The sequence below is a fragment of the Cryptomeria japonica genome, chromosome 8, assembly GCF_030272615.1.
Source record: "Cryptomeria japonica chromosome 8, Sugi_1.0, whole genome shotgun sequence".
Classification (NCBI taxonomy): Eukaryota; Viridiplantae; Streptophyta; class Pinopsida; order Cupressales; family Cupressaceae; genus Cryptomeria; species Cryptomeria japonica.
In genome coordinates, this window is record NC_081412.1 from 392,438,717 (window position 1) to 392,582,895 (window position 144,179).

Below are 144,179 nucleotides of genomic sequence, written 5' to 3' on the forward strand. Positions count from 1 at the left end.
CGCATTAACATTTCTCCTATGTTGCGCACTTGGTCTTTATCATTTGTGAGCATCGAGTCCTTGTTCTGCATTCTTCATTTGTCTCGCTTTTGAATTTGGTCTTGTCGATAACAATCTTCAGTCATGATTTTGGTCGATCTTATCCTGTCGCATCAATGTGTGTGCTCATTTGGCATATTTTGACATCGTCAATTCAATTTCATTTTGGACATCGTCAATCCTAATCGATGATAGAATTAGGATTTTGTCCTCTTATCAATTTTGCGATCGATTTGTCATCGATCATTGTCCTTTTTCAATCTTATCATTTTGCGATCGATTTGTCATCAATCCTTGTCCTCTTGTCAATCTTGTCATTTTGCGATCGATTTCTCATCGATCGTTGTCATTTTCAATCTTGCAATCGATTTGTCATCTATCGTTGTCCTTCTCAATCATGTCAATTTGGATTAATTAGTCATTGTTCCTCGTCAATTGGTGCATTTATCAATCAAATTGTTTGTCAGCATTGGCCCTTTGTTAATCAGAATCATGATCGAATCGACATCAATTATCCTTTGTCAAGACCTAATTGTCGCCCTTGCATTTCTAATTCATCTTCTAAGGTTTGATGATTTATTCATAAAATCTTGTTTGTCATTTTCCCTCTAGGTTAAATAATTTATTTATTTATCCTAAGTCTTCTTGTCACAATTAAATATTTATTTAATTGGCTAACTAATTCCTCCCTCTTTTTGTGAATTAATTAATGAATGAAAAATTATTAATTAATTTACCTAATTTTCCAATTTACTAATTTCTCCTAATTCCTAATTTCCTAATTTTTAATTTCCTAATTTCCAATTCATCTAATGTTCTATTTTCTCCTATTTTTCTAATATTTCTCCTAATTTCATGGGAATGACATAGCAAATTTGTCATAATTTGTCAATCAATCAATTTTGCATAGCAACCTTGTCAATTTTGTCATAATTTGTCAATCAATCAATTTTGCATAGCAACCTTGTCAATTTTGTCATAATTTGTCAATCAATCAATTTTGCATAGCAACCTTGTCAATTTTGTCATAATTTGTCATATTTGTCATTCTTGATTTGAAATTTCCTTTCAAATATCTTCATGCTAATCTTGTCATCTCTCCAATTTGTCTATAAATTGGATGAATTTCTTCAATCAAAGGATCCCTGAATCAATCGCGCTTCTAGTAATCTTGCACTACCGTCTTGTCAATATTGCTTTCACATTATGCTTATGCACTTGAAGGCGAGATCCACAAAACAAAGCAATTTGAAGGAGAAAGAAGGAAAATGGAGAATCATGGAGGAGACATCCGCATTTGTGATGGTTTGTGTTTGAATTGAATGTTTTATTTCCATATCTCTATTGAATGTTTGTAGGTTTTGTTATCATTGCAATCTAGTTTTGTGATTGAGCTAGGATAATGTTTATATTGCTTTGATGATTTCCAGATTCCTATCTACATTAATTGGTGAACCCGACGTGAACTTAACCCCTGAACTATGTTTTGAGTGCTTTTGAGCTGATTCACAGGTGAAAAACTCAAGAAATAGGGCGACCCAGAGCTTTCTGGACACTTTTGCACTTGTGTAGGAGGGATTTGCACCTGTGTTAAGGAGACCTGCGCCTATGTCAAGGCATTTTGTGTCTATGTCAAGGCATTCTATGCCTGTGTCAAGACATTCGGTGCCTGTGTAAGGCCAGAAACAGAGGTAAAAATCAGTGTTTTTACTTGCAAATTACTTTGTTTTGCATTCTGTTCTGGTATTCTGGTTTTCTTTAGTACTAATTCTCTATGTAGCACCTTGGTGTTACGTGTGACGAAGACAAAAAAAAGAATGAAACTACTAACAAATTTTATGTAGGTTCGCTAGTCAAAGACCAAGCAAATCAAACTCCTAACTTAGTGATTTTGTAGGTTGCCTTATATTCCAACCAAACTTTGTGTTTGCAATTTTTAATTAGGCACCTAGTATGTTTGCTAAGTAGGATGGAATGAACATGTGTTCACTTTGCTTGTCGAGTTTGACATTGGAGTAGGAGAGTATGCTCTCATCCTTCTTAGGGTGATCAAAAATCTAGATCTTCGATACCATTCTCATGTTTTGGATTGTTTGTTACCTTTAGAGGGCCTGCCTTCCTGACCATTTGCTTTCTTTTGCAAGAAAGTGACAATCGTGAGAAGGGAACGACCCAAAGTGAGCACAGCTAGAGTACCTTGGCATTCTAGCTCACTATAAATAAATACCTGATGGGCGAAAGCTTTGAAGGAAGGGTTACGTGGGAATTGTAGTTACTTGGGAAGTGATGACCCTTGGACTCTTTCTCATATCAGCATCTAAGTAGGGCCTTACAGTCTAAATCATGCTTGCATGACTACATTTGTTTGGTATCTTGGTGGACTTATGTCTCAATCACGCTTGTGTGACACCAAGGAGTAACACTTAACAGAAATCCTTATTAAACACCTTGTATTTAGAGGCCAAAAATCCTTCTAGTTGCTTGAGAAGGAGGAGTTTGGATACTTGGAAGAGATACTAAGTTTTCCATGGGGAGATTTCCATGGGGACTAATGCTTGGCTGCCCTGAGAAGTGAGTGTCGTGGAGGGGAGCCCGTGGGATCAAGCATCTATGTATTCTCCTTGAATCTCATAACAAGTCTACCTCTCAAGTACCTACTGTCCTTACCTACCATAAGAAATGTGTGAGTGAGCATGATTGTCTTGAGTCTAAGTTAAAATATCTTGTCTTCTTTGCTTGTCAAAAGTTGAGTTGTGTCTCATTTCCAAAAACAAGACAAATTGATTTAAAACAAGGTTAAACACAGGAGTATTTCATTCAACAAAGTTCAAAAACACCTTCAAACATGGTTGTCAAACATTTTTAAAAATATTGTCTCAACATTCATGTCACTTAGATTTAGGTTCATCCTAGGTTTGCATTTTGAAAATTCATTGTCAACTACCAAGGTTAAGTTTCACTTAGGTCATACTCCTTTGCATATCAATAAGGGTCATCCATTTGCATGTGTCCTCTTGCATTAGAGAAATACCATTTCATAATTCAACCTTAGGTTTTGCCTTAGGTTGGCATTGTCATACATTTGCATTTGCATCCTTGTCCTCATAACATTAGGTCACATTTGCATACCCTAGGTCTCTTCATTAAGCTTAGGTCATTATCATATCATAGTAGGGTTGTTGGCATAGTAATTGTTCCTTTGCATATAGTGTCAAAACTAGGTTTTGTCATACTTGAGTAATCCAAATCTTTGAATAAACCCTAAGTCATTGTTAAGAAGTCTAGACCTTATCAAACTTTTGTCTTTTTGTCATCCATGTCATTTGGTCAAACCTAGCTTAGTATCCAAGCCTATAGGGGAGATATTGTCATTTTGTCCTTTTGTCACTTGGTCCTTTTGTCCTTTGAGGTCTAGACATCATTTCAATTTCCTAAGGGTCTCATTTTTACAATTGCATTCATGAGTTTGTTAAAATCTTGAAAAACAACAAAAACATTAAGTTGCATTGTCATCCTTTAGGTTGCATTTGTCAATCCCATTAGTTGCATTGCATAGTGACATGTTTGTTGAAATGAGGTCTCAAGCTTCTTACAAAGCCATGTCATCACAATTGAGCAATCAATCATGTCAATCCAATCTCTACATGTCTCAGAACTTGGATCAAACTTATCATGATGATGTAAATGTCCAAATACAAAAACTAGAAGAGAAACTAGCTCAAGAAAAGGAGATTTTGGAACAAAAAGTGAAAAACATTGAGAAGAATAGATCAGAAATGTCCAAAATGTTTCAAAAATTTCCAGGTTGAAATCCAAAGATTGAGCCAATTGATGTAAGATCTCTTATTGAATGATCAGACATACCCGCTCTCCTCTCACAAATAGAGATGATGAAACAATTTCAAAAAAAGAGACAACAACATTAGGTGTCTCCACAATAAGAGCAAGAAGGTGTTTACTATCAATCAGATTTTCAACCATCACAACCAATTGTTCAACAGTTCGAACATTTCCAATAGACACAACCAATGGTCCAACATATACAACCAATGGTCCAATTTCAACAATATGTCCAACCAACTATACAATGTCAACAAATGGTTCAACCAATGGTGGAATATCAACAAGTTCAATCAACATATCAATGTCAACAACTACAATCACAAATTCAAAAACAAAGGTTGCAACATGCACCAAGCCAAATTTTGAACATGTCAAACCAATTTGATCAACATCTAGTTCGAAATCAAAACATGACATCAAACCAAGACCAAATTGTTGCCAAACAAGTTCAAATTCCAGATACAACTATGTCAAAACCTTGAAAGAAAGGTGGCTTTATTGCAAGGCTCTTAAGGAACCTACCAAGTGAGTTCTTTGAAGAAGATCAAGATAATACACTTATGTCTAGCAATGCCTCATCCCCCTACAAACAAATTGACTCTCCAATGGCATCTATCCCTACACCTTTAGAAGTTTCACAAGAACCTTGCATAATGTCCTCATCAAATAATACACCCAAGGATGAAATTATCCAAGGGCTATCCATAATTGATTGCCAAGATAATCCAATTCATGATGCACATCCTTGTCATGTTTCAGAAATACAAGACCCAATGCCACCATGCACTTTATTGACATTACCTATTTTAGAGTACCCCATTCGAAGTCCCTCTTCCTCATGTTCAAGCATTGATTCCTTGCCAGAATCCATCACAAATGTTCAAAGTGCATTTCCTTCATGCCAAAGCATTAATCCCTTGCCAGAATTCCCCATGCATATCCAAAGTCCAACCTCATGTCAAGAGGATACATGTCTTAAAATAGATCAAGATCAAGATCCTGAAACCTTATTATCCCATCCAATTGTTGACCAGGACCCCATGTTCCCAGACACTCACAATGATTCCCCTATTCTTGTCCATCCTATCCAAAGTCCCATTGACACTCCATTCCCCGAGCAAGATCAAGATACCCCAGTCCATCCAATCCCAAACGATCCCATTCCATTTCATGAAAAAAATGTCCTTTCAAATCCCATTGGCATTCCACATCCTAAGAAAGATCAAGATATCCCTTCCATCCTTTCCGATGATCCCATTAAAAGTCAAGAGCAAAGAACCTTTAAAGAGGATTCCAATGATCTTCCTCCTTGTCAAGATCAAATTATTCCTTTAAATCCTCCACAAGATCCTTTTGTTCCTCCATCTCCTTGTCTTAATGTGCCATATACACTCCAAGATCCCATTTCTTTTGATGATCCCATTATTTCTCCCATTCCATCTCTTGAAGAGCTTGTCATTGAACCATGTCAACTACACAATCCTAGTCCCCCTCATGATCCTAATCCCCCTCATGATTCTAACATGGTACAAGATGTTCATGAACCCTCGACATGCATAATGGGTTCTTACACTTTGGTGCAATCCGATCCACTTCAAGATCTTATTATTTCTCTCATATCATATCCACCTCATAATGGACTTGCATCTTCTTCCCAAAGAAAAGAGTATCCTACAAGTCAAGATATTCATAAAGGCAAAGGAGTAGACCTTCATGACAAAGAACCCCTCCATATCAAAGAAGATCTTAAGGGTCATGTCTACACAACTCACTCTCAAGACGTTGGTATCCCTCCATCAAAATCAAAACATACACCTTCCCCATCATACCTTCCATCCATCTTAGGTTTTTATATCCCTTCGTCCTCTATGAAAGGTCAGCAAAGGCACACCTCCTTGAGTGAATTTCATCAATCCAAAAGAAGTCCATTTCATTCATATCCATCCATGCATTCCTTTCCCCCTCAAAGCAATTTGGATGCCAAGTATAAAAGTCATAAGTCTAGAAATCCACATGTATTCAAGGATCAACATGTCCAATATAATCAGCATGTCAAAGCAAAGAAAAATATGATCCAAAAAGAAAAGGAAAAATCCAAAAGGTCACAAAGGCCCATTGCTCAAAAACAAAATTCAAAATATATATGGGTTCCTAAATCCCTTGTGGAAGCAATGCACTCCAAGGAACCGCAAAAGCATGAAAAATCTAAAACCATGTGGATCCCTAAGAAGCTCCTTGAAGCACAAAAGCCTAAAGAAACATCAAAATTGGCATCTACAATTGCTATTCCTCCATCACCTTCTTTATCCATTTTGGGCCCTTATGTCCCAAAATCCATAGCCTTTCCTTCGTCAAAATCTCAATATCCAAAATACGTCTTTCCTCCATCAGTCCATCACCCCTCAAGGTGTGTGCCAATGTCGATCTTGCCTTCATTTCCATCCAGTGAAGCCCAGTTCTTCCAATACCCTATCCATTATCCAATGCATATTTTGCATCCTTCCATCCCTCTGATCCCATCCTTTGCATAAATCCTTGCCTTAGTTTCATCTCTTTTTCCATGTCCTTATCTTACCAACGTCTTTGAGCATACTTTTAAAGGTCATGGTCCATTTTTTTCAAGGCTACTATCCAGAAAAAAAGAAAAAGATGCTTGAGTCCTTCTTCCATCCCCTATCATGTGTCCATCTTCTATTGAAAAAATCAAATACAAAAAAAAAAATCAAAAAAAGTGAAAAAAAAAAAAGACAAGAAAAAGAAAAAAAAAAGTAAAGCAAAAATAATTCGTCCATTGGTGAAAACCTAGCAAACAGGCACCTTGGGCAAGTACCATGATGAAAACTTGGCAAACAGGTGTCATGCATAATCTATGAACTTCTTGCATACCGCACTCGGGGGCAGGTTTCCTCCTTCATATCCTATTGCCCTTCGTTATCCTATCATACCATGTCATACTCCTCCATTATCCTATTGTCCCTCATGTCCATTTCCTCTTTCCACCTTTGATCTTGACAAGGCTGAGGATCATCATGAGCATCATGCATCTTGTTTGTAGCTTTCAGTCTATCATAGCCTATTCCCTTTCATCCATATTCCCTAGCTTATTGCAACTTTCTACCACTATCCCTTAGCCAATCCCGACCTTCAATCCATGTCCCTTATCCATTCTTGGTCTTGCTTATCCTATCCATACACTCTTTTTCAATCCTTAATCTTGATCTAACATAAGGATGTGAAATGCAAAACATGTAGTTTCAAAAACCTCTTGACATGTCCCTCATGCCATATTCCTGCTTTACATTGCCATATCCAGTCTCTTGTCCCATCATGCAATAGCCCTTGAAAATTGTATCTGTATTGTCTCCATGATAAAAGGCCTTTGTCTTCCCTCTATCCACTAACATTTTAGAAAGCCTATTTATTCACCTATCATATTCCTTGCCTTGCTAGACACTAGGGGCAAAATCATAAAAATTGAAAAATGTCCTGAAATAATCAAAAAAAAAAATCATAAAAATCAAATAATGTCCTGAAAAAATCCAAAAAAATCAAATAATGTCCTGAAAAAATCCCTAAAAATCATATAAAGTCCTAAAAAAAACTCCCTAAAAAGTCAAATAAAGTCCTGAAAAAAGAAAAACAAAAAATATCCCCTTTGTGCATAGACAGATCGCTGAGCATACATCCAACGACAATCAATCACACACTGCGCTTTACTAAAATCACGCATTCACAGATGAACTTTTTCAAACCAGACATTCAAACTGATTAAAATTGTCATGTCAATCAATCAACATCAATATCATTTGTCCTTGTCATTACTATCATGGGTCTTATATAGGGTGTGGTATACTCGAAACCAAACTATGTCCTATCTTAGATGGGGTACCGCATTCCCTGAAACTAGACAGCATGATCGTCCTATCAACACTTTCAACTTTTGACAATGAAGATCAAGATGTTTGTTTGACTTGTTGGAATTAGCAAGTCTTATCATTTATTGATTTATCCTCGATCATGTTCCTATGTTGCTCGATGATGTCACTGAGTGATTTAGAGTGACCGGGATGGTTCACGGTCCTTTTTTTTGTGGTGTTTGTTGTTTGTGGAATGTTTGTTACAAACTGGGGCAACTATATCATTGGGTGTCTGTGATAAGTACGTTCACTTTGTGAACGCCGCACATACCTTGACCCTTGATGTATGCACCCTAGGATGCTTCACTCATTCCTTGTGTGCGATGTGTCTGTCTTTTGCAAAAAGGGTTGCGTTTCAGCTCTGGCCTTCAATGCCATGATGCTCTGCATCCGTTTTGCTACATTAAATAAAGGTTCTCACCTACAAAGTGCATTGGTGAAAGCAAGTTTTTCTTCATCTCTACCTATTCTCTATCTAATTTCTTCCTACTAACATTTATTCCATCAGTTTGGGTAGTCAGTTCAATTTAGTTCTCCGATCTCCAAACCCATATGCTGCATCCTGCATTCATTGATTAGTACATTTGCATTATATCAAGCATCACATCAAGAATTTTATCCATTTCACATCAAAATATATTCATCCATGTTCCATCATTAGTACATAAACAGTGCATAAGACATCCATACATGGAAAATAACCATAAGCCATAACACATTGCATCCCAATAGCTGCATATCATATCATATATCAAAATAATATCGAAGTACAAAATTGGACTGTCTGTCCTAAGTATGGCCCGCAGGCTGAATGCATAATGTCAAAATACATATGTCTCTATCATAAGGAGCATGTGCCTCTGTCACTGGGTGCTCCCTCTGTCCTCCTCATCCCTGCCATGTCTCAAAGATGATGTCCCTCCTGCCCCAAGTCCTGGCTGTGGTGGTCTCATAAGTTCACTCACCCCCATGCTGCTCATTGACCTCCGAGAACGTGGCCTGCTCTCTGTCCTTGATCGTACCCAATATGACACTGCTCTCTACTCTGGTGGAACTGCACTCTCATATAGTGTCCTCCAATGGTGTATCTCCTCTCTGGTCTCTACCAACATTTGTGCCATCTCACATGCACTGGCATCCCTAATCGACCCAATATACTTAGTCACTCTCTACTCTTCTTGCTATGCTTGGGCTATTGTTGTATCTCGAGCTGCTATATGTCTGGCTATCTCTGCTCTAAACTGATCCTGCTCTATCCTCAAGATAGCATTCTATCTCTCTAATGTCGCAATATGATCATGCTGAATCGCTATGGTAGCCCTACATATCTCCATCTCTATGCTAGCTATCTCCGGCTCTATGGGTATATCCTGCAATGACTTCTGATCAGCTGAATCTGGCTCATAATCTTCATCCTTGACCTCTCTATCCTCATCATCCCCCTCCTCCTCCTTATCATCCTCATCTCTATCCTCATCATCTCCCTCCTCCTCTCCAGCGAGTGGGAAGTCCTCCTGTCTCCTAGGTACCGGAATATCAGGATCTATCAATGGCACAGGCCATCATCGTGCAAACCATCACTCATACTCCTCTGTCGTCCCAATGTCCACCACATCTGATCTCCACTCCCACTATCTCCACTATAGCTGTGTGAAGTCAGCATATGCTATGTGTGGCTAAATCATCCTCCCCCATTGACTCGTCTCTCTGTGAGATCAGGCAAAGTGTGCAGTCCCTCTAGGTACATCCTGCCTCTCTCCAAACTGTCATCTGACTCTCTCTGGTAGGTACATCTCAATCACTCTTTGGTGATTCACTGGTTGCCCAATCAGGTATCTCTCCTATCTACAATATGATAGCTCATCACTATCATCTGACCATCTAGGGCAATCAAGATATGGCCTCCATGTGAACTCTCTCAATTTGTCTAGCTCATGTCGCCAATACAATATGTATCTAAAAGGACCCTATCTCAGTGCTCCCCCATATTAGTACACATATGGTCGGTGTGGTAATACATATCTCTCTACAATTAGTTGACATATGGCTATGTGCTCAAATTCCCATACCTGTAGTAGTGTGACCCCACAGCTCAAAGTCTGCACTCCCTGGTATGCTATCTGATGCAACTGAAAATATAGCATAGCAAGCACACATGGTCCCCATGCATACACCATCCCCTCTATCACCATTTTCTCTAGCACTCTTCCCCATCCAATAGGGAATCCATGTCCTCATCTGTCCCCTGCTAATAGGCATGCTATAACCATGGCTATCACCACATATCATTGATCGTACTCTGCTGCCATGGTCTCCCAGCCAATCTCCCTCTTTACAATATCTAGATCATCTATGTCACACTCAAATAATCTGCACAACATGTCTCTCCCTATCATTAGATCATATTCTATCATCTTCCCATGAATCAGAAAGCGGAGGATGCGCCATACATCCTCTAGTGTCACAGTCACCTCTCCAGTTGCCAGATGGAAAGAGGAAGTCTCTGAATGCCATCGCTTTGCCAATGCGGTCAGCAGTCCTATGTTTGCCCTAATCTTGGGCATGAATATAATATAGTATAATCCAAGCCCTGCTAATGTATCTTTGTCCGTGCTCCCGAGTCTATGTCGTAACATGAAGCAGTCAGGGCGGTTCTCCCGCGTAATCAATGGATACTGTCGACTCTACATCACAATTGGGGCACACTTTGTCAATTTTAGGGTTTTCTCCTATGGGTTGCATTTCCTTGTTTCATCCAAAAATTAGGGTGTTCTTTATCTATTTTGACCTATCCTACCCTTATCCCCCTTTTCAGGATCATTCGCATGCAGTTTTTAATCAAATTGGGGTTCTCAGCGCACAACTGCACCTGTGTACCATATCCTGCACCTATGTACCATGTCCTGCACCTGTGTAGCATCAACTTGCACCTACATACCCTACACAAGTGTAGGACATCCTACACAAGCACAAGAGGCACCCACACAGGCGCATAAGTCATTTTTTTCATTCCCTATGGGCCCCACAATGTCCCGCAAGTGAGTAAAATTCATGAAATTGACAATATGGGTTTTTGAGATACATACCGCTGCTCCCACGTCATCTAGTCATCTGTAGGTGCGTACATGTTCCCCAAGGTGATCTACCATTGGAATGTTCGCCATCTCTATGCAAGCGTCCTTTTCCAGAGCAAAAGAATCCTCTACTTTGGCTAGTGCAAATGAGCTCTTTTCACTCTCCTTGTCTCATTTATAGATCTTTTTCACTGCATAGATGGATGTCCACCCTCTCCATCTTATGCTGGTCACGGCCTTTTGCACCTTCAACTACTTGTCATTTGTGTATCTGATCCCTGATTTTCAAACCATTTGATCCTATCATTTTTTGTCATTCTTATCAATCAATTGGCCTCTTTTCTAGATGTTTCCGGCCAATTCCTTGAGGGGGCATGCATATGTCATCATTATTGTTTGGGGCATTTTCATTATTGTTCTTTGAAGCAATGCTTAGAATCGCATTGTCTTAAAGAGGGGCAAAATGTAGACATCTAAAAATGGTCAACGCTTGCGAAGTCATACTTTAACATTTGTGCATTGCCTTATTTTAGGGTTTTTGCATCGCATTAACATTTCTCCTATGTTGTGCACTTGCTCTTTATCATTTGCGAGCATCGAGTCCTTCTTCTGCATTCTTCATTTGTCTCACTTTCGAATTTGGTCTTGTCGATAACAATCTTCAGTCATGATTTTGGTCGATCTTATCCTGTCGCATCAATGTGTGTGCTCATTTGGCATATTTTGACATCATCAATTCGATTTCATTTTGGACATCATCAATCCTAATCGATGATAGAATTAGGGTTTTGTCCTCTTATTGATTTTGTGATTGATTTGTCATTGATCGTTGTCCTTTTTCAATCGTATCATTTTGCAATCGATTTGTCATCAATCCTTGTCCTCTTGTCAATCTTGTCATTTTGCGATCGATTTCTCATTGATCGTTGTCATTTTCAATCTTGCGATTGATTTGTCATCAATCATCGTCCTTCTCAATCATGTCAATTTGGATCAATTAGTCATTGTTCCTCATCAATTGGCACATTTATCAATCAAATCGTTTGTCAGCATTGGTCCTTTATTAATCAGAATCATGATCGAATCGACATCAATTATCATTTGTCAAGACCTAATTGTCGCCCTTGCATTTCTAATTCATCTTCTAAGGTTTGATGATTTATTCATAAAATCTTGTTTGTCATTTTCCCTCTAGGTTAAATAATTTATTTATTTATCCTAAGTCTTCTTGTCACAATTAAATATTTATTTAATTGGCTAACTAATTCCTCCCTCTTTTTGTGAATTAATTAATGAATGAAAAATTATTAATTAATTTACCTAATTTTCCAATTTACTAATTTCTCCTAATTCCTAATTTCCTAATTTTTAATATCCTAATTTCCAATTCATCTAATTTTCTATTTTCTCCTATTTTTCTAATATCTCTCCTAATTTCATGGGAATGACATAGCAAATTTGTCATAATTTGTCATAATTTGTCAATCAATCAATTTTGTCATAATTTGTCAATCAATCAATTTTGCATAGCAACCTTGTCAATTTTGTCATAATTTGTCATTCTTGATTTGAAATTTCCTTTCAAATATCTTCATGCTAATCTTGTCATCTCTCCAATTTGTCTATAAATTGGATGAATTTCTTCAATCAAAGGATCCCCGAATCAATCGCGCTTCTAGTATTCTTGCGCTACCGTCTTGTCAATCTTACTTTCACATTATGCTTATGCACTTGAAGGTGAGATCCACAAAACAAAGCAATTTGAAGGAGAAAGAAGGACAATGGAGAATCATGGAGGAGACATCCGCATTTGTGATGGTTTGCGTTTGAATTGAATTTTTTATTTCCATATCTCTATTGAATGTTTGTAGGTTTTGTTATCATTGCAATCTAGTTTTGTGATTGAGCTAGGCTAATGTTTATATTGCTTTGATGATTTCCAGATTCCTATCTACACTATCATTGAGTAACAATATATGGGACTTTAGAAATAGTTGTTCTCAATCTTTGATAATTGAGTAGTGTCACCTTGTGACTGATGACTAGTATGCTGAGCTCAACCCTTGTGGGGCCCCATTTTTCCCCAAATACTTGATATTCATGAAATCTGTATCTGCACATGAAACTAACAAGTTAGATAAAACATGATACTTGCTGGTATCTCATGGCACTTTCTCTGCATTGATCTTTCTTTTTTGCTCCAAGTCTAATGTAGCACTGTAAGCACATTGGGAATAGCATTATGTATGTAGGAGTGAGATAAGTAACCTGAAGCTCTAACAAATCTTTTCTCTCTCCTTTTAGGTCATCTCTTGGAGTGAACAATGAAGCGTTTGGACCAACCAGATTGTTCAAAAGACTTTTGAAAGAACTCATCAACCTATCCAAGCAATCATGGGTTCCTTCTCTCTCTCTCTTCCATATATTAATCTGATTTCTTATGTGTTTACCTTTTGTATGATCATAAAGATATCTCTTGGCTATTCCCACAACTTGTGTGGGATTTCATAAATAGTTTGATCTTTATAAATAAAAAAATGTTTCATGCAAATATTTTATTCATGTATATCTCATTTAGTTTAAACAATTGCACATTTGAAAATGAAACTTGTATGGAATACTTGTTTATTTATAAAGATAGAAAACTTTTAAAAAATTTGTGTACCTTTTAATTTGCAATGTATAAGGCCTGTAATAGGTCACCAATTTTTGCAGTAGAAATTTTTTGGTAATAGTAATTAATTGTAATCAACTTTAAGGCAGTGAGCCTTTCTCTAGGTTGTAGCCCTCTTGTAATTAAGCAGTGAGCTCTAGGTAGTATGCCCAAATGTAAGTGCATTCTCCTTCATGTAATATTATCATACTCCTGCTCAAAGTATAATAATATTGTGGGTTCAAATCCCACTATGGTTTTTCCCTTTTTGGGTTTCCATGTAAAAATTCCAGTGTTATGGTATTGTGGTTGATTGGTTTATGTTTATACACTTACTTTCATTCTTATGCATCTGGTGGTTTAAGAATCAGGTTAATAACTTTGTAAATTACAGAACACTGATTCACCCCCCCTCTCAGTGTTTATTGATTCCAACAATTGTATTAGAGCCTAGTTCCTTGGAACAAGCCTAACAACTTGAGAAAGATCCAAAGATTGAATAAATGGACTTCAGTTTACAAAAGCAGCTTATTGTGGAACTTGAAGATCTTGATGCAGTGATGAAGGAAAAGAGTAGCTTGAGGAGAAGTCTAGATGTTGTTAAGGATTTCATTGATAATTAAGCCCTACAAGACAAGACAGATAAATGTGAAAATATTTCTAGAGATAATACAGCCTTGAAGAATGAGATGCAATCTATTGTGATGAAGTTGACTATGAAGATTGAAGACTAGAAGAAGAATGAAGAAAATATGACTCAGTTATTGAAGGATAGATCCGATGAATGTTGCAGATTGAACTATGAGAATGATCAGTTGAAACTTGAATTGGTGCAATGCAAGAATGATGGACAAGAACTTGAAAGGTAGATCATAATTCTAAGAGATGAACTTTCTACTACTGATGAGTACAAAGAAAAATTCAAAGCTAGCTCAGCCAGGCAAGATGAGATGTTGGAAAGTTAGAGACATGGGAGAGACATGTGATGACTTGTATATAAGAAAGGAGAATCCTCTAGTTCTAGATAAAGCAATCATAATAAGAACAAGAAACCTCTGGTAAGACAACCTAATGCTTATAAATTCAATGGTAAATATTTTATTTGCGGTCAATTCAGTCATATGGAAAATCAGTGTAGAAATAGGATGATAAATAATTTGATAAATAATGGTCCTACCTTTTCCAGTCAATGTTTCATATGAAACAACTTTGGTCATAAGTCAAATATGTGCAGAACAATGATGAATAGTTTCCAAAATAAAATATGCTATGCTTGTGGAATTTTTGGACACATTTCTAACCAATGCAAGATGAGACCAAATCAGATGAACTTCAGGCCTATGCAGGGAAATGTTGTTTGTCATGCATGCAACAAATCTGGTCACATTACAAAATATTGTAGAAGCAAGAATGTGAGCAATAATGCTCTAGTAGATAAGAATGGATCTGATGAGAAGGGAAAAGTGAAGGTTGAAGAGGTTAGAGAGAAGCATAAGAAGATGTGGGTTAACAAGGAAGATTGAAGTGTTCAAAATGGCTCCACACTCGATTCCAGTGTTGGAACCTCAACTAGTAACTAAGGCCCAAAGCCTTAGGGGGAATATTTTCATGTAGATCCTCAAAATCCCCTTTTTGAGATCTGTAATCAGCTGAGGATGATTGCAGTTGATTGAGATTAGCTGTGTAGTTGATATCTGGAATATTCTATGGCGATCTAAGAATCCAATGATGAATTCTTGAAGAAGTAGGGTATCAAGAAAGCCTTTAGGGTTGTGAATTGATTACAACTTAAAGTTAGGTTTTTGGTGGATAAAAAAGGCATTCAATCATTCATTCTTTACATTGTGAACAAAGAGAAAGAGCAGAAGAGCAAGGCAAATGAGATTGAGTAGCATGAGTAGAGCTTGAAGCATTCTGACAATGATTCCTAGCATCTAGTTGAATTTGAAAAGGTATTTATCTGTGTTTGAGCTATTTGTTTATAAACCTACTTTCAAAATGCATCACAATTTCATATTGCGATTCCATTGGTAGTAGAAATCACTGAAAGGGCAAGGCCAGTGTTTAAGAAACATCCATTCAAATCCATCGAAGATGATCCAAAAGGAGCAATTTCCTCTATGTCATATGGAATGTTGCATAATGAATATATTAGGGCATACATTCACTGTAATATCAAAGAGCTTGGGAATGCAGACATGCTATCATTATACACCAAGCATATGATGGATGGAATGGGGAACCTGAAGCTCAAATTCAAATCACTACAAGACAAGGGTTTTATTCAATTTGTTCACTTTCTGATGTTTGATGAATTTGAATGGGGTAGGTATGTCTTGAGACGAATCCATGATGAGTTTATGTGGGTAGCTAAACCTCACAAGATCACCAAGCAATCCATTCAAGTGATAACTTGTTTGAGTGCAACTGGTGAGATCTTCGGTCTGAGAAATGTCAAGAACACTATCATGACAGAGGTTATCAAATCCCAGCATGACAGCCGGTCAATGACAATAATTGATATCATTGAACATGATGTGAGATATTCTTCAATGGCGATAAGATACAAGGTGTACCAGTCCAATAGACAAAATTTAGTATCTGATATTGCAATCTATGCATCTTATCAGATGCTCAAGGAGGATAAGAGATATGATCTATGTGGAGTACTTCTCACTGAGCTAATAAGAAATTTAAAGAAGATCAAACAAGATAAGAAACACATTTTCAAGTTCGGTTCTCTAATTGTTTGTTTGGCACTTTACTTTTTGAATGAAATTCCTGGTATATGGAAAGTATAGTGGACTTATGATAAACCAGTGGTAGTCCAAATTAAGGAGGGATTGCAAGGATTGGGTGATACAGTAGCACATAAATCTGCTTTGTGGGGTTACTTCAAATCATTTTAGGCAATGATGTAAAGTAGGGAGAGGATCCCAAAAGATATTGTTGAAAAATATGAAGATACCTATGTGTGTGAAAAAGGGTCTGTAGCTACAAGCACAACACTTCAATTAAGTCATTACATGTATGGTTAGTAAATAATAATCAATAAATAATAAACCATAACAAAGTGACTAATTGCCTTCTAAAAGATGCAAGTATAAGATTGCTCTCAGATTTTTTATAAGCAATACCAGTGACTAGACTACACCAAGATGAAGGATTTAATCTATATGATATTAACTATATGGATGCTAAATGGATGAATAATTCAAGAAATATGGATTCAAGCAACATGGGTGAGTAAAACTCAATATGGATGCAAATAATCTAAAAAGCACAATGATCTTCAATGACTCCAGAGCAAAATTGGCATGATAATAATCTCCAAGCGTGTTCTCAAAAATCTCTGGGGTGAATTGAAATGAGAGCTGTAGACTGAATTTATAGAGAATTCTCAAGAGAGGATGAAAAAAAAGCTCAATCTAGGATTAATTGAAAAATAATTGAGAAATCAGGTTTAGTTAACCTTGAGATAAATTCCAATTATAGTTTAATTGAAATTCATTCAAATTAGAAGTCCAAGTTGCATTGGAAATAATAATAAATTAATTCCATGCATTTGTGATAAAAATAGATAATTCTTTTATTTATTCAAGAAAAGAGTCTTTTCAATGCAACTGAACTTCTTTTTCTGAAAGGCTTTGTGTTCCAATTTTAGAGAATAATTCAATAATTCAATTAATTGCTTTTTTGATTTCAAGTTCTAAATTTAGAAAAAAAAATAATATCTCAAGTTTGATTTCTCTCTCAATTCAATTCTTTTTGTTTAATTTCAATTCAACTCTTGCTTTGTGATTAATTCTTCTTTTGTAATAAATTAATTCCTTTTGCATGATTAAATGGCAAATTAATTAATTAATTAAATATACAAGGATATTTAATAAATTAAAATAGGATAATTGATCAAAATGATATTCTTGGAAATGATTCAATTAATTAAATAAATATTTAATTAATATTGAGTAATTGATTTTCCATGTGATATTTGATGATTAAAGAATTAATAATGTGCTCAAGGTTGATTTAATTGCCTTTGGTTAGGACCTTGGTGATGTTGTCGAGATTAGGGGCCCATGGTTTAGATGACCATTTTTAGGGTATTACATTTGCCCCTCTTTGAATTAATGTGCGAGCAGCGCGTTGGTTCAAAGAATATGTGATGTCTAGGAGATACCAATTCTAAACTTGATTGATCATGAACCAGATGAAGAGCAAGGTGTTTAGCTTCATTCGAAGCGACAAAGCTGAATGAAGTCTGATTAAAGCAATGCCAATCCTGAACTTGATTGAACTTAGGAACTATAGAAAACAAAAGATACCGAACTTGAACTTGATTGATCAAGAAGCGAATCTTACTGATCTAGAACTTGATTGAACTAGACATAGTGAGTGATGATAAAAATCAATCTTTAACTTGATTGATCAAGATACGATGAGCGAAGATAAACTGTCCATCTTGATCCAAAGCGACAAATACTAAACACCTGCTTAGATTGAGTGTGATCAAAGATACTCTTTAAAATTTTGATTGAGTTTAAATGAATAATCAACTTGATGAAAAGTGATGAAACTGATTAACGTTAAGAGATTGATTCAGATGAAAGATAAATATCAGCTTGATTTGAAGCGATGAAGCTGAGATGCCCCTTACCGATTGATTCGATTCAGATGATCGAGAGATCTCAACTTGATGTGAAGCGATGAAGCTAAGATGCCCCTTAGCAAAAATGATTGATTTTCTTTAGTTGAAAAGATTTTTGCTCGACTTTTGATGAAGATATATAAAAAAATTTCTCGACTTGTGAGATATGATGTCATAAGGTCGTGAGTATGCCCCCTTGGGAGCGAAATCAAAAGATAGCGAGGGTACATGATAGGCAATTATTGGTGATAATAAGTTATTTGAGCACAAATTGATCGTGAGGAATTTTTTTTTGAAGATTTGGCATTGATTGATAAAAAAATTGAGCGCAAAGTTGTTGTGTAGAATTGAAATTGATATTCAGATTTAGCATTTGAAATTGAGCGTAATTTGAAGAAAGAATGAGTATTTGATGAAAAGAGCACTAAGTGGTCCAAATTGTGAAATTGACTAGCAAAATGATCTCAAACTTCAATTTTGATCTTGAAAATGGAATCAGAACCAGCGAATTAGCTACGAGTACAATTTTCATGTCCATCGGAGAAAGTTGAAAAAATAGGGTTTTGGCTATATATGGGACAAAAGTGTCATTTTCAAATCATTTTAACCCTCCAAGTTTGAAAATTCAAAAAGCCTTTTGTGAAGAAAAATGGTGGTCCCTACTCGTACGCATCAATTCAAGCACCAGAGATGTCATAATCGACCCTGAAACTATGAGCCAGCGGTAAGTGGTCGATCTTAAGCCTCTTTATGTTTTCAATTTTGAATTTTTTTGCTCATTTTTAAAGTTTTTCGCATGTTTGGGGTCAGGTTTTACGTTTTATCGTGCGAGATAGGATTTTTTCTCGTACAAGTAACTGTTAAAATTTCTTTTGTCGTTTAAGGTAATTAGAATTGTTGTTCGGGCCCTACCCTTGTTTCGTACGACATGTCTGTAAAAAAACCATTTTGTCATGCGGGGTCTAATAAATTGTCGTTTGGGGATGTTTTATCGTACTCGGTTCAATCCTAACTCATACAAGATGCTGCCCTTCTTTGTTTTGTCATTCGGGAAACAGTGAGCATTTTTGAGGGTCTAAACGTGAAATTTTGATTTTGCATTTGACTTAGTTGAATTTTCGTGATGTTTTACTTCTCTTGTAGGCTTATTTGGAATGTTTCCTGATGCTTCATTGTTGTGTTTTTGTAGGTTCAATTACCTCATGTGCTTTTTAGATGCGTTTATCCTCCTACCATGGCATTAGTTTGACATTTATCAGAGGTTGATCGATCTCATATTGACTTGTGTGGTTTGACTCATCTTCTTAGTTTACCAGATATCAATGTGAATCACGGTATGCTCACAACGTTGGTAGAGAGATTCCATTCAGAGCATAACACGTTTCATTTGCCAGTAGGGGAGTTGACTATCACTCCTGAGGATGTATATAGGATCCTCCATATCCCTTTTGTTGGGGATAAGGTGGATTATGATTCAAGACACCTTCTAGGATTACAGGTAGTGAGGCATGTCTTCAGGGATCCTGACATTTTGACCCATTCCATTAGTTGGGACATTATGATAAGCAGATATAGCGAGGAGTTTCCTCTAGTGTGTGTTCTAGTAGGATTTATCGGTTGTTTTTTGATGCCAAATAGAGGGCAGCAGGGTTTCCAGTGTGGTTGGGGCAGGATGCTGATGAGATTGATGGAGACTCCTCAGAGACTAGGTTGGGGTTCTTGCTTATTGGCTCACATGTATTGCGAGATGCATTAGATTGTATATAGAGATGGCAAGAGCATGGCCGCATGTGTATTCATTTTACAGATTTGGGCTTGGGAGCATCTTCCCATTTGTCAGCTGATAGTAGATGATAGTAGAGAGCTTGGGCAGTCGATTATATATAGGTATGTCAGTTATGTCACACAACCACATCTGGGCAAGATAAATTTTTGGTGGTGACAGTTAGACGATTTGATAGCCATAGTGTGGAGACCGTATAGAGGTTTGGAGCCATGGGATGACTGGTGGTTGGTTCACAGTGACCTTTTTGTTATGCACCCACTTATTGGGAGATTGCAGACCATTGTTGAGTGGTTCGTTGTATCATGAGTGATGAGGTAGTATGGCCGGCCTCAGGGGATCTCGTAGGAGTATACAACTTATGCGCATCATGCAGATGAGGAGAGATAGGGATGGTCTCCACGGTTGTCCTATGCCTTAGCTATGCAAGATTTGACTGGTCTACAACACCTCAGATGGGACTACATGGATGATGTTGCGAATGCAGGGGTATTGCCCCAGTACAGAGAGTGGTTCTAGCAACATCCTTTTCCTAGGTTTATAGATCTAGGTGAGAAGGCACCTCGTATAAAGGATATTGAGGATGATTCTCCCACGCCAAGATAGGGACAGAGTCAGAGGTAGGGCCAGAGACAAGGACAGGGATAGAGAGCCGAGGCTCCGAGGCACACAGGTGGTGATCCTGGTGCTAGTAGCAGCAGGGTTCTAGCTGAGGTTGGACAACAAAGGGGTGGGGGCAGATCCCTTGGGAGAGTAGGAGTGAGATTGGGCAGAGCTAAGGAGGATCGAGCAGCTCTGAGATAGGTCGAACAGTGGAGGGATGAGCAGGGTGGTACTAGAGGTGGAGATGGGGGTGGAGAGCCGACGAGAGAGCAGGGGACTAACGCAGGGTGATCGGTGAGAGCACATCTTGTAGAGCTACAGTCATAGTTGATAGTGGCTCAGAATTAGCTGGTGGAGTGAATCTGGCAAGTTGTAGAGGTGAGGGCTGAGTGAGATTGCCAGCTTACAGAGCTGAGAGAAAAGCACGATCGTCAGGTCGCGGCGATGAGAGCGGAGCAAGACACCCTCTAGCAGGAGGTTTTGCATCAGAACAACAGGGCAGCCTACTATGTTGCAACATATAGCGTGGCAGTTCTAATAGCACAGAAGGTGATCCCCTATTCATAGTATATGGCACGTTTAGAGGGAACTCGGGCATCTCGACAGGATCCCGGTCATCGGGCTCCTCCTCCTCCACTAGGCGATGAGGGAGAGGCCTAGAGCTAGATATTCTTTTTGTTGACTCATATATTTTTTTGTAGACATGCCCTTTTTTTGTAGCCTATACGATTCTTGCTCCGATGGGAGTTTGTATATGTCATTCGATATCATTTTGTACTCTTAGACTTGACATGATATATATATATATATACGAGATCCGATTTGACTTCATCGTACTTGTGTTGATTCATTTATGAGATGTCTTTTATATGCTCTGTTCTATATGTATGCATTTCTTTTCAATATTAATGTATGTAATGCAAATGATTATGGATGTCTATTTTTGTTTCTTTTCATATGCAAATAGATGAATGTGTAATGAGTAATATGAGTAATGCAATGATTTCATTTTTCTATGCAATAAGATGAATGCAGATGAGTGAATAATGAAATGTATGAATCTATATTAAATGTTTATGTATGCAGCTAAACATCTCAAAACACAAATACTCGATCGAAGAAATGATGATAAATAGAACACTTAGCGTAAGAAATGATGATGCTTTCAGCTCTCATTCAGAAGATAAAGAGATTATTACCATACCGAAATCACTCTAAATTCACAAAAATGCAGAATGATATGTGAAATGCAACCTAAACCTAGTCATTGGATTTAAAATGCTTAAGATTCATCACCAAGAATAACGAACACAATAGGCAAGTTAGAGTTCCTTTCTTTTTCAATGTGCAGTATTAATTATCTTGTCTGCAATGACCCTTTTTTCGTTCATATCCTTGGACAGATTTCGTAGGGACCCGAATTGCATCATAAAGAAATTCCCTCGAAACAAACAAAGAAATGATATGGACCTCCCTGTAGCATACAAATAAGCAGAGTCGAGGTATGTTTCACCTTGTTGTGAAGGCTCTTATCACAGACACCCAGCTAATTTAGATGTTTCCAGATCATTGGGATCATTCCTACAAGCAGAAAATAAAGAAAATATTATGCCCCCAATCCTTGCTCCTCTTAGTCCAATAGACTTCCTCGAGTTACTTAGAGGGATAATAATCAAAAACCAATATAAAAGACAACACACAAAGAAAAAATTCATTCATAGCTCAAATTGTTTAGTGATTGTTTTTCATTATGTTGTTTTGCTTGTTTACTCAGTGATAAAAACTCTTTGGTAGTTAGGAGATAGGTGACTGACTTAGAGTGGACGACCATGATTCACTGATGGGAAGATGATTTGGTTGACACTGCTTAGGATATGTAATGTGTTATATCAATTAACCTAAGACTAGGACGATGATCAATTTCAAGTCATGAGGGTTCCAACAAACCAAGATGTCACAAAAGTGACTAAAAATATATATACAAGCGAAAGCAAAGATGCATGAAAGCGGGAAATGCCAACGTTGTGTTGATAGATGGAGCGCTTGAGTACAAGAGGTGCCTGTTTGCCAAGTTTTCACCTGCATGGCAGAGATTCATTTCTTTTTTTTTACCAAGGTGCATGTTTACCAGGTTTTCACCAGGGCATTTTCTCTCCTTATATTTTCTTTTCTCTTTTTTCTTTTTTTTAATGATTTTTAATGATTTTTTTAATTTTTTTCTTTTCAGGACTTTTTCCGATTTTTTGGATTTCTTCAGGACTTTTTCCAGTTGTACATGTTCATAGCACAGAGAATTCTAAGTGAAGAATTTCTTCAAGTGGATAGTGTTAATCGGTTCATGAAGTTTTTCTCCTTCTGAGTTTGAGAGTTGATAGGCACCAGAGCCAAATACTACAGTAATGATGTAGGGACCCAACCAGTTGGGTTCAAACTTCCCTTTATTGTCTCAAAACTGTTGATTTTTTGGATTTTCTCTCAGAACTAGGTCACCAACCTGAAATTCTCTCTGTCTAACTTTCTTGTTATATCTTATGTAAATTCTCTTCTGATATACCCTGAGATGATCAAACGCCACTTGTCGACGCTCATCCAACAATTCGAGTTCTTGCAATCTAGATATTCTATGATCTTCATTAGTAACAAGACCTTGCAAAGAAAGTCTTAGAAATGGTATTTATACTTCAATAGGTAATACTGCTTTGGACCCATATACCAAAGAGAAAGGTTTATCCCCAATAGGTGTTCTGATACTTGTTCTGTAAGCCCATAGTGTAGGATTGAGCTGCAGATGCCAATCCTTCCCAGATTTGTTCACTATTATGTGGAAGATAGTCAATAGGTTTTTATTAAATGCCTCAGCTTGTCCATTACCTTGAGGGTAATATACTGATGACCAGTGTTGTTTTATTTTGAATTTCTCAAAAATCTCATCCAGATCTTTATTCTTAAACTGTCCTCCATTATCAATCACAATGGATGAAGGTATCCCATACCTGCAAATAATATAGTTTAGGATGAACAAGGTGACTTGTTTACCGGTTGCTTTGATGAGCGGAACCGCCTCTACCCACTTGGTGAAATACTTTGTGGCCGTTATGATGAATTTATGTCCGTTGGATGATGCAGGATATATCTGACCAATGAGATCAAAGGCCCATTGCTGAAAAGGCCAATGTGTAATGAATGGTATGAGATCCCTTGTCAGGGTATGTATGAGATTTCCATGAAGCTGACATCTCTCACAAGTCTTAGAAAATTTGATGGCATAATTATTCATGTCTAGCCAGTAGTAGCCAGCCCGTAGTAGTTTTCGAGCTAAAGTAACACCATTCAAATGAGATCCACAAATACCTTCATGGACTTCCGATAATGCACGTTTAGATTCTTCAATTTCTAGACATCTAAGAAATGTATCGTCCAAACCTCATCTAAATAAATCGTTAGCTATAATAACATACCATGAAGCATTTCGAGTTAGGTTTCTTTTCTCATTACGAGTAAGGATTTTGAGGATAATTTGGTCATGTAGATAGGAGTAAATGTGGTTGTATTGGGATAAGTCATGTCCAATAATAGAATAGACTATTTGGGTCTCAGGGGAATCATAGGCTGGGTAATGTAACTCTTCCACCAGGAATTCAAAGTGAAAATTGGACTCTTATAACTTAGGTGTAGATGCCAAGGTGGCCATAGCATCAGCTGCTCTATTTACAGATCTAGGAATCTATTGAAATGATACAAAAGCAAAATACTTCTTAAGATCATAAACCATTCTTTTATAAGGCATTAGTTTCTCATCTTGAGTCGGATATATATCATTGATTTGGTTAACTACTAGCTGAGAATCTCCATAGATATTCAATTCAACAACCTTCCATTCAATGGCTAGCTTCATTCCATTTACCAAAGCTTCATATTATGCAATGTTGTTTGTGTAGGGGAATGGAATCTTATAAGACTTTGGGATTGAATAAATTTGAGGAGTAATAAACAATATTCTAGCACCAGAACCATTTTGGGTAAAGGACCCATCAAAGAACATCTTCCAAGGTTGTTGAGTAAGGTGCATTATAGATTCATCTGGAAACTCTATATGTAGCGGTTGAGTGTCCTCAAGCGGAGCTTCAACAAGTTGATTAGCAATTACCTATCCTTTTATGGCTTTGCGCTCCACATATTCAATGTCAAACTATGTAAGGATCATGACCCATTTTGCCAATCCTCCTGTAAGTGTTGCTTTATTTAGAAGATATTTGAGTGGATCAATTTTGGCCACCAGCTTGACTAAATGTGCTAGCATGTAGTGTCTCATTTTTTGTGATGCAAAAACTATTGCCAAGCATGCTTTTTCTATTATAGTGTAGTTCATTTCATAAGACACCAATGTCCTACTAATGTAATAAATAGCTCATTCTTTTTTGTTGTCATCCTGTTGTGCTAGAAGTGCCCCCAGTGATGAATTAGTTGCTGATATATATAAGATTAGTGGTTTACCCTGGATTGGTGGCATCAATATTGGTGGATTTGATAGGTACTCTTTGATTTTCTGAAGATGTTGTTCATGTTGCTGATCCTAGTTGTATATTACTCCTTTTCTCAATACCTTTGTGAAAGGTTGAGCTTTGTCTACTAGCTGAGAAATGAATCTTCTAATGGATTGGAGATGTCCCTGTAGACTTCTCATTTGATTGATTTTCTTCGGAGGCGGAATTTCCATTATGGCTTGGACCTTCTCGGGATCAACCTGGATTCCCTTCTTTGAAATGATGTAGCCAAGTAGTTTACCAGATGTCACTCCGAATACACACTTCTTTGGATTTAATCAAAGTTTGAACTTTTCCATTCTGTCTAGTATAGGACCTAACTCTTGAATATGCGTTGATCTCTTCATAGTCTTCACTAAGGTGTCATCAACATAATCTTCCATATTCTTATGCATCATATCATGAAAAATGGTAGTGACTGCTCTTTGATAGGTTACTCTTGCATTCTTTAGCCCAAATGGCATGACGTTCTAGCAAAAGGTTCCCCATGCATAGGTGAATGATGTATTTTCTTGATCTCCAGGAGATATTTTGATTTGGTTGTAGCCAGAGAATCCATCAATTAGTGAGTACATCTCATATCCGGTAGTCATGTCGACTATCATATCATTGTTTGCTAATGGAAAGTCGTCTTTCGGACATGCTTTGTTAAGATCTCTGAAGTCTGTGCAAAATTTGATAGATTTGTTTGCCTTTGAAATAGCTACTATGTTTGAAATCCATTTGGCATAATCTATAGCTCTGATGAATCCAACTTTGAGCAGTTTTTCTAGTTCAGCCTTGACTAATAGTGCTACATGCGGGTGCATCTTACAGAGTTTTTGCTTAACTGGTTTTACTCCTGGTGTGATTGAAAGATGATGCATGATAAGATCAGGATCCAAGCCTAGCATATCAGAGTACGTCCATGCAAAGTTTATTTTCTTTTCTGAGAATAGCTGAGTGAAATCCTTCAATTCTTCTGTTCATAGTGATTGAGATACATGAATGATGTGTGGTGTCTCCTGACTCCCAATGTTAATTGGCTAAGTTGGCTCGACCAATATGGAAGACCTCTCCTGGAAATGACTTGGTAGTATATCAAGTATCTCACCTTCAGGAACCTCAGAGAGGTTTTCACCTTTAGGTACGTCCTTTATTTTCTCTTTTTTAGACTCTGACACTGCCACAATATGGTTTTCGCCATCAGATCTTTTATTTTTATTTTTCTTGTTTTTGCGACTAAGATACTTGATATCCGCTTCAGTCATATTTTCACTCTGTTCACTGGTGGAAGAGTCCATAGGTTTGACTGCATTGAGATAATAGGCTAACGTATAGTCATTAGCAAAAATAGGTATATTCATGGGCTAGTTTTGTAAAGTACAGTCAATCAATTCAAGATGTACTAAGGATAAATTTTGGATAGGTTCAAGAGCATTCAAGGTATTGTTATCACAGCGGTGGATCAAAAAGTCAAGTTCTAGAAGAATACCTTGCATAAGTGTCTCGAGAACAAGAAGAGTCAGATCATGATTATTAAAGTTCACGTTAATATTTAGTTGATTTAATCCAATAGACATACTTGTATTGTCGTTCACTACGCCAGACTAGACATCATATCGTGGTTGGACAATGATAAGATCAGTAGACAAATTTTCATTGTTTGTATCTGATGATTTCAAATTTGAGGCTGAGTAGATATTGTCCTGAATAAGACTGTCATCAGTCATTAGAGTCATCGGATGAAGTTTCCAAATCTTCTTCAAGTGATTTTGTAAGTGTATGTATGGTATCAACACCAACATCTTTAATACTGCAAGTTCCTTCATGTTGTGGTTCATTTTTCATTTGTATCTGACACACCTGTTGACATGATCTTGATGTTTCTGTGATTTGTTGTCATCTACTCCATTCAGCTTCTTCTGGAGTGATAATTGGTTCTTGTTTTGTAACTTCCAACTCTTATTGTGTAGTGCTATACCTGATTTGTTTTGTTTCAGGTTAGGGGTACATAGATGAGAAGGTTTCTGGTATTCTTCCTTCTTTCAGTCCTTGTTCATAATTTGCTTGTCTCTTTTGTCTAATTTCCTGTATTTCTTTCTCTAGTTTTATGCGCATCAGCTCTTGAGTATCATCTGGGACCTCAACTTCTTGTATTATTGTAGCTGACACCATCAAAGCTTGAGCACTGACTATTTCTTCTTTCTTGACTATTGATTCCTCTTTCTCTTTTCTACACTCTGCTTTTGTTTGTTGAGTGTCTAGTTCCTCTAATGTTGAAGGGGATATCCTTTTCTGCCACTTAGACTTAGAAACATGTTTTTGGTCTGATGTCTTTTTTGGATTGTATCCCAGTCCAACCTTATCATTTGTGGATTTTGTTTGCAACTGAATTGGTTCAGTAATACCTTCCTTTTGTTTGCCCAGAGGACCAGTACCTAGATATCCCATGCGTTGAATCATTTTGTAGCCAAGACCATATTGGTTTGAGGAAATCTCACAATGTCTTACCTCTTCGTTTTGACTATCTTCCTTAAAGAGCCAGTGAAGAACAATATCCTCTTCTATTTCATCAACCAGGGAGGTAGAGGACTGTACAAAGAGACCATCATACATGGTATTTGGAGCTAAACTTTGTGTTCTAATAGCCTTTGATGCCTTGTCCAACTATTTTGGTGATGGAGGGAGAGAAACTAATAAAAGTACCGGTTCTATCTTGTAGCCATCCATGCCGATATTTGTAATCTTCAATCTCTTTTCTAAGTCTTTCATCAGTGTTTCTAGATCTTCATTTGTAGATGCTTCCCTATTATGAGGCACAAAAGTATCTGCACCTTTTGTCAATGCATTACAGATGACATTCGTATAAGTAGGAATACTGACTTATGTTCCATTATAGGGGAATTTTAAGCATTGATGGTATGTTGACGATATTGTCCTCATTTCATGAATCCATGACCTGCCTAGTAAGATATTGTATGACAAAGGAATATCAAGTACCTGGAAAAGGACATCTCTTTCTACAGGTCCCACTCTGATTGGTAATGACACCAGACCTTTAGAAGTCCTTTCTTCTTCATCATAGGCTTTTATTGTTATTTTCTTGTCGGGATCAATGACATTTTCAGAGAATCCTAGTTGTGTAAACAGGCTATAAGTACAGATATTGAACCCTGCACCTCCATCTATCAAAACATGTTTGACTATGTGTTTATGAATCATGGCTTCAATATGCAACGGCTGGTTATGTGTATGATTTAGTGAGTTGTCATCTTCTTCAGAGAAGGTCAGATAGTGAGGTGAAGTCAGATGACCCACCATAGACTGAAACCGATCAATGTCTAAATCTTTTGGAACATTAGTGATGAGCAATGCTTTGTCTATAATTTCTTTGTGAGAAGATGAGAGTTTTAGCAATTCAAAGATTGAGATTTGAGCATTTGTCCTTTTTAATTGTTCAACAATGCTATATCTAGAAGATGATGATGAAGTTAAGCTTTTAAATTTTTCCAAGGTTGATTCTTTTTGTTTGTTTGAAAAAGCTGGTGAGTTCAATGTTGCTTGAGCTGGGTTGGAAGAGCTAGCTCCTTGGAGAGTGACTTTCTTCTGAGAATGGGTCAAAGCTCTTGCATATCGTGATTCATTTGGTTTATCTTGGACTGTAATCACATTGCAATATTCCGAGTGGGAAGGATCAATCATGTTGATAACGTTGTCCTGACTGGTATAAGTATAATTTACCTTGGCACCTCCTTTGGTCTTTGAAGAATCACCTTGTTCGTAAATAGGCAAAGGGTCCTTAAATGCTTTACGATCAACATTGGTCGAGTGATTCCCAACAACAACTTTACCAACGTCTATGAGATCTTGAATCTCATGTTTTAGTTTCATGCAATTGTTTATGTTATGACCTTTATTCCGATGGAAGTCACAATATTCATTTTCTCTCCACCATCTTGGTTCGACTTCTGGATCATATGGTCTGGAGTTATCTGGTAGCGTTATCAAGTTGTTTGCCAATAGAGTTTTGAAAGAAGATTCATATAATTATTCGAGGAGTAAAATCATGCTTAGGTTTGGAAAGCTAAGGCTTTTCTTTGAACCATTCTTTTGTTTTCTTTGGTGGATTTTTTGCTGCAGCCTCAACAACTTTAAATGCTTGTGTACCACTAGCCAAGTTGAATATTGTGGGCTTTGAGTTATCTTTAACAGTGTCTACTACTCCATCATTAACAACATTCTTGTTGTTGTCTTTGCCAATTTTCTAATACTTGTTCTTCTCTTTAGAGCTAGATCCTATTGTGTTTCTTTCCAAGGTGAGATATCTCCCTTTTTTATGAGCACATCTTCCATTCGAATGACATTATCTACTACCATTTTTTTAAATGATGGGTGTATTTTCATTTGTACACTATACTTCAGTTTGGGGACCAAGTTATTGACAAATATATCCATTTTCTTGGAGTCTAGGATAGGTCGAGAATACCTAGAAAACATCTTTCTCCAGTGTTGGAGGAAAGTAAGAAGAGGCTCCCCTGTTTTTTGTTTAGTATTGCAAAGCTCGATCATAGTCACAGGATGTCAAATGTTGTATGAGTACTGTTGTAAAAATAGTTGGATTAGTTCTTCAAACATTTTTATTCCTTTGGGTAGACTTGAGAACCATTCCATGCTTGACCCCCTAAACTCCTTGGGAAAAGGCGCATGAGGTACGTTTGATCGTGCATGAACTCCATACAGGTAGCACAAAACTCTCTGAAATGATCTTGATGATCTGAGGTACCATCATATTTGTCAAATTTTGGGATCTCAACTCATCAAGGAAATGGAGGCATGTATAGATTTTTGTCAAATGGAAAGGGACATATTGTTTCCAGAGAATATTGTTTTGGGGACTTATCCTTATTCTTCAATTATGTGACCTCCATCCATAAGGCTTGTAATTGTTTGTGTACCATGAGTATAGGTGATTATTCCTTTTTAGTAACGAGTGTCTAAACATCATATCTAGTAGGAAGTTTAGCACCTTGTTTTGCTAGTTCTAAGAAATAGTCTTCCTTCTCTCGAGCTAGGATAGCTTTCATCATTTTTCTAAAGTCTTTGTCCTTTTGACAATCAAGAATATCTTTTTCTAGGGGTTTTGTGTCTTCTTCAGCTTCACTTGATGAGGAATCATTATCATTTTTGGGAATGTTATTATCATCCTTGTTTCCGTCATTGTGTTCCATCTCATACATAGTGGGAGATTTAGGCTCATCAAAAATTGGTCTGCCTAATGACGACGGTATGTCAGTGAGTGGATCCTTCACGTAGAATGGATTATCTTGATATTTGAAGGGTTGTTCTCTACCTTTGGCTTATTTCTTAGGAGAAATCCTGGTTTGTGTAGGCATTTTTATGGATTACTGTGACCTAAAGTTGTTTGTGATGCAAAGGTCAAGATCAATTTCAGAGCTAGTTGTTCTGTTATAGTATTGTTTGAGAGAAACAACTGAGATTTAGTCTGGTTTCAGGAAAGATCTATCCTGTATAAGATGTCTATCTAAGTTGATTCTAAGAGTAGTGTAAGATTCGGTCTGGTTTTAGGAACGATCTATCTTGTGTAAGATGTTATCTAAGTGAATTAAATTTGATAGGTAGTTGATTGAACTAGCTGAAAGATGATCAACCAAATCGTGCAATGCAAATGGCAGAGGTACACTGTCTTGATCTGTTTATGCTTAGGATGATGATAACCAGTATTATGTTTGCTGTAAACTGTTTTTAGGCAAGTTTGACTATTTTTTTCTGACAAAACCAGAGACTCGTACGATAGGTTTTTCTAAGTCGGGCGACAATTTAGCAGCTACAGGATGACAATAGTTCTATTTTGTATGAGTTGTTGCCTCGTACCATACAACATAGGAGTATACGTTGGATGACAAAAGACTTGGGGCAGTTCTATTTCGTATGACATAGGACATAGAGCTAGACGACAGATGAAATGACTCGTACGATACAGGATCTGACACAGGATGACAAATGACAAAACTCGTACAAGACAAGATGTGATTTAGAATGATAAATAAGCCGACTCGTACGACTGTTCACAGGGTAGAGACTTAAAATTCTTATTTTTTTTTTATTGCTAAGTATGACCAATTCTGAGATGGACTGATTTTTTACCAGGATATACTAGTTCTGACTAGAATTTTGACTTTAGGATGGACAAGTTCTGACATAGACAAAGTTTCAACTTAAGATGGACAATTTCTAACACGAACAAAGTTTCGACTTAGGATGGACAAGTTCTGACACAGACAGAGTTTTGACTTAGGATGGACTAATTCTGACACGGACAAAGTTTTGACTTAGGATGGACTAATTCTAACACGAACAAAGTTTCGAATCATTGAGTTGTTTCTTGTCTTCTCCAATTTTGGTATTTTAGTTTTTGTTCTAGGGATGAAAACACAGAAGACACGTAGTATAAATAGTAACTCTAGTCACAGCATGCAAACCCTAAGGAATTTGGTAAGGAAAGAAAACCTTTTCTTGTAGACTCAGGTACATACCCAACAGCTAACCAGAATACGACAATTGAGTCTCATGCAATGGATTCTCAACGCCATATTATCTGACTCCAAATTCTAATAGGGGCACAAAATGACAAGTATCTTGGGAGAGTTTGTCATAACCCCTCTTTGGACATTGGATTAAATAAATACGATAATTAAAACATTTATAAATTAACATTTAATGATATTGGAAAATCGTCTCATTTATGAGACTTCACGATTTTCCTCTAATATATGATTATTAATGTTTATTATTTGTTATAATTATTATTATTATTGTTTTATTTTAATGTAACGTTCATAATTCAATTATTAATATTATATTAACTATTAAAGAAGTTTTACCATAAAATACTATTAAAACATAAAATAGATATATTGAATATATTACACTTACCATACAAAATATAACATAAATTGTCAAAATACATTATAATTATTATTTGGAATAATAACGTATTAATACGATACCATAAATAATATACAATATGAATTTCTTTTAATATGTCAATACCTTATAAATCAACACTAAACCTGGACTATATTACAAAGGGCGTATTGCACTAGGCAATCGCATTGTATGTCAATCCTCTATATCTCATTGATTTATTCAAAATCCACATTAAAATACTTATTTGGTGAATAAATGCATAATTAATATTGTATCAGTATATGCACAAATTAATTATAGTTTTCTGTGCCTAATGTATATATATTAAACAGATTGGTATGTTAATGATCAGTAAATCGATTATTAGCTTAATTAGGGATGCTAACAATAACTACTAATCCTAGCGGGTCCCAAGCAATACAACTTCAGAAAGAGAAGTGACATTTGGGGAATATGGGAATCAGAAGTGCAGATCTGATAGTGAAAGTCATTGTCCCTTTCAAAGGGCAGAAATAATAAGAGTAGCACTCCTTCAAGGGTATCAATGGTGAAAGGAAAATAATGATAAACAAATGAAATATAGTTAATCGATAAAAATGATGAGTAGTCATTAATATTAGTTAAGTCAAAGAGGTACGAATGAGGAGTTATGGGCAAGGGTCATGTAAAGAGACATCTCCTTTCATCGCATACCTCCTCACATCCTATATAAAGGTAGATACATATCCTGTCAAGAGCATGGAATGGTCTGGGAAAAAGAAAAATAAGGAAAGACAAAAGTGATGTCAACAGTCACGTTGCCTGGGAAATACGTATGGGTATGAATATGAGGATATAAGATTGCTAACAATATCGTATGATGCTGTTAATACAATTCAAGACTGTTAATACAATTTAATATGGTTAATATAACTTAAGAGGAGAGAATCTGCCTGCAGCCCTACCGCTTTGTAAATGGCTATGGGTCCGAGCGGCTGTCTCATGTAGATGGACCAGAGTTTCCTTATGAAAATGCGTCCGAGCATCTTGTTCTGAGCAGAGCCCAGACATGGCGCTTGCCAGCTCCTGAATGTTATTCATGGTCGAACTTGGAAGTTGAAACAATTCGACTCACGGAAATTTACTTTGTTCCGAATTAGTGCATAAATTTCCTTTATGAAACACTCTGGGAACGGTAACTTCCACAAGTGTCTGGTTTTAAATGGGCCAACATTACCGCAATCTTTATCAAAACGATGACTGAAGCACGTCGGCTTTGGGATATCATTGCAGTAGCTTTTCGAAGCGACCATTAATGGTGATAGCCAGTAACGTTATGGGTGTGTTGGAGATTGCATCCACTACTCAATTCTGCCACATATTGGTACGCCTAAGAATTGTTTAATAAAGTTGTTTGATGTAATGGAGGGGAATTGGAGGAAGAGAGTATCGCCCAGAAGAACCATTGGGAATTATGCTATCCGCCCAACGACATTCTGTCACGCACAGGTATTGTGTGTGCATCTTTGCGATTGCAAGATTATCCCTAATCAAGCCATTGGTTGCAGGCTTAAGTGTCATCATGATCATCATCATTTGTGGCACTTGAAGTAAGAATAGACGGGAATATGTAGTGATCTTTATGAGGGAGAAGACACCATACATAATAATCGATATGCTTGGCAATAAGGAATTAGAAACTCCCCTCGATACAAATTCCGCAAGATAAGTTCTATCTTTAAAACTACTCTTACTATTATAAATTAAACATTATAATAAAATCCCTTTAGAATTGATGAATTTATATTTTATAATTCTCACATTGAGTTAGAATTTGTTGACTCAGGACTAAACCAAGGTAAGTCGCTAACGGGGACATTACAGAGTTACTATCTCTCTTGCACAAAGATTATCCCCCTTTCAGAGATGAACCGGGTAGCTTCTAATTTTAATTGGAACTAGTAAGGGATCCATTCGGCGTGTTGAGGTATAAACTCAATTAAGAGGTCTCCCAGCCTTGAAAACCAAGGTTTAATATACCTGAAGGTATGGAGGAGAGCTATTCCCGAGCACTATCGTTGACTTGATTTTCATCAAATCATGTTTATTTAATAGTGGGTTGGAGTACTTGGCATTTAGTCATTCCCACCTAGGTCATTCCCCTCACACTAGCCGTAATGGCTTTAAGAGTTTTTCAACCCCTCGGGAGGGTAGGCCTACTAAAGATATACAAATCTCAAACAAAGAAAAAGCCTCAAGGGTCTGGATTTATGATTGTCTAGAAAAAAGACAAGAGCATACTCTCCTACCTCTCAAAACTTTCTAAAAACATGAAATATAGATTTGTTCTTTAACCAGATGGTAATTTAGGTGCCTAAAAATAAATTGAAAGAATGCATGATGTTTGGTCGATTTTCCTTAGGCAACCTGCAAAGACAACGAATCAGTAGTCATATTGTCTTTGTGCGACAAGCATATTCTTTGGTAAGTGTTTTGCAAAAATTGATTAGGCTGTGAAAAATTCTGAGATAGACAGATAAACAGCCAGGGTCAGTCGTCAAAATAATCAATTTGAACAGAAATTCAAAATTATGAAATTTGCCTTTTTAAACTAGAAAAATATAGTCGTACGACAGAGTTTTAGCTCGTACGATACATTGATTCCCTTTCATACGAGAGAGGATCCCAGTTTGTATGACATCTGCCGTTTGTCGTTTCAGTCTGTGAAAATTATCGTACGAGATGTACGGACGAAAATCCAAAAAATCTGAAATCTGGAAAAATAACAAAAAAAATGAGTAGTCAATCTTGGAGGCTGAAAAATGTAGTCTTCGGCCCCATGGTGGGCGCCAGAGATGTGTGTGTGAAAAAGGGTTTGTATCTGCAAGCACAACACTTCAATTAAGTCATTACATGTATGGTTAGTAAATAATAATTAATAAATAATAAACCATAACAAAGCGAATAATTGCCTTCTAAAAGATGCGAGTATAAGATTGCTCTCAGATTTTTTATAAGCAATACCAGTGACTAGACTACACCAAGACGAAGGATTTAATTTATATGATATTAACTATATGGATGCAAAATGGATGAATAATTCAAGCAATAATAAATTCAAGCAATATGGATTCAAGCAACATGGGTGAGTAAAACTAAATATGGATGCAAATAATCTAAAAAGCACAATGATCTTCAATGACTCCAGAGAGAAATTAGCATGATAATAATCTCCAAGCGTGTTCTCAAAAATCTCTGGGGTGAATTGAAATGAGAGCTGAAGACTAAATTTATAGAGAATTCTCAAGAGAGAGGATGAAAAAAAAAGCTCAATTTAGGATTAATTGAAAAATAATTGAGAAATTAGGTTTAGATAACCTTGAGATAGATTCCAATTATAGTTTAATTGAAATGCATTCAAATTAGAAGTCCAAGTTGCATTGGAAATAATAATAAATTAATTCCATGCATTTGTGATAAAAATAGATAATTCTTTTATTTTTTCAAGAAAAGAGTCTTTTCAATGCAACTGAACTTCTTTTTCTGAAAAGCTTTGAGTTCCAATTTTAGAGAATAATTCAATAACTCAATTAATTGCTTTTCTGATTTCAAGTTCTAAATTTAGAAAAAGAAATAATATCTCAAGTTTTATTTCTCTCTCAATTCAATTCTTTTTATTTAATTTCAATTCAACTCTTGCTTTGTGATTAATTCTTCTTTTGTAATAAATTAATTCCTTTTGCCTGATTAAATGGCAAATTTATTAATTAATTAAATATGCAAAGATATTTAATAAATTAAAATAGAATAATTGATCAAAATGATATTCTTGGAAATGATTCAATTAAATAAATAAATATTTAATTAATATTGAGTAATTGATTTTCCATGTGATATTTGATGATTAAAGAATTAATAATGTGCTCAAGGTTGATTTAATTGTCTTTCGTTAGGACCTTGGTGATGTTGTTGAGATTAGGGGCCCATAGTTTAGATGACCATTTTTAGGGTATTACAATACCATATGTTTCATGGTTGACAAAGATCAATGCCACATGGAGGCTACATAACCAAGAATAGTTTGGATCATGCCCATGGGGTATGAAGTAGATGGAAATAGACTTGATGCATATTCTCAACATATGTTGAGTAAACTAGTAGATGAGAAATAAGATAGGTTCAAAACTTATAAAGCAAAAGGTCTTGACCTTCACAAGAAATTCATTGAGCCTACAAGAATGAAGAAAGTTAGAAAAGAGGTTGAAGAGCTTGTAGAACAAATGAGAATAACAAAAGAAGTTGTGCAAAGGGATAGGGAACAAAATATACTAGAGGAGGACATGGTAAAGCCTAAGAAGACAAAACTGGTCTCCACTCCTCCCAAGCAATCCAAGCCAAGGCAAACCTAGTTTGCACCTACCTTTGGTGTACAAATTCCTATGAAGGAACACAATGGACCATTAAGAGGGGGGTGAATTAGTGGTAATACAAAAAATTAACTTCTAAAAGATCTACACTTTAATCAAAATAATCATAATGCTATGAGAAGAGAAATAAAACACATTAACACACAGACACACACACCTTGAGAGCAAACTCATAACATAAGAATATACGAGGAAAACACATAGTGGGAAAAAACCTCAGTGATTAATGTTTTTAGAGTCTACTGCTCCAATCCAGCCTCACAAGTAAATCACTGGTTACAAAGTTTAGGGAACCAACCTTTGAAGCTTTATGGGCACCAACCTAAAGGTGCACCAACCCCTGTAGTTTATGGGCACCAACCCAAAGGAGCACCAACCCCTATTTTTATGAGCACCTACTCAAAGGAGCACCTACCCCTGCTCTAAGCACCCACTTAGAGATATACAATGAAGATAGACTACAAATATAATTTAATCACCTTATTACAAATGAGGTTTTTTAACACCTTCTTGTTCTTCTCTTATTCTCCGCTCTCTACTCTTTGTCTTCTTCTTATCTATGCAGTCAGCTCTTAGATCTCTGCTTGATTCAATCCCCTTTCTCTACTTCTCACAGTGTGTATAACTCATTGTGTTATCTGCCTCAACTCTACACTCTCTGGTTGCTATTCTATGCTCTTGTTCAATCTTCTTTCTCTACCTCTCTGCCTTGTCTCTACATACTCGGATTGCTGGTCTCTATTGATCTTTATCCCACTCACTTTTCTCTGCAACTTACCTCATTGTTAACCAACCACATACTTCTTATCTCAGAATCTCTTTCTCCTTTTTATTCCTACCCTTTTCTCTTAGGATTCCCAAAGATACTGAGAGGGGGGGGGGGGTGGTGAATCAGTATCTAACCGATTTATAAACTTACTTGACTTAAAAAATGAAAAGCATATTAAAACTGTATACCAGTAAACCAAAAATAATGCAGTAAACAAGAATAACAACAACCACATGAGAAGAATACCATAACATAGTATTTTAATGAGGAAAACCAGTGTGGGAAAAACCTCAGTGGGATTTGTGACCCACAATATTCGCAAACTGGCCAATAAGGGAATATTACTCTTACAATAGGGGCCTGCACATGCAGGAAGGCCAAGTGCCTAGAACTCACTACTCAATTACAAAAGAAGTCACATTGACTTACAAAAATGGATTATACTAATCCAATGTCTTGTACTGCTTCAGATCAGCATCTGCTATGCTAGATTCAGTACCGGTTTAAGCTCTGCTACAACATAAACCCTTAACCAATATTTCACATATTAGGTCTTCTTATTTCACATCCTATATCACACTTCCTATTACAAAATGATCTCATACATATATGAGTCATATTACAACTCGCCATGTCATCTTACAATGATTTTTCAATTAATTACAAAATACATTTTAAACAAAATTGAAGTCGGCCAAGGTGTCGATATCCTTCCTTTCATTGTCGGTGTTCTGTGTGTTGGTGTAGAGTCTGTTTGTCGGTGCCGGTATCATATGATTACAAGGTTTCCATCAATGACAAAACCTTCAATCACCTACAATTTCTCATTAGAGTGTGCATTTTCCAACAATCTTCCCCTTTGGCATTGATGACAACACTCATGAGAAAAATCAAAAGAGTCCAAAAAAAAAATCTGTCAGAAAATTGTCTTTCCAAAATTGTATGCTCAAAAATTGTATGCTCCCCCTGAGCAGATGAAGTCCCTTCCTTCTAACCATTTTTATCATCCCACTAATTCTCCTTTGACATCAATGACAAAGGTTGTCATTCGCTGTTAGTGGAGTCCTGCCTGGATTCTTGTAACCGGTGGGTTACAATCTGAAAGATATCTATCAAAACTAAATTTATGCCATTGTTGAATGTTTTGCTATATTTTATTGCCTCTTGTGTTCTCTACACTGTACCGGTGAGTATGTGCATTTTCTCTTCCGGTGTCTTTAGTCTAAGAACTAGAGCTTCAGATATTTCTTTTCTCAAGGAAATAAGATACTCTAGTCTTGGACTAAGTCTGCATTTCAAGTCCTTTGCCTTGTCCTTTATTCCTTGTTTGTCATTTTCTAGTTTCTTGATTTTCTCTTCTTGTTCTGCAATTTTCTTTTCTAACTCCAAAAATGAATCTAATGTTCCAATCAGATTGCCAACAATAATATTTATCTTTTCTTGTGCTTTGTTGATCTCCTTGTCAAGATCCTCTGTTAGGACATTCATTTTGCATGTATCCCTGTACAGTTTCTTGAAGTCATAGATTATTTCTCCAAGTTCTAGTAAAAGGGTGTCCATTTCTTCCTTGTTCTCCTTTACAATATCCTCAAATAATTTCTCTTTTTCTTTTATCATTCTCTTCTTAAATGTATCCTAATTTATTTGATCAATAGTTAGTAGGTTGTCAGTGATGAACTTAGACAATGTGTCTAGTTGACTTAGAGAATCTTTATTCTCAACACTGCATTTTGGTGCTATCAATTTAAGAATTGGTATTGTATCATCAATAGCCTTATAGGCTTGTGCATTGCATCCTGTGATCTTCTTTATTGAATCTAACAAGACCTCTGTTACATTTGTAGGTCTGAATTCTGCCATAAATGTACCAGATGTTTGTCCAATAGTCTTTACAATAGCCATGCTACCGGTTGTGGTTATTACCTTGCTTGATTCAACCTCTGGTAGGTCTATTTGTGTTTGCATTTATACAAACAAAGGTTTATGCTTTTCAGTTTGGGCCAGTGGCATTGTCTCTGTCTAAACCTGTGCTTCAACCTGTACCAGTTTTGGTTTCTCTATCTGTGTCTCAGAGGGTTTCTCAGATGTAATCTTAGTCTGTACCTCTGAACTTTCCTTAGCTGGTTCTTCAGATGGTTTATCTATTGTATCTACCGGTTTCTCAATGGTATCCTCTGTCGGTTGCTCTACCAGTGCTGGTTTTTCTATGTTTGTCTCAATTTCTACAGTCGGTGACTCAGTAGTCACATTTTTTCGTTTATCCTCAGTGGTTTCTCTATCAACCACAACGTTAATTTCCTGAGTGTCTACATTTACTATATATAAAATTTCTGATTCAGGGTTTGTATCTTCTTCTGGAGTCTCCATACTCTCTATGGCCGATTGATTTTTCAGTAGTGTCTACCGGTGGAGTATTTGAAAGAGGTGGGGGCATATTGTCAGTTATTTTCAAGCTTGGTGGTCCACCTACCTTGCCTTTTCCCTTATCTCTATCCTTTTGATATACTTTGATAGTCTTAGGTCTAAAAAATTCTTCCTGTTTTTCTTTCTCCATAAAGAAAATATCCCATGCATTAGTAGTTTCCTCAGAAACTTCCTTTACTCTTCCTGCCATTAATGCTACATGTCGGCGAGTAGTAGAAAATATTGTCTGGTTAGCCTCACTAATTGATTTGTCTATTTCATCATGTGAGTTAACTGGATGCACTGCCAGTAATTTTTCAATCTTAATCTTTTTATCCATTTCAACAATAGCTAATCTTCTAGCTTCTAATCTCCTATACAAGTCATTTGGAATTTCATTAACAATTTCCATTAAAAATTTCTTGTATATATCTAAGTGTAAAATTACACTATTCTCTATGCTTTCCTTATCATCAGCTGATAGTGTATTGTACATTTTATTGATGTTCTTTAGCTTACCATCCTCTATGATTTCACTAAGAAGTTTTTCTAGAGGAGCAATAGTCTGTTTCACCTTCTTCTTCTTAGGAGTCATTTTCTTCGCAAGAGGACTTACTACCTTTTGCTTCTGTCTTGTCCTTTTTGGTGTAGGTACCAGTGAGGGTTTTCTTTTCCTTTCAACCCTTTTAAATAAAACAGGTATATCACTTTCAAAAGAAGTTCCAACCGGTGAAAGATGAGTTTTCGGTTGAGGTGCTTCCAACTCAATTTCACTTATGCTAGTTTGTCTCAAAACATCTTCCTTGATTGTCTTTGCCTGTCGGGTTCCTTTTCTAACAGTTGATTCAACTTTCTTAATCACAAAACAAATTTCCTTTTGATACTTATCCACAATAGCTTGTGATACTCTTACTCTAGTCTTCATTCGAGCCTTCAATGCTTGAAAATGCTCATTTATGTTTTTCTCCCTGTTCTCTCACATATTGTTTAGTAGACCTGATAGTTGTTTTCCTACCGGTATGTCAAAGCTAAACTCTCTAGCACCAATACCAGGTACTTTTTTGGTTATGTACAACATCAAACAAACAAGTAAGTTTCTGAATCTGAATGTTCCTTTCTTATCTCCTTTAATCTTTCCCAAATTGTCTATCAACTCATCTTTAAGCCATTCACATATATCTATTCTTGCATTATCATTGACCATATCATAGGCACTCTTGATACATAGGCTAGAAACTGAGTTTAACCTATTTGCATGTGTAGCCTTATAACCTAAGATCATACTGATAAAATTGACATTAATGTCTTTTACATCATTTACCCTTAAAGACCTTTTATCAAATGTTGCACTAGTTAGGTTTGTCACTGTGTCATTTGAGACCTTCTTTGTTTTGTCTGGTTTGTTACCGGTGGAGGGTAACCCTGTTACAACTTTTACTGCTTCTTTTGTGATTTTATGAATAGAGTCTAACTAGAAAAATTCACCATGTACTCTTCTTAACACAATCCTTATGATATCCTTGGGAAAATCCGGGATACTAAGAATTTTAGTGAAACCTAGGTTTTCTACTATCTTATGTTAAGGCTTGACATTTCCAGATTCATCACAAATCACGGTCTTATACATATTTTTAATCTCATCATCACCTAGTTCATCAATATGACAATGTATATACATCCTAGGGTCTTCAACATATACTACTCCTTTAGGAATTTGAGAAAATGCACCTATGCTATCATCTTTCTTTGCAATTTCGGGAACCAGTTTGAAAATGGGTCTAGGGTGCTTAATAACCTCAACAATAGTAGGTTTTGCAATAAATTTAGGAGTGGATGAAGATTCCATAGCTATAAATACCTCAATCTACCTTAAGGATGAATGCTTTGATGGATTGCTTCACTTCTTCGCTTGGAATACCATCGCTCGGAAATTTTTGTGCTCTTGAGGATTTGAATGCTTGGTGATTGAAAAAGGAGCCAAAACACTTGCTTATAATGTTATTTTTTGCCAACTACCACATTTAATGCTCACCGGTTAAGTCACAACTTAAGTCATCTATCGTTATAGAAGCAATTTCAACTTCTCACCATCAACTGAGGGAATAATAGCAAGTTTTTCATTTTGTTGCTAAACCCCCAAAGGATTTTTCTTCAGTTAGATGAAAAGTCTCCTACCGATGGAGTGTTACTCTATTCTACCAGTGGAGGAGTATTCCCATTAATATTCGGATCTGACTTTCTGATCCATTTATTTGAGAATTCTTGCTTTACCTCTTCAACTTTTTCTCTACCTTTCAAACTAGGACCTTTGTTATTTGTCGGTGATGCCTTACTTCTACAAAATTTTGCAATATGTCCAATTTTGTTACAAGCATAACAAGTCATATTGTTCTTCTGAATAGCTTTCCCATATCCTATGTCGGTATGTGTTCTGCATTGATTAAATAAGTGTCCAAATCTTCCACAAACATAACATCTTACATTCATTCTGCAATTTTCTGAATTATGACCAACTTTGTTGCATTTAGAATATTGACCAGTGGGTGTATTAGTGTTCTGATGATTTCTAGATCTACATTGATTTTCTCTATGACCATACTTGTTATAGTTAAACATTTGCCATTAAATTTGTAAGCAGTAGGTTGTCTTACCAGTTTGCTATGATCATGATTGTTTGTAGTACAAGAGCTTTCACCAACTTCAAAGCCAAGGCCATTTGTATCACCATTAGGTTTCTGATTCTTCAACATGTCACCAAGTTCTTCTAAACTTTTCTTGAATTTCTCCTTGTGTTGATTTGTAGCAGTCAGTTCATTCTCCAAGATTCCTTTATGTCTCATGAGTTCAGTTCTGTCATTTTGTATGTGCATAAGATCTGTCTTCAACATATCATTTTCATGACTGAATCTTGTCTTTTCATTTCCAACATCATTTAGTCTTCTAACCAAGTCTCCTTCATTCTTCTTTCTATCTTCAATTTCTTTACAAAATATCATAGTCATGTCATGCATCTCATTCTTTGTTGTACTGATTTCTTGTCTTAGCTTGTTTACCAGATCATTAAGAGTTTCCTTTTCATTTTCCTCATTCTGCATTTTTTCACATAGTTCTCTTCTCTTGTTCCTTGCAATAGTAAAATTCTCTTGAAGTTCTTGAATAATATCTTGAGCAGCCTTTAGATCATCTTCGAGTTTGATATTTTTCACCTTTTCTGCATCATAGTCTGTAAGAGTTGTTTCCAATTGCTTTCTCAAGTTTTCCATCTCTACCAGTGACAATATCTTCCTCAAGTTGTTAGGCTTCTAAAAATAGAGGACCAAACTCTGATACCAATTGTTAAGATTCTCAAAGATACTGAGAGGGGGGGTGAGTTAGTATCTAACCGGTTTATAAAATTACTTGACTTAAAACATGAAAAGCATATTAAAACTATGTACCGGTAAACCAGAAATGATGCAGTAAACAAGAATAACAACAACCACATGAGAAGCACACCATAACATAGTATTTTAACAAGGAAACCCGGTGTGGAAAAAACCTTGGTGGGATTTGTGACCCACAATATTCGCTTACTGGCCAATAAGGGAATATTACTCTTACAATAGGGGCCTACACATGCAGGAAGGCCAAGTGCCTAGAGCTCACTACTCAATTACAAAAGAAGTCACACTGCCTTACAAAAATAGATTATACTAATCCAATGTCTTGTACTGCTTCAGATCAGCATTTTCTATGCTAGATTCGGTACCAGTTTAAGCTCTGCTACAACATAAAACCTTAACCAATATTTCACATATTAGGTCTGCTTATTTTGCATCCTATATCACACTTCCTATTACAAAATGATCTCATACATATATGAGTCATATTACAACTCGCCATGGTGGCTTACAATGATTTTTCAATTAATTACAAAATACATTTTAAACAAAATTGAAGTCGGCCAAGGTGTCGATATCCTTCCTTTCATTGCCGGTGTTCTATGTGCTAGTGTAGAGTTTTTCTGTCGGTGTCGGTGCCGGTATCATATGATTGCAAGGTTGCCATCAATGAAAAAACCTTCAATCAACTACAATTTCTCATTGGAGTGTGCATTTTCCAACATTTTCTTCTACTTCTTGCTACCTCTAATCTCCTATTTCACTTTCAGATGTTTCTCCACACAAATTTTTTGTAGTGTTATTGACCACCCCGACTTCAAGTTACTAACACTTATGGAAAAAAAAATTTACAACCTCTATTTTTGCAGAACTTCTTCTTGTGCACACCTCCAACATGCACAATCACATTCACACACACTTACTTTCATCATATCCTACACTTCTCAAAAATCCACTAACTTCACTTTGTGGCAATCTCTGTACAACTAATATTTTCCCTCCTAAATAGATATTCAAAATATATTTTCAAGCTTCTAACAAATTTGTCCTGCAGGTTGATTGGATGTCATCATTCATTACACCATATTACATCTTCAAAATAATCTTTGGATTCAAATTATTATCTTTATTAATCTTCACCTAACTGCAGCTGTGATGTCTTGTCAACTGGAGGTATTTCAAATATTTTTCATGGTGGTGATATCTTCTTTATGAGCTTCTTGAGCTGCTCAATGATTTTGCTCCTGTCTGTTCATTAAATGCCTTCTTACTTCTTTCAGAAACCTCTGCAATCTGATTTGATTTTGCACTCAACCCCTATTCCAAAAATGTATTTTTAACTGCAAAACTGCCCAACATTTATTTCATTTCTTTTTTGTTTGTAGCTCAATCTGAAAGATCTTTCAATATGTGTGCTCTTGGCTTTAATATTTAGTCAAACATTTTTCCCACAATGCATCCACACATCACTTTGCCATTTGGTGAATAGTAGGACCCATCTACATAAAAATTTGCACACCAAAGGTCCACATGTGAGAGAAATCCATGTTGGATCCGTGAGCTGCACAAATGTGTTCCTCAAGTCACATAACACACATGTTATACATATTGCGAAACAACAACTCTTCCTTCTTGTGGGATGGTAGGATAACATGTCCTCTACTATTTTCATTATCCTACATCAATTTTTGAAGGCCTTCTTACCCATGCAAGTTGGTAGGATGCATCGTTATTCACCTTTCTTTCTTACCTCATGGGACCATCTTTCTCAGGTTTTCTTTCATGCGGTATAGCGAGGTGCTTTGTTTTCTTTTGTTAAGTGTTACCCCACAAGGTTATATTACTTGCAAATAACACATCATGGGATGGCAAGGTGACTAACCCATTGTGTTATAGACTTCATCTGCCACAATGCATCATTACCTCGCATAGCCACTTATCTTCAACCGTTCATGTTGCGGGATAGAGAGGGCCATGTAACTGTTGTGTTATTAACATCTCGATAGAACCACTCTTGCCAAAATGAAACCTCTGTTAGCAAGACTTGAAGAGAGTCATACTGAAACAAAGGATTTTGATATAATCCAAAGGGACAACCAAAGAAAGAAAGGGTCTTGCCGAAAGGCAAACTCACACCGAAATCAAAATATGTCAGCAAGACACCTACTTTATCTCACCGAAAAGAAGAACCCTGTCGGTATAGCATATAAATGATTGTATAGACTTAAATGAGTCATAGCGATAGACCAAGTCACACCGAAGTAGATGATGTCACTGAGATAGAAACACAGTCATGCCAAAAACCTGACAAACAATGGTTTTTTAACCTTTCTCAACTTGTAACTTGCAGGGATCAAATACGATGAATCCAACACATAATGAGATCAAAGTAGAATCTGATCCCAATAATGAAGCACATGAATTTCACACATGATGACCTCTGCAATCCATGAACTCTACTGCATAGCGATAACATGTGTGTTATTGATCTCTTCTATCACAAGACCAACATGACTAACCTGTTGTGTTATTGGCATCTGTAGTCACATATCCATCATGTTATTGAAATTTGCAATTATATAACCCTCATGTTATTGACAACTCAGTCACCTTCTGTAGCATTGTAGATAGTGATAACCTGCATGTTATGCACAATTTTCAGCTTTACTTTTTCTGTTAGACCAGCTTTCACAATACCTTACCAACTCAATAGCTAATGACTTCTTTGTCTAATTTCTAGTCCCAATAGTACACTTCATGCATTCCTCCTATATCTCCTTGTTCATATAACATGGTGTGTTATATGATGTTGCAACAACACTTATGCTCTTGGTCAATCATGTTTTCCCCATGACATCACAACTTTATGGCCTTGGTCCTCTAATCACTTGTAGGTCCAATAACAAACTCCATTGTCCTCTTGATCTTATTTGAGGCCATTAAATCCATGCATATACATTGAACTTGCATAGATCTACCATCCTAATGCAACACCATGATCCAATCTAATCTTCCTCTAAGACCTCATCATCTTGCATCGCTATAACCATTGCAACTTCTTAACTTTTGACATCAATCAACTCTACATATCTATTGCATCTTCATTCAGTGGGTGTCCTATATGTCTCTCTACAACTTCATCAACTCATCCCTACACACAAATATGTTGAAATCAATGGCAACCTCAATGCCAATAATCTCATTAACTCTGCATGCCCACTGCATCTTCATCCAGTGGGTGTCCTGTATGTCTCTCTGCAACTTCATCAACTCAGTCCTGCACACACATGTTGACATAAATGACAACCTCAATGCCAACAATCTCCCCATTTGGCATTGATCTCAACACCAATCATCACTCTCCCCCTTTGACAACAATGTCAAAGGAAAAAATAAACAACTGCCAACTCATGTCTCTCTCCCTTTTAGGCCATACATTCTACTACAAACTTGCATTGTGTAACAAAAACACTTCTCCCCCTTTGATTCACTTTCAATGCTTGAGTATCTATTTGCATGATAGATGATCTTGCAAAAGTGCATGAATGCAAGAGTGATATGTAAGCCTTATAGCTCCCCATGAACTATAGACCTCTTTCCCTTTGGCCCGATGCATGTATCATGACTGTATTCATGCCTGTACTTTTTTCATGCATCTTTTGCAATTATTCTTTCATGTATTGAACCATTTAAGAGTCTTGCTAGCAATTTCCCTGTCCCATTGTACACATACTCTTAGCTCAGTTATTTTTCTTTTCATGCCCTGCTGCATCAATCAATCCTCTTGCAGTCTTTGTCCTTGCAAATACATAACATAATATTGATTATTTCATGCACACACTATTGTTTCCATGTTCACTATCCATTCCACTTAATTGTCTCCAACATATCTTCAGCACTTGTAGCACTAACCAACCTTACATATGTAGATGTGAAGTTTTGACCAAGTGTCTTTTCATACAGATCATCTTGCCAACAATGTCTACGCTTGATACCCTACTAAGGGATGAACTTCTCTACCAAAAACAACTACTACTGATATGTATTGACTCAACTAACTTTAGAAAAACTTATACAAAAAATTTTGTCAAACAAAATCATCAATTGAACTAAGTATATACAATCATCATCCCTATCATCTTTTCTAACAATTATTCTTCTAGTAATTAGGGGGTGTAGACACCTAAAAATGGTCAATGCTTGCAGGGTCATACTTTAACATTTGCGCATTGCCTCATTTTAGGTTTTTGCGTCACATTAAAATTTCTCCTATGATTCGCACTTGGTTTTTATCATTTGCGAACATCGAGTCCTTCTTCTGCATTCTTCATTTGTCTCGCTTTCAAATTTGGTCTTGTCGATAACAATCTTCAGTCATGATTTTGGTCGATCTTTGTCCTTGTCAATTTTGTCATATTGCGATCGATTCGTCATCGATCCTTGTCCTTTTCAATCATGTCACTTCGGTCAATTTGTCATTGATTTTTGTTAACCAATCTCAATCAAATCATTTATCAACACTGGTCATTTATCAATTCAAAATCATGATCGAATCGATATCAATTATCTTTCATCAAGACCTAATTGTCATTCTCGCATTGCTAATTCATCTTCTAGGGTTTCATGATTTGGTCATTTAACCTTGCTTATCATTTTCTTCCTTTAGGATTAATAAATTACTTATTTATCCTAAGTCTTCTCATTGCAATTAAATGTTCATTTAATTGGCTAATTATTCCTCTTTTGTGAATTGATTAATAAATGAAAAATTATTAATTAATTCACTAATTCCTAATTTCTAATTTTCATCAATTTCCTAATTTCTTAATTCCTCTTTTCCTATTTTTCTAATTTTCTAAATTCTTAATTTCAATTTCCTCCTATTTCTCTCCTAAATTCATGGGAATGACATAGAAATTTTTCATAATTGATAATCAATCAATTCTTGACATAGAAATTTGTCATAAATTGTCATAAATTCTTGACATAGAAATTGTCATAAATTGTCATAAATCCTTGCATAGCAATTTGTCATAGACATGTCATAATTTTGCTATTCTTGATTTGAATTTCCATTCGAATCACTATCATGCTAATTTGTTCATTTCTCCAATTTATCTATAAATTGGATGAATTTCTTCAATCAAACCCCTTGATTCCTAATAATTGGTAATCAAGCTATCGAATTTATGCTTCTAGTACTCTTGATCAATAAATCAATGTCAATCTTGCTTTCAATGATGTGTGTGCACTTGTAGGTGAGATCCACAACCAAACCATTTGAAGAGGAAAGAAGAACAATGGAGCCGCATGAAGGAGCATTCAAATCGTACCTTTGGTTTGCTTAATTTCTAGTTTTGAATGTTTTTATTTCATGTCTCTATTGAGTGTTGTTTAGGATAGATCATTGCATTCTAAGTTTTTGTGATTAAGCTATTATGTTTATCTTGTTTTGTGATGATTTCCTATCTCCTATGCTACATTAATTGGTGAACCTGATGTGAACACTAACCATCTAATCCTTTAACTGTGTTTTGGAGTGCTTTCAAGTTGATTTTGCCGGCCAAAAACCCAAAAACAAGGTTGTGCAGGGTTTTCTGGAGACTTCTGCGCCTGTGTGAAGCAACTTGCGCCTATGTTAAGCATTATGTGCTTGTGTTGAAGATATTCTGGGCTTGTGTCATGACTTCTATGCCTATGTCATGACTTCTGTGCCTGTGTCATGACTTCTGCGCCTGTGTAAAGTCCAGAACAGGGGTAAAAATGCAGTGTTTTACTTGAAATTTGTTTAGTTTTTGCATTCTGTTTTCTGTGTTTTGGTTTTTGGTACTAATTATCTGTGCAGAATCTTGGCATACACATGGAAAAGACAACAAATCAAATTACTAACATGTTTATGTAGAATCGATACTTAAAGACAACAAATCAAACCTCTTACTTGGGTTTTGCAGGTTGCCTTGGAGAAACAACCAAACTTTGTGTTTGAGATTTTTAACTAGGCACTTAGTGATTTTTAAATAGGTTGGAATTTTTTCTTTGATTTTTGAGTGTGATATTGGAGTAGGAGAGTATGCTCTCATCCTTCTTAGGGTGATCAGAAATCCAGATCTTCGATACCATGCTCGTGTCTTTGATTGAGTGTCATCTTTAGAGGGCCTGCCTTCCCAACCACTTTGCTTTTGCAAGCAAGTGATAATCATGAGAAGGGAATGACCCAAAGTGAGTATGGCTAGAATACCTTGGCATTCTAACTCACTATAAACAAATAACTGATGGGCGAAAGCTTTGAAGGAAGGGTTACGTGGGAATTGCAGTTACTTGGGAAGTGATGACCCTTGAACTCTTTCTCATATCAACATCTAAGTAGGGCCTCATGGTCTAAATCATGCTTGCGTGACTACATTTGTTTGGTATCTTGATGGGCTTAATGTCTCAATCACGCTTGTGTGACATCAAGGAGTAATTCTTAATAGAAATCCTTACTAAACACCTTGTTTTTAGAGGCCAAAAACCCTTCTAGTTGCTTGAGAAGGACAAGTTCGGATACTTGGAAGAGATACTAAGTTCTCCATGGGGAGATTTCCATGGGGACTGATGCTTGGCTGCCTTGAGAAGTGAGTGTCGTGGAGGGGAGCCCGTGGGGTCAAGCATCTATGTATTCTCCTTGAATCCCATAATGAGTCTACCTCTCAAGTACCTAATGTCTTTGCCTACCATAAGAAATGTGGGAATGAGCATGATTGTCTTGAGTCTAAGTTGCAATATCTTGTATTCTTTGATTGTCAAAAGTTGAATTTCATATCATTTCAAAAACAAGCCAAATTGATTAAAAACAAGGTTAAACACAAAAGACATTCATCCAACAAAGGTTCAACAAGATTCAAAAACTCATCTTCAAACATGGTTGTCAAATATTGTTCAAAATCTTGTCTTAACATGCATGTCACTTACATTTAGGTTCATCCTAGGTTGCATTTTGCAAAGTCATTTGTCAAGTACCAAGGTTAGGTTTCACCTAAGTCATACTCCTTTTCATATCAATAAGAGTCACCCATTTGCATGTGTCCTCTTGCATTAAAGTCATACCATTGTCATACATTTGCACTTGCATATCCTAAGTCTCTTCATTAAGCTTAAGTCATTGTCATATCATATTAGGGTCATTTGCATATTAATTGTCCCTTTGCATATAGTCTCAAAAACTAGGTTTTGTCATCCTTGAGTAATCCAAATCTTTGATAAACCCTAAGTCATTGTTAGGAAGTCTAGACCTTATCAAACCTTTTGTCCTTTTGTCATCAATGTCATTTCGTCAAACCTAGCTTAGTATCCAAGCATATAGGGGAGACATTGTCATTTTGTCCTTTTGTCACTTGGTCCTTTTGTCCTTTGAGGTCTAGACATCATTTAATTTCCTAAGGGTCTCATTTTTAGAATTGCATTCATAAGTTTGTCAAAATCTTGAAAAACAACCAAAAACATAGATTGCATTTTCATCTATTTAGTTTGCATTTAGTTGCATATCATATATTATCCTTGAAAAATTCCAAAACTATTGCATTTGCATAGTGACATGTCTATTGAAACAAGGTTCCAAGCACCAATGATGCAACAAAGTTTGACATATCAGCCAACAAGGCAATCACAATTATATCGAACCCAACAACAAAGAAACATTGATCAAACTTTTTATGATGAATCAAGTCTCCAAATACAAAAACTAGAGGAGAAACTAGCTTAAGAAAATGAGATTTTGGAACAAAGAGTGAAAAACATTGCGAAGAATAGATCACAAATGTCCAAAATGTTTCAAAAATTTCTAGGTTGAAATCCAAATATTGAGCCAATTGATGTAAGGTCTCTTATTGAACGATCAGACATACCAGCTCTCCTCTCCCAAATAGAGATGATGAAACAATTTCAAGAAAAGAGACAACATCAATTTCAACATTATGTGCCTCCACAACAAGAACAAGAAGGTGTTTACTATCAATCAGATTTTCAACCAATACAACCAATGGTTCAACCAATTGTCCAACATATTCAACCAACGCAATCAATGGTCCAATTTCAACAATATGTCCAACCAACTATACAATGTCAACAAATAGTTCAACCAATGGTGGAATATCAACAAGTTCAATCAACATATCAATGTCAACAACTCCAACCAAACATTCAAAAACAAAGGTTGCAACACACACCAACACAAGTTTCAAACATGTCAGAACCATTGAACCAAGTCCAATATCAAAACATGACATTAGATCAGAACCAAATTCTTTCCAAACAAGTTCAAATTCCAGATACAACTATGTCAAAACCTCGAAAGAAAGGTGGCTTTATTGCAATGCTCTTAAGGAAATTACCAAGTGAGTTCTTTGAGGAAGATCAAAATAATACACTTATGTCTAGCAATGCCTCATCCCCTCACAAGCAAATTGACTCTCCAGTGGCATCTATCCCTACACCTTTAGAAGTTTCACAAGAACCTTCCATATTGTCCTCATCAAACAATACACCCAAGGATGCAATTATCCAAGAGCTATCCATAATTGATTTCCAAGATAATCCAATTCATTTTGCACATCCTTGTCATGTTTCAGAAATACAAGACCCAATGCCACCATGCACTTTATTGCCATTACCTATTTTAGAGGACCCCATTCGAAGTCCCTCTTCCTCATGTTCAAGCATTGATTCCTTCCCAGAATCCATCACAAATGTTCAAAGTGCATCTCCTTCATGCCAAAACATTGATTCCTTGTCCGAATCCTCCATGCATATCCAAAGTCCAGCCTCATGTCAAGAGGATAATTTAGAGCGCGAAGAAATGAGTCCTAAAGAAGATCAAGATCAAGATCTTGAAACCTTATCATCCCATCCAATTGTTGACCAAGACCCCATCTTCCCAGACACTCATGACGATTCCCCTATTCTTGTCCATCCTATACAAAGTCCTATTGACACTCCATTCCCTGAGAAAGATCAAGATATCCCAGTCCATCAAATCCCGAATGATCCCCTTCCATTTCATGAACAAAATGTCCTTTCAAATCCCATTGACATTCCACTTCCTAAGAAAGATCAAGATATCCCTTCCATCCTTTCCGATGATCCCATTAAAAGTCAAGAGCAAAGAACCTTTAAAGAGGATTCCAATGATCTTCCTCCTTGTCAAGATCAAATTATTCCTTCAGATCCTCCACAAGATCCACTTGTTCCTCCATCTCCACATCCTAATCCAGCATATCCACTCCAAGATCCCATTTCTTTTGATGATCCCATTATTTTTCCCATTCCATCTCTTGAAGAGCCTGTCATTGAACCATGTCCACTACACAATCCTAGTCCCCCTCATGATCCTAATCCCCCTCATGATTCTATCGTGTTAGTGCAAGATGTTCATTAACCCTCAACATGCATAATGGGTTCTTCCACTTTGGTGCAATCGGATCCACTTCAAGATCTCATTATTTCTCTCATATCATATCCACCTCATAATGGACTTGCATCTTCTTCCCAAAGAAAAGAGTCTCCTACAAGTCAAGATATTCATAAAGGCAAAGGAGTAGACCTTCATGAGAAAGAACCCCTCCATATCAAAGAAAATGTTAAGGGTCATGTCTACACAACTCACTCTCAAGACGTTGGTATCCCTCCATCAAAATCAAAACATATCCCTTCCCCATCATACCTTCCATCCATCTTAGGTCCTTATATCCCTTCATCCTCTATGCAAGGTCAGCAAAGGCACACATCCTTGAGTAAATTTCATCCATCCAAAAGAAGTCCATTTCATTCCTATCCATCTATGCATTTCTTTCCTCCTCCAAGCAATTTGGATGCCAAATATCAAAGTCATAAGTCTAGAAATCCACATGTATTCCAGGATCAACATGTCCAATATAATCGACATGTCAAAACAAAGAACAATATGATCTATAAAGAAAAAAATATATCCAAAAGGCCACAAAGGCCCACTGAGCAAAATAAAGCAAAGTCAAAATATATATGGGTTCCTAAATCCCTTGTGCAAGCAATGCACTCCAAGGAACCACAAAAGCATGAAAAATCAAAAACCATGTGGATCCCTAAGTGGCTCCTTGAAGCACAAAATCCTAAAGAAACAATCAACTTGGCATCTACAATTTCTATTCCTCCATCTAAACCTCTCAAATTTGTTCCTCCACCACCTTCTCTATCCATTTTGGGCCCTTATGTCCCAAAATCCATAGCCTTTCCTTCGTCAAAATCTCAATATCCAAAATACGTCTTTCCTCCATCAGTCCATCACCCCTCAAGGTGTGTGCCAATGTCGATCTTGCCAACATTTCTATCCACTCAAGCACAATTCTTCCAATACCCTATCCATTATCCAATGCATATTTTCCATCCTTCGATCCCTTTGATCCCATCCTTTGCATAAATCCTCGCCTTAGTTCCATCTTATTTTCCATGTCCTTATCCTACCAACGTCTTTGAGCATGCTTTTAAAGGTCATGGTCCATTTTTTTCAAGGCTACTATCCAAACAAAAAGATGCTTGATTCCTTCTTCCATCCCCTATCATGTGTCCATCTTCTATTGAAAAATTCAAAATACAAAAAAAAGTAAAAAAAAGTGAAAAAAAAAGACAAAAGAAAAAAAAAGTAAAGCAAAAAAATAATTCGTCCACTGGTGAAAACCTGGCAAACAGGCACCTTGGGCAAGTACCATGATGAAAACCTGGCAAACAGGGGTCATGCGTAATTTATGAACTTCTTGCATACCACACTTAGGGGCAGGTTTCCTCCTTCATATCCTATTGCCCTTCATTATCCTATCCTACCCCTGTCATTACCCTTCATATCCTATTGTCCCTCAGGTCCATTTCCTCTTTCCACCTTTGATCTTGACAAGGCTGAAGATCATCATGAGCATCATGCATCTTGTTTGTAGCTTTCTGTCTATCATAGCTTTTGGTCATTTATCCATTTGCTTATTATAACTTTTCATCCATATTCCCTAGCTTATTGCAACTTTCTGCCACTATCCCTTAGCCTACCCCGACCTTTAGTCCATGTCCCTTATCCATTCTTGGTCTTGCTTATCTTATCCATATCTTATCACTATCCATACACTCTTTTTCATTCCTTGATCTTGATCTAACATAAGGACACGAAATGCAAAACATAGTTTCAAAAGCCTCTTGACATGTCCCTCATGCCATGTCACTGATTTACATTGTCATATCCAGTCTCTTGTCCCATCACGCAATAGCCCTTGAAAATTGCATCCGTATTGTCTCCATGATAAAAGGCCTTTGTCTTCCCTCTATCCACCAACATTTTAGAAAGCCTATTTATTCACCTGTCATATTCCTTGCCTTGCTAGACACCAGGGGCAACAAAATCATAAAAATTGAAAAATGTCCTGAAAAAATTCCTAAAACATTGCAAAAAGTCCTGAAAAAATCATAAAAATTGAAAAATGTCCTGAAAAAAGATCATAAAAATTGAAAAATGTCCTTAAAAAAAGATCATAAAAATTGAAAAATGTCCTGAAAAAAAATGCCTAAAAATTGAAAAATGTCCTGAAATAAAACAAAAAAATTGAAAAATGTCCTGAGAAACTCCCTAAAAAGTCAAATAAAGTCCTGAAAAAATGAACAAAAAAAACAAATTTTTTTTTTCAAAACATTAAAATCCAAAAACAAGCGTTTTTGCAATAAATAATCCCTCTGTGCATAGACAGCTCACTGAGCATTCATCCGATGACACTCGCAATCCATTTCACACTGTGCTTTAATGAAATCATGCTTTAACCAGATGAACTTTTTCAATCAAAACCAAACATTCAAACTGATCACAATTGTCATATCAATCGAATATCAGTATCAAAATCATTTTCCTTGTTCCTATTATCATGGGTCTTATACAAGGTGTGGTATACTCGAAACCAGACTGTGTCCTATCTTAGACGGGGTACCGCATTTCTTGAAACCAGACAGCATGATCGTCCTATCAGCACTTTCAACTTTTGACAATGAAGATCAAGATGTTTGTCTGATTTGCTTGAATTTGTGTATCTTATCTTTTTATTGATTTATCTTTGGCTTCGATCATGTTCCTATGTTGGTCGATGATGTCACTGAGTGATTTAGAGTGACCGGGATGGCTCATGGTCTCTTTCTTTTTTGATTGTGATTGTCGTTTGTCTATGATGTGTCTATCTTTTGCAAAAAGGGTTGTATTTCAGCTCTAGCCTTCAATGCCATGATGCTATGCATCCATTTTGCTACATAAAAATAAAGGTTTTCACCTACACAGTGCATTACTGAAAGCAAGTTTTTCTTCGTCTCTAACTCTCCCCTGTCTCATTTCTTCTTACTAACATTTCTTCCGTCAGTCCGGATAGTCAGTTTGGTCTAGTGCTCCGATATCCAAACACATATGTTGTATCCTGCATTCATTGGTTAGTACATTTGCATTCCATCACATATTACATCAAGCATTTTATCCATTTCATTTCATAAATACATCAAAAATACATAAAAATACATCCATACATGTTCCACAATTCATACATCAATAGTGCATAAGTCATCCATCCATGGAAAATAACATCAGTCATCACACATTGCATCCCATCATATCGATGCATATCATATCATATGTCAAAATAATATCGGAGTACAAAATTGGACTATCTGTCCTAAGTATGGCCCGCAGGCTGACTATATAATGTCAAACTACATAATGTCCACTGTCTGTCATAAGGAGCACGTGCCTCTGTCACTGGGTTCTCCCTCTATCCTCCTCATCCCTACCATGTCTCAAGTCCTGGTAATATATCTCTATCCGTGCTTCTGAGTCTATGTCGTAACATGAAGCAGTCAGGTCGGTTCTCCCGCGTGATCAACGGATACTGTCGACTCTGCATCACAATTGGGGCACATTTTGTCAGTTTTAGGGTTTGCTCCTACGGGTTGCATTTCCTCATTTTCATGTCCACCTCAAGGTGTTTTTCATCTATTCTGACCTATCCTACCCTTATCCCCCCTTTTCGGATCATTTGCGTGTTGTTTTGGACCAAAATTGAGTTCCCAATGCACAACTGCGCTTGTGTCAAGGAACCTGCGCTTGTGTCATGTAACCTGCACTTGTGTCATGTAACCTGCGCTTGTGTACCCTTACACAAGCGCAGAAGACCTAACACAAGTGCAGAAGACCTTACACAAGCGCAGAAGACCCTACACAAGCGCATAAGTCCTTTTCTGCATCCCCTGTGGGCCTCGCAATGTCCCGCAAGCAAGTCAATTTCATGAAATTGAAAACATGGGTTTTTGAGATACATATCGCTGCTCCCACATCATCCAGTCATTTGTATGTGCGTACACATTCTCTGAGGTGATCTACCATTTGAATGTTCGCCATCTCTCTACAAGTGTCCTTTTCCAGAGCAACAAATCCTCTTCTTGGGCTAGTGCAAATGAACAATTTTCACTCTCTTGGTCCCATTTATAGATCTTTGTCAGTGCATAGATGGACGTGTGTCCTCTCCATCTTATGTTGATCACAGTCTTATGCACCTTAAATTGCTTGGCCTTCATGTATCCGATCTCCGATTGTCAGTCCGTTCGATCCTATCATTTTTATCGATGAATTGGCCTCTTTTTTGCATGTTTCCGGCCAATTCCTCGAGGGGGCATGCATATGTCATTGTCATTGTCTGGGGCATTTTCATTACTGTTCTTTGAAACAACGCTTAAAATCGCATTGTCTCAAAGAGGGGCAAGATGTAGACACCTAAAAATGGTCAACGCTTGCAGGGTCATACTTTAACATTTGCGCATTGCCTCATTTTAGGTTTTTGCGTCACATTAAATTTCTCCTATGATTCACACTTGGTTTTTATCATTTGTGAACATTGAGTCCTTCTTTTGCATTCTTCATTTGTCTCGCTTTTGAATTTGGTCTTGTCGATAACAATCTTTAGTCATGATTTTGGTCGATCTTTGTCCTTGTCAATTTTGTCATATTGCGATCGATTCGTCATCGATCCTTGTCCTTTTCAATCATGTCACTTCGGTCAATTTTTCATTGATTTTTGTTAACCAATCTCAATCAAATCATTTATCAACACTGGTCATTTATCAATTCAAAATCATGATCGAATCGATATCAATTATCTTTCATCAAGACCTAATTGTCATTCTCGCATTGATAATTCATCTTCTAGGGTTTCATGATTTGGTCATTTAACCTTGCTTATCATTTTCTTCCTTTAGGATTAATAAATTACTTATTTATCCTAAGTCTTCTCATTGCAATTGAATGTTCATTTAATTGGCTAATTATTCCTCTTTTTGTGAATTGATTAATAAATGAAAAATTATTAATTAATTCACTAATTCCTAATTTCTAATTTTCACCAATTTCCTAATTTCTTAATTCCTCTTTTCCTCTTTTTCTAATTTTCTAAATTCTTAATTTCAATTTCCTCCTATTTCTCTCCTAAATTCATGGGAATGACATAGAAATTTGTCATAATTGATAATCAATCAATTCTTGACATAGAAATTTGTCATAAATTGTCATAAATTCTTGACATAGAAATTGTCATAAATTGTCATAAATCCTTGCATAGCAATTTGTCATAGACATGTCATAATTTTGCTATTCTTGATTTGAATTTCCATTCGAATCACTATCATGCTAATTTGTTCATTTCTCCAATTTATCTATAAATTGGATGAATTTCTTCAATCAAACCCCTTGATTCCTAATAATTGGTAATCAGGCTATCGAATTTATGCTTCTAGTACTCTTGATCAATAAATCAATGTCAATCTTGCTTTCAATGATGTGTGTGCACTTGTAGGTGAGATCCACAACCAAACCATTTGAAGAGGAAAGAAGAACAATGGAGCCGCATGAAGGAGCATTCAAATAGTACCTTTGGTTTGCTTAATTTCTAGTTTTGAATGTTTTTATTTCATGTCTCTATTGAGTGTTGTTTAGGATAGATCATTGCATTCTAAGTTTTTGTGATTAAGCTATTATATTTATCTTGTTTTGTGATGATTTCCTATTTCCTATGCTATAGGGGGTTAATGATGTCTTCATGCGTATCTCCCCTTGAGGATCTACTTCTCCTTAGGATTGAGGAGATATCACTTGTGCATGAAATGAACAATGTTTTCTCATAGATACATTCTCCCCTTTCTCATCTCCTTGGCTGCACTTTATTTTCCAATCTTTCTTAATTTCCCTCTTTTTCTCAGTTTCAGTTGTTGGAGTAGCATCAATTTTATTCTTATGTTGGACAGTCCTTTCACTACAATATTTTTCAGTGTGACCCATATTGTTATAGTAGTAGAACACTATGTTTTTACCAAACAAATGATTAGAGGGCCTTCTATCAATCTGATTTGTTCTCCTTCTCCAAACCATGCCATTGTGACTAGTTGATGGAACAAAAAATATTTCTTGACCTTCTAGGAGCACTTCTGATTTTGTTCCATGCATGTCTCTATCTCTCATATGTTCTACCAACTCTTTCATACTGACTATAGTTGTTATACCTTTTCCTTCTACATTCATGACTCATATGACCAACTTTATTGCAGCTATAACATACAATATTCCTATCTCTTGGGACAAACGAAAAATTCTTGCCCCCATATCTTGGAGAAGTTCTATACATAAATCTACAGTTTGAACTTTTATGTCCATATGCATTAAAATTTTGACAAACTACATTTTTATTTCTAGAGAAATCAACTTGACCTTTCTTAGACCATTTTCTACACTCACTTGCTCTATGACCATAACCATTGCATGAATGACAATAAATAGAGAAGGTATAATTGTAACTTACAAATTAATTTTTCCAAGTGTGTGGGGATCTTGCTAACTGGTTTTATCCATACCTTCTTCTTTTGTTGTTTGCCTTGGGCTGTACATTTGCACAAGTCACATGACTTGAAATCCTCTTGTTCTCAGTTCAGTAAACAACAACACGTTTTGGTCTTCTATGCCTCCTCCTTGTGTTCTTATCTCTGATGAGGCTATATTTATTTATCTTACCTTTTTCTTTAGGATCAACACCAATCTTCCTTGTAGCAGCAACCTTTGTCTTCATATTATCAGCTATAAAATTTAAATCTATCTTCTTCCTTGGAGCATTTATGACTATGAAGGTTTGTCTATTACCACTATTACTTGAAGAGACAAAGTGTATCTCCTTATTTGTTGAGTCCTTTCTGGCAACAACATCATATCCAAAGCCTTTGGTAACCTTGGAGTGCTTTTGTTTGCTCAACATCTTATCCAAAGTTGTAGTGTTGCCCCCATATTTGATTCTCATCTGGAGCTCATCTTGGCACTTCTCCAACTCTATTGTTAGCCTTTCTATTTCATCCTTTAGATTTTGACACTCCTTTCCTTTTGTCTCCACTTCTAGATCCAACTCCTCACACCTTCTCTTATTGACATAAAAATCTGATTTTATTCCTTCACACATCTCTTTGGCTTCTTCTAGTTGAGTTGCTAACATAGTGACAATCTAATAGGATCCTTCAACAATTTTATTCAACCAGGTTTGTTCCTCTATAGAAGCATTCTTATAATTTTTACTTTCTTTCCTCAATCTTCTAATCTCTTCAAGTGCACTCACTAACTCTCCTTCAAGATCAAATTCAACTTCAACTTCTTCTTCCTCTTCTTCATCACTACCAAATAAGTCTTATTCATTGGAATGAGATTCACTATCATCCTTTGGTGTTTCCTTCTCACTTTGGGTCTACTGTGCCATGAATAGATGAGTTTCATTTTCATCTTCACTGTGGCTAGAGTCTGATCTTCTTTTATTATATTCACATTTATCTCCTCCTTTAATCTTCTTCATTCCATAGTCTGGTCCAACAATGCTAGGCTCTTCTTCATAGAGTTTCTTTAGTCTATCCCATATGCTCTTTGTTGATTTACATTTCTTGACTTTTGTAGACTATATTTGACAACCCACTAATAATAACTTTCTTAGATTCAACATTACACTCATATTTCCTTTTATCATCAGGATTAGTAGGAGGACAAGTAGGAGAAGAGTAACCATTTATAATAGACATCCAAACATCATAGCCTAAGGAGGACAAATAAAGTTCCATTCTAGAACTCCAAATGAAATAGTTTGAATCATCAAACATTGGTACATAAGAAGAGGATGAATCATACATCACCATTGTGTTCACACATAAGAATCTACCCAAGCTAGAGGAAGCTTAACTAACCAGGAACCTAGGGATATAATACCAATTGAAGGAACACAATGGACCATTGAGAAGGGGATGAATAAATGGTAATAAAAAAATTTAACTTCTAAAAGATATACACTTTAATTATAATAATTACAATGCTATGTGCATAGATATAAAGCACATTAACACACAAACACCCAGAGAGAAAACTCATAACACAAGAATATACAAGGAAAACCCATGGTGGGGAAAAACCTCGATGAGAAATGTTGGTGGAGTCTACTGCTCCAATCTAGCATCACAATTAAATCATTGGTTACAAAGTTTAAGGCCCCAACCCAAGGAGCACCAACCCCTAAATCTTTTTGGGAACCAACCCAAAGAAGCACCAACCCCTATAGTTTATGGGAACCAACCCAAAGGAGCACCAACCCCTAGTTTTATGAGCACCTACTCAAAGGAGAAAATACCCCTTCTCTAAGCACCCACTCAAAGATATACAATGAAGATAAATTACAAATACAATTTAATCACCTTGTTACAAATGAGGTTTTGTAACACCTTGTTGTTTTGCTCTTATTCTTCGCTCTCTTCTCTCTATCTTCTTCTTATCTCTAGATTTAGCTCTTTGACCTTTGCTTGATTCAATCCCTCTTCTCTAATTCTCATAGTGTCTATAACTCACTATGTTATCTGCCTCAGCTCTGCACTCTCTGGTTGTGAGTATTTTCTCTTGTTCAATCTTCTTTCTTTGCCTCTCTTCCTTGGCTTTGCATACTCAGATCACTGGTCTTTGTTGCTCTTTATCCCACTCTTTTTTCTCTATAACTTACCTCATTTTTATTCAGCTACATACTTCTTAGCTCAGAATCACTTTTCTCCTTTTTCTTCCTGCTCTCTGATTCTACTTCCCGCTACCTCTAATCTCCTCTTTAACTTTCAAATTTTTCTGCACACAAATTTTCTGCAGTGTTATTGATGACCCTGAGTTCGTGTTATTGATACCTATGAAAACTGCTTTTTTGCAGCCTCTATTTTTGCAGAGTTGAATTGAAAATAAAATAAAATAATTGAATTGAGAGAGAAATCAAACTTGAGATATTATTTCTTTTTCTAAATTTAGAATTGGAAATCAGAAAATCAATTTAATTGAATTATTGAATTATTCTCTAAAATTGGAACTCAAAGCTTTTCAGAAAAAGAAGTTCAGTTGCATTGAAAAGACTTTTTTGTTGAATAAATAAAAGAATTATCTATTTTTATCACAAATGCATGGAATTAATTTATTATTATTTCCAATGCAACTTGGACTTCTAATTTGAATGCATTTCAATTAAACTATAATTGGAATCTATCTCAAGGTTAACTAAACCTAATTTCTCAATTATTTGCAATTAATCCTAAATTGAGCGTTTTTTAGCTTTTCTCTTGTGATTCTTTATAAATTCAGTCTTCAACTCTCATTCCAATTCACCCTAGAGATTTTTGAGAACATGCTTGGAGATTATTATCACGCTAATTTCGCTCTGGAGTCATTGAAGACATTGTGCTTTTTAGATTATTTGCATCCATATTTAGTTATACTCATCCATATTGCTTGAATTGATTATTGCTTGAAATTATTCATCCATTTTGCATCCATATAGTTAATGTCATATAGATTAAATCCTTCATCTTGGTGTAGTCTAGTCACTAGTATTGCTTATAAAAATCTGAGAGCAATCTTATACTCGCATCTTTTAGAAGGCAATTAGTCGCTTTGTTATGGTTTATTATTGATTGATTATTATTTACTAACCATACATGTAATGACTTAATTGAAGTGTTGTGCTTGTAGCTACAGACCACTTTTTCACACACACATCTTTGGTGCCCACTATGGGGCAGAAGACTACATTTTTCGGCCTCCAAGACTGACTGCTTTTTTTTTTTTGTTATTTTTCGGATTTCAAATTTTTTGATTTTTTGTCCATACATCTCGTACGACATTTCCCACAGGCTGAAACGACAAACTGCAGGTGTCATACGAACTGGAATCTTGTCTTGTACAAGTTGGAATCCTGTATCGTACGAGTTTTCATACTATCATACGACTCTGTATTTTCTGGTAAAAAATAAAAAAGAGGCAAATTTTTCATGATTTTTATTTGATTAATCTGACGAGTGACCCTGACTATTTATCTGTCTATCTCATAATTTTTCACAACCTAATCAGTTTTTGCAAAATGCTTGTCAAAGAATATGCTTGTCACACAAAGACAATATGACTACTGATTCGTTGTCTTTGCAAGTTGCCTAAGGAGAATCGACTAAACATCATGTATTCTTTAAATTCATTTTTAGGAACCTAACTTACTATCCGGTTAAAGAACAAATCTGTCTTTCATGTTTTTAGAAGATTCTAAGAGGTAGAAGAGTATGCTCTTGTCTTTTTCTAGACAATTAGAAATCCAGACCCTTGAGGATTTTTCTTTGTTTGAGATTTGTATTGTTGGCATTATGTGATCCGGTATGAGGACATGATGATATTGTATGTTGTCATTGATGGCAATATACAAAGATATCTCTCCACTTCACATCTTCTCCCCCTTTGACAACAATGCCAAAGTGGAGGCACAAGCATCCCTATTCTATTATTGTGCTCCCCCCCGAGGAGTAGCATCCTTCAACTATCAATCAACAAAAAATTGACTATGCAATACCTGACTGATGTGGAACAAATACTTTTAGTTCACCTTCTGAAGGGGTAGTACCCCCAATTCACCTCTTAAATGCACAAATGTAGTCTTTGGGAGAGGCTTGGTGAATATGTCTGCTAACTGCTCCTTACTGGAAACATGTTCCAATACAATCTCTTTATTCTGAACCTTTTCCCTCAAGAAATGATACTTGAGCTCAAAATGCTTGGTTCTAGAATGTAAAACCGGATTCTTTGAAATATTGATAGCACTTGTGTTATCACAGAATATACTTACTGGTTCAGATATAGGGATTTTGAAGCCATTTAAAACATGCTTCATCCAGATTGCCTAAGTGCAGTTCATGAAGGCTGCAACATACTCTGCTTCTACTATAGACTGAGAGATACAACTCTTCTTTTTACTCATCCATCAGACCAGTCTACCACCAAGAAAGAATGCACCATCGGTTGTGCTTTTCCGGTCATCTACATTACCTGCCCTATCAACATTTGTAAAAACTTTCATAATGAAATCATTGTTGTATGAGTACCACAATCCATAGTCAATTGTTCCCTTTAGATACCTAAGAATCTGCTTGACTGCAACCAAGTGGGATTCTCTTGGACTCTTCTAGAACCTTGTAGTAATGCCAATTGCATGTGCAATATCCAGTCTGCTATGCACTACATAATGCAACTTACCAATTATTGATCGGTATTCTTTCTCATCAGCTAGTGCGGAATCATCCTCTTTTGACAATTTGAAACCGGTCACCATCGATGTACCAACCAGTTTTCTATCTTGCATGCCAAAGGTCTTCAACACCTCTTTGACATATATGGATTGAGTGATAAAGATTCCATCTTTCATCTGTTGGATCTGCAGTCCAATGAAGAACTTAATCTCCCCTATGAGTGACATCTCAAACTCTTTCTTCATCTCATCAGCAAACTCATGACTCATCTTGTCATCTCCACCAAAGATAATGTCATCAACAAAAACCTCACATATCAGGATCTGATCTCCTTCAGATTTCAAGTAGATATTACTATCTTCACTTGTTCTCTCAAATCCAATCTTCACAAGATGGGAATGTAGGCGCTCATACCATTCCCTAGGAGCTTGCTTTAGACCATATAAGGCTTTATGTAGCCTACATACCATGTCACTGTCTTCAAATAGGGAAAACCCATCTGGCTGCTCAATATACACCTCCTCTTCAAGTACACCATTTAGGAATGCAGATTTTACATCCATTTGATATACTTTGGATCCTTTAAAAGCTACATATGCAAGAAGCATACAAACTATGTGAGGGGAATGCCCTAAGTGGGAATGGCTAAACGCCAAGTACTCCAACCCACTATAAAATAAACGTGATTTGATGAAAATCAAGTCAACGATAGTGCTCGGGAATAGCTCTCCTTCGTACCTTCGGGTATATTAAACCTTGGGTTTCAAGGCTGGGAGACCTCTTAATTGAGTTTATACCTCGACGCGTTGAATGGATCCCTGACTAGTTCCAATTAAAATTAGAAGCTACCCAATTAATCTTCGAAAGGGGGATAATCTTTGTGCAAGAGAGATAGTAACTCTCCCAAGATACTTGTCATTTCATTCCCCCATTAGCATTTGGAGTCAGATAATATGACGTTGAGAATCCATTGCATGAGACTCAGTGGCCATATTTTGATTAGCTATTGGGTCTGTACCCGAGTCTACAAGCAAAGGCTTTCTTTCCTCACTAAATTCCTTAGGGTTTGTGTAATGCCCCGCCAGGAAACCCCGAAGGGTATAAGCTAAAACACTCAAATGGAGTGTAGATATTTTTTTTTTAATAATAAAAATAAGAGTGTTAATAATAAACCACAATGTTAAGCTATATTGGAGTTATCTAACACTTAGCTAACACAGTGGAAGACTAAACAATCCTAAGAGGTTTCCCAACGCCATTACGTAACGAACATCTATCTCAACTCGCGACATCTTGATCCAATTAAGCCAGTTATCTTAATTACATGTTACTACTTAAAACACGGGTATGATTTGTTTAGTAAATTAAAATTATAATAATAGGACGCGTTCATCCATTGAGGTTGAAGATGAGACTAACATGGGAAATTACCCATTGAAGTTAACACGTAGATAACATAAAAATTCATCCATTAAGGTTGATATAATTAGGAATCTAGAGGAGATCGTCCCATTTTTGTTAACATATGGTTATTAAGGTGTAGTTCATTTATTTAAGTTTAAAAGTAAACAACCAAATGAGATCATCCTTTATAGTTAAAACATGGCTAATAAGATGAAATTCATACATTACTGATTAAGATGTAAACAAACAAAATGAAGTTCATTCATTAGGGTTTAACCATAACCAACTATTAAATCGTAGTTCATTTATAGAGGATAAAATGTAAATAGCCAAATGAAGATCATCCAATAGGGTTAAGATATAGGTAACTTATTGAGTTCACTCATTTTAGTTAAAATAAAGTTAATATGAAGAAAAACATTTGCTAAGATTAAGATATAAACAACTAAATGAGTTCTCCCATTTTAGTTCAATTATAGCTATTATGATGAAGTTCATGTATTAAGGTTATAATATGGATAACCTATTGAGTTCATCCAATTATACAACTAGTTTGGTAAGGATTATTTGTTTAGAATAAAACGTAATTAACTAAATGAATTCATCCAATTTAGTGAAATATAGCTAACATGATGATGTTCATTTACTAAGATAAAAAGGTAAATACCCAAATGAGGTTCATCCATTAGATTTCAATTTAGAAATTATGACAGTTAATCCAATATTTGTTATACATTTATTACATTCAAATTCCAAGCTTTATGACAAGTTAATTCAATAATTGTAACCTAGTGAGTTTCTTTCCATGCTTACTTCTTTTCCTTGACAAAATAAATTCCATAATCATATTTACAATCTTTTATGACCCTAATTACTGCATTTTAATAAGAGGACTATATTTATGCATTCAAGAAATGACTTCATTAAATCCCCATTATACACTTACAAAATACAACCATACATATTAGCTCTAAGTATGAAACATGAGGAACAAAAGCATCACATAACACAAATATGATCTCGGAGTTCACCCCTAAAGGGCTACATCTCCGGGTTTGCTCAACTGCAAGACCCCTCTGGCAATTAATTAAGTTAGGATTACATAAGTTTCATGTCTTTTACATCTCTGCCTTAAAGGAAAACACAACCACTATACAATGACCACTTCGGCCAATAATTACATAAATTTAAACTTGCCATATTTCTATTTTGTCTATATCTCAAAAACGAAGAAGGGCGTAACTACACCACTTATTTTACTAATGAGGATATCATTAATTTATCAATTTTCAAATTGATGCATTAGTAATTTTCCGATAATTCAATAGCATATCATTTGAGTTTTCAGAATGCCCAATGATAAATATCCCCTTTTTCCAATTACTCCTATACTTTAGAATTCCCTTTCTAAACTACCCATAAGACCCATATCATTTTAATCCAAAAATATTATATCCTTGGAAAATATAAATTTAAACATCACCGAGTAATAAATATGATTTATTTCGAAATCTCCAATAAAAAAAGTTATTCTATCTAGATTTATTTCCAAAAATCTCTAATATAAGAAAATCCTTCTATCTAGATTTATTTCCAAAAATCTCTAATATAAGAAAAATCTTTCTATCTAGATTTATTTTAAAAATCTCCAATAAAAGAAAGTTATTTCTACCTAGATTTATTTCCACTTAAATATTAATCAATATATAACTATTAGCCCCTAGATAATAAAATATAAACATTAAACCAACTTAATAAATATACCACTTTAAATTAGATATGATTATATATATATATATATATATATATATATATATATATATATATATATATATATATATATATATATATATATATATATATATATATATATATATATATATATATATATATATATTATTCTCATTAATATATATAAATAACAAATCGGATAAGTTACAGATTTTCAAATCTAAGTATTAATTAATATTAAATTATTAACCTCATTAATAAAATATATATTAATAATATTCAATATATATAAAAGAAATAAAATAAACTATTAAAATATTCTAAATAAATAAAGCACCGGAACTGTTTAATACCCAAAATAACTAAAAGAAAACTACAATAATCTTTTCATACACAGTCACACACATTTTATTATTATTATTTTTTTTGCCAGAATGCTCAAAGAAACAAAATGGGGAAGATTTTCTCAACAAGATCATGATTTCTCAAGGATAAGTTATAGATTTTCAAATCTAAATATTAATTAATATAAAATTATTAACCTTATTAATAAAATATATATTAATAATATTCAATATATATATAAAAGAAATAAAATAAACTATAAAAATATTCAAAATAAATAAAGCACCAAAACTATTTAATACCCAAAATAACTAAAAGAAAACTAAAATAATCTTTTCATACACAATCACAGACATTTTATTATTATTTGTTTTTGTTATTTTTTGCCAGAATGCTCAAAGAAATAAAATGGGGAAGATTTTCTCAACAAGATCATGATTTCTCAAGGATAATTTACAGATTTTCAAATCTAAATATTAATTAATATAAAATTATTAACCTCATTAATAAAATATATATTAATAATATTCAATATATATAAAAGAAATAAAATAAACTATAAAAATATTCAAAATAAATAAAGCACTAGAACTATTTAATACCCGCAATAACTAAAAGAAAACTAAAATAATCTTTTCATACACAGTCACAGACATTTTATTATTATTATTATTATTTTTTTTTGGCAAGAATGCTCAAAGAAATAAAATGGGAAATATTTTCTCAACAAGATCATGATTTCTCAAATACCCAAAAGGATTTAATCCCTCTTATCTATTTTTCTAAAAACAATCTTGACCCCAAAACAATCAATATTCTCAAACTAAAAACTTAAATCTTAAGAGCACTCATGGGTATTTAAAAAAAGACAGCATTTCGTGAAGAACAACCAAAATACCATTTTTTGATTTAGCGTAGAAATAAAAGGAGAAAACCGGGATCCTACTGATTTAGCATTCCTGGTAAGATTCGAAGAAGAGCCCCCAATCCTGTAGCTGTAGAAATCCATCCTTGCAAAAATCCCCATTCTCCATCCCAATATTTTTCTTTTCCAAAAATTTTACAATGAAAAACTCCGCCAAAAATATTTTCAAAACCTAGGTTAAATGAATCACACCTATGACCTAATTTCTAATTTCGAAATTCAAGCACTTTTAAAATTAAAAAGAAATAATAATTCTTTTCAACTATTAAATTAATTTAACTTGATTTTCAAATTAAAATGCTTCTCTCCTATTTAATTTTAATTTTAATTTCTCAATATTAATTAATCCAACATTTATATTTCAAACTATAGACAAGGGTAATTTACTTTAATTAAATTAATTTCCAAAAATCAATCTTTCACACTATATCAAACTTTATAAATAAAAAATGATTTTTTTTAAATAATTAAAATTACCCTTTTTTTTCGAAAATGCAAAAGAGATTAAATTAATTATATTTCAAATAACTTTAAATATTTCTTTTTTTTCAAAACGCATAAACTAGATTAAATTCATTATTTTTAAAATTAACCATTAAATTAAATTCGCTACAACATAAATAAAGTGATCTTTTTAATTAATGATTAATCACCTAAAAGAAACCTATTTATTTTGATTTCTCAACTACTAATGCGTAAATCAACACATTAATTGGAATTAAATACTTAGGATAAAATACTCCATTTACCACACGCAAGGCACACAAACCAAGAAAGTCCACCAATCACACGACACGCAACCCAAATGACAAAGGAACCCTATAGACCACACATGATGCTCACCTGATCATGGCTTAGGCAAGACAAGAGTTTTATGACCACCTAATCCGAATTCTAAGGATGAAGGAGGTATTGATAGTTCTGATACTTAATATAAATACAGATCTAATAGCCAACAAGATGAGAGCACCGGGGGGGGGTGAATCATACAAACTTAATCATTAATGAAAACATCAGATTCAACCTCGGTAACATATATTAGTCATAGAATAAAAAATGTCAAACATGCAAACTCAAAAGCATATGAACAATATAAACCTCATAACACTAGATTTAACGTGGAAACCCAAATAGGGAAAAACCACTGTGGGATTTCAGACCCACTAAGAAATATACTCTTCTAGAGTATGCTCGGTTAAAAGCCAATCCTATTAAAGATTACAAAACACATTGCTAGATGTAACCCGGTTAAGGGATTTCCCTCAGATCTGTTAGGATCTTCACTTTGTTAGAAGTGACCTTGTCAAAGGATTTCAAACACTCATTTAGAATGTCACCTTGTTAGAGGATTTACTTATAAGACTGTTAAGTCCACTTTGTTAAGAGATTTCCTGTTACTTTCACAAGCTAACAGTAATACAATCTATTTGCAACTTTACATCTAAAATGCTAAAGCAGATTCTTATTTGTTCAACACAATCTAGACATAGAACTATTCTTGTCTATCTGTTGGGCATCAATACTTTGTTATTCCAACAGGTCTTCAAGCTTCTGTGCTCGGTGATCACTATGTAGCATCCCTGTGCATACACTTGCTTGCATACATTGTTTATCAACAGTTCCTTATTTATAAACAATCATCTAACCGCTTAATCTTCTTGATCACATTTCCCATGATCAATCATAGTCATCAGATCTTCAATCTTGTCCAGGTTCATTGTATCTTATGATCTAAAAAATATTTTACCCTGCCTTAGAACTTGCACAATCATCTTGGAACTTGTGTTAGGGTAATGTGGTTCAATCTAAGCTGTAGATCTTCTTGCCGACTTTCCATTGCCTTAGATTTGTTAACAAACTTCTTCCATGGCTTGCCAATCATTGATCCGCTCTAGCTCATCAGCTTCTTTCATTAAATATCACATGTAACCATTTAATGCATTCTGTTGTAGCTCGGTTACAACTCGGTGAATACTAAACTTTACTCGGTAGACATTATGTCTTCATTAACCAACTGCAATAACCATAGGGTTTACCGACTAGGTTCCTTAGGGTTTACCGACTAGGTTCTTTGCCTGATAACATAGTGTAGTATTGACCTTTACATTTTACAACATATGTATGATGTTAAAACAATCTAAAACATCAAGATCTCATCATTGTCTGACTTGGTAGAGTTTCCCATTGAATAACTTATCCCTTTATTCATCATATTCTTTCCTGTGTCTTTACCGACTTCTTTATAATCTTCATATCATATTTCTTAAGATATGGCAACATCATACTGAATTAGAAAATCAATTTCTTGACATCAATGACAAAATAATAATATCAAGATAGTAAAACATCTTTAATCAGTTATGTCCATAATCATCAACAACCTTCTCAATATCCTTGTTATATTGCCAACAATCTCCCCCTTTGGCATTGATGGCAAAACCAATTGATTTGACCGTTAAGAATTTGGATTGCTGTGATTCTGAAATGCTCTCCCCCATACATCAGACTTGTCTTCTAGTTTTCTCTCAATCTTCTCCTCTTGGTAGTCTTCTCCTCCTTGGGTAGGTCTTCTCCCCCTGGTAGTCTTCTCCCCCTTTGACAACAATGCCAAAAAAAAGAACTAAAACATAAGTTGTTTTTGTAAGAAATTATTTTCTGCTCATGTGTATCAATAGAGTCTTGGTCAGAGATTTTGTTTACAATTCTTGTTTCCTATATCATTGTCTGTATTATCCCAATATTGTTCCAGTACACTTTCAAAAAAGCATTCTTAAAGTGTATCATTCCAGCATCAGCTCCCTAAAAGATATTCAATAGATTCATTGAAGTGATGCTTTCACCGAACTCGGTCAGTGAGTAAGAGATAGGGGTAGGACCCCTAACTTACTTCTGAGATATTCAAAAGTGTCCTTTGGTAGTGGCTTGGTGAAGATATCAGCTATTTGTTCCTTTGTGTTAACATATTCCAACACCACTTTCTTTTCATGAGCTTCTTCTCTAAGATAATGATATTTGATAGATATGTGCTTTGTCTTAGAGTGCATAATAGGGTTCTTTGAAATATTAATGGCACTAGTATTGTCACAGAATATAGTTACTAGCTTGGTAACTTTCTCATTTATACCTTCCAACAATTGTTTGATCCATGCAATGTTGGTTCAATTCAATGCTGCAGCAACAAATTTAGCTTCGGCTGTTGACTGAGAAACACATCCTTGTTTCTTGCTAAGCCAACTCACTAGTCTTTCTCCTAAGAAGAAAGCTCCTCCACTTGTGCTTTTCCTATCATCAATGTTGCCTACCCAATCAGCATCAGTATAGACTTTCAAATCAAAATCATTTCCTTTTTGATATGCTAAGCCATAATCTTCAGTGCCTTTCAAGTATCTAAAAATTCTTTTGATTGCTGTCATGTGTATTTCCTTAGGATCTGCAGAGAATCTTGTAGCAATACCTACTGCATGTGCTATATCAGGCCTGTTGTGAACAACATATTGTAGTTTTCCAATCATGGATCGGTAGAGTGTCTCATCAATAGATGTAGATTCATCATTCTTTGATAGTTTGCAGTTTGTAGTCATAGGAGTACTTACTGGCTTTGAATCCTCCATTCCAAATTTCTTCAAGATTTCCTTTATGTATTTGGATTGAGTAATGAAAATTTCATTTTTCATTTGCATTATCTATAAGCCTATAAAATACTTTATCTCACCGATTAATGACATCTCAAATTCTTTGCTCATTTCATTACCAAAGTTCTTGCATAAAGAGTCATTTCCACAAAATATAATATCATCAACAAATATGGCTGAGATTAGTATTCCATTTTCATCATTCTTCATGTACATGTTGTTGTTCTCACTTGTCCTTATAAAACCAATCTTAATCAAATAAGAGTGCAGTCTTTCATACCATTCTCTAGGTGCTTATTTCAGACCATATAAAGCTTTGTTCAATTTACATACCTAATCTTTATTATTGTCTTCAACAAATCCTTCAGGTTGTTCAATGCAAACTTCTTCTTCTTATATTCCATTCAGAAATGCAGATTTGACATCCATTTGATATACCTTGAAGTTTTTGTAAGCAGCATATGCCAACAATGTTCTAACTCCTTCAAGTCTAGCAACAAGTGCAAAAGTCTCACCATAATCAATTCCTTCTTCTTGGGCATAACCTTTGCAAACCAATCTTTCTTTGTTCTGAATGACCTCTCCTTTCTCATTTAGCTTGTTTCTACAGATCCACTTTGTACCGATTACATTTTTGTCCTTAGGTCTTGGGACTAGTGTCCATGTGTCATTCTTCTTGATTTGATCAATCTCTTCAATCATAGCATTTATCCAATCTTCACTGTTGAATGCCTCTTTTACTATTCTTGGTTCAAATTCAGATATCAAACATGTGTTCTGTCTCAGTTTGTTCCTTGTCATCACTGGATCATCCTTATCTCCTATAATCTGACTTGGTGCATGATGTCTTCTGACATATTTGGCTAATACAGGCTTGGTAGGCTCTGTATGATCCTCTTCATCACTCGGTAACTGGATATCTTCCTCATTTCCTTCAACAATTATCTCGGTAGGACTTTTCGGTTGCACATAGACAAATTCATCATAGTCTTCTGGTTCTTTGGAATTCCTATCATCAGTTCTTTCTGCAAATTCATCAATTTTTACATTTGCACTTTCTACTATTTTGTTAGATGATTTGATCAGACATTTAAATGCTTTGCTTCTAGAAGAATATCCTAGAAATGTTCCTTCTTCACTTTTCTGATCAAACTTGCCATTTCTATCATCTTTATGAACATAGCATTTGCTTCCAAAGATCTTAAAATAACTTACATTAGGTTTCTTGCCATACCAAATTTCATAAGGTGTCTTCAAAGTACCTTTATTCAATTGAACTCAGTTCAAGGTGTAAACAACTGTGCTTATTGATTCTCTCCAAAATGTTTGTGGAACCTTCTTCTCAATCATCAGTGTTCTAGCACAATCCACAATAGATCGGTTTCTTCTTTCAGCTATTCCATTCTGCTATGGAGTCCTTGGTGCAGAGACTTGTTTTTTAATACCATGATCATTGCAAAATAGGTTGAACTCATTAGATGTGAACTCTCCTCCTCTATCTGATCTAAGACATTTCAGTTGTCTTCTTGTTTCATTTTCAACTCTAGCCTTGTACCACTTAAACATTTGAAAAGCTTCTAATTTTTCTTTTAAAAACATTACTGACATCATCCTTGAATAATCATCCACAAATAATATGAAATACTTATCACCATAATAACTTTGAACTTTCATAGGACCACAAAGATTAGTGTGTACAAGATCTAAAATTCCCTTAGAAGTGTAGGAATTACTTGTAAAGTTGGATCTTGTCATCTTGCCCATTTGGCATCCTCGACACATAGCATTCTCAGGTTTTTCAAGACTCGGTCGACCTCTTACTCTGTGCTTCTTACTTATCTTGATTAGATTATCAAAATTAACATGACAAAACCTTTTATGCCATAACTAGGTGTTATCAATATTTGCATGCAAACACTTGTTGTGAGTTGAGTCAAGGTGAAATGTATTACCTTTTGTTTGTGTCTCGGTAGCAACTAACTTTCCATTCTTGTCATGAACTTTGACAATTCCTTTCTGAAATTCTATTCGGTAACCTGTGTTGTTTAGCTATGCTACACTCAACAAATTATATTTCAAACCTTCAACCCAATAAACATCATTGCATCTTGCTTTATCAAGAAGTGTTATGGATCCTTTACCTCTTACTGGACATGGTGCATCATTACCAAATCTAACATAGCCTCCATCATAATCTTCTAACATAACAAACTTGTGTTTATCCCCTATCATATGATGTGAGCATCCAATATCTATAATCCAAGAATCATTAGTGTTTATGTGAGATATTAGGGCTTTTTCTTCATACCTTTCTTCATCTGATCCATCCTTGATAGCCACATAAACAACTTCCTCTGTATCAGTCTCATCTGATTTATCATCTTTAGATTCCTCATCAACAATTAAGCAGGTCTTTCTATCTCTTATTCTGAAGTCTCGGTGACCTCTGTAATGATTATCTTTATGTCTATCATCTCGGTAATCTCTCTTTTCAGTGAAATATTTGTCACGATAGTTAGAAGCCATATGTCCAATCTTATCACAATTGAAACATTTCAAGGGTAGTTTTCCCTTATACTTACCTTTGCCTCTTAGTAACCTTTTGGCCAATAGTGCTTCAAACTCTTCTTGCTTTCTAATTTCTTCATACAGTTTGTGTACCTCCTCCATGTTCTTCCGAAATCTTTCACTTGCTCCACTATGGTCTCCTCCCGAGTACTTATACTTTCTTTCATTGTAATCATTAGATTCATTCAGATGAAAAGAACTAAATGCAGATTCAACTTTATTTACCTATGACCCACTGTTATCAAAATTACTTAACTCAAATGCATGTAGCTTACCAATAGTAGCATCCAAGGAAACTGGCATATTAGGTACAGACCTCAATTCATTGATTGCAGATACTCAAATTGCATAGGCAGGTAGAAGGGTTCTTAACAACTTACTTGTCACATCCTTTTCTTCAATAGTTCCTCCTGCTCCTTTGATTTGAGTTACAATCTCCTTTAGTCTTGTACTGTACTGGGTTATGTTCTCACCTTCATTCATCCTCATAGATTCAAGTTGTCCTCTTAGACTATCAAATTTTTCTCTTTGAACATGTTCATCTCCTCCATATATAGATATGAGCTTAGTCCACATAGCCTTTGCATCATTGCAGCCTTCTAGATCATTAAACTCAGAATCGGTCAATGTAGATGTTATTTCAATCATTGCTTGAATGTGTTCTTGCTTTCCCTTTATCTCTTCCATAGTCAATGGATAGGTGCTCGGTGCAACAAAATCATTCTCCAGATAGTATATAGCATATTCTCCAACTCCTGATAGATGTAGCTTCATCCTCTTCTGCCATGTAGAGAAACTTGACTTATTCAGCTTAGGTGCATCCCTCTTATACATCTTTGGATCTTTAAGTCAAGTTCCTTTAAACTTTCCTTTCGAAGTCCAAAGCTCTGATACCAAAGATGAGAGGGGGGGGGGTGAATCATACAAACTTAATCATTAATGAAAACATCAGATTCAACCTCGGTAACATATATCAGTCATAGAATAAAAACTGTCAAACATGCAAACTCAAAAGCATATGAACAATATAAACCTCATAACACCAGATTTAACGTGGAAACCCAAATAGGGAAAAACCACTATGGGATTTCGGACCCACTAAGAAATATACTCTTCTAGAGTATGCTCGGTTAAAAGCCAATCCTATTAAAGATTACAAAACACATTGCTAGATGTGACCCGGTTAAGGGATTTCCCTCAGATCTGTTAGGATCTTCACTTTGTTAGAAGTGACCTTGTCAAACGATTTCAAACACTCATTTAGAATGTCACCTTGTTAGACAATTTACTTATAAGATTGCTAAGTCCACTTGGTTAAGATATTTCCTGTTACTTTTGTTAGGGTTCCCATAGATACTGAGAGGGGGGGGGTGAATCAGTATCTAACCGGTAATGTAATTTTCTTAATATAAAACATGTAGAACATAAAGTAACAGAGTATTGGTATGCAAGAATTAATGTAATAAACAGAATCAAAAACATCCACATGAAAAGAACACCATAACACAAGATGTTTAATGAGGAAACCTGGTGTGGGAAAAACCTCGGTGGGATTTGTGACCCACAATATTCACTTACTGGCCAATAAGAGAATATTACTTACAATAGGGGCCTGCGCATGCAGGAAGGCCAACTGCCTAGAGCACACTGCTCGGTGAGAAGTCACACTAACTTACAATGAGGATTATGCTAATCCAATATTCTATACTGCTTTATAATAGCATCTTCAATGCCAGATTCAGTATCGGTTCTTGCTCTGTTCTTTACATTTACCCTTGACCTATAATTCGCACATTAGATCTATCTCATAATTTTCTTTATGCTCGCTATACCTATCTTACAAATGTCTACAATGATCTCTTTTATATACAAGAGTCATTTTACAATTTGCCAAGTTGGCTTACAATAATAAACAAAATATTACATATCAAAAATCCTGTCGGCCTCTATGTCGGTATACATCTTTTTCTTCTATACCAGTGCCAGTGCCGATGTAGAGTGGTCTTGTTGATGTCGATGCACTGTCTTGCTTGAATAATGCTTTGTTGGTAGAATGTCTTGTCGGTGCCATAGGATTGCAAGGTTGCCATCAATGACAAAACCTTCAATCACACACAATGTCTCATTGGAGTGTCCATATGCCAACAATCTCCCCCTTTGGCATTGATGGCAACACTCATGAGAAACTCCAAAAAGATGTCCAAAAATGTGTAGACCAAAAATTTACCAAAAAAGTGAGTGACTCCCCCTGAGCATATGATCCCTATGTTTTGAATTTTCTCATCCTACTACTCCCCCTTTGGCATCAATGACAAAGGTTGTCAAGATGTTAGTAGAGTTTGTAGTTATACCAGTCCATAACCTCAACCTTGTAGTTGGGTAGTTATTATCTAAAAAAGATCACCCAAAATTAAGTTTATACTATCCATAAACTTTTTGCTATCTTTTATTGCAGTTTCAGTTCTCTTCACAGTGTCGGTGAGATGCTGCAATTGCTCTGCCAATGTTTTACTTCTCAGTGTTAATGCCTCTGATATTTCCTTCCATAGAGATGCTAGATAATCCAATCTTGGACTCAGTTTGGATCTCAAGTATTTTGCCTTATTTATTATTGTCTCTTTCTCTTTCTCCTATTTAAGTAATCCTGCCTCAAAATTTGCTAACTTATCTTCAAAAACAGATAATGAATCTAGTGAGTTGACAAAATTGTCTGCAAGCTTGTTTATCTCTTCCTATATCTTGCTTATCTTCTTGTCTATATCTATAGTTAGGAAGTTTGTTTTGCATGTGTCTTTGTACAGGTTTTTGTACTCTTTTAACAAACTACACAGTTCCGGTAGAAGTGTGTCAAAATCTCTATTACACTTCTTAATTTCTTCCTCAAATAAATTTTGTTTCTCCTTTTCTACAATGTCCTTTACAGATTCTACCTTTATTTGCTCAATATTTCCAGAAATGTATTTACATAGTGTATCTAACTATTCTAAAGAATCTTTATTATCTATATTACAATTAGGAGCTATTGTTTTCAAAAATGGAATTGAATCATCTATTGCTTTGTAAGCTTGTGAGCTATAGTCAGTTATTTTCTTGATAGATTCAAGTAATACCTCAGTCACATTTGTTGACTTTGATGGTGACCCAACAAAATGAGTACCAGTGGAAGTGACCATGCTTGTATTGACCTCTGGTAGGTCAGTTTGTGTCTGCATTTCCTTTAGCACTGGTTTTCCTGCTTCATTTCTTACCGGTGGCATCTGTTCTGGAGCCTTTAGCTCTGTCGGTTTCTCTGTTTGTGTTTCAGATTCCATCTTTTTCCTTGTATCCACTGCCAGTTGCTCTGTATTTCCTGTTACCAGAGGTTCTTTGGCCATATCTGATTTTTGACTTGGGTCTTTATCAACTGTTATGTTGATCTTTTGGGTATCAACATTTATAGTGAATAGGACTTCAGGATTTGTATTGCTATCCTCTGTATTCATTCTTTCAGTTGCCGGTTGGTTTTCAAGGATTGTAATTTTTATAGGTGGAGGTAGGTTATCTTTAATCTTTATGCTTGGAGGTCCACCAACTTTCCCTTTCCCTTTGTCCTTCTGATATACCTTAATAGGCTTGGGATTCCTATATTCTTCTTGTTTCTCTTTTTCAACCAAAAATATGTCCCAACCATTTTCTGTTTCCTCTGAAACCTTAGTAACTCTGCCTACCATCAGTGAGATTTGCTGGTGTGCAGTGGAAAAAACTATCTAGTTAGCTTGAGCTATCAGATCATCAATTTCTTTTGGGGAGTTTACCAGATATACTGCAAGTAGTTTTTCTATTTTTATTTTCTTGTCTAGTTCAATTACGCCTTGCCTTCTGGCCTCAAGTATTTTGTATAAGTCATCAGGGATTTCATTTAAGACTTGCATCAAAAACTTTTTAAACATGTCCATGTGTAATATTACACTCTCCTCAACTTGCCCTTTCTCATCAGCTAATAGGGTGTCATAAATTTTCCCTATGTTCTTCTGTTTTCCTTCCTCTGTGATCTCATTTAACAAAATTTATAGAGGTGCCAAGTCAGTTGTTGCCTTTTTCTTTTTCTTAGGGGTCAGCTTCTTTTTAGGTGTGACCTTTCTGACTGAAGATCTCACAGCTTGTTGCTTCTGCCTTGTCCTTCTAGGTGAAGGAGTGGTTGCCGGTGAGGGGTCTCTTTTCCTAACAACTCTTTTAAAAGTTGCTGGCATATCTCCTTCTGAGGAAGTACCTACTGGTGATAGATGAGCTTCAGGTTGTTGGGCTACCAACTCATCTTCATTTATGCCGGTTTTCTTTAATACATCTTCCTTAATGGCTTTTGCTTGTCTGGATCCTTTCCTCACAAAAGCTTCTACCTTCTTCACTCTTTTTTTTTACTGAATTTGGCTTTCTATGGTTTCAACACTACCAAATATTTCTTCTTTAGGTTCATTTGGAGCTTCCAGAAGTGCTTTGGCATAAGTTTCAACTATGTGGTCATCTGTTTCATAGCCCATTTCTGTTACCTAGATTGTCCTAGGGATGACTGCTTCCATCCATATTTCATCCTTTTTGATAACAAAGCATATATCATCTTTGTATTTATCTACAATATTTTGTGATAACCTTGTCCTTTTCTTCATTTTTGTTTTTAGTGCTTGGAAAAAGTCATGAATGATGTTTTCCTTATTGTCGCCCATGGTATTGAACAGTTCTGTCGATTGCTTTCCTACCGATATGTCATATCCAAAATCTTTATATCCTATACCGGGAACTTGTTTTGTTATATGAAGCATTAGACACACTAACAGATTTCCAAATCTGAAGGTTCCTTTCTTATCCTTCTTTATCTTCACAAGGTTGTCTATCAGTTCATCCTTTAGCCATTCACAGATGTTAATTTTTGCATGGTCGGTTATTATGTCATAAGCACTCTTGATGCATAAACTTGAAATTGAGTTGAGTCTATTGGCATGAGTGGCTTTGTAACCTAATATCATGTTTATGAATTTCACATTTGTATCCTTTACATCATTAACCCTTAAAGATCTTTTATCAGATGTTGCACCTGTTAGGTCAATGACTAAATCATTTGAAACTTTCTTGTTTTTATCTGGTCTTTTACCGGTGGCTGGTAACCTTGTGACAGCCTTTACCACTTGCTTGGTGTTCTTATGAATTGTATCTAACTAGAAAAATTCTCCATGAACTCTACTTAATACTATCCTAATCACATCCTTAGGAAATTCAAAAATACTAAGGATTTCTATGAATCCTAGGGTTTCAATGATTTTGTGTTCAGCTTTGATATTGCCGGTATCATCACATATCTCAGTTTTGTACATGGTTTTGATTTCCTCATCTCCTAGCTCTTCAATATTGTAGTGAATATACATTCTAGGGTCTTCAGCATATACAACACCTTTAGGGATTTGAGAGAATGCACCTAAAGTATCATCTTTCTTTGTTATTTCGGGGACCAACTCAAATATGGGCCTAGGTCTTTTAATTACTTCCACAATAGTAGGGTTCGCTATGTATTCAATTGCAGAGGTGGATGCCATGATAAATACCTTTTTCTGTCTTGGATGAATGATTGCTTGGAGTGTGCTTGCTTCTTGCTCAAAATGCCTTAGCTCGAAAATCTTCGCGCTCTCTGAAAGTGATTCTTCGCGCTCTCTGAAAGTTTGAAATCATGGTGAAATGTAATGGAGCCAAAACCTTATTTTATAAAGTATTTTTCACTACCTACCACATTAATTGCATGTCGGTAATGTATTCACTTAACTTTATTTGCCGGTAATAAGTGATTTTCAACTTCTTTTCTCTAACTGGGGGAATAATAGCACATGTGTCATTAGCTTGCCAAACCCTCAAGATAACTTTCTTCAATTAGATGAAGAACTTCCTGCCGGTGGAGCACTACTCTGTCCTGCCAGTGGAGCATCACATTGTCCTGTTGGTGGAGCATTTGTTGGTTCTATCGGTGGAGGAGTATTCCCAATATTTAGATCAGCTTTTCTAATCCATTTCTTTGAGAATTCTTGCTTAACCTCTTCAACCTTTTCTTTACCTTTCAAACTGGTACTTTTGTTGTCTACCAGTGTACCTTTACTTCTACAAAATTTAGCAATATGACCAATTTTGTTACATGCATAACAAGTTACATTATTTTTCTGAATAGCTTTTTCATAACCTATGTCGGTTTGTGTTCTGCATTGATTTGATAAATGTCCAAATCTTCCACAAACATAACATCTTACATTCATTCTACAGTTTTCAAAGTTATGACCAACTTTGTTGCATTTGGAGCATTGACCGGTGGGAGGATTGATATTCTGATAATTCCTAGATCTACATTCATTTTCCCTATGACCATATTTATTATAGTTAAAGCATTTTCCATTGAATTTATAAGTATTAGGAGGTCTTACCGGTTTGCTGTGATCCTGAGTATTCACAGTACCAGAGCTTTCTCCAACTTCAAATCCAATTCCAGAAGTGTCACCTTTGGGTTTTTGATTCTTCAATAAGGTACCAAGTTCTTCTGAGCTTTTCTTGAATTTTTCTTTGTGTTGATTTGCAGTTTCCAATTCCCTTTCCAAGATTTCTTTTTGTCTCATTAGTTCATTCGAGTCATTCTGAGTATGCATCAAATCTGTCTTCATCATGTCATTTTCATAGCTAAGTCTTGTGTTCTCATTTGCTACATCACTTAGTCTTCTGGTCAATTCTTCTTCATTCTTCTTTCTATCCTCAATCTCTTTGCAAAATCTCATAGTCATATCCTGCATTTCATTTTTTGTTGTCATGATCCCTTGTTTCAACTTGCTTATCATATCATTAAGTGATTCCTTTTCATCATTCTCATTTTGCAATTTTTCACAAAGTTCTCTTCTCTTATTTCTTGTAATAGCAAGATTTTCTTGAAGTGCTTGAATGATATCCTGAGCTGCTTTTAAATCATCTTCTAATTTGATATTTTTCAACTTCTCTGTATCATAATCAGTAAGAGCTCCTTCAAGTTGCTTCATTAGATTTTCCATCTTTACCAGTGTTAAGATCTTCCTCAAGCTGTTAGGCTTCTGAAAATAGAGGACCAAGCTCTGATACCAATTGTTAGGGTTCCCATAGATAGTGAGAGGGGGGAGGGTGAATCAGTATCTAACCGATAATGTAATTTTCTTAATATAAAACATGCAGAACATAAAGTAACAGAGTACCAGTATGCAAGAATTAATGTAATAAACAGAATCAAAAACATCCACATGAAAAGAACACCATAACACAAGATGTTTAACGAGGAAACCCAGTGTGGGAAAAACCTCGATGGGATTTGTGACCCACAATATTCACTTACTGGCCAATAAGAGAATATTACTTACAATAGGGGCCTGCACATGCAGGAAGGCCAACTGCCTAGAGCACACTGACTTACAATGAGGATTATGCTAATCCAATATTCTATACTACTTTATAATAGCATCTTCAATGCCAGATTCAATACCAGTTCTTGCTCTATTCTTCACATATACCCTTGACCTATAATTCGCACATTAGGTCTGTCTCATAATTTTCTTTATGCTTGTTATACCTATCTTACAAATGTCTACAATGATCTCTTTTTTATACAAGAGTCATTTTAAAATTTGCCAAGTTGGCTTACAATAATAAACAAAATATTATATATCAAAAATCCTGTCGGCCTCTGTGCCGATATACATCTTTTTCTTTTGCGCCGGTGTCGGTGCTGGTGTAGAGTGGTCTTGTTGATGTCGGTGCACTGTCTTGCTTGAATAATGCTTTGCTAGTAGAATGTCTTATCGGTGCCATAGGATTGCAAGGTTGTCATCAATGACAAAACCTTCAATCACACACAATGTCTCATTGGAGTGTCCATATGCCAACAACTTTCACAAGCTAACAGTAATACAATCTATCTGCAACTTTACATCTAAAATGCTAAAGTGGATTCTTATTTGTTCAACACAATCTAGACATAGAACTATTCTTGTCTATCTGTTGGGCATCAATACTCTATTATTCCAATAGGTCTTCAAGCTTCTGTGCTCGGTGATCACTATGTAGCATCCCTGTGCATACACTTGCCTGCATACATTGTTTAGCAACAATTCCTTATTTATAAACAATCATCTAACCACTTAATCTTCTTGATCACATTTCCCATGATCAATCATAGTCATCAGATCTTCAATCTTGTCTAGGTTCATTGTATCTTATGATCTGAAAAAAAATTTACCCTGCCTCAGAACTTGCACAATCATCTTGGAACTTGTGTTAGGGTAATGTGGTTCAATCTGAGCTGTAGATCTTCTTGCCGACTTTCCATTGCCTTAGATTTGTTAACAAACTTCTTCCATGGCTTGCCAATCATTGATCCGCTCCAGCTCATCAGCTTCTTTCATTAAATAACACATGTAACCATTTAATGCATTATGTTATAGCTCGGTTACAACTCGGTGAATACTAAACTTTACTCAGTAGACATTCTGTCTTGATTAACTGACTGCGATAACCTTAGGGTTTACCGACTAGGTTCTTTGCCTGATAACATAGTGTAGTATTAACCTTTACATTTTACAACATATGTATGATGTTAAAACAATCTAAAACATCAAGATCTCATCATTTTCTAACTCGATAGAGTTGCCCATTGAATAACTTATCCCTTTATTCATCATATTCTTTCCTGTGTCTTTACCGACTTCTTTATAATCTTCATATCATATTTCTTAAGATATGGCAACATCATACTGAATTAGAAAATCAATTTCTTGACATCAATGACAAAATAATAATATCAAGACAGTAAAACATCTTTAATCAGTTATGTCCATAATCATTAACAACCTTCTCAATATCCTTATTATATTGCCAACAGGTATACTCAACCCTGCAAATCCTAGTGGAGTTGAACCTCGCCCTAGGTGATATAGTACCTGCAATCTCCTGCAACCATGAGTCACACAAGCATACATATATATACATATCCAATGAAGGCATTAGCTCAAGATTTATAACAAGAATTAGGGAATAATTACATTTACACACAATAATAGGTATGCACAATTATTTATATTATCTAATCTACAACATTACATCGCGGTAAATCAACCATTCAAGAATGCCACATAGGAAGTCAACTAAGGTCAAACGGGTTTTACAAGGCCAACTAGGGTAGGGGCATTACAGTTTGCATGTTGTGATTGGAGTCACTATTTATACTATGTGTTTTCTGTGTTTTCATCCCTGAAACAAAAAAATTGGAATACCAAAAATTGGAGAAGACAAGAAACAACTCAATGATTCGAAACTTTGTCTGTGTTAGAAACTAGTCCATCCTAAGTCAAAACTTTGTCAATGTGAGAAACTAGTCCATCCTAAGTCAAAACTCTATCAATGTCAGAAACTAGTTCATCATAAGTTGAAACTCTATCCGTGTCAGAACTTGTCCATCTTAAGTCGAAATTCTATATCCTGGTCAAAAATTAGTCCATCTTGGAATTGGTCATACTCAGTTATCATACTCAGCAATTAAAAAAAAACTTAGAACTTCTAGGCTTTTTCCTATGAACAGTCGTACAAGTCTGATAATTTATCATGCTGCACCTGATCTTGTGTCATACGAGTCTTCTAGTTTATCATCCTAGACCTGATCCTGTGTCGTACAAGTCATTTTCATCTGTCATCTGGCTCTGTATCCTGTGTCGTATGAAATAGAACTGCTCTGAGTATTTTATCATCCTACACATACCCATCTATCATATGATACGAGGCAACAACTCGTACGAAATACAACTTTTGTTGTCCTATAGCTGCTAAATTATCATCCGGTTTAGAAAATCCTGTCGTACAAGTCTCTGGTTTTGGCAGAACAGAACAGTCAAATTTGCCTAAAAATAGCTTACAACGAACATAATACTGGTTATCAATTTTCTTAAGCATAAACAGATCAAGACAGTGTACCTCTGCCATTTGCATTGCACGATTTGGTCGATCATCTTTCAGCTAGTTCAATAAACTACCTATCAAATCTTTGTCACTTAGATAACGTAATATACAGGATAGATCGTTCCTGAAACTAGACTGAATCTTACAGTACTTTTAGAATCAACTTAGGTAAACATCTTATATAAGATAGATTGTTCCTAAAACCAAACTGAATCTCAGTTGTTTCTCCCAAACAATACTTTAAATAGAACAACTAGCTCTGAAATTGATCTTGACCTTTGCATCACAAACAACTTTAGGTCACACTAATCCATAAAAATGCCTACACAAACCAGGAGTTCTCATAAGAAAGAAGCCAAAGGCAAAGAACAACCCTTCAAATATCAAGATAATCCATTCTACGTGGAGGACCCACTCACTGGCATACCATCATCATTAGGCGAACCAATTTTTGATGAGCCTAAATCTCCCACTATGTATGAGACGGAACACAATGACAGAAACAAGGATGATAATAAAATTCTCAAAAATGACAATGATTCCTCATCAAGTGAGGCTGATGAAGACACAGAACCCTCAGAAAAATATATCCTTGACTGTCAAAAGGACAAAGACTTTAGAAAAATGATGAAAGCTATCCTGACCCGAGAGAAGGAAGACTATTTCTTAGAACTAGCAAAACAAGGTGCCAAACTTCCTACTGGATATGATGTTTAGATGCTTGTTACTAAAAAGAAAGAATCGCATATACTCATGGTACACAAACAATTACAAGCCTTACAAATGGAGGTCACAAAACTGAAGAATAAAGATAAGTCCCCAAAACAATATTCTCTGGAAACAATATGTCCCTTTCCATTTGAAAAGAATCTATACATGCCTCCATTTCCTTCACGAGTGGAGATCCCAAAATTTGACAAATATGATGGTACCTCAGATCCCCAAGATCATGTCAGAGAGTTTTGTGCTGCCTGTATGGAGTTCATACATGATCAAACGTACCTCATGCGCCTTTTCCCAAGGAGTTTAGGGGGTCAAGCAATGGAATGGTTCTCAAGTCTACCCAAAGGAATAAAAATGTTTGAAGAACTAATCCAACTATTTTTACAACTGTACTCATACAACATTCGACATCCTGTGACTATGATCGAGCTTTGCAATACTAAACAAGAAAACAGGGGAGCCTCTTCTTACTTTCCTCCAATGCTGGTGAAAGATGTTTTCTAGGTATACTTGACCTATCCCTGACTGAGAAAATGGACATATTTGTCAATAACTTGGTCCCCAAACTGAAGTATAGTGTACAAATGCAAATACACCCATCATTTAAAAAAATGGTAGATAATGCCATTCGAATGGAAGATGTACTCATAAAAAAGGGAGATATCTCACCTTGGAAAGAAACACAACCAGGATCTAGCTCTAAAGAGAAGAACAAGTATTGGAAATTTGGAAAAGACAACAAAAAGAATGTTTTTAACAATGGAGTAGTAGACACTGTTCAAACTAAATCAAAGCCCACAATATTCAACTTGGCTAGTGGAATACAAGCACTTAAAGCTGCTGAGGTTGCAGCGGAAAATCCACCAAAGAAAACAAAAGAATGGTTCAAAGAAAAGCCTTGGCTTTCCAAACCTAAGCGTGATTTTACTCCTCTCGAAGAATCATATGAATCTGCTTTCAAAACTCTGTTGGCAAACAAATTGATAACACTACCAGATAACTCTAGACCATATGATCCAGAAGTCAAACCAAGATGGTGGAGAGAAAATGAATACTGTGACTTCCATCAGAATAAAGGTCATAACATAAACAATTGCATGAAGCTAAAACATGAGATTCAAGATCTCATAGACGCTGGTAAAGTTGTTGTTGGGAATCACCTGACCAATGCTGATCATAAAGAATTTAAGGACCCTTTTCCTGTTTACGAACAAGGTGATTCTTCAAAGACCAAAGGAGGCACCAAGGTAAATTATACTTATACCAATTAGGATAACGTTATCAAAATGATTGAGCCTTCCCACTCAGAATTTTGCAATGTGATTATAGTCTAAGATAAACCAAATGAATCACGATATGCAAGAGCTCTGACCTGATCTCAAAAAAAAGTCACCCTCCAAGGAGCTAGCTCTTCCAACCCAGCCCAAGCAACATCAAACCCACCAGCCTTGCCAAACAAACAAAAAGAATCAACCTTGGACAAATTTAAAATGTTAACTTCATCATCATCTTTTGGATATAGTGTCATTGAACAGTTAAAAAGGAAAAATGCTCAAATCTCAGTCTTTGAATTGCTAAAACTCTCGTCTTCTCATAATGAAATTCTAGACAAATCATTGCTCACCACTAACATTCCAAAAGATTTAGATATTGATCGGTTTCAGTCTATGGTGGGTCATCTGACTTCACCTCACTATCTGACCTTCTCTGAAGAAGATGACAACTCACTAAATCATCCACATAACCAGTCATTGCATATTGAAGCCATGATCCACAAACACAGAGTCAAACGTGTTTTGATAGATGGAGGCATGGGGTTGAATATTTGTACTTATAGTCTACTCACACAACTAGGATTCTTTGAAAAGGTCATTGATCCTGGCAAGAAAATAACAATAAAATTCGATGATGAGGAAGAAAGGACTTCTAAAGGTCTAGTGTCATTACCAATCAGAGTGGGACCGGTAGAGAGAGATGTCCTTTTCCAAGTACTTGATATTCCTTTGTCATATAATATATTACTAGGTAGGTCGTGATTTCAGGAAATGAAGGTAGTACCATCAACATACCATCTGATGCTCTGCAAAAAGGATTAGAAAATCTGTTTGATGGCAACACACACAAGAGCACAAGAAACAAACGTTAGTGTTAGCAACAAAAGATTATCCTAAACAGGCATATCAAGAGAGATATTAAGCATGAAATAGAAAGCATATAAACATAGAATGAAATAGCTAATCAAGATGCTCATAGTTGCTCCTCCCTTGTTCCTCTCCTCTCCAAGTCCCAAATGAGTGTAGCTCTCAGCTTTTAGCACTAGCCATGGATGCCATATGGAGATTCAAGATGGTTGAATATGATAAGCAAATACTATGCAAGAGTAGATAGTGATGCTATGAAAAAGCTCTATGCTAATGCCAGTATAACAACAATACTCTAAATGCTTCCTTTTGCTTGAGGAGAAGGGTTCTATTTATAGAAGAAATGGGGAAATGAAGGGTTAAGATTGAATGGTTTAATCAAGGGCCAAGTTTGAAAGTTGGGGATCCATGTGCACAATTGGCACCAATAAAATGGTGACAAGTGTCAACATAGGATTGGGTTGAGAGAAGAGGTTGGAGGCATTAAAGGCCTGAGAAGACCTCATGGTTATCTAGAAGGTAAGGGTCAAGTCTAAATTAAGATTACCCATTGGATTAAGAGTTAATCCAAGGATAAACCTTTGTGCAAATGATTAAGAGATAATCATGGTCAAAGCATTAAAGGCTTGATGAGACCTTTGGGTTGGGTAGAGGTTGAGTCAAAACAAATGTTTAACCATGTGGGAGGGTTTGAGGTAACCATTAATGGTTATTGGAGACTTTGGGGATTAAGTGGTTGAAGGTTGAAAGCCTTCAATGGTTATCAAAGACTTTGAGGGTTAATTTGTTGAACACACAAAGCATTAATTGCTTTTCAAAGACTTTGGAGTCTTTGAGAAGTGACTCCAATTTGCTTAGGAATGTGACAATATTTAGGGGATGGATTAGGCTAATTAGGAAGGGTTTAGAAGAATCTAGAAGGGGTTTAGGCATACAAGTGGATTTTGTAGGAAAATGCAAGTGGGAGAAATTTTGGTATTTTCAATTAAAATAAAATCATTTATTTCAATTAAATGGTGTAATTTGCATTTGGATAAATATTCAAATAAATATTAATTTATTTAAATGAGAAAAATGAAGATAAAGCATTAAAATGCTTGAAGACTTTGAGGGAAACCATTAAAGGCTTGAAGACTTTAAGGAAAACCATTAAAGTCTTAAGAAGATTATAGAAGGAAGCCATCAAGTTTGAAGACTTTAAAGCCATCAAGTTTGAATACTTTAAGGGAAACCATTAAAGGTTTCAAGTGGGTGAGGATAAAGGTGATTTAAATAAATTATTTATTTAAAATAATTGTGCAACTTGCTTTTGTAGGAAAATACAAGTGGGTGGAGGATAAAGGTGATTTAAATAAATGTTAATTTATTTAAATGTGAGAGGTGGGATTTTGGGGGATTTAAATAAATATTAATTTATTTAAATGTGAGAGAATATTTAATTAAATAAATATGATTTATTTATTTAATTAATGGTATGAATTTGGTTAAGTGAATTAAATCAAATAAATTGAATAATTTATTTAATTAATAGGAGAAGAGGGTTAAGATGAATTAATTAAATATTAATTTAATTAATTATTAATTGATGGTTAAATAATCAAATAAATACTAAGTATTCATTTAATTAAGTGGACAGATTTATGTGACTACACCATCAATGCTTAAAGTTTCCTTATAATGAAGCTAAAGTCAATATTTTTGCTAATACAAATGTTGTCTGTAATGCATTGACAAAAGGTGCAGATACTTTTGTGCCTCATAATAAGGCAGCCTCTACAAATGAAGATCCAAAAACACTGATGAAAGACTTAGAAAGGAGATTGAAGATTACAAATACTGGCATGGATGGCTACAAGATAGAACCGGTACTTTCATTAGTTTGTCTCCCTCCATCACCAAAATAGTTGGGCAAGCCATCAGAGGCTATGAGAGCACAAACTTCAGCTCTGAATACCATGTATGAAGGTCTCTTTGTATAGTCCTCTACCTCCCTAGCGGATGAAATAGAAGAGGATGTTGCTCTTAACTGGCTCTTTAAGGAAGATAGTCAAAACGAGGAGGTACGACATTATGAGATTTACTCAAACCAATATGGTCCTAGCTACAAAATGATTCAACGCATGGGATATTCAGGTACCGGTCCTCTAGGAAAACAAAAGGAAGGTATTACTGAACCAATTCATAGGCAAACAAAATCCACAAATGATAAGGCTGGAATGGGATACAATCCGAAAAAGACATCAGACCAAAAACATGTTTCTAAGTCTAAGTGGTAGAAAAGAATATCACCTTCAATGTTACATGAAGTAGACACTCAACAAACAAAAGCAGAGTGTAGAAAAGAGAAAGAGGAATCAACAGTCAAGAAAGAAGAAATAGTCAGTGCTCAAGCTTTGATGGTATTAGCTACAATAATACAGGAAGTTGAGGTCCCCGAGGATATAAGAGATGAAGTAGTAAGAATCAGAGAATTGTTTGCACCACTAAAAGTTCCAGACACATATACTGGTAGGAAACAAGTAGACAATTCAGAGACTGACTCAAATGAGTATGAATGGGGTCTTGACCACCTCTTAGACACATCCACTATAGAAACTCCAGAAGAGTCTAGCGGTGTCATAGATGATACTCAAGAGCTAATGCGCATAAAACTAGAGAAAGAAATATAGGAAATTAGACAAAAGAGACAAGCAAATTATGAACAAGGACTAAAAGAAGGAAGAATACCATAAATCTTCTCATTTATGTACCCCTATCCTAAAATAGAACAAATCAGGTATAGCACTACACAAGAAGAGTCGGAAGATACAGAAAAAGAACCAATTATCAGTCTAGAGGAATCTGAATGGAGTTGATGACAACATATCATAGAAACATCAAGATCATGTCAACAGGTGTGTCAAATACAAATGACAAATGAACCACAACATGAAGGAACTTATAGTATTAAAGATGTTGGTGTTGATACCATACATACATTTACTAAATCACTTGAAGAAGACTTGGAAACTTCACCTGATGAATCTGATGATAGTTCTATTCATGACAATATCTACTCAGCCTCAAATTCTGAATCAGCTGATACAAATAATGAAAATTTGTCTACTGATCTTATCATTGTTAAACCATGATATGACATCCAGTCTGGCATAGTGAATGATGTTACAAGTATGTCTATCGGATTAGATCAACTAAATATTAACGTGAACTTTAATAATCATGATCTAACTCTTTCTGGTCTCAAGACACTTACGCAAGGTATTCTTCTGGAACTCGACTTTTCGATCCGCCACTGTGATAACAATATCGTGAATTCTCTTGAACCTATTCAAAATTTATCCTTAATACACCCCGAATTGATTGACTATACATTACAAAACTAGCCCATGAGTATACCTACTTTTTCCAATGACTATATGTTAGCCTATTATCTCAATGTAGTCGAACCTATAGACTCTTCCATCAGTGAACAGAGTAAAAATATGACTGAAGCGAATATCAAGTATCTTAGTCACAAAAACAAGAAAAATAAAAATAAAAATAAAATATCTGATGGCGAAAACCACATTATGGTGGTATCAAAATCTAAAAAAGAGAAAATAAAGGATGTACCTAAAGGTGAAAACCTCTCTGAGGCACCTGAAGGTGAGATACTTGATATACTGCCAAGTCATTTCTAGGAAAGATCCTCCATATTGATCGAGCCAACTTAGCCAGTGAACATTTGGGAGTCAAGAGATACCACACATCATTCATGTAGCTCAATCACTATCAGCAGAAGAATTGAAGGAGTTCACTCAGCTATTCTTAGAAAAGAAAATAAACTTTGCATGGACATATTCTGATATGCCGGGCTTGGATCCTGATCTCATTATGCACCATCTTTCAATTACACCAAGAGTAAAATCAGTTAGGAAAAAACTCCGTAAGATGCACCCTTAGGTTGCACTGTTGGTCAAAGCTGAGCTATAAAAACTACTAAAAGATGGATTCATTAGAGCTATAGATTATGCCAAATTGATTTCAAAAATAGTACCTATGTCAAAGGTAGACAAGTCTATTAGAGTTTGCACTGACTTCAGAGATCTTAACAAAGCTTATCTGAAGGAGGACTTTCCATTGCCAAACATTGATAAGATAGTCGACATGACTGCTGGGTATGAAATGTACTCACTAATGGATGGATTCTCTGGATATAATCAAATCAAAATAGCTCCTGGAGATCAAGAAAAGACAACTTTCACCTATGCATGGGGAACCTTTTGCTGGAACGTCATGCCATTTGGGCTAAAGAACGTAGGAGCAACCTATCAAAGAGTAGTTACTACCATTTTTCATGATATAATGCATAAGAATATGGAATATTATGTTGATGACACCTTAGTGAAGACTATGAAGAGATCAATGCATATTCAAGAGTTAGGTCCTATACTTGACATAACGGAAAAGTTCAAACTCTGATTAAATCCAAAGAAGTGTGCATTCAGAGTGACATCTGGTAAACTACTTGGCTACATCATTTCAATGAAGGGAATTAACGTTGATCCTAAGAAGGTCCAAGCCATAATGGAAATGCCACCTTCGAAGAACATTAGTCAAATGAGAAGTCTACAGGGATGTCTCCAATCCATCAGATGATTCGTTTCTCAACTAGCAGACAAAGCTCAACATTTCACAAAGGTATTGAGCAAAGGAGTAATTTACAACTGGGATCAACAGTGTGAACAACATCTTCAGCAAATTAAAGAGTACCTATTGAATCCACTGATATTGATGCCATCAATTTAGGGTAAACCACTAATCTTATATATATCAGCAACTAATTCATCACTGGGGGCACTTCTAGCACAACAGGATGACAATAAAAGGGAATGAGCTATTTATTACATCAGCAAGACATTGGTGTCTTATGAAATGAACTACACTATAATAGAAAAAGCATGCTTGGCATTAGTCTTTGCATCACAAAAATTGAGACACTGCATGCTAGAACATCCAGTCAAGCTAGTGGCCAAAATTGATCCACTCAAGTATCTTCTCAATAAAGCAACACTTACAGGAAGATTGGCGAAATGGGTCATGATCCTTATAGAGTTTGACATTGAATATGTAGAACGAAAATCCATAAAAGGACAGGTAATTGCTGATCAACTTGCTGAAGCTCCGCTTGAAGACTCTCAACCACTACACATAGAGTTTCCAGATGAATCTATAATGCATCTTACTCAACAACCTTGGAAAATGTTCTTTGATGAGTCCTTTACACAAAATGGTTTAGGTGCTGGCATATTGTTTATTACTCCTTAGAAGTATTCAATCCCAAAGTATTATAAGACTCTATTCCCCTACACAAACAACATTGTGGAATATGAAGCTTTGGTAAATGGAATGAAGCTAGTCGTTGAATGGAAGGTTGCTGAATTGAATATCTATGGAGATTCTCAGCTGGTGGTTAATCAAATCAACGATACATATCAAACTCAAGATGAGAAATTGATGCCTTACAAGAGGATGGTTGATGATCTTAAGAAGTATTTTTCTTTTGTATCATTCCAGCAGATTCCTAGATCCACAAATGGAGCAGCAGATGCTATGGCCACCTTGGCATCTATACCTGAGTTACAAGAGTCCAATTTTTGCTTTGATTTCTTGGTGGAAGTGTTATATTACCCCACTTATGATTCTCCTAAGACCCAAATAGTCTTTTCTATTATCAAAAATGACTCATCCAGATACAACCACATCTATTCCTATCTACGCGACTAAATTATCCTTGGAAATCTTACCCGAAATGAGAAAAGAAGCTTAACCTAAAATGCTTCACGGTATGTTATCATACCTAACGATTTATTTAGATGAGGTTTGGATGGTACATTTCTTAGATGTCTAGAAACTGATGAATCTAAATGTGCATTATCAGAAGTCCATGAAGGTATTTGTGGATCTCATTCAAATGGCCTTACTTTAGCTTGGAAACTACTACGGGTTGGCTACTACTGGCCAGACATGGAAAAAGACGCCATCAAATTTGCTAAAACTTGTGAGAAATGTTAGCTTCATGGAAATCTCATACATGCCCCGGTAAGGGACCTCATACCATTTATTACACACTAGCCTTTTCAGCAATGGGCCTTTGATCTCATTGGTCATATATATCCTGCTTCGTCTAACAGACATAAATTCATCATAACTGCCACTAAGTATTTCACCAAGCGGGTAGAAGTAGTTCCACTCATCAAAGAAACCAGTAAACAAGTCGCCATGTTCATCTTAAACCATATCATATACAAATATGGGATACCTTCGTCCATCATGACTGATAATGGAGGACAATTCAAGAATAGAGATTTGGATGAGCTTTGTGAGAAATTCAAAATAAAGTAACACTAGTCATCAGTATATTACCCTTAAGGTAATGGACAAGTTGAGGCATCTAACAAAAACCTACTGACTATCTTGCACAAAACAGTGAACAAATTCGGGAAGGATTGGCATCTACAGCTCAATCCTGCACTATGGGCTTATAGAACAAGTATCAGAACACCTACTGGGGATATACCTTTCTCTTTGGTGTGTGGGTATGAAGCAATACTACCTATTGAAGTAGAAATACCATCTCTAAGATTTTATTTGCAAGGTCTTGTTACTGATGAAGATCATTGAATATCTAGATTGCAAAAACTCGAATTGTTTGATGAGTGTCGGCAAGTGGCATTTGATCATCTCAAAGTATATGAGAAGAGAATGTCCAAAGGGTATAACAACAAAGTTAGAAAAAGAGAATTTTAGGTTGGTGACCTAGTTCTGAGACAAAATCCAAAAAATCAATAGTTTTGAGACAATAAAGGGAAGTTTGAACCCAACTGGCTGGGTCCCTACATCGTTACTATAGTATTCAGCTTTGGTGCCTATCAACTCTCAAACTCAGAAGGAGAACAGCTCCATGAACCAATTAAAACCATCCACTTGAAGAAATTATTCGCTTAGCATTCTCTATGCTACCAATATGTAAAGCTAGAAAAAGTCCTCAAATTTTATTTTTTTAAAATTAGAAAACGAAAAAAGAAAAAAGAAATAAATAAAGAGAGAAAATGCCCTAGTGAAAACTTGGTAAACAGGCACCTTGGTAAAAAAAAAAAATGAATCTCTGCCAAGTAGGTGAAAACCTGGCAACAGGCGCCTCTTGTACTCAAGCACTCCATCTATCAACGTAACATTGGCATTTCCCGCTTTCATGCATCCTTGCTTTCGCTTGTACATATTTTTTAGTCACTTTTATGACATCCTGGTTCGTTGGAACCCTCATGACTTGAAACTGATCAACATCCTAGTCTTAGGTTACTTGACAGAGCACATTACATATCCTAAGCAGTGTCAACCAAGTCATTCTTCCGTCAGTGAAACCTGGTCGTCCACTCTAAGTCAATCACCTGTCTCCTAACTACCAAAGAGTTTATCACTGAGTTTACAAGGAAAACAACATAACGAAAAAAAATCACTAAATAGTTTGAGCTATGAATGAAAATTTTCTTTGTATGCTATCTTTTACATTGATTTTTTATTATTGTCCTTCTGAGTAACTCGAGGAAGTCTATTGTGACTAAGAGGAGCAAGGATTGGGGGCATAATATTTTCTTTGTTTTTTGCTTGTAAGAATGATTCTGATGATCTGGAAACATTTAAATTAGCTGGGTGTCTATGATAAGAGCCTTCACATCAAGGTGAAATTGCCTCACATACCTCAACTCCGCTTATTTGTATGCTACAGGGAGGTCCACATCATTTCTTTGTCTGTTTTGAGGGAATTTCTTTATGACGAAATTCGGGTCCTTGCGAAATCTATCCAAGGATATGAACGAAAAAAGGGTCATTGTGGACAAGATAATAAATATTGCACATTGAGAAAGAAAGGAACTCTAACTTGCCTATTGTGTTTGTTATGCTCGGTGATGAATCTTAAGCATTTTAAATCAAGTGACTAGGTTTAGGTTGCATTTTGCATATCATTTTGCATATCATTTTGCATTTTTTTTTTACTTTAGAGTGATTTTGGTATGATAATAATCTCTTTATCTTCTAAATGAGAGCTAAAAGCATCATCATTTCTTATCTTTAAAGGCCTTATGATCAGCTTTAGTTGCATGATTTCCAACAAAGATCTTGCTTGCATCAATGAGATTTTGGATTTCATGTTGGAGTTTCATGCAGTTGTTTATGTTATGTCCCTTGTTCTGATGGTAGTCACAGTATTCATTTTCTCTCCACCATTTGGGTCTAATTTCTGGGTCATATGGTCAAGAATTGTCTGGAAATGTTATCAGATTATTTTTCAATAAGGTTTTAAAAGCATATTCATATGATTCATCTAGAGGAGTAAAATCACATTTAGGTTTTGAGAGCCAAGGCTTTTCTTTGAACCATTCTCTTGTTTTCTTTGGAGGATTTTTTGCTGCAGTTTCAGCTGCCTTGAGTGCTTGCGTGCCACTGGCCAAGTTAAATATTGTGGATTTTGTTTTTGCGTGGACAGTATCTACCACTCCATCACTAACAACATTTCTATTGTTATCTTTTCCATATTTCTGGTACTTGCTCTTTTCTTTAGAGCTAGAACCTTGCGATGTTTCTTTCCAAAGCATTATATCTCCCTTTTTTATAAGCACATCTTCCATTCTGAGGGCGTTATCCACCATTTTGTTGAATGAAGGGTGTACTTGCATTTGGACACTGTACTTTAATTCAAGGATTAGGTTGTTGACAAAGATATCCATTTTCTCAAGATCTGGGATAGTCCATGAATATCTAGAGAACATCTTTCTCCGTCGTTGGAGAAAAGTGAGAAAGGGTTCTCCTATCTTTTGTCTAGTATTGCAAAGCTCTATCATGGTGACTGGGTGATGAATGTTGTATGAGTATTGTTGTAAAAATAGTTGGATTAGTTCTTCAAATGTTTTTATTCCTTTGGGTAGACTCGAGAACCATTCCATTGCTTGACCCCCTAAACTTCTTGGGAAAAGGCACATGAGGTATGTTTGATCATGCATGAACTCCATACAGGTGACCCAAAACTCTCTGACATGATCTTGAGGATCTAAGGTACCATCATATTTGTCAAATTTTGGGATCTCAACTCGTGAAGGAAATGGAGGAATTTAAAGGTTTTTGTCAAATGGGAATGGGCATATCATGTCCAGGGAATATTGTTTTGGTGTTTTATCTTTGTTTTGTAGTTTTGTGACCGTAGTTTGTAATGTTTGCATTCGTTTTCTTATTTTTCCCCATGGTGTCTCTTCCTCTTTAGCGATGAGGGCCTCCACATTATAACTAGTAGGGAGTTTGGCGCCTTGCTTTGCTAATTCTAAGAAATAGTCTTCTTTTTCCCTAGCCATGATGACCTTCATCATTTTTTGGAACTCTTTATCATTCTGACATCTATGTACTTCAGCTTCAGTCAATGAGGAATCACTGTCAGTGGCATGATTGCTAAATCTATCATGAGTGTCTTGTTTACTAGCTTCTCTTTCTTGTCTTTCCCCAGGCATGGTGGGAGATAAGGGCTGACCAAAGATTGGTAGATCGTAAACTGGTATCTTTGATGAGGATGGTTTATTGTAAAAGGGGTTTTCCACAAAGAATGGATTGTCTTTTGATGAAAAGGGCATTTCTTTTTCTGTCTCTTTTGCTACGAGAATTTTTTATTTGAACAGGCATTTTGTAACTGACAGGACTGAGAGCCAAATGTTTTGCAAAAGTCAAGATCAAATTGTAGCTAGTAGTTCATTTAACATAGTGATTGAGAGAAGTAACTAAGATCTGGTCTGGTTTCAGGAATGATCTATCATGTGTAAGATGTTATCTAAGTTAACTTAGGTTTGATAAGATGTTTGTTTGAACTAGCTGAGAGATGATCGACAAAATCGTGCAACGCAATGACAAAGGTACACTATCAAGGTTGTTTATGCTCTGGAGGATGATAACCAACTTTAGGCTTGCTATAGACTATTTTAGATAGGTTTGACTATTCTGGACTGGCAAAATCAGAGACTCATACGACATAATTTTTGAGACTGTACGACAGTATAGAAGCTTCAAGACGACAACAGTTCTATTTCGTACGAGTAGCTGCCTAGTACCGTATGACAAATGGGTAGGTCCCAAATGACAAAATATTCAGTGCAGTTATGTTTTGTATGACACAAGATTTAGCTTTAATGACAGATTTTTGGGTCTTGTATGATAGAGGATTTAGCTCAAACGACAATTTAGAATACTCATACAACACAGGATTTGGTGTAGGACGACAAATGATCAGGCTCGTACGATTGTTAACAGGATAGAGACAAGAATTCTGAGTTTTTTCGATTGTTGAGTATGACAACTGAGTATGACCAATTCTAAGGTGGACTGATTTTTGACTAGGATAGACTAGCTTTGACACAGATAGAGTTTTATCACTGAGTTGTTGATTTGTGTTCTCCAATTTTAGTATTCTAGTTTTAGTTTGATGGATGAAAACACAGAAAACACATAGTTTAAATAGTAACTCCAATCACAACATGCAAACCCTATGGAAGTTGGCTTAGAGAAGAAAACTTTTGCTTGTTGACTTAGGTACACACCCAATAGCTAATCAGAATACGACCACTAAGTCTCACGCAATGGATTCTCAATGTCGTATTAGCCGACTCCAAACACTAATGGGGGCATGATATGGCAAGTGTCTTGGGAGAGTTACTATCTCTCTTGCACAAAGATTATCAACCTTTAGGAGGTGAATCGGGTAGCTTCTAATTTTAATTGGATCTAGTAAGGGTTTTGTTCAATGCATCGAGGTATAAACTCAATTAAGAGGTCTCCCGTCCTTGAAAACCAAGGTTCAATATACCCGAAGGTACTGAGGAGAGCTATTCCCGAGCACTATCGTTGACTTGATTTTCATCAAATCACATTTATTTTATAGTTTCTTGGAGTACTTGGTGTTTAGCCATTCCCACTTAAGTCATTCCCCTCACACTGGTCATAATGGCTTTAAGAGTTTTTCAACCCCTCAGGAGGGCAGGCCTGCTAAAGATGTACAAATCTCAAACAAAGAAAATGCCTCAAGGGTATAGATTTTTTATTGCCTAAAAAAAGACAAGAGCATACTCTCCTACCTCTCAAAATTTTTTAAAAACACAAAAGACAGATTTGTTCATTAACCAGATAGCAAGTTAGGTGCCTAAAAAATTAAAGAATACATGATGTCTGATTGATTTCTCTTTAGGCAACCTGCAAAAATAATGCATCAGTAGTCATGTTGTTTTTATTCTTTGACAGGCATATGTTTGATTGATAAATTCTTTGACAAGCATCCTGCAAGAAACTAGTTAGGCTATGAAAATACTAGGCAGACAGAAGACAATTCAGGGTCAGCGTTAGCGTAATCAAAATTTGATACAAGAAAAACCCCGAAAAGTGAAACTTACTTTTAATCTAATAGAAAATAGAATCGTACGACAATTCTCATAGAATGGAACGACAAAAAACTTTTATCGTACAAGTCAGAAATGAGCATAGGACGACAGAGGATAAAATCAAATAACCAAAAATAGTATGTCGTATGAGTCTATCTTCTGATTCATACGACAAATGACAGGATTTAATATTATGTCGTACGATAAATGACAGACTTCAATATAATGTCATATGATGCAGTGAAACTGCTCATACGATATTTCGCAGAGATTGTACAAACGAAACCTGCAGGATAAAAAGAATGATTTTGAGGTCGAAAAAGTAGTTTTCTGCCCCACAGTGGGTGCCAAAAATGTGTGTGTGAAAAGTGGACCTGTATCTATATCTGGAATACACAACACTTCAATTAAGTCATTAGATGCATGGTTAGTAAATCAATAATCAATGAATAATAAACCATTACAAAGTGACCCATTGCCTTCTAGTAGATGCGAGTTTAGATTGCTCTCAGATTGCTAAGCTATCCAGTGACTAGACAACACCTAAACGAAGGATTTTTTAATCTATATGAGCATAAATTCAAGCTAGATGGATGCAAGATTAATCTAACATGATTTAAACAATAAATGAGATAAATGATCTAAATATGTGTGTAATAACTAATATGTGAATATCTAAATGCACAAATATTAATGAACCTAGAGCAAAAACAACATAATAAACAATATATTCTCCAGAATTTTTGAATGAGAGATGAGAGCCTGAATTTATAGAAAATTCAGAAAGAAACCAAAGGCTGAGATCAAATGATGATGAGTGGTCAAGATTTTCCAAGAGGAAGCACAATCTAGGTGAATTGATGTGATTGGATGCTTTTCTCAGTTTTAAAGGAAATTGAACTAAAATTAAGATAAAATCAGAGAAAAACTGATTTATTCTCAATTTCATTCAATTTTAATATTTAATTGTTTTAATTTCTTTCTCTGAGATTATTTATCAATTTTTAATTTGTTTTTCAAGATTATCTCCAACTGATTTCTTTTCTCAATTTTTAATCCTTTCTTGGTCAATTAATTCCTTTTTTGATTTATTTCCTTTTTTGAAGATTTGATGGCAAATTGATTTATTTAATTAAATATGCTAGGATATTTAATAAAATAAATAAGATAATTGTTTTAAAAAATGATTTACTTGGAATGATCAATTAATTAAATAAATATTTTATTAATATTGAGTGATTAATTTTACCATGTGACATTTGATGATTTTAGAAATTAATTGTGTGCTCAAGATTGATTTAATTCCCTTTGGTTAGGACCTTGGTGATGTTGTCGAGATTAGGGGCTCATGGTTTAGATGACCATTTTTAGGGTATTATATTTGCCCCTCTTTGAATTAATGTGTGAGCAGTGCGTTGGTTCAAAGAATAGTTTATGTCTAGGAGATACCAGATCTGAACTTGATTGATCACGAACTAGATGAAAGTGAGGTGTTTAGCTTGTTCTGAAATGATGAAGTTGAATGAAGTTTGATTAAAGTGATACTGTTCCTGAACTTGATTGAACTTAGTAACGGTAGAAAACAAAAGATACCGAACTTGAACCTGATTGATCAAGAAGTGGATCTTACTGATCTAGAACTTGATTGAACTTAGATACAGTGAGTGATGATAAAAATGGATCTTGAACTTGATTGATCAAGACATGATGAGCGAAGATAAACTGTCCAACTTGATCCAAAGTGATGAATACTAAACACCTGCTTAGATTTTAATGGAAGTCTCACTAACTTACACAACATTACATAATGATTACAAATAAAAATGAACTCATAAAGTGCATCTGACCATGTTGGATAAGTTCCGGATTGAGCTTTGTCAACCTTCTTTGTGAACCGGTTTACTGATACTCTGTGATGCCCTATTTTGTACCAGTTGGAACTGCACACATGAAACTAAGCACAAAAGCTTTCACTCAGTGACCAAATCACATATCATCAATCTCTGACTGATTAGCATCCAAAGTCACATTACTATTGACCTTGAATCCATCACTAAGAGATCTCCCTTAAATACCCTTTTCACTTGTTGAATATGTCAGCTATCGTATCATAAGGTATATCATGTATAAGACCAATGACCATGTTGGCCTACACACACTACCAAAAATTCCTTTAAAGAAATTATTGGGGTCACAAGATATCTCAATCGGGTCCTATACTTAACCGGGTTCCAAATATATGTTACAGGTACCAAGACTAAATGATTATTAAGAAAAGCGTTAATATCAGTTGACCCAATCAATGCAAATTGATAAGACAATGAATCTCAATGAGAAATATCAACACCTGAAGATGAGTTGTCATCAATGAAAACCCTAAATGCAATTAGCCTTACCAGATGAGTGTCAATTTCCAACAATCTCCCCCTTTGGCATTGATGGCAACACTCATGTGAAAAATGATATCATCTTTGAATCTGCCTCTGAATCTGCACACTCATGCTATATACATCTAATATACTCCCCCTGAGCTATATATACATTTTTCACTATATTCCTCCCCCTTTGACATCAATGACAAAGCGGGGTGCCTACCAATAATGTCGCAAACATATACACATACCAGTTTTATACAAATTTCAAAATGTCAGGATACATAGTCTTCAAAAATGAGAAGTATTTATCCCAACCTTGCTTAAGAGAGTCAAGAATGGAGGTGAATCCATTCAAGAGACTAGTGTAGTATTCAATTGCCTCAGATTCTATGAGATCGTCCTTCTGCATGTTAGATATACATTCAGTCTTATAAAATAATAAGTTATCAAGTCGGGGACCTATGAAATTCTGGAGCTCATTTGCTTGCTTTATTATGTTGTCCCTTTCCTTCTCTAATTTCAATTTTGATCCATGATCACCAAAATTGGACCATCCAAAGAACTGGTTAAACTCATTGTCAGGTTATACGAATTAGAAATTTGAATCAAGTTATCTTTACAATCCAAAATTTGCTTGTCTATTAATGAAGCTGTAAGCTTTAAAAAATATAGACAAGTCTTATAAACCTTTCCACCTTCTGCCAATTCTGCATCAATAGATTGTAAACATGTTTGAATCTTAGCCTTCTCAGATACAATGATCTGCATAAATGTCTGCTTCTAAGCCTCAACAAATTTATTCTTAGCCTCAATTATTGAAAGTTTTACCAAAGAATCATATTGTTTGGGAATAAAATCAATGATCTCCTCTAGTTTACTGGATGAGATTGCGCTCTCATGTGCCTGGAAATCAAGTACTAACCGGTTCAAAACTTCAAAAGTGTTCTTAATCAATTTTTTGTCTTTTGATTCCTCCTAGGCCAATTCATGAGTAGCTTGTGCCTGGAGTGCTACAGTGGCCAAAATTGTCTCTGTCGGAGACATCATGTGATAAGTCTTGTCAAAACTAATAGAAAATCATGACAAATTTCTTTTGGCTATAGATGATGTGTCAATTACCAAGCCGAAAGAGAAGTATGTCATAGTTTCTTTGCCTTTGTCTATTAGAGATTTATTCACTATATCCTTTATTTCCTATGCATCGGTGGCTTCACCATTTGGTGCCTTATCCTATTTTGGTGCTTCCTCAGCAACTTTATTATCAGTATTCTTTTCCTTTTCAATATTAACTATTGTGTCCTGTACATTATCTGTCGGGTTCAAAATTGGACTCACTAGCCGGTTCAGTAGTAACTGGTGGAGTGGTAGTCAGTTGATCAGTATTTACATTTTGTTCATCTATATTTGTTGGTTCCTTATCCCTTGGTAATTGTATAGTTCATGATCAAACAAAACTAGGGCTCAACTCATATCCTACACAAAATAATTTTGACCAAAATGTCAATTGTTTCTTTTTGGGTTTCCTCAAATCTTTCTAACATCAAGTTATTTATCCAGTATTTTGGATTGAATTCTAATGAACCCATTTTATTGATTAAATTTTCTATCTCTAGAGGGGTTATTGATGGATAAATATTAACTAATTTTGTCTCTTTTATTTGTCGATCAAGAGTTTGAGCATGTAATTTTCTGACCTCTAATTTATCATAAAGCTCCTAAAGAAAAAAATTCTCTAACTCAATCAATGCTCTAATGAAAGAATCAAGGTATAAAAGAATAGCTTCCTCTAACGGCTTCTTATCTTTATCATCAAAATCATTAAAGAATGTAGAATTATTATCCAGATTATAGTCATTAATAATTTGATCAATGATGTCTTGAGAATCTAGTTTCTTCTTACCGGTTCTCCTCTTTGCTTTCCGTTTAGACTGCTCATCAAACTTTGTCTTGCGTTTATGTACAATGGTGATTTTGGGTGATTTCTAGGGAGGCTCCTTAGCCAGTTCTTTCTTCTTCTCTTCCTTCTTCTCCCCCACAACCCTTGCAAAAACACCTTTCTTCTTTGGAGCTTCCTTGATTTCTTCATTTGACTTGGTCTCCTCCAAAGAAACTATCATATACTGCCTAGTCGCCTTCTATTTTCTCTTGACTGATGCGGTCAGATTAGGAAAGTCAATCTCACTTGATGATGCTTCTGGTTGTTTAGAAGTCTCTGTAGAAATTGGGACCACATTTGGAGTGGCCTGAGCTGCCTTTCTAGCTTCCATTTCTTCCTTTCTATTATGTTTCATCTCTTCCTTTCTTTGGGTCTCAATAATTTTGACCTTTTGTTCAACTTTAACCTTGTCATGACCTTCACTTATTAAATTTTCTACTATAACCTTGGTCATTTTTCTTCTAATTATCGGTGCAACCTATTCCTGATGAACCTTTCAGCCTTTCTCCTAGGATGTGCCAATTTTTTCTTCTTTTTAATCAACTGGAGCTTGCAGTAGATGTTGTACATATGCATCCAGTGTGGCCTCTTCCACCTCATATCCCATCGACATAATCCTGACTAGTCTAGGCTGGGTTGCCTCCATCATACACTCATCTTTATTCACCATAAAGCATATAGTATCTTTATATTTTTTTACAATAGATTTAGGAATCCTAGCCCTATTTTTCATTTCTTCCTAAAAAGTTTTGAAAAATGCCCACACGTTGGCCTTTTGTTGTTTATCTCCTTGGCTATCCAAAATTTGAGCTATATGAGTGGCTATCAGTCTATCAAAAGCCCACTATATTTTTCCATTACCGGGAATAGTATTCAAAAGTAGAATGCTAAACAGATAACAAAAGATCCATACCAGAAATCATTTTTCTTATCCTATTTTATTTTCTAAAGTTTTGTCATCAACTCCTTCAGCATCACACTGCACAGGTCATAGTGTGCGTCCTCCTTCACCATTTGATGAGCAATAATAATGTTATTATCAGAGACGGAGTTCAACTGGTTTGACTCATAAACTTTATATCTGATTATCATAGGTGCAAATTTGACGTCAATATCTTTTATATCATCAACCCTCATCGAACGACCATCGAAGGTGGCACCGATGAGTTTGCAAAGTTTGGTGTTGGAGAGTTTAAACCTAGGGTCGGGTAGACCTCCAAACTTATGTAGGCAAGTGATGTTCTTAATGACTTCCTCGGTGATCTTGTAGGGTCAGTCCAACCAAATGAATTCTCCATGAATGCGGCTGAGTATGCATCAGACCCATTCAGCTTCGTCAAATGTTAGAAATTCCATAAATTGGGTAAAACCCTTCTTCTACAAATGGGCAAATTCTGGCTTCAAATGGCTGGTAGTAATGAGATTCTCAGTGAATACGCTAGACAATTCATAGCCTCCAAGCTCCTCGATGTCACAATGGGTGTATGCCCTAATGTCTTTGGTATGAAGAACACCATGGAAAATGCTTGAAAATGCTCCCAGCGGATCATCCAAAAGAGACTTGAAAGAATGCTTCTTAAATTCAGGTTGGGGGCGGTTCTTGATTTCCACCACCAAAGGAGTATCGACACTTGATGAATAAGTCATCATTATTAAAGAAGTATCAAACTAGGATTTCTACACATGCTAAATAGCTCAAGATTCTATCGGATGATGAAATCACCTTCGAGTGTAGATGCTTGCACAAATCGCTTTTGGACTCTTGAAATGCTCTGGAAATCGCTCTTTAGAATGCTTGATCATTCTATGAGGAAATGACTTAACTTTTTCCCTTTTATCACCATTAACCCTAATTTTCCACTGTCATAAATGTAGTCGGTAAGTTTGACCAGATCACATAGTTTGTAAGTAGGCTCTGGTAAGCACCAAAAATTGCACGAGTATCCATCCGCAATCAAAATTTCCTAACTATAGATCTAATCCGGGGTGTTTGCATGATATTCAATGATTTGCCTACCCCTAAGGTAGAGTGCCTTAGTTACTAGTTGTTCCTTCTTTCAGTGCAGGACCTAATGGTTTTACCAGTTATTCTGTCGATTGTGTGTCTGATCTCCTAACCCATCTTTTTCATGTTATTTTCTAATAGATTCTATCTTTTCTTTTCCCTTCTCATCTGCATTTCCATTAGTTACCAGTGGGTTATTACTCTTGCAATATTTAGCAATATGTCCAATCTTATTGCATGCATAATAGACAATGTTGTTCTTCTAAATTGCCTTGTTAAACCCTTGATTTCTTTGATTTCCCTTGGATCTGCATTGGTTAGCCATATGTCCAAATCTACTACATGCATGACATCTTACATTTCCAAGACCGGTGAGTGGTACATTGTTCTTATTATTCCTATTCCTACACTAACTTACTATATGACCATATTTATTGCAAACAAAGAATGTTCTGGTTGTTGGCATGATTCTTCTTTTGACTGAATGATTGATCTTGTTGTGCAGTACCGAATCTTTCTCCTTCTTCATAACCAAGACCTCTCTTGTCATTAGCATCTCTCTGACTCTTCAGCAGTTCATCAAGTTTTGCAAAGCTAGCTTTGAATTTGTCCTTATACTCATTTGCAGTGACTAAATGATCTCTCATGATTATAATCCATCTCTCAAGTTCCTGTTCATTATTCCAAGACTAGATCAACTCAAGTTTAAACATGTCATTCTCATGTGTCATTTTGTTGCATACATCAGATCTGTCCTTCAATGCTTGAGCTAGGTTTTCTTCATTCTTCTTTTTGTCTTCAATCTCCTTTCACATTCTCATGGTTAGGGTTGTTGGTAATATGCTAGATTTGGTTAAGTGTTGTCATTGATATCAACACTTTATCCCGCTTAGTCTTGGTGATCATTTTGGTTTTGGCTGTGATTCAGATCTGGTATGATCAGGCCTCTCGAATCAATTTTGGATGATTATTCTAATGGTTATATGATTTCTATATTCTAGTGGTTTCATGATTTGTTCATCGCTTTTGATATTTCTAGTTATCATCTTGTTCTTGGCTTTATTGGCTAGCTTTTGCCTCTACCGACTTTTGGCATTCTTGGTTAGCTTTACCGGTATGCTATTTTGGTGACTTGGTTAATGGATTTTGGGTCTAGCTTATGGAATTAGTTTCTTTCATGTTGTTGGTGCTTCTTGATCATATCACAAACATTTGGCGACTTTGCATTGGATGGTGTGCTATCATGGTGGTCCTATTTGGATCCAGTTAAACTTTCATTAAGGGTTTCTACAGGCAAGTGAAGCGTGTTGGATTTTGGTCTTAGCGGAATCCCCAATGGATAAATTGTTTGGTTACTTGATTTAGGTCCATTCTATGTAATGTAAATCATAATATTGGTCTGGTGGTATCATGTGATGTTATTTTGTAATTATGGGTTTAGGGTTTAGCCGACCTTGTCAATAAGGTTGTTGATCTGTATTTATAGGTGACTTGTATTGTAGAGAAGATATCAGTGCTTAAATGGATTTGTATCAGGCATTAGTAGATGCTACTTTCACAATTCATTATTTTTCCATAATGTAGTCTGATGATTTTATAAGTCAACAAGTCTTCCCTTTGTGATGAGCAGTGTCCTCTGGGTTGTTGGCCTTTCTGCATGTGCAAACCCCGTTGTAAGTATTCATAATACTACTGTGGAGTATTCATTTGATTGTGAGTAGGGTTTCCCACCGTAATTTTTTCCTTTATATCTTTTCCATGTCAAAATATTGGTGTTATGTGTGTTGTGCTTTCATGTTATATTCTTCTTTGGGTTGTGCTTTGGTTTAAGGTTTATAATTGAATTGATTTCTATTATTGTTAGTAATCTGATTCACCCCCCCCTCTTATTTTACTGCCAGTATCAGTTCATTCCAACAATTGGTATCAAAGTGAGGTCCTCTCTATAGAATCTTAACCGCTTGAGGAGATCCGATGACAACTTCATCTAGTTCTACATTCAATCCTTACCGGAAGGAGAGTCCTAGATTTGATGGTACAAATTACAACATATGGAAGGATTGAATGAAGATTCATCTTAGACGTCTTGGAGCTGAAGTTTGGGAGATAGTGTAGAAAGGGTATATTCCTCATGATCCTAATTCTGGAACATCGGCACCTATTAATGAACAAAAGAGAGCTGAAAATAATGTAAGATAAAAAGAAGCATTGTTAAGCATCCTATCTGATGAAAAGCTATTGAATGTCATAGAGTTGGAGAATACTAAGTTGATCTAGACAAAACTTGAAACTCTTAATGAAGGTGAGCAAGCTATGAAGATTGCTAAACTTGAAGGTTTCTAGGTAAGAGATGAAACTTTAAAGATAGAAGGAGATGAGAAGATAAGTTCTTTTATGGATAGAGTCAATGAGATTGTCATGGGTATCAAATGTTGTGGCATATCTATTAGTGAGGATGAGATAGTGTCAAAAGTTCTAAGAGTTCTACCTCTGGCTTACAAGATGAAGGATAATGCTATCAATGAACTCCGGACAATGTCAAGTACCCTTGTGACCAGAGATACACTACTTGGGAAATTGACTACTTTTGAACTTGGATATTAGAGTGTTGCTAAAACTAAGACTGCATTTAGAGAATCTACATCATGTAAATAGAAGATAGATTGGAAATAAATGTATGCTAAAGATATGGAGGAAATTGAGGAAGAAGAAAGAGACCTTGAAGAGCTGGAAGCCCTGATTGCTAGAAAAATTCCTAAAGGACCATCTGAAAGTAAGTATGAAGGAAAAGTACCTTTTAAATGTTTTTCATGCAATAAGATTGGTCATTTTGCATCTATATGTCTTGAGAGAGTTGCTAGGAATCGTGAAAGATTTATGAGGAATTATAAGCCTAATCCTAAATATCAGAGCAGACCTAGATTTAGAAGGAATAAGGATAAATCATGTTATTATGCTAGTGATGATGATGATGAACATGTGAGTGGATCCAGTAATGGTGCTTCATTCAAGAAAGATTGGGTCTTTATTGCTATCAAGGATGATTCTTCGGAATCTGTCATTGAAACAACACATACTAAGCAAAAGGCCTTGGCTGCTAACATTGAATAAAATGATGAATGGGTTATAGATAGTGGATTCTCACATCACATGACTGGTGACAAAAGAAAGTTCTTATCATTGCAAGAGTTTGATGGTGGATTGGTCAAATTTGGAGACAACAAGGCATGTAGGATCAAAGGCAAAGGAATAATATCATTGGATGGTAAGACTAATACTGATAATGTTTATTATATTGAAGGCTTAAAGCATAATATTTTAAGTGTAGGTCAAATGGTGGATAGAGGATTTCATTTGCAATTCAAGGATGGAAAATGCAAGATCATTAATAAATCTGGATTGGAGATTTCTTCTGGAACTCTAACTAATGGAAATATCTTTCATTTAAAATCTGGTAAGAAGGCTTGCTTGATTGCTTAGAATGATGAAAGTTGGTTATGGCATAAGAGGATGTGTCATGTTAATTTTTATTGCATAGTAAAGATCAGTTCAATACCGACTGTCAAATATTTGCCCAAGATTGTTAAACCTCATATCTGATATGTAGAGAATGTCAAATAGGTAAGCAAGTTAGAACTTCTTTCTGAAGTGTAAATGATAAATCTAATAAAATTCTTGATCTTATTCATACTGATTTGTGTGGACCGGCAAGGACTAAAATCTTTCAAGGTGATAGATATTTTATGTTACTTATTGATGACTATTCTAGAATGACGTGGGTGACATTTTTGAAAGAGAAATATGAAGCTTTTGAGAAATTCAAAATATTTAAGGCTATGGTTAAGACTAAGTCAGGAATAAAGATAAAGTTTTAAGGATAAGATCATGGTGGTGAGTTTAGATCTAGTGAGTTCAACAAATTTTGTGAAAGGAATGGTATTAGGAGGCAACTTTCTGCACTTAGAACCCCACAACAGAATGGACTGGTGGAAAGAAAGAACAAAACAATTTTGGATGCTACAAGGACTATGATGAGTGAAGCTAAATTACCTGATATCTATAGGAGAGAGGTTGTCAATACCGTTGTATACACTTTCAATAGAGTACACATTAAAGGTGATATCGGTAAGACTCTTTATGAATTATGGTTTGTTCATACTCCTACTGTCAGACATTTCAGAATTTTTGGAAGAAAATGTTACATTAGAAGAGATGATGCATTAGGAAAATTTGATCCTAGAAGTGATGAAGGAATATTTTTGGATTCTAATAAGAACAAAGTATATAGATGTTATAACAAAAGATTGAATGGGATATTGGAAAGCATAAATGTTAAGGTGGATGAGAATGGAAGTAATGAGATTAGAGCATATGATTATGGACCCGAAGATGAATTTATTAGACCTAAACTAGTAATGCAAGAATCAATTTAGTACAATGAACCTATGATACCGGTAGCATCAGAAAATTCAATAGTGACAGAGGAACAAAAAAATGAGTTAGGAAATCAAGAAAATTCAAAGACTCCCAAGTATGTAAATCTAAATTATTCTTAAGATCGGATTATTGGAGATAAAAGGAAAGGTGTGATGACTAGGAGAAGGTTAGTTGCTGAAGAGGTATGTTTAATTTATCAAATTGAAATGGAATCTTTCATTGAAGCAAGTAAGGATGAAAATTGATTAAAAGCAATGGAAGAGGAATTAGATCATATTGAAAAGAATAAGACGTGGGAACTTGTAACTAGACCTAAAGACAAGAACATTATTGGAACTAAATGGGGTTTCAAGAAAAAATTGAATGAGGAAGGTCAAGTAGTGAGGAACAAGGCTAGATTGGTTTGCAAAGGTTATTCATAGGAAGAAGGAATTGATTATGGGGAAATTTATGCCCCGGTTGCTATAATTCAAGCGGTAAGACTTTTTCTTGCTTAAGTTGCACACAAGAACTACAAAGTATATCAGGTGGATGTTAAATGTGCTTGTCTAAATGGAGAACTTGAAGAGGAAGTTTACATTGAACAACTTGATGGATTTGCTTTATCAGAAGACAAGGACATGGTTTGCAAATTGAAGTAAGCTTTATGTGGACTAAAACAGGCCCCTAGAGCATGGTATGCTAGATTGGATAAGTATCTTTCAAAGCTTGGTTTCAGTAAAGGTAATGCTGATAGTAACTTATATTACAAGATTGAGCATGATGACATATTGATTATTGAAGTCTTTGTGGATGATATCATTTTTGGAGGAGAAGAAGGTCTATGCATGAAATTTGCTAATGATATGAAGAATGAATTTGAAATGTCTATGATTAGTGAGATGGAATTTTTCTTAGGTTTCCAAATTACTCAGACTATCAAACTAAGTATGTGAAGGAGTTACTTAAGAAATTTGCACTTGAGAATTATAAACTTGTCAGTACGCCTATGATAACCAGTTGCAAATTGTCAAAGGATGATGAATCACCTAAGGTGAAACGAGCATATTCAAATCAATGATTGGTGGTTTGTTGTACCTAACTTAGACAAGACTTGATATAATGAATTTTGTTTGTATTGCTTCTATATTTTAGTTAGATCCTAGAGAAATTCATGATATTGTTGTCAAGAGGATATTCAGATATTTGGCAGGTACAACAGACTTTGGGTTATGGTATCCAAAGAATGATGACTTCACATTATGTACATACATATATTATGATTGGGTAGGAGATGTGGATGACCAGAAGAGCATTACTGGTGATGCATTCTTTCTTGGGAAGAAGTTGGTTTCATGACTTAGTAAGAAACAATCATGCACTTCATTATCTATAGCTGAAGCAAAATATGTTGGATTTTATGGATGAAACAGATGTTAAAGGATAAGGGTAAGTTATGATGAGCCTATTTCTATTCACTATGATAATACTGCTGCTATTGATATGTCAAAGAATCTGGTATTTCATTCCAAATCAAAACACATTTCTATAAGGTATGATTTCTTGAAGGAAAAGGTTGAAGAAAAGGAAGTCAAATTGGTTTATGTGCCTACTAAGGAACACATTGCAGATATTCTAATGAAATCATTGCCTAAAAACACTTTTGAATATCTCAGGGATTAGTTGGGGGTTACCAACCCTCCGAAAGAGACTTAGTGATATAGAGATGCATCAATCCGGTGAGCTTATCAGACATACTTTTCTTATTCGGGTCGATCAATATGGTGCTACTACTCAAGGGGAGTAGTCAGTTGTTTGGCTCTATATTCCTGGTTTATTATCCATCCTTTGTCATTGATGTCAAAGGGAGAGAAGGTATTCATGTGAAAACTACTAGATCTTTTGATGGTTTTGGAGTTTGTTGGCATTCCTTGGCACTTGGATGTTTTTCACCTTCAGTGTTGCCATCAATTTCAAAGGGGGAGATTGTTGGCAATATGCTGGATTTGGTTAAGTGTTGTCATTGATGTCAATACTATATCTCGGTTGGAGACTATCCTAGTTAGATCTATTCTGGTTAGTCTTGGTGATCATTTTGGTTTTGGCTATGATTCTGATATAGTATGATCAAGCCTCTGGAATCAATTTTGGAAGATTATTTTGATGGTTATATGCTTGTTGTATTCTGGTGGTTTCATGATTTGGTTATCGCTTTTGGCATTTCCAGTTACCGACTTGTTCTTAGCTTTACCGGTATGCTTTTTTGGTGACTTGGTCAGTGGATTTTGGGTCCGGCTTATGGAATCTGTTTCTTTCATGTTGTTGGTGCTTCTTGATCATATCCCAAACATTTGGCGACTTTTCATTGGATGGTGTGCTATTATGATGGTCCTATTTTGATCCGATTAAACTTTCACTGAGGGTTTCTACCGACAAGTGAAGCGTGTTGGATTTTGGTCTTAGCAGAATCCCCAACAAATATAATTGTTTGGTTACTTGATTTAGGTCCATGCTATGTAATGTAAATCATAATATTGGTCTAGTGGTATCATGTGATGTAATTTTGTAATTATGGTTTTATGGGTTTAGATTTTAGCCGACCTTGTCAATAAGGTTAATGATCTGTTTTTATAGGTGACTTGTTAATGTAATTCATATGGACATGCGATGGTTATGGTTGGTTAAGTATGCATTATCAAAGAAGAATTGATTGCAAATAAAGTTATATCATTCAGGTGAAGGTTGGAAAGTTTTTGTATTGCAGAGAAGACATCAGTGCTTAACCGGAACTGTATCAGGCATTAGTAGATGCTACTTTTACAGTTCATTGTTTTTCAAATTGTAATCCGATGATTTTGTAAATCGGTGAGAATTCCCTTTGTGATGAGTGTTGGCATTTGCATGAATATTGCATTGATGAACTTTTATGTTGTCATTGATATCAATTATAACCATTAATAATGTTGTTTAGCAACTAGTAGGTGAGCTTGTGAAGGAAACCGGTATTACTAGAGAGGAAGTGAGATCAACTGGTAAACCCTACCTAATGATATGCTAAACCCTAACTGATGAAGTTTGGTGAATTGGTTGTATTGGTTTATGATCAAATGATGAGCAGTAATGATTATGACACATATGCATGTTGTATGAGAAGAGTTTCAAATGGTTTTTGGCATGTAGAGATAATGTTTTTTATCTTAGGAATGAGCAAGTTCATTGCATGTTATGGAAACCACGTGATGAGTTACAATGTTCGATGAAGCGATGATCAAGGAGTGGTCGAGGTTGTCTTGAATGATGTGTAGTGATTGCTATGTAATCCAATGGTCATACTTGAACCACTTTGTTTGTAATTTCTATGAGATCTTAGGTTTGTGATGTGTTACCGACCTATTGTTTTGTTTATAAGGTTGATGAGTTATTTTGTTGTAGTGTTGGCAATTTTGGTTGAATGTAAGAGTGATTGGTTGCCGAACCAAATGATGTATCTGTAGTATGTGTAAAGACAAATAGGAGCATGAAAAGGATCTGAACAAGCAAGTGTAGTGCTATTCAAACCGATTAGCAAACCCCTATTATTTTCTAATAATTACAATAGTCAAATCCCTTAACCGGGTAATCTCTAACAAGCTTAGTGTTATCTAAATCCTCTAACCAGGTGATCCATTATCTTGGATTTCAAATCCTCTACTGAGGTTACTCCTAATAGGGTATTGCTTCTAATAAGGCATTATAGTCAATCCCTTAACCAGGTGGTCCCTAACAGGATATGTTCTTAACAAGACTTATTGTAAAGCTTTAACAGGCTTGGCTCCTAACAGGGCAAACTTCAGAAGAGTTCAGAATACTTGTGGGTATTCATTCCCACCATGGTTTTCCCCATTTGGATTTCCATGTCAAAATCATTGTGTCAAGTGGTGAATGTTTTTGTGGTTATGTTTGATATGGTTAATTTTCTTAATTTCTAAATCCACTTAGTTATGATATGATGACCGACAACAATCTGAAATGAGCTTTTACTTTTGTTAGTAAAGTATTTGGATGTTTTGGTTAAAAGGTTTTGAGAGTTTCAGAGTTGTTTTACTGTTATTCTGTTATGACATTCAACTGGTTTACTTGACAGTGATATTGCAATTAGCCAGTTCTGAGTTTGTCTTGAGAGGTTGTTTTTGTTTGGTGAAAATTTTATATCAGTTTTCTATCTACTGATTCACCCCCCCTCTCAGTAGTTTACCAGATCCTTATTGATTCACGGTACCATCAATGAGCAGTACACTCTAGGTTGTTGGCCTTTCTGCATGTGCAAACCCCATTGTAATTATTTGTAATACTACGACAAAGTATTCATTTGATTGTGGGTAGGGTTTCTCACTGTGGTTTTTCCCTTTTTGGGTTTTCGACGTCAAAATATTGGTGTTATGTGTTTTGTGCTTTCATGTTATATTCTTCATTGGGTTGTGCTCTGGTTTAAGGTTTATAATTAAATTGATTTTTGTTATTTTTATTAAACTAATTCAATCCCCCCTCTCTCAGCTTACTACTGGTATCAGTGTATTCCAACAAGGGCTTTCATCTCATTTTTTAAGATAGTGTTCTCCTGAGTGAATTTCTGACATTGATCTTTCAAGGCATCTTCTTCATCACTACTCTGATTATGCAAGTGATCAAAGAGTTCCTTCCTCTTGGCTTGAATAGCTAAAATATTTCCTTGTAATGAGATGATGTGTTCTCTGGCTTGCATTAGTTCATTCTTCAGTTTACTGTTTTCCATCTCCTCATTATCGAGATCCTCAAGAGGAAGTTGAATTTGTTGCTACAGACCATTTTTCATTGATTCCAAGTTTTGGATCTTCCTCAAGTGGTTAAACTTCTTCCAAGGAACTAAGCTCTAATACCAATTGTTAGAATCCAAGAACACTGAGAGGGGGGTGTGAATCAGTGTTCTATTGGTAAATGTTAATCTGAACTTATTCCTTATGAACAGGTTAATAGTAAATAAAATTAAAGTGCATAAACCAATATTTATATGTGGAAAACCCTGTAAAGGGAAAAACCACAGTGGGGTTGATATCCACAATATCTATATACTTGATCAAGGTATACAAATATTACATTAAGGGGAGTGCACATGCAATCAGGCTCACTGCTCAAATGGAAGTCTCACTGACTTGCACAACATTACATAATAATTACAAATAAAAATGAACTCATAAAGTGCATCTGACCATGCTGGATAAGTTTTGGTTTGAGCTCTATCAACCTTCTCTATGAATCAGTTTACTAATACTCTACTCTGCCCTGCTTTGCTACCGGTTGGAACTGCACACGTGAAACTGCACACAAAATATTTCACTCACTGACCAAATCACATACCATCAATCTCTGACTGATTCGCATCCAGAGTCGCATTACTATTGACCTTGAAACCATCACTAAGAGATCTCACTTAAATACCCTTTTAACTTGTTGAATATGTCAGCCTCAATGAAGAATATAACCTGTCGGCTGCCGGATTACAAGGTATATTATGTATAATCCCGATGACATGTCGGCCTACACACGCTACCAAAAATTCCTTTAAAGAAATAATCGGGGTCACAACATATCTTAACCAAGTCCTATACTTAACCAGGTTCCAAATAAACGTTACCGGTACCAAGACTAACCAGTTACTAAGCAAAGTATAGATACCAATTGGGTGTAGTGTATATAGGTTGAACCAATCAATGCAAAATGATAAGACAATGAATCCTAATGAGAAATATCAATACTTGAAGATGAGTTGCCATCAGTGACAACCCTAAATGCAATTATCCTTACCAGATGAGTGTCAATTGCCAACAGATTTTTGGTGTGTTAGAGTTATGGTGATCTGTTTTGGTGTGATTGAGCGTAGTTTCACTTGTGCATTTAGTTGACAGACCATCTGGTAGCTGTGACAATCAGAGATTCAGAGCTTAACCAAGACTCATTCTTGCATAATCAAATGCTAATTAAGAGTTCATTTCATTGTATTTCTTCATTGTAATCATATTGTAAGTCAGTGAGACTTCCCTGAAGGTTGCATCCTTCCGGGAAACTATATTTGAGCAGTGAGCTCTAAGAAGTGAGCCTAAATGCAAGTGCATTCCCCATCTATGTAATATTTATGTACTCCTGGTCATAGTATATGAATATTGTGGGTTCCAGCCCCATCATGGTTTTTCCTTTTCCAGGTTTCCACATAAAAATTTTGGTGTTGTGGATTTGTGTATTCTTTGTTGCATGTTTGTCTTATTTTCTGTTATACATTGCTAACCGGTGGATAAAGAATAAGTTTGTGGTTTTAACTTCTGGTAGATCTTTCATTCACCCCCCCCCTCTCAATGATCTTTGATTCTAATAGAAACCTCTATCACCAAGACTTGAAGATGGTCAAAATGAAACAAAGGATTTTGGTGTAGTCCAAAGGGGAAACGAAAGAAAGAAAGGGTCTTTCCAAAAGGCAAACTCACACCAAAATCAAAATATATCGGCAAGACATCTACTCCTTCTCACTGAAAAGGGGAACCCTATCAGTTTAGCATATAAATGACTATATATCCTAAAATGAGATAACGAAAGACCAAGTCACATCGAATAGATGATTTTGCTGAGACAAAACATAGGCATGCTGAAAAACTGCTAAACAATGGATTTTTAACCTTTCTCAACTTGTAACTTGCAGGGATGAAATCCGATGAATCCAACACATCATGAGGTCAAAGTAGAATCTGATTCCAACACTGAAACACATGAATTTCACACATGATCACCTCTACAATCCATGAACTCTACTGTGTAGCGATAACCTACATGTTATTGATCTCCTCTATCACAGGATCAACACAACTAACCCGTGTTATTGACAACTCCGTCACCTTTTGTAGCTTTGTAGATGGTGATAACGTGCGTTTTATGTGCAATTGCAGCTTTACTTTTTTGTGTCAGACCAACTTTCACAATGCCTTACCAACTCAATAGCTGATGACTTCTTCATCCAATTTATAGTCCTAATAGCACACTTCATGCATTCTTCCTATATCACCTTTTGTGTATAACACAGTTTGTTATATGATGATGCAACAACACTTATGCTCTTGGTCAATCATCTTTGTCCCATGACATCACAACTCTATGGCCTTGGTCCTCTAATCACCTGTAGGTCCAATAGTAGACTCCATTGTGCTCTCTATCTTATTTGAGGCCATTAACTAAATGAAACCTGCATGCATATACATTAAACCTAGATAGCTCTACCATCCTGATGCAACACCATATGATCAAATCTGCTCTTCCTTTGAGATGTCATCGTCCTACATCATTGTAGCCATTGCAACTTCTTAACTTTTGACATCAATCATCTCTGCATGCCTACCGCATCTTCATCTAGTGGGTGTCCTGTATGTCTCTCTGCAACTTCATCAACTCAGCCCTGCACACACACATGTTGAAATCAATGACAACTTCAATGCAAACAATCTCATCGACTTTTCATGCATGTTGCATCTTCATCTAGTGGGTGTCTTGTATGTCTCTCTACAACTTCATCAACTCAACCCTGCACACACACATATTGACATCAATGACAACCTCAATGCCAATAGCCTATCCCTCCACCCAAGCCACAAGCCAAGTCAACTAGTGGAGCTGAGAAGAGGAAAAAGGAGAAGCCATAAAGGGAATATGTTGCAGCCACTGCTGAATATGTAGAGATAGAGTTTGATGAAGCGGTGAAAGAGGTGAAGAATACATCTACCTATACTAGGGTAGTGAAGAAGCCTCAATCCAGTGGAGCCCAGCCAACTAAGAAGCCAAGAACTAAAGTTGAGCCATCTAGTAGAGCCAGAGAAAGCAAGAAGCAAAATTCTAAATTTGATGAAGCTCTGAAGTCCATAAAATTTGAAGGTACTTAGGTTGTTGTCCCCTTAAAGACATTAAATGAAATAATTGATAAGTGCAAAAGGAAGGAAATTTGAAGAATGTACCTATATATTATGAAAACTATGATGATAGTGACCAAAGAGATATAGAGGAAGTAGTTATACAATATATGAATGTTTATAAAAAAACTTTTATTGAGATTTCATCTATGATTCCAAAGGAATTGTATGATATTTTGGATGCCATGAGGCATACAACTAGTTTGGAAGATGAAATAATAAAAGAATATGTATTAGTGAATTTATCTTCTGTTATTTCTAAAGATGAAGTTGATAGATTGCTAAAGCTTACAAAGGAGAGATTTTGAAGCAAAAAGAGAGTTAATAAAATCATGCTCAATAATATAGATGAAGTGACTAAAAAGACAAGCAATTTTGAGATAATTTTTGATAGAGCACAGATATGATGTGAATCTGTCACATGTTGACACCCAACCAGAAGAGAAATCACATGACACTTCCATTCTAAAAGTACATATAGATGCTCATGATGCACAAAAAGATCAATCAACTAAGGAAGCCATTCTGATAGTGTAGACAAATGAAAAAAATATAGTTGTAGATGATATTGATATTGCTAAAGTTGATGACTCTGGTGAAGTTGAACAAGATCCTATGGTAATAGAAGTTGATTCAGAGAAGGTAGTTGAGGAGATTGGAAAAGTTGGTGAAGAAAAGGGAGAGGTTGAAGCTAAGAAGGATGCAGATGCTGGTAAAGATGCAAGTGCATAGGTGACCAAGAAGGAGAAAGGAGAAGAGAAGGATGATCAGGCTCCGGTGATAGTGACAAGAGACATTGATAAAGGAAAGCAATTTGTCACTGAATCAGATAGTTTCACTCAAGGGTATATTGATCTAAGTTCACTATCTCCTATTCAAGCATTGAAGCTAGAAACTCTTGCACAACCAAAAGCTAGTGAAGACTTACTCAAGTCCCACACCGCTGATAAAGAATTGATAACATTGGCGGTAGATGTGCTAGAGAAATTTTTTCCATCATTTAAAATGAACACAACTGATACACCCTCTGGTAAGCTTAGAATCATACTCAATGTAGTAGAATCGCATTTTGTATATTTGGAGAAGGCGGCAGATGGTAGAGCTTTGACTCAATTTAATGCTATGAGACTGAAAACATTTTTGAAGATGATTGAAGGAGATAGGGTAAGCTTGATAACTGTTATGAAGAGTATACAAGATGCAATAGATGAAGGTGGCCAAATATACAAATCATGTCTAATTTTGCCAAAGTTTACTATTGACATTGACAAGAAAATAAAAGAATGTGAAGAGAAACTAGATAGCATATCTCAATCCTATGCACCTCAATTAGTTTTTGCTAGCAATTTTTAAGCTCAAGTTATGAGTATATTGGATAAAAATAAGAGTTTAAATCAAGAGAAGGACAAAATCTTGGGCAGAGTGGGAAAAGTAAGAAGCCTTATCACTCCCTGGATAGACTCACTGATCAATAGTATGCAAGATGAAATGAATGCTCTGAATAAGAGTGTTCTAGCAGATCGCAAAGGACCATAGATGCATGCCTATCTTTTCAATGGTATGATCAGTATTCTGGAGAGTTTGAAGAAGGGTTGAGATAACCACATGCTGAGCATAAAGGCAATTTTTGCAGATATTTTTTAAACTTTTGTAAGTCAGTGTATATAAATTTTGGCAGATTCATCTCTTTGTCATTATTCTCAAAGGGGGAGAGAGGGAGATGAAAAATGGTGCAAATCCTCAGGGGGATCTTGTTAAGATTGTTGAGTCTCGTTTGAGTGTACAACTCATTTTTCAAAATGTTGCCATCAATGCCAAAGGGGGAGATTATTAGCAAGAGACAATGTTCCATTAAATATTGATGCATGAGAAATGCTTAGGGGTTGTCATTGATGGCAACTCAGTTCAGAAATCATATTTGGTACATGAAGATTGAATTTACCAAAAGTTGCATTGTTTGTGAGGCATAAGTTTGGAAGGTGGAACACAATTATCGGAAGAGTATGAGATCAATGTATAGATATTGATTTTGGTTGTATAAATTTGGTTGTGGTGATAGAGGCAGATGATTTGAAGTTCAAAGTAGATTATTCTGTAATCCTAATATCTGGTGTTGATTTTGTTGGCAAATGCACACTCCAATGAGAAATTGTAGGTGATTCAAGGTATTGTCATTGATGGCAACCTTACAATCCTATGGTACCGGCAGACACCGATACAGGCATAGACACCGACAGTGGCAGTGACAAAGATGTTCACCGGCACCCTGAGCGACAAGATTTTGTTTATTGTATTTTGTATTTAATTGTAAAATATTTTGTAAGCCAACAAGGCGAATTGTATTAGGACTCATATAAGTATGATATCTTGTGATAACATTTGTAAGAAGGATATATACGAAATGGATAATATGTGCAAATATCAAGGTAGATTGTGGAATAAGGTTTATGATTACAACAAGAGCTTAAACTAGTATTTAACCTGGCATAGCAAATGCTGATCTAAAGTAGTACATGATATTGGATTTACTTAATCCACTTTTGTAAGTCAGTGAGACTTCTCTTTTTGTATTTAAGCAGTGAGCTTTAGGCAGTTGGCCTTCCTGCATGTGCAGGCCCCTGTTGTATCAGTAATATTCACTTATTGTCCAGTGAGAAAATATTGTGGGTCACAAATCCCACCGACGTTTTTCCCACACCGAGTTTCCTCATTAAAAATATTGTGTTATGGTGTGCTTTCTATTTTGTGGTTATTGCTCTTATTTATTGCATTAATTCTTGTTTACCGATATACTATTTTGAGATACAATTCATTTAATAAGTCAAGAAAATCCATTAACCGGTTAGAAGCTGATTCACACCCCCCCCCCCTCTCAGTATCTTTGGGAATCCTAACAATTGGTATCAAAGCCTGGTCCTATTTTTTCAAAAGCCTAATAGCTTGAGGAAGATTCTGACACTGATATAGATGGAAAATTTGAGAAAGCAACTGGAAACATCTCTTGCAGATTATGATGCAGAAAAGTTGAAGAATATGAAACTTGAAGATGATCTGAAGGCTGAATAGGAAATCATTCAGGGACTTCAAGGAAATCTTACTATTGCTAGGAACAAAAAAAGAGAACTTCATGAGAAACTACAAAGTGATGATGATGAAAAAGATACTCTTAATAATCTGGTAAGCAAACTAAAACAAGAGAATGTGTCTTTAAGAAATGAGATGCAAGACATGACCATGAGATTTTGTAAAGACACTGAAAATAGAAAGAAGAATGAAGATGATTTGGCTAGTAGAATCAATGATGCTGCAAATGAAAATCTAAGCCTCAATTATGAGAATGATATGTTAAAAATAGATATGAGTCACTTGAAACATGATAAAACTGAACTCATGAGACAGAAGGATTTTTGGAAAATGAGTTGGCTACTGCAAATCAACACAAGGAGAAATTGAAGAAAAGTTTAGAAGAACTTGATGACATGCTAAAAAATCAGAAACCTAATGGAGATACTAATGGACTTGGCTTTGAAGTTGGTGAAAGCTCTGGCACTGCAAATAAACATGATCACAGCAAACCGGTTAGACAACCTAATGCCTATAAATTTAATGGAAAATGCTTTAACTGTAACAAGTATGGTCATAGAGAAAATTAGTGTAGATCTAGAAAGTATCAAAACATCAATGCACCCACCAGTCAATGTTCTAAATGCAATAAAGTTGGTCGTAACTCAGAAAATTGCAGAATGAATGTAAGATATTATGTTTGTGGAAGATTTGGACACTTATCTAATCAATGCAGAACACATACCGGCATAGGATATGGAAAAGCAATTCAGAAAAACAATGTGACTTGCTATGCATGTAACAAGATTGGACATATTGCAAAATTTTGTAGAAGTAAGGCATCACCGGCAAACAACAAAGGACCCAGTTTGAAAGGTAAAGAAAAGGTTGAAGAAGTAAAGAAAGAATTTTCAAAGCAATGGATTAGAAAGTCAAATATGAATGCTAATGAAGCTATCCCTTCACCGATAGAACAGAGTATCACTCCACTGGCAGGAGATTCTTCATCTAACTAAAAAGAAACCTTTTGGGGGTATGGCAGCAAATGTAAAACATGCTAGTTTACCGTCGATTGATGGTGAGAAGTTGAAATACTTCTTTACCGGTAGATGAGTTAAGTTTTCACTTAACCAGGAGACATTAAATGTGGCACTTGAAGGAAATGACTCTATAAAGCAAGTGTTTTGGCTCTTTTTTCATTCACCGAGCATTCAAATTTCCTGAGAGCACGAAAATCTCATGCGAAGGCATCCATAGTGAGAAGTGAAGCAAATCATTCAAGCACTCATACCTAAAGGCAGATTAAGGTATTTATAACTATGGCTTCCTCCTTTGCACCTAAATTCATTGTAAACCCTACTATAATTGAAGTTGTTAAGCGCCCTAGGCCCATATTTAAAATCATTCCCGAAATTGCAAAGAAATATGATACCCCAGGAGCATTCTCAAAAATACCCAAAGGAGTTGCTTATGCTGAGGATCCTAGAATCTACATACATTGTCATATAGATGAACTAGGAGATGATGAGATTAAGAACATGTACATGATTGTTATATGTGATGAAAATGGAAATGTTAAACTGAAACACAAGATAATTGAAACCCTAGGTTTTGTGGAAATTCTTAGTATTCCTGATTTTCCAAAGGATGTTATAAGGATTGTGCTAAGCAGAGTACATGGAGAGTTCTTTTGGTTGGATTCAATTCACAAGATAACCAAAGAAGCAGTTAGGGCAGTGATGGGCTTACCTTCCACTAGTAGCAGGCCTGACAAGACTAAAAAGATTCCAAATGACACTGTAATAACTTTAACCGATGCAACCTTTGATAAGAGATCCCTAAGAGGAAATGATGTTAAGGATATCAACGTAAGGTTCATAAGAATTATTCTTGGATACAAGGTTACACATGCCAACAGATTAAACTTTGTTTCCAACTTATGTATCAAAAGTGCCTATGACATGGTAAAAAACAATGCGAAAATTGATATTTGTGAATGGTTGAAAGATGAACTAATAGACAATCTGGGGAAGATAAAAGGTGATAAGAAAGGTACATTTAGATTTGGCAACCTGCTTGTATGTTTAATGTTATATATTACCAAACAAGTTCTAGGTATTGGAAGAAAGGATTTTGGTTTTGACATCCCTGTAGGAAAACAACTTCTGGACATACTCAACAAAATGGGAGATAACAAAGAAAAGAATATAAATGGACATTTCCAAACACTAAAGGCTAGAATGAAAACTAGGATAAGGCTATCTCAAGCTATTGTTGACAAATATCAAAAGGAGATATGCTTTTTAATTAAGAAAGATGAAATCTGAATGGAGGCAGCGGTCTCAAGGACTATTTGGGTTACAGAAATGGGATATGAGGTAGATGAGAACATAATTGAAACTTATGCAAAAGCCCTCCTAGAAGCTCCTAAAGAACCAACTGAAGAAATATTTGGAAATGTGAAAACAATTGAAAACAAAATTCAATCTCATAAAAGAATAAAGAAAAGTGAGCAGATAGTTAGGAAAGGAACAAGGTAGGCTAAAGCAATCAAGGAAGATGTATTGAATAAAATTGGTATTAAGGAGAGTGACTTGGAAGGACTACAACTGGAAACACATCTTTCATTGGTCGGTACCTCCTCTAACAGTGAAATACCAACAAAATTCAAAAGGGTAGAGAGAAAAAGACAATTCTCATCGGCACCTACTCCTACATCGAAAAGAACAAGATAGAAACAACAGGCAGTTAGGCCTCCGACAAGAAAGTTGACACCAAAGAAAAGGAAACAAAGACAAGATGTTCCTCCACTTGACAAACTTTTAGATGAGATAACTGAAGATGGAAAATTATCAAATATCAGCAAGTTGTATAACACAATATCAAATGACGAAAAAGAAAGTATAGAAAATAGTGTTATTTTACTTCTCAACATCTATAAGAAATTTTTGATGGAAGTTGTTTATGATATACCTAATGACTTGTACAAAAGGTTAGAAGCTAGAAGGGTAGCAATTGTGGAATTGGATAAAAAGATCACAATAGAAAAACTACTTGCAATTCACCTAGTGAACTCAACTCAAGAGATTGATGAGTTAATCAGTGAGGCAAACCGAACTGTATTCTCAGCTAGTCACCGACATGTAGCACTGATGACAGGTAGAGTAAATGAATTATCAGAAGAAACTGCAAACAAGTGGGATATATTCTTTGTTGAAAAAGAAAAACAAGAAGAGCTTAAGAGACCAAAGACTTTTAAAGTCTATCAAAAAGAAAAGGACAAGGATAAGGGGAAAGGCAATGTAGGTGGACCTCTGAGCATAAAGGTGATAGATAATTTACCCCTACCTTCCTGTGATACTCCACCGGCAAAAAAGAGTATGGAGACAACACATGAAGATACAAATCCTGATTCAGAAGTATTGTACACAATGAATATCGACACACAAGAAGTAAACATTGTGGTAGATAAGGAATCAAATGAGAAAAGAAATGTGGCAATTGAGCCACTGGTAGAAGACACAACAGTTGAGACAAATGTTGAAGATACAGTTGGAGACACTGAAATTGGAAGTGAGCAACAAACTGAACAGACAACAGAGATAGGAAAAGCAGATAGCACTGGTATACATAATGATGTATCTACTGAGAAACCAACAACTGATAGCAATGAAAAATTTGTTGAGATACCGGTTGTAAACATTTCAAGAGTAAACACAGAGTCACAAACAGAAAAACTGGCAATGGATACCACTGAAAAATCATCAGAGGCACCATCAGAGAAACCATCAGTAGAGAGTACAGAGAAATAGGTAGAGCAATAGGATTCATGGGTACATACAGAAACAATACCACCAGCTACATTTGATAAACCTAAACCCTTGGTAGTGGAAATGCAGACACAAACTGACCCTCCAGAGAAAGAGGAAAGCAATGCTATTACTACCACTGGTGGATTACAAATTGTGAAGGTAGTTGGACAATCATCCGGAACCTCTATGACTGAATTTAGACCAACCAATGTGATAGAGGTATCGCTAGATTCAATCAAGAAAATAACAGATTGTAATGCACTAGCATATAAGGCTATTGATGACACCATACCAATTTTGAAGATGATTGCACCCAAGTGTAACATAGAGAATAAAGATTCGTTAGGCCAATTAGAAACATTGTCTAAGTACATAACCGGCAATCTTTTAACAATTGATCAAATCAATGAGGAGACTCTCAAAGAGAAAATGAATAAAAAGAAGGAAAAAATCTTTGAGGAAACAGTAAAGAAAAATAAGGAACATATGGATACCTTATTGCCGGTACTAGGCAAGACAATTTTGGACTTCAAGAAACTCTACAGAGATGCATGCAAAACAAACATCTTGACAGTAGATATAGATAAAAAGATCAGCATAGCTCAGAAGGAAATCAATGATATTGCTCACAACTTGATAGGTTCATCAGATTCATTATCGGTAGTAGAATAGGAAATTGCAGGATTTGAAGAGAAAATAGAAAAACTTGAAAAAGATAAGGAAAGGCTAAAGTTTAAAGAAAAATAACTTAAGTGCAGACTAAGTCCTAAATTGGATATCATCATCTCTTTGAGAAAAGAGATTTATGAGGCTCTCATTCCAGGACTTAAGACACTAGAAGAGCAAATGCACTTTCTCACTGGTACAATCCAGAGGACTGAAGTAGTACTAAAGGACAGTGAGAGATTCTACAATAGTCTGAATACTTCTTTTGTAAACCCACTAGGGATAATAACAGGAACTACACTCAATTGACATTGAATGATAGCCTTTGTCATTGATGCCAGAGGGGGAGTAGTAGAAGATGAGAAAAAAGAATAAGGATGATAAAAATGTATGACAGAAGAGATCATCTGCTTAGGGGGAGCACACAGTTCTGACAAGTTTTGGTAAGACAGTTTTGGACAACATTTTTGGATACACATTTTGACTTTTTCTCATGAGTGTTGCCATCAATGCCAAAGGGGGAGATTGTTGGCAAATGCACACTCCAATGAGAAATTGTAGGTGATTGAAGGTATTTTCATTGATGGCAACCTTACAATCCTATGGCACCAGAAGACACCGACACAGGCACAGACACCAGCAGCGGCAGCGGCAAAGATGTTCACCGGCACCCTGGCCGACAAGATTTTGTTTATTGTATTTTATATTTAATTGTAAAATATTTTGTAAGCTGACAAGGTGAATTGTATTAGGACTCATATAAGTATGAGATCTTGTAAGAACATTTGTAAGAAGGATATATGCGAGATGGATAATATGTGCAAATATTAAGGTAGATTATGGAATAAGGTTTATGATTACAGCAAGAGCTTAAACTGGTACTGAACCTGGCATAGCAGATGCTGATCCAAAGTAGTACATGATATTGGATTTACTTAATCCACTTTTGTAAGTCAGTGAGACTTCTCTTTTTGTATTTAAGAAGTGAGCTTAGGTAGTTGGCCTTCCTGCATGTGTAGGCCCCTATTGTATCAGTACTATTCACTTATTGACCAGTGAGCGAATATTGTGGGTCACAAATCCCACTCAGGTTTTTCCCACATTGGGTTTCCTCGTTAAAAATATTGTGTTATGGTGTGCTTTCTATGTTGTGGTTATTGCTCTTATTTACTGCATTAATTCTTGTTTATCGGTATACTGTTTTGAGATACAATTCATTTAATAAGTCAAGAAAATCCATTAACCAGTTAAATACTAATTCACCCCCCACCCTTCTTAGTATCTTTGGGAATCCTAACAGATTCATGACCAATATTAAAGGTTTGATAACCGGTAATTCTAGTATAACAAAGCTATTTTGGTGTAACGCGTGTTGCAAAATTCTTTGGATTGATTTTGGTGATTGATTTCATGTTCGAGGTGATTGGGCTGACTTGTGGGAATCCTATTATCATCTTATTTATGTCCACATATGGTTTTGTGGATGGATTGAGTCAACTTGTTGGTGCACGTTTCATGTTGTGTGTTATACGGTTTTTGGAAGCCAACATGAGAATTGATTTATTTTGGTGATGTGGATGTATAAGATCAATTTGGTTGAGAATTTTTTTGTATGTTATGAGTACGAGAAGTTTGTATGAGTTAATGTGCAAAGTTTGGTGAATGTGATTGAAATTTTTGGTGCTCCAATGTATGATAATGCAGGAAAACATAGCAGAGAGACATAACAGTTGTAGAAGTCATATTGAGCCTAACCAAAACTTCTATTTGGCATTAGTAGATTCTATTATTCAGTTCATTTATTATTGTAATCAATTGTAATCAATTATAATCAATTTTAAGGTAGTGAGACTTCCTCTGAGTCGTAGTCCTCTTGTAATTGAGCAGTGAGCTCTAGGAAGTGTGCCTAAATGCAAGTGCATTCACCTTCATATAATATTATCATACACCTGGTCAAAGTATGATAATATTTTGTAATTGAATCCCACCATGGTTTTTCCCTTTCTGGGTTTCCACGTAAAAATTTTGGTGTTATAGTATTGTGGTTGATTGGTTTATGTTTATGCAATTTACTTTCATTCTTATGCCTCTGGTGGTTTAAGAATCAGGTTAATAACTTTGTAAATTGCAGAACACTGATTCACCCCCCCCCCTCTCAGTTTTCATTGGTTCCAACACACACACACATATATGTATACATACATACATGTATATATACATATATACATATATACATATATACATATATACATATATACATACATGTATATATACATATATATACATGTATATATGTATGTATATATGTGTATGTGTATATATGTATATATATGTATATATACATATATATACACACATATATATATATGTACATATATACATATATACATATACATATATATATAATATATATATATAGATACATGTGTATATAATTATATAATATATATAGATATATATATATATGTATATTATATATATATATATATATATGTATATATGTGTATATATATGTATCTATATGTATATATGTATATATATATGTATATATATGTATATATGTATATATGTGTATATATGTATGTATATATATGTGTGTCTATAAATAAATATGTATGTATCTATATGTACATATGTGTGTGTGTTTATTACTTACATTTGGTTCCTCTATAAAATTACCTTAGGAACCAAACCTATAAGGATTGCATGCATTTATATTATAATCTAGTCAACAAAATATTTAGAGGGTTTGAAAAAAAATTTATATATGTTTCCAATTGATATAGGTTGTGCCTTATGGATTCCCATGTTCAACTTGTATGTGTTTTATTTTGGTTCATAGATCACTCTTAATATTAGCATATACCTTAACCAACATATTGGTCTTTGAAATTTGCAAATAGTGACTTGTAATAAATGAATAAACCTTATTTTATTTTTGGTATGTAATAGTTCATTTCCTTTTTTTCATCAACCTACATAGGAGAAAACCAATAATACATCATGTGTCATGAATCACACCCTATGATAAAGTAAGTCTGTATTGTCGATAATTCCATACCCCTTTATAATTTGACCTACATCTTTTGTAACCAATTTGGTGTCCATTCCCCTAGAACCTGAGTAGGCTCATTCAACCCTTGCATCAGCCTTTTCCCTCTTAAGATTCTCAAGACCCCCTTTCGGAAACTATCCTTAGCTTTTGTTTCATGTTTGCTGCATGTTTCTCTTACCACTTGTCTCTTTTGATCATGATTCATTTGGACACTAGCGTGTTGTGCAGACGTCTGCACACTGTGCATTCGTCCTATGAAATCTCAATGTTTGAATGTCAGTTCTGAGGGTGCCTTTCCACTTGTCACCTATGCATGTCGGTGGAAATGACCCCAAATATTTCAATTGGCTCGCCAATCCTCTTTTTCCCTCCTCTTCTCTCATTTTAAATAGATATTTTTCTTCTTTCAATCTCTCTAGATTTTGGACACAAACTCTCTTATTATTTGGGTTGTCATAGCTTTCTCTTGCTCTATATTTCTCTTGCTACAGTAGTCTCTAGTTTGCCACAACACTCTCAAGCTCTTACAATAATATTTTGCAACTCTCTTGGCTTTCTCAAGCCCCTTTGGTAATATCTTTCTATCATTCTATCTATCTTGTCTTTGAGCATCTTGGGATTTATCACATGCCCTATCTATTTAATCATTTAATCATTCTAGTTATTTGTCTTTTGATCTATCTATCTATATGGGTTGTCTGTGGAGGTGGAAACACCAAAACGGGGGTCTGACTAAGATAGACTCCAAAACACAACCCCCAACAATTTCCTTCTATCTTGTGTGCAGGTTTATAATCATAAGAAGGAGATATTTAGCGGGAGGCTTCAATCGTGGACCATTTGTGAGATTTCTTCTTTTCCCTCTTCTCAAGTCATTTTAATATTTTTCATTCTATGTTATTATCTTATCTTTTTGTTTTTCCATGTCTATTTAATATTATAATTGTATCTGCTACTTCCATACGCTTTGTGTTATGTCTATACTAGATGACAGTGCATCGCATTGGTGTCCCAACTCCATGCACTCATCTCGAGGATAGAGACTCAATAGAGTCATTTGGGAGTCTCATCCACAGTCTGTTGTCTTAGCTTTTAATTTTTATGGCTCATCCTAAGCGCCAGTTTGAGTGAGGTAACGACAGATAGTTTGTTCTCTGAGATTCATCATCTTAGAGGTAACAAATTCCCACCTCTACAAAGTCATTATTTTTATAATATAAAGGTTATGATTTCTTTTTACCACACTTCATAGGATGTTATTGGCCTATATATATCCCTTTGTTATTGCTAGATATATAACATGGTACATTATTATTGTGCAAGCCTTTCTTTTTAGATTGTTTCATTTAGCAACATCAGTAAACTCCACAAGAATATTATCCTTGTTGAAAATTATTGAAATGGTTCACATATCTCAAAATAATTCCTCTTGCAACAATGTTGGAGATAAAATTTTGAAATGACTCTCCCACTAGGATCTATCATTCTTGCATTTCCTTTTGCCTCTATCTTGCTTATTTTCCCTAGTTCACATGATGTTGTTAATGTGTGTGGCTTTGGGGTGATAAATCAGACCTCGGATTACTTTCAATGTTCCTATTAGTCCTCCCCTATCTATGTTTGTTCAGAAGGGTTTTGATGGCCTCTCTTCATTCACTCTAAAGTAATGTATTTTTCTTAGGATTCACACTTTTCTTCCTTCATCCCCTACCCTGGGCTTGCCATTTGATGTTCATATTCTATTCAACTCCCCCCCTCTAGTGAGGTTGTTTCCTTTTTTGTTGGGGTTATGGGAGCTTCTATTCCTATAGCTTCTAATAGAGTCACGTGAAGCTTTGCCCGGGTTATTGGGTTTGTTTCTCTTTCTCCTTCCTAGAGGAAATCATGTCTACTCCCTTATATCAAACCAAATGTGTTGGTTTTTGGTCTAGATGTGGTGGAGAATGAACATTTTTACCTTCTTACGGATATGTCTTGCAAATTTTTTGGTCTCTTGCTTTCTCTGTTCGATCTTCATTGTAGGTTGTGGATTCTTGGAAGCCCACTATGGTTGGTAAGATTCAAACTTTTTCACTGCACTAAAATATTCTTCATTGCTTCCTTTTGCATCTTTGGTGGATAGGAATTTGATCTTTTATTAGTTGTGGGATTAGGGAGAGAATTCTCTCTCCTAAGCCTTGGACTAAAACCCTCTTTCTTCATTCCTTGATGGTTTTTTGCATCCAGTGTGGATGTAGCTTCCATATCTCCCCTTTCAATTTTGGGAGGTGTCTTGTTAATGATTTTAATTATGAATTTGAATTATAATACTTAGCATACAACCTACATCATTGTAGACTTTCCACAATAAAATTGAGAACAAAAACTCGAAAGAGATGTAAAAAAAATGTAGTTTATCAACTTTCAAAAATCAATTTATACTGTTTGTAAGGAATTCCAAGAGTCACCATATTCCTTTCAAATTCAAAATGAATAATTTAGAAATGGATAATTACAAAAAAATCTAAAATTTTACAAAATTGTATGGTCATCACTTTTGGAAAGAAGGAACACTAAGAGGGGGCAGGGGGTGAATCAGTGTTCTACAATTTTTAACATTCTTAATTTGTTCTTTGAACCACTTAATGCAAATGAATAAAAGTGAAGTGCAGAAACATAAAACAAATAACCACAACACCATAACACCAAGATTTTTACATGGAAACTAGGTTAATGGAAAACCCACGGTGGGAACCTACCCACAATGACATAATACCCTGTTAGGAGTAAGTAAAATATAACAATGGGGAATGCACAAGCATTCAAGCACAGTGCCTAGAGCCCACTGCTCAAATTACAATAAGGGCTACAACCCTGGAAGACTCACTGTCTTAAAAATGCTTACAGATAATAATTGGAATGTCTGAATTGATAAACATCTACAAATGCCAAAAAAATTCCAGTTAAGTACAAAATACTCTGCTCTACAACACTACTCAGTTTTTTTGTTCTACTAAATTTTGGAGCACAAATCTTCAACTGCGCATATGAAACTATGCACAATCTCTTATACACACTTCACACACACTTTTAGATTTAAAAATAGTCATATCAATCGCTCTTTTATATCCACAACATCAAATTATGTCTTCTACATGTCTGCCCAAAAATGCATAACCCGCAAATAAAATGTGTTACCCAAGTCGGCTCAATCCGATCCAAAACAATCATGCAGACCAAAATAAATTATCAACACACTTCCCACAATTCAGCTTAACATCTTCAAACACACAAATAGTTACCAAAATTACTCCACACGATCCGCACAACAATTATCCACACATTACTACTAATGAACATTGTTCTAACCTGAAACTCATAAACTGGACCTTTCAACTGACTCAATGATCATCACGGGAGACCACAAACATGGAATAAAGTAGATTACATGTCCACAGTACTTCAATGAGATCTGCAACACAAAATACTCAACACAAATGATTTTCCAACCAAAACACTGAACATTGCTGGATGTCTTGTTCTTCTCACCAGACCTCACTGGACCTTAAATTGTCTTTCTCTATGAATGAATCATGAACTGTAGATTGGATATCTAACTCCAGTTGCCATCAATGACAACCTCAGATCATCTACACAGTGTCTCTTGCCAACAATCGCCCCCTTTGGCATTGATGGCAACACTTAGTGAAAATGACTAAGTGTCGAACCAAAACCAAAATACATACACTACAACCAAAAATCTGACTACCAGACTCTAAAACTCAAGACTACCCCTAAAATCAACATTTTTCACTCCTCTACTCTCCCCCTTTAACATCAATGGAAAAGTTAGGGTTCTAAAAACCAAAAATTCAAGCCAAAAATGTTGTTTACATGTGTACACATAGTCCTTTCATACTCACAAAAAATTGAAGATGATTGCATAATAATTCTTCAATGTGTCCAATTCACTGTCTCATCCCTTCTTCAAGCTCTCCAAAACTGTTATCAGACCACTAAAAAGATAAGCTTGGGCTTTTGTTGGCTTTATCTCTACCGGATCACTCTTTTCCAGAGCATCTTGAGAATCTTTCAAGGCACTGAGCATAATGTCTAACTTAGGAGTGATCCAACTGTTAGGTCCCAGAGACAACTGAGAGGGGGGGGTGAATCCGTTGTCTAATAAATTCAAACCAAAAACAACTTAACCAACTTAATGCCTAATATCGGTAAACCAATCTAATATGTCGGTAAACAGTTTTAACAGTTAATTGCAATACCGGTAAGGATTAATGCATGAAACATAGAGACAAAATCATCCACAACACATAACACAAATATTTGTACGTGGAAACCCTATAAGGGGAAAAACCATGGTGGGAAACCTTACCCACAATCCAATGATACTACTGTAGATAGTAAGTGTATACAAATGGGGTCTGCACATGCAGAAAGGCCAAGTGTCTAGAGCTCACTGCTCAATCACAAAATGGGAGTCACACTGACTACAATTGGATGGTTAAATCCAATAAGAATGTACTGCTCAAAATAGCATCTTCATATGCTGGATTCAGTACTGGTGTAGTTCTGACTATCTTCTCAAAAACCCTCCTTCAATCTTCAAATGATGTCTACATGTATATCTCTCCTTAATCTCACATATACCTTCACACAATCCTTTTTTGCATTCCACATTCGATCTTACAAGCAAGATCTTGCATTTATACCATAACCTAGGACCAATTTTAGTAGGTCAGCTCTACAAGATATTACAATAAAATTAATTTACAAATCAATTAATACCCGATGCAATAACTGATTCAATATGTTGGTTTAATGCATTTACAACAATAATAAGTCATCTTCATAGCATGTCATGCTGATCTGGAAAAGATAAACCTGTCAGTGTAAACTGGACCTATTTGTCGGTAATAGCAAATATGCAAATGCTAATATATGAATAAACAAAACTCCAAGACAAAGTGTTCACATGATGTCTTCGACATAACCAAGTGTTTTCCATATCATTCCAAGTGTCGGTGATCATTATATCTTGCCAGTGTATCAAATATCGGTGACTGTGCATGAGTCACTTGCTTGTCGATGAATGTTGTTGATTCTCCAAAGTGCCAGAGTTGATAAGTGTTTAGTATGTGTTGACATCAATGACAAAACCATACCAAAATACCAACAATCTCCCCCTTTGGCATTGATGGCAACAAAAGATGGAAAAACCATCAAAGTGCCAAAATAGAAATGCCAAGTACCAAAAACCAACAATCTCCAAAGAAAAGATCATAACCAGAAACCAAACGACAGATACAGAGAGTAATAATCTCTCCCAAACAACAATCTCTCCCCCTAGGAGCAACATGTGTTTTCCTTGTGTTTTTCCATACCAATCTCTCCCCCTTTGACATCAAATGCCAAAGTTATAACCAAGCCAAGTTCATATACAAAATACCAATCAATTTAGTATACCAACTACTCCCCCTGAGAAGTAGCTTCCCATCAAAGCCGGAGTAAAATATTTCTCTGTTAATTTTGTCAGTTGATGACAATCATCAACATCCTAAGTCTCTACCGGTGGGGGTATGACCCCAAGTTGGTCTCTGAGATATTCAAAAGTCTCCTTAGGCAGAGGTTTAGTAAATATATCTGCAATCTTCTCTTTAGTATTCACATAAACCAGTTTTATTTCCTTTGCTTCAACATTTTCACTTAGAAAATTCAGTTTGATAGAAACATGTTTGGTTTTAGAATGTAATACCGGATTCTTAGATATATCAATTGCTGCAGTGTTATCACAATAGATAGTAATAGGTTCCTTGCATTTTACCTTTATGTCTTTCAACATTTGCTTAAGCCATAGTACCTGTGTATAGTTAGTTGCTTCTGTAACATATTCTGATTCTGCTGTTGATAAAGATGTATAACTTTGTTTCTTACTCAACCAAGAAACTAGTTTGTTTCTAAGAAAGAATGCTTTGTTGGTGGTGCTTTTTCTATCATCCACATCTCCTGCCCAATTTGCATCTGTGTATGCACATAATTCAAAGTTTTCATCTCTAGGATACCATAATCCAAGATTTATAGTGCCTTGTAAGTACTGGAAAATCCTTTTTACTACCGATTCATGATTTTCTCTAGGATTACTCTAAAATCTTGAAACAATACATACTGCATTCATAATATCAGGTCTGATTTATGTCAAATATAGTAAACCTCCTATCATAGATTTGTATCTAGTTGGATTAACAGGTGTAGATTCATCCCTTAGTGATAGTTTGTCATTTGTAGTCATAGGTGTGCTTACCGGTTTAGAGTTCTCCATCCCAAATTTCTTTAGTAACTCCTTTAAGTACTTGGATTGACTCAAGAATATACCTTTATTAGTCTGTGAAATCTGCAATCCTAAAAAGAATTTTATTTCTCCAATCATAGACATTTCAAATTCTTGCTGCATTTTAATAGAAAATTCTTTACATAATCCATCTTCTCCTCCAAAGATTATATCATCAACAAATACTTCTATAACCAAGATGTCATCATTAGTCACTTTATAATATAAATTGTTGTTTGTACTACCTTTAGAAAAACCAATCTTCAAAAGATACTTATCCAATCTTGCATACCAAGCTCTTGGAGCTTGCTTCAACCCATACAAAGCTTTTTTTAACCTGCAAACCATATCATTGTTATCTGTCAAAGAAAATCTATCAGGTTGTTCAATGTAAACTTCTTCTTCAAGCTCTCCATTCAAAAATGCACATTTAATATCCATTTGATATACTTTGTAGTTCTTATGTGTTGCAAAAGCCAAAAATAATATGACTGCCTCAATTCTAGCTATTAGTGCAAAGGTTTCATTGTAATCAATTCCTTCTTTTTGAGAATATCCCTTACACACTAGTCTTTCTTTATTTCTGATAACCTTACCATCTTCATTAAGTTTGTTTCTGAATACCCATTTGGTTCCAATTACATTTTTATCTTTAGGCCAGGGAACTAATGTCCAAGTGTTATTTTTCTCAACTTGTTCTAATTCTTCTTCCATAGCTTTAATCCAATATTTATCTTCACATGCCTCATTAACTGATGATGGTTCAATTTGGGAAATAAGACATACCTCATCATTTTCCAATCTTCTTCTTGTCACAACTCCTTTATACTTATTTCCAATTATCTGATCTTCAGAGTGATTTAGTCTTACATACCGGGGTGTCTTTGTTTGTTGTTGTTCCTCAGTTACTATGGAATTTTTGGATGATACCGGGGTAACTGGATCTTCATTCTATACCGATGGATTCAGAGTAGGTTCATTTGTCAAAATTTTTGTTGCCGGTTCAGAGTCTATATACCTTGAAATTTCTCTGAATTCTTCATCAATCTTTACATTTGTACTTTCAACAATTTTTTACAATCTTTTGTTAAAACATCTATATGCCTTTCTCTTAGATGAATAACCAAGAAATATTCCTTCATCACTTCTAGGATCAAATTTGCCAATATACTCATCTCTTCTGATATAACATTTACTTCCAAAAATTCTGAAATATTTAAGAGTAGGAGTAATACCAAACCATAGTTCATGAGGGGTCTTACCGGTTTCACCTTTGATGTGAACTTTGTTGAATATATAGACCGATGTACTGACTGCCTCTCTCCAATATACATGTGGTAGGTTTGCTTCTGATAACATACTTCTTGCTACATCCAAGATAGTTTTGTTTCTCCTTTCAACAACTCCATTCTGTTGTGGTGTCCGAGGTGGTGATAGTTGTCTTCTAATTCCATTTACTTCATAGAATGTATTAAATTCCTTAGATGTAAATTCTCCTCCTTGATCTGATCTTAGACATTTGATTTTCTTACAGGTTTCATTTTCTACCATTGCTTTGAACAGTTTGAACTTTCCAAGTGCTTCTAATTTTTCTCTAAGAAAAGTAACCCAACACATTCTAGAATAGTCATCAATGATTAGCATGAAATATCTATCACCTTGTAAGCTTTTAGTTGTAGCTAGACCACATAAATCGGTATGAATTAAATCAAGAGCATTATTGGATTTCTCTGGAATACTTTTGAAACTAGCTCTAACTTGTTTTCCAAATTGGCATTCCTTACATACTGTATTGTGAGATTTGACAATTTTAGGTAAATCTCTAACTGCCTTAATAGTACTGATTTTCACCATGCAATCAAAGTTTACATGACAGAGTCTCTTATGCCATAGCCAACTTTCATCAATATGTACAATTAAGCATGTTTTTTCACTATTATTCAAATGAAAGATATTACCTCTAGTCTGATTACTGGTTGCAATTTCCAAACCAGTTCTATTCATGATTTTGCATTTTCCATTTTTGAATTGTAACTGAAATCCTTTCTCAACTAATTGACCAACACTTAAGAGATTATGCTTTAATCCTTCAACATAGTAAACATTGTTAGTGTTATGCTTACCATCAAGAGATATTGTACCCTTACCTTTGATCAAACAAGCTTTGTCATCTCCAAATCTCACTAAGCCTCCATTGTATTCTTGAAAGTTCAAGAATTTACCTTTGTCTCCAGTCATATGATGTGAGCATCCTGAATCAATGATCCATTCATCCTTTACTTCAACTTTAGTTGCCAAGGCCTATTCTACCAGTTGAGCAGTAGGTGTTGGTTGATCTTCTATTATAGCAACAAAAACCCATCCATTGTTTGTCAGATCCTCATCAGAATCATCAGTCACTCCTTCATCAGCAATGTAACAAGATTTGTCTTTATTCTTCTTAAATCTCTATCTCTGATATTCAGGGTTAGGCTTGTATGTTCTTCTAGCTTCTTCTCTTAGTCTAGCATGTCTATCAGGGCATCTTGAAGCTGTATGACCAATCTTATTGTAGTTGAAACATTTAAAGGGTGCTTTACCTTCATGCTTACTTCCAACTGGACCTTTAGGCATTTTCCTTGCAAATAGTGCTTCAAATTCTTCATTTTCTTTCCTGCTTTCTTCAATTTCTCTTGCATAAAAGGCTTTCCAATCAGATTTGTCAAATGATGGAGCAGATGATGTTGATGCTTTAAAGGCTAAATCTATCTTTATAGTAGCAACAGGACCAAATTCTTCAATTTCAAAAGCTGAGAGTTTTCCAATCAATGTATCCCTAGTTACTGATGTATTAGGCATTGTTCTTAACTCATTTATAGCAGTGACTTTCATTTTATATGTCGGTGGCAATCCTCTTAAAACTTTTGAAACAATTTCATCCTCACTTAAGGTTCCTCCACAACATTTAATACCCAAAACAATCTCATTTACTCTTTCCATAAAAACAGAAATCCTTTCATCTTCCATTTTCAGATGTTCATACCTGACCCGGAAGCTTTCAAGTTTTGAAATTTTGACTGTGGAATCTCCTTCATTCAGTGTTTCCAAATGATCCCAAATATCTTTAGCAGTAGACCTATCTGATAGTCCCATGATTTATTGATCAGATAATACACTCAAAAGTGCTTCTCTTGCTTTGCAATCATTTTCCTTATCTTTAGTCAAGTTGGGTGGATTGGGCTGACTCTGAGTAGGAGCAGTATAACCATTCTTTGTAACATCCTAGATGTCCTTTCCAATGCAGTTTAAATGTGTCTCCATTCTGATTTTCCATGTGCCATAGTTGGTTCCATCAAGTTTAGGACTGTCCTTCCTGAAATAGTTAGTAGACATTGGATCTCCTCAAGCTGTTAAACTTCTACAAAAGAGGACTATGCTCTGATACCAATTGTTAGGTCCCAGAGATAACTAAGAGGGGGGGTGAATCAGTTGTCTAATAAATTCAAACCAAAAACAACTTAACCAACTTAATTCTTAATACCAGTAAACTAGTCTAATATGTCGGTAGACAGTTTTAACAGTTAATTGCAATATCGGTAAGGATTAATGCATGAAACATAAAGACGAAGTCATACACAACACATAACACCAATATTTGTACGTGGAAACCTTGTAAGGGGAAAAACCACAGTGGGAAACCTTACCCATAATTAGATGATACTACTGTAGATAGTAAGTGTATACAAATGGGGTCTGCACATGCAGAAAGGCCAAGCACCTAGAGCTCACTGCTCAATCACAAAATGGGAGTCACACTGACTACAATTGGATGGTTAATCCAATAAGAATGTACTGCTCAAAATAACATCTTCATATGCTAGATTTAGTATCAGTATAGTTCTGGTTGTCTTTTCAAAAACCCTCCTTCAATCTTCAAATGATGTCTGCGTGTATAGCTCTGTTTAATCTCGTATATACCTTCACACAATCCTTTTTCACATTCCACATTCGATCTTACATATAAGATCTTGCATTTATACCATAACCTAGGACCAATTTTAGTAGGTCGGCTCTACAAGTTATTACAATAAAATTAATTTACAAATCAATTGATAGTCGATGCAATAACTGATTCAATATGTCAGCTTAGTGCATTTACAACAATAATAAGTCATCTCCATAGCGTGTCATGCTGATCTGGAAAAGATAAACCTGTCAGTGTAACCTGGACCTATTTGCCAGTACTAGAAAATATGCAAATGCTAATATACCAATAAACAAAACTCCAAGACAAAGTGTCCACACGATGTCTTCGACATAACCAAGTGTTTTCCATATCATTCCAACTGTCGGTGATCATTATATCTTGCCGGTGTATCAGATACCAATGACTGTGCATGAGTCACTTGCTTGCCAGTGAATGTTGTTGATTCTCCAAAGTGCCAGAGTTGATAAGTGTTTAGTATGTGTTGACATCAATGACAAAACCATACTAAAATACCAACACCAACTCCGAAGTTCTCCAACTCTTTCAGTTATTCTATCCTTGTCACAATTCAAGCTTTTGATTTTCTCAAGCAGTGATGCCACTTGATCTTCAAGACTTCCTATCAAAATTCTCAGTGAATTTCTTCAAGGATAGGCATGATTTGTACAAGTTTCCACCTTCGAATAATGTATCCTTCATGCTCTTCATAAAAACATCTAAAGTGATTCTATCTTTTGCAATCATCTTTTTCAATGTCCAGAGCCTCTTGGCATCAAATTCCTTTTGGACCTTATATTCAACAGATTTTTTAAATCATTAAAACTGACTATCCACAGAGTTGATCAAACTCTTCAACTTCCCAGATGGAGTGTCTAATGAATCCTTCTAAAATGAAGGCCTTAGCTTCTCCAAAATACCGAATGCCATGGTGAGCAACATATTGTTCTCTAAGTGAGACTTCAAAAGATCTTCACTGGCCTTAGCTTGAGAAAATGATGCTAGCTAGAGCTTTTGAATGGGGGACAGAGAGGCGAGATTAATCGGACCTTGGACAAATTTAGGATCATCAAAGACTTGATTTCCCTTCACTGGCTCAACAGTGTTTCTTGCTTTAGTCATAACTTCAACCTTAACTTCCACCTTCTCCTTTTCTACAATCTTCTTAGGAATCGGAAGGTTAACTATAACAACCAGAGGATTATCATCCTTGTCCTTACCCTCATGTGCTTTCCCTACAACCTCTTCTACCTTGTCAACTGCATCATTAACTCTAACTTCTTCTCATGCACCAACTTGTATTGGCTCAACAGATTGAACTTCCAAAACAAAAGTAACACACATTGTCTTCTTGGCTTGTGATGACATGATTTGCTCTTCTGAATGAGTTTCTTCTTGTCCTTTCACTTGATTATCTTCATACTTGTTTTCTAAAAAAACTTTTGTCCGGATTTTCTCAGTTTCCTTTGCAACTTCATCAGTTTTTCCAATCATTATTTTATTTACTTTGTGCTTATTCCTGAACTCATTCTTTGTTAATCTGAGTAATCTATCTATCTCCTCCTGATTAATAACTAAACAGAGATTAACTAATGTATATTCCTTCAAACTTTCATCTTCTTTATTTTTTTTTGGTCTCCTAGCATCCAAAATTTCATACAAGCTCTTAGGTATGTCTGAAATTAGTTCAATTGGAGCTTTACTATATACATTCAAGTATTCTATAGTTGCTTCTTCTAAAGTTCTTTTTTCAAATTCATCAAAATTTCTATACCATTCTAATAATGGCTTCAAGTTACCATTCTTCACAATCTCACTAACAATCTCATCTAAAGACATAGGAGGAATAACCTCAATTTTACCTTTCTTTAAGGTCTAAGCAAGTTGAGATGGCTTAGGTTTCTTACCAGATTTCTCTTTTGCAGCTTTGGTGGCTTTAGAAGCTTTAGCCTTAACCTCCTTGACAACTTCATCTGACTCGGTCTCTTCCTCATCAATAGGAATGAATAATCTAGCTTGCCCTATCTTCCTCTTTCCTTCACCAGATGGTGTAACTAAAGATTTAGTTTTTCTTGTAGGTTTTGCAGGACTGGGGGAGGGAGTGGTGCTTATGGTTTGCCTTGGCTTAGGCTTAGATGCTTTTGGTTTAGTCTCCTTCTTCACAGTCTACTCCTCAAAAATAATATTCTCCTCTCTATCTTTCTAAACCTCTTCCTTTGGTATCCCCATGCTCTCTACAAAAGCCTCTACCTCCTTCCTCACCTTCTTTTAGATCATTGACTTCTTGAACTATTGATGCAACTTTAAGCTCTTCTCTTTGTATGTTTTTAACCTCTCCTCATTAGGGTACACTAGTTTACTCAACAAATGTTATACATATGATTCCAAAATCTTCTCTTCAACCTCATAACCCATAGGCATAATCAATATCGTCTAGGGCTCTACCACTTCCATAAGACACTGACAAGTATCTACCATGAAGCAGATGGTGTCTTGATATTTTTCTAGAATGGTTTTAGGGATTTTTTCTCTCTCATGCATCTCCTCCTAAAAATTATTGAAATAACCCAATAATTTCTTATTTCAGACCTAATTAGATTCACTGGAATTGTATAGATTGTTAGACAGATCTGATATCAGGAGTAAACTAAGAGGGGAGGGGGTGAATCAGTTTGCTATCAGAAATTAGAACTATTGCATATCAAAAACCATTAAACCGGAGCACAAAGAAACCAACACAATGAAGGATAAAACATGAAAGCATAGTACACACAACACCAATATTTTTGACGTGGAAAACTCGATAAAGGGAAAAACCATGGTGGGAAACCCTACCCACAATCAGATAATACTTATGCAGTAGTATGTGAAATCATTACAATGGGGACTGCACTTGCAATTAGGCCAACCACCTAGAGCTCATTGCTCATCACAAAAGAGAAGTCTCACTAACTTACAAAACATCGGACTACAATCCAGAAATAATGAACTGTGAAAGTAGCATCTCCTAATGCTTGATACAGTTTCGGTTAAGCACAGATGTATGCCCTGCAATACCAAAAACCTTATGCCAAATGATATATCACTTGTTCGCACATAAACCTTCCTCTGGTAATGTAGACATAACCATCGATCCCAAAAACCATTGATATCCAAATTACATGAATAAGTCACCTATAAATACAAATCATCAACCTTATGATAAGGTTGGCTAAACCCTAAACCCAAAAACCCATAATAAAAAAAAGTATATTACATGGTATCACCGAACCAATATTATGATTTACATTACATATCATGGACCTAATTCAAATATCCAAAAATTATATCCACTAGAAATTTTTTGAAGACCAAAATCTAGCACGTTTCACCAACTGATAAAAACCCTTAGTGAAGTAACACATAAAGTCTAACCGGATCCAAATAGGACCACCATAACAACACGCCACCCAATGCAAAGTCACCAAACACTCAGAATATGATCAAAAATCACCTTCAACATGATATAAACTTATTCCATAAGTCGGACCAAAATCGTCTGATCAAAATATCAAATATCACTTACCGGTAAAGCTAACCAGTACCAAGAAATACCAACCAGGAACATAAGTGATAGTTACTAGAGCACCAAAACATGAACCAATAGAATATGGCAAGCGTATAACCATCCAGAATAAGCATCCAAAACCACATCCAAGGATCTAATCATATCGGATCAGAATTGAAGCCAAAACCAAGATAAACACCAAGACAAACTGTGATAGCAGAACCATATCCAATCGGGATACAGTGTTGACATCAATGAAAACACTTAACCAAATCCAACATATTTCCAACATAGATATTCTTGGATTTGTACTCCTACAGGTCTATCATATGCCCACTGCACCTGCCCAACTCCAAGAACCTCACTCATGAAGTAGAAGAATATGCATAGTATCAAGGTTTTGTATTTGAACGGATGCTTCGTATTTTCCTTTATCTTCTTCAAATTCTTAAACATCTCACTCTGAAGCAACTCACAAAGGTCATATTTCTTGTTTTCTCTCATCATTTCATAAGTAGTATATATTATAGTACTAGAAATATAATTATCTCTGCTAGAATAATAGATCTTATAGACAATCACCATCAACGCAAACCTAATGTTGTGCTCCAGGATGTCGTTAATTATCATTTCTCATTTATTAAATCTCGACCCTATTGCATTGGTAACAACATCATTCTTTACATCCTTCAAAGATGACAGCTCTCCAGATGCACATAAACCTGTCACCGCTTGGATAACAGACTTAGTGATCTTATGAGGTTTTCCCAACCATATGAATTTAATCTACTCAATATGAATTGGATCCACTCAGGTTCATAGAACAACAAAAACCTAACAAACTGCACAAAACCCTTGTTTTTCAACACTTGAAATTTTGGTTTTAGCATCGAACTTTTATCAAACAACTGATTATTGTACAGATTCAACATGTGATTACTTCCGAATTCTTCAATATGATAGTGTGCGTAAACCCTTATGTCTTCAATATGCAAAACATCATAGGGCACAGATGAAAACACACTCTTATGATCATCTTCCATCAAAATGAATGGATGATTCTTGAAGCTTGGTCATGCACACTTAGTAATTTCAACAACCAAAGGAATCACAGTACCAGATGCAGCCATCTCACCAATTTCAAATTTTAGCTAAAAGGGTTTGACATATCTTTATCACCAGATTCTATTTCTACTTCAAAATTTGGTTTAGCACTTTGATCTCACTTGATAATATTCTCGCAGAGCTCTTCAAACACTATCTCCTCAAATGAAAAGTAACAAATGAAGTGATTAATCCACTTTTTATCCATTGCAAACCTAACTTTTCATTGCAATAAATGCACTTTTCCCTAACACTCCTGCATACTCTACATTTCACAAAAATCTTCTACGGACCTTCAAATCTTCTCGAACACTTCTGAAAATTCATCAAAAAATATCTGTGATCATCGTATATACCTCTAGAACCTACTAGAATTGGGTACAGATCTCAAATAGGGGGTTTGTAAAATTTCTATGATAGCTTCCCCCAAGGTCAGATGCCTTAGCTTAGTTATCAGATGAGGTTCCAACACCAGAATCAAGTGTGGATCCACTTCTTGCATCATTGTCACTCTTCTTCACCCAAGTCTTATTCATCTGTTCTCTAATCTCTTCAACCTTTGATTTACCCTTCTCATCTACCTTCACATTCTTGTTCTTGTCTACTGGGCCATTCCTAATCACTTTTATTCTTCTATAGTACTTGACAATGTGATCGGATTTGTTGCAAACATAGCAAACAACATTTCCTTGTATAGGCTTGAAGTTCATATAATTTCCTCTTGATCTTCACTTATTAGCAACATGTCCAAACATACCACATGCATTACATCTGACATTTCTCCTATTCTAAAATTTATTCATCATACTTCTGCATTCAATTGCCTTATGACCATACTTATTGCATTTGAAACATTGACTGATAAAAGATGGACCATTATTGTTTGTTCTATTTCAGCATTGACTAGCCATATGACCAAATTTATTGCAAACAAAGCAGTTGCCATTGAATTTATGAGCATTAGGTTGCCTTATCAGAGGCTTTCTTGAATTGTTCTTCTTAGAATTGCCTTGACCAAATCTGAAGCTTTCACCATTCTCAAATCCAAGACCTTGAGTATCATTAGGATTCTTTTGGCTTGTGAGCATTTCATCTAGTCTGGATGAAGTAATCTAGAAATTCTGCTTGTACTCATTTGCAACATCAAGATCAAATTTGAGAAGAAGGATCTCCTTTCCAATTTTTTCCTAGGTTTCATCCAATTCACGATTCAGTTGGTCATTCTCATATTCAAGTCTACAACATTCTTTAGATTTATCTTTCAGGGACTGATTAAGGCTTTCTTCATTCTTCTTTCTTTCCTCAATCTCCTTGTCAATATCATCACAATAGATTCTATTTCATTCTTCTGGACTGTATTAGCTCTAGCAAGCCTCTCACACTCTTTTGTCTTTTCCTTCAGGGCTTCTTCATCAATGGTTTGACTTCCTTTCTCCTTCATCTTATCAGGAAGT